This window comes from Stigmatopora argus, chromosome 13 (genome assembly GCF_051989625.1).
Source record: "Stigmatopora argus isolate UIUO_Sarg chromosome 13, RoL_Sarg_1.0, whole genome shotgun sequence".
Lineage (NCBI taxonomy): Eukaryota > Metazoa > Chordata > Actinopteri > Syngnathiformes > Syngnathidae > Stigmatopora > Stigmatopora argus.
This window is the reverse complement of record NC_135399.1, coordinates 15,803,586-15,933,712: the sequence shown is the minus strand read 5'-3', so window position 1 is coordinate 15,933,712 and position 130,127 is coordinate 15,803,586. Positions and strand designations below refer to the sequence as shown.

The window sequence follows — 130,127 nt, the reverse complement described above, 5'->3', positions numbered from 1 at the left end:
CCAAACAGCTGTTTTAGTGAGCGTATGTTAGTATTAGCACTGTTTTATTTCTTATTTTTACATCTATTATTCAGGCATCAAATGTGAGGGTTAACACATTTAGAGATATCTATTGGAAAACTACACATATTTTCGGTTTCTGTGTTGCACTTTTTGCTATTGAGTCAGCCATTATATCAAAGAACTGTTAACGAAACATTTTCAAGTAGTCGTTTTTTTATTCTTAGCGTGGCCTTCATAATTTGTCTTTTGTTTAATAATTACGCTATTATATTGTTACGTGTTTTAATGATATGACATTTGAATGAAGTACAAGATAACGCAATATCATGCAATAAACGGTCATTCCTCTCTTTTGTCGTTTCACTTGAATCGAGCGACTCCAATTGACGAGTCGACTACGCACTCGGCGTCTTTGCTTAATTTAACATGTCAGTGGCACAATAATGACAGCAGCCCAATTACAATGTGATTTTTGTCATTAGCGGCTCAATTAGCAAGCGGCATCACATAACTGCGGATAGAGGGATGAGCCCAGAATGGATGAGCTGCGCATTTGGCTGCTCAAGTACAACACACACACACACACACACACACACACAATGAGATTTAGACAATTCATTAAAGCCAGTGAGTGTTGAGCCAGCGTCATATTAAATGGTTACTTACTCTCAAAAAGCCCCCCGGGAGCTGAATTGTTGCCTTGCAAATAGATTAAAGTTTACATTGAAAAATAGAGATGGAATTTTGGGGGGAGAGGGGGTCAATCAATAGCATAATGGCCCAGCGAGAAGGGGCGGCCTGCCTGCCGCTTCGGATCAAATTACCATATTTTTAATCTTAATTTTCCACTCTGTTTATCTGACAGTGAGGATGTGCAATCCAAGGAGATAATGAGACTGGGGGGGTTTATTGACAGAAGGGAGATGGGCTTCTCATTTGCTTTCGGGGGGGGGGGGGGGGCTGAGTAAAGGAGCACTTGTTTCAGTGATTAAACAGCGCGATGGGTGATTACTTTGTGTCGCTGTGTCAGGGTGGCAGCCAGGGGGACCTCGTGGCAGCTGGGGCACCTGACGAAGGACCGACACCCGCGTGGGGGGTGGTCTTCACAATGGAGGGGATGGGGTGGGGGGGCTTACTATCTACATCACAGTCAGCATATTATTCCTCCTGCTTGTCGCCTGATAGCAAAAGCACACAAGTTTGCACAATAAGTATTATGAAGCGGAAGGATACCTGCTCATAATGGCGCCATTTAAGAGGCTTTTAATGGATGGAGTCGGCACAATGGCCGCCCGAATCATAATGACAAATAGCGCCACTTAAAGGGAGGCTCCATCGGCGGCCGTACTGTGGAGAAAAAAAATGCGGGATGACGGGAATTGTTTAAGGTCGCATGGCAAATGTCAACTTTTTTCGCCTTGCTAGCGTTTTCTTTTGTTAGGTTTTTTTTCTTCCGTGGTGACAAATGGAAACAAATTGCCCGAGTGTCGAAATAGTGGCAAGTTAGGAAGCGTTAACTTGTTGAGAGGAAAAGTGAAGGGGATTTGGGCAGGCGCCCCCCGAATTGAGCGGAATCGGCGGCGGCGACGACGGCGGCTTTTCTTCCCGACTCGTTAGATGGCCCCGAGAGACCTCGACGCGCTTTGGAGACGCGACTACAAAGTGGATGTGTGACAAGTTCCTAAGGCTTGACGTGACGGGGCGCGCGTGTGCGGCAAAGCCAAACAAACAACAAAATGGCGCTGCTTTGAATGGCATGTGATCACACCGGAAAAAATGTCTTGTTAAAAATAGGGCGGTTTTGAGGATGCTACTTTGTTGACGTCGAACTTTCTGGTCATAAATACAAGCAGCCACACTGAGACTGTTGTAAAAGTGAACGCTTCAGTAAGGTAAAAAAAAAAATGTTTTTACGCAGCATGCAAGAGATGTCAGATTTTTCATTGGAAAACTTCAAATTTCAAAGGGGAAATATTTTCTCGCATATAAGCCGCACCCTTAAAATCGTTGAATTTTACAATTTCTCTCGTATAAGACGCCCCTTGATTAACAATTTTAACCTCCATATTCATGGATTTTAATAGGAAGTACAGATGTGTTAATTTGAAGGGAAAATATTAAGAAGAATCATCGCATGTGGTAAATCTGAGATACTATATTAATCGAAAGGATCGTCTGTTGGATTGCGCATTATTTGGGTCAATATCATAAGTCAGTTAACATGCCTGCCTTTGTAAATGAGAAAATATCAAATTATTCAATTTAAAAAAAGAAATAAGTCTATCTTGACGAGAACTTGATGCTTTTCAATGACAGAAATGGCAATTTTCCTACCAGAAGTTGAAGATGTTGTGGCGGCCATATTGCTTCTGATGTCGAAATATCTCGATTCTTTCAATTTGTTCATATGACTGCAACAGTTGTCACTATTGAACAAGAAATAGAAAGAAAAAAAACATGGTAAACACTACGAACACATGTATCATGGCTCACGTTTAACGACGGTAAGATGGTGGCGCCCTGAATTTTATGCAAGATACGTTTTTTTTTTTTTAATTCATTCATAGACGTCAAAATAAATTTAGTTTAATCCGTTTAGCTTTTCTCTATTTTGAAATAAATGACCGTATCGGCCGCATTGTCTTGCGTTATGGCATTTTGTCTTTGTCACCTTGCAGTTTCGTGCATGTCAAGTCTAATTTGTGCGCATACAAGCCGTACCCTTGATTTAGTCATCTTTTTTTGTTCGTGACAAATACGGCTTATATGCGAGAAAATACGGTAGTTTAGATAAAAAAAATATTGCAGCACAGTCAAGTAGCATTAAACTCATTTAAATCAGATCAAATTGTATTAATTTGTTAAATTGTATCAAGTCCTTATCATGAATAAACTATATATGTCATAGGACAACTACTACTGAAAAATGTTACATGAGTCTCAATTGTTTAAATAATTGTGCGTCCATTGTTAGTGTTTAGCCACTTAATGCCCCCCTTCCTAAAACAGGCATGAAAGACCCCCTTTTTTAGCATACTTAATACAAGCTTTAAATCCCGGGCCACGGTTCGCTACCTTCCAAAAGTGCTGTTTGATTTTTTTTAGCCTGAGAGGGAAAGTGGGAGACAATGGCCTGAGGGGTGACGAGGGGGGGTGTCAGGGGCGATGGGGGAGACTTATCTCATCAGTAAATAAGGCTTATTGCTTAAAGGCACTGTGCGTATTGCTGATGTCATCCCTTTGTGGCGGATTGATGAAGCTTGGGGGGTGCTGGTAATGGGGGGCTTCTCTTCCTGAGAGTTCCAGAGTTGCCAAGTCCCCTGCAGACTTTGATATCATTTGAAATGTATGACATTTTAACTGCCACATTTGAAATGGAGACTCCTAACCGGAATGCACTTCAAAGTTCCGGAGCGGGTTTTGATGTGCACGGCGTCTCAGATGGCTTTTTTTTTTTTTTTTTTTTAACAGCGGCTGATGTTGCCGTGTAAACTTTGAGCTCCGGGTGAAGGTGGCCACTGGTATTGGTGTGTGCGGCGCCCCCTCCCTTTCCCCTCCGCAGCCCCTATTATTGTGCACTCCCTCATTTATGGCGGTCCAAGGGCCCAGTGTGTCTTTTCAGGTTGTGTTCTCATCACTTCTCCTAATGCAGAGACCCACAGGCTCGGTGGCAAGCCCACAAAGCGCCCGTTGTACGGTTACTGTCAGCTCTCTCAAATAAGGCTTCCTGTTCATTAGACTTCTTTTCACCTCGCCACAATGCGCCGGCTTTGCGGCAATGGCCGGTAGACGCCCATCTCTTCAATGCCCCGTCAATGGCGCTAAATAGTGTTTATGCAAGCCATTGTGGGCCATTGTGCGGCCCTGTCTTAATGCGCGCTGATTTGCCCGCTTTCGCCGACCCCGGAGACACCATCTAGCCGGGGCGGCTTCTCGGGTGCATGCCGGCGAACTGAGCAAAAGTGAACTTCCCCCGGGGGGGTGGACAAAGCTGCCGTTTGCCGGATAAAGTGGGACAACGTTAGAACAACGAGCGCCTTTCACCTTTCTACGCAAATTGGACGAGTCCGTTTCAGGCTTTTAGGGACTCTCTCGTTCCTTGGCTTTTGGCAAAGTGCGTTGAGAAAGAAGCATTGTAAGACGACAGAATGGAGCGAAACTAACTTGTTCGTACAACGCCGCACTATTAACGATGATTTCGTACAAGCTTTAGTGTTTCTTCTGCTTTCAATGTTTTAATGCAGTCAATAGAAACTAGACAAGCGCTCAGTGAGGGCGGACTTCCGCCTAAGCAACCAAATTCAAAGCACCGGCAATGAAACAAGTTGCGGTGAAATTTCTTCTCTGACCTCTGACTATTGACCTCGTGACCTCACAATGTAGTCATAATATAACCGTATTCTGCAAATTTGATCATAATCCCTTCATTATCCCTTTTTTTCCCCCGACTTCCTTGACCTCGTTTCCTAAAATTGTCATCACATCATTCGTTTCATTTTCCACGCATATTCAGCAAGTTCGATAACAGTATTTTGATTCATTGTTTAGTTGTCGCAAACTTCTTTTCTGACCTTTGACCTCAGCATTGGATCACCTTTTGCGTTGCGTAATATAAAAAATTTGCAAGTTTGAGTTCAATCCCTTCATTCATTCTCTAGCAACCCTGAACACAAACATACAACTAAATACATAATTAATAAAACAAAAAATTCACATTATCGGAAAGACAACGGCTAAGAGAACCGAAGCGAACTGTCAATGAAGAGTGTCATATAAATGGTTAATTTATTTTTTATTTTTTTAAATCAACCGTCACATGTCAGCCGTTCCTCCGCATTAATGTTGACGTGGGACGGCTAAAGATTAGCCCGACGCTATCAACCTCGTATCCGACGCGCAATGTTTCCTCGGGGACCCGATTTATTTAAACGCTGTGTCTTTATTTTCAAAGCCATCGGAGTGAAAATGAAAACACGGCTGAGCGCCTAATCTGACACACATCAACCTCGGAGAATAAAAATGTGGAAATCTAGAAGATAAAGTCTAAAAAAAATAAAAAATAAAGACAGTTTCCGCACCGTCGCATTCATCTCGATAATATCAATTCTTAAAAGAAAAAAAGAGAGAGAGAAACTGTGTAATAGTTTTTTGACGCTAGCGGCATTGTTCTTTCCACACGTATCACCTTCGGAGAGTAACTGATAGGCCACCCCGTGCACAAAAAGTCCAAGCGACAGGCACACGACGCCATGCCGGTGTCAAAAAGCGGCGAGGAATGCGCGAGGAAGCAAAAAGATGCTCTTCATGCGTGCGCGGGGAGATTACGGCTGAAAGATGTAACTGATAGTCGCCGTGTTATTGTTCGGAGATTTGGCATGCCGGACAGCCTGCGACGGGCTTCTGCTGAAAGATGCCCAAATGGGGACGCTGATCCGGGAGGTCATTTCAACCCCCCAGGGGGGCGTTTACCTCACACGCATTCAGTGAGGAATTTGTTTTAAGAAGTTTTGCGCCATTAAAAATGCTCGGGGTTCAGACAGACGCTGCTCATTGGCAGTTTTTACCGACTTTGTCTCGCCCATATTTTATCGCATATACGCCGTATTTGTCGGTAAAAAAATGACGATTGAATCGAGGGTACGGCTTGTATGCGCACAAATTAGACTTGACACGCACGAAGCTGCAAGGTGACAAGGACGAAACGCCATGACGCAAGACAAATTAATTTTGACGTCCATGAATATTATTCAAGTAAAAAAAAACGTATCATGCATAAAACATAAAAAATATCACTTACTTGTGCCTGCCATTGTTCGCTCAGGGCGCCGCCATCTTACCTAGGGATGACAAACAAGACCGCTAAGGACACACTTCCTGGTTGTACCGGTCAAGTGACTTCCTTTTTGAATTTGTCTACGTGCAAGCAACACCGTTTCGGAATGTGCAATCCGATTTCTACAGAATCTCAGAAATACCATGTGCGATGATTTTTCTTAAGATTTTCCCTTCAAAGTAACACATTTGTACTCCCTATTAAAACCATGAATATGGAGGTGAAAATTGGGAATCAGGGGGAGGCTTATACGAGAGAAATTGTCAAATTCGATGATTTTAAGGCAATTTTAAGAGTGCGGCTTATACGCAGAGGCAACTAATATGCGAGAAAATACGGTATCACAATTTTTTGTCCGATCTCAAGAAGTTAAAGCCAAATAAGTATAAGAAAAACACAGAAAAAAAGTATTTTTGAAGTTCCAGCTTAGCAATATCAGATAAATGCTAGTGTATTTTTTTTTTTGTCTTTCATTACTGATGAGCGCTTGCTTCTACATTGGACCTCCATTAGCCCAGCAGGTGCGTTCCACGTTTGACTGAATGGAGCGCAGTCAGGAGGTAATTGGCCGCCCGCCACCGTCCTCCTCCGAGCCCCTTTTCTTTTCACGCCCACCGCTAACGCGTCTTGCTGCCGGCTGATATTTTCATTAGAGACCTCCTTATCAAATAATGAAATAAAGAATCGGTGTCGGGGGCTCGTCGCTATTACCTGGCAAATCAAAGACGGGCTCCCCGCGTAGCGCGCTACATACTAATGTCACTTCACAGAGAAGAATAGCACACAATGAGCCTCCCGCGTCCCGTCTAATTAATAACCAGACAAAGTGAAGATAATTGAAATTTTAGCGTCCCCTTATTCGGCCGTAGAATAACGCGAGCGCTGGCTTTTTGTTGGCGAATTGCTGTCATAACTCGTAGCATTGATCTCCGCCATAGTGACGCTCAAGTATAAACATATTCAACCCCCCCGACATTGATTCGGACTGCCGCATTAATATTCGCCCGGGAGATAATCACCGCCAGCGTGTATGATTTGTTTTCATTGATTAAACGACAGCTCGCCGCGTTGTTATTAATACACTTTGCATTGATATTATTTCCGCGTTAAGAACGCCACGAGCGCCAGCCCGATGCAAATGAGCCGCCGGCGCGCTCTAATCAGCGGCGCTTTGATGCAAAATCTTTACAACTGCAATCAATCTCGGCGGACAAACTTTTTCAACACCGCCGTTTATTATATTTTTCTCGCCAACCCCCCCTCCCAGAGAGGCTGTGCCCTCCTGTCAGATATCCGGCGCCTTTTGCAAATTAAAAAGCCTTCCAGGAATATGAATTCGATTGACCGGCGCCCAACATTTCACTTAACGGGGACTCCAATGCACGATTCCCACCTAGCGCGTGGCGGCGGCGGCGGCGATACGCGCCAAAACACAATTTGGCGTCCTCCCGCGATTGCCGTTTTTTACATTATTTTTATCGCGGCTTTTGTCACGTCGGCCCGCCAACAGAAATAGCCGAACAAAATAAATAAAGCGATAAACGGGAGGCCTTTTATGCGGCGTTCTTCTCGCGCCAAGAACATTTCTGAAGTTAAGGGTATTTATGCGCCCGCCGCCTTGGTCACAGTCTGTCACACTTTATTTGCATCCGCATGTCCGATTAGCAAATATGACATATTCCTAAGATCAGGCTCCTAGCGTTGCAACCGCCCACCATGGCAATTAACTGTCTGCTAAGCGAACAGGCGGAACACATACACACAAACACACACAAACACACGCCTGACGCAAGCTCGACGCATGCGAAGAAGCGCCTCTTCTTTCTGGAAATTTGGAACGCCGATGCATAGAAAGGATTCGGACGGGAGAGCGCGCCACTTGTTTTTGGCGACCACAGACGATCATAGGCGTCTAGTTCTTTGGAACGAGGGGATGGTTGGCGGCCGTTCGGGTTGGAAAGAATCGGATGTTTGTCGTCCGTAACGGTAGCGAAAAAAGATTTGAATGTAATGGGTTTGGGCGACTTGTCATTTTTGGATTGGATTGGATAACTTTATTCATCCCGTATTGGGGAAATTTTTTTGTCATAGTAGCAAGGGGGTGAGGATGCAGAAATAGGAAAGGCATTTTAGACATAAATAGATAGGTAATAAGGGGGTTAATAAATAAATACATGAATAAATATATAAATAAATAAGCGTGTTGCTGAAATATATATATAATATATATAAAATACATACATACACATATATAAGCACACATATACATACATATAGATGTACATGCATGCACACGGTAGGTCTTAACACACGTGTTAGTGTGTTTGTCGGTAAATGATGGTCTTTGGAGGATGTTATGGGTCAGATTTCAGTCAAAATTGGATCGGAATTGGCATGGGTAGGTTTTTGTATGTAAGGAGCATAAGGGTTAATTTTTTTAAAATTCAAAACCAAAGCTCTAAACGTTCTTTTCTGATTCATTCAGTTTCAATTCGTTTTTAATTTAGCTAGTTTAAAAAAAAAAAAACTTATTTTTTTAAAATTTCATCATTCAAACACAACATTAGGGATAATGAATGAACGAATAAAACTCAAAATAAGATTTTGAATTTTGATGCCTGAATATAACAATTTTCAGGGTTTCCCTCGATGCCTTTGTCAGACTTTTCTCAGGCCGACTTTCAAAAAATTTGGGGTGCAAAACTCCCGCTTTGGATCGCCTTCTTTCTCAAAAGGACCATTTAACGTTCCAGAGACCGAGTCGTTTCGATGACACCCCATCATCATGAAAACATGACTCCAAAAACTCGTGTTTCCTGATCATCTTTGTCAAATCCCTTGTATTTGCTATTATAGGCCTGATCATTTAACTTTTATCTGCGTCGGCATCTCCAGGTAGAGCGATTGTCACTAAACTAAACTAAAATCTGTTCTGCTCCTTTAAACCACTGACCGGCGGGGCATAGCCAATATGTGGGCTAATCCATCCTCGTGTCTACTATACCACGGGATGCTTATGGAGGCATATTTGCTTAGGGCAGCCATGCAAATTATTACTTACTGCCCTGTAAGCTGATAACACAAATGAGATCCCCATTAAAGTTGAACAATGTATGTAAAAATGAGATGTGGCGAGCGATAGCTGCGAGGGATGCTTAAGTCGCACGCCGCTAAAATATGCCCGCCTCATGCTGGCAAACTTCAAAAGTGGAGAGATGTTTATCCCCGGGATTGGAAGCTTCATAATAACAATCTTTTGCACGCAGAGGCAGCTGCCAGGTGGAGGGGAGCGCCGTGCCACGCCACGCCACGCCGCGCCACGCGTCTTTATGAATGGAAATCATTACTGGGAGCGGGGAGCGTACTAGCACGGACCACTAATACGCTACAACTTTTCAATCGGGGGGCTGCTGAAAGTTTTTAGTGCGGTCCGCGGCCATTGGCAAAGCCGAACGCTGTTCTTTGAGAACAAAAGTCTGGTCGATTTGATCCCGCCACCTGAGGGGCCCCGGGGAGCACGGGGGGCTTTGACACCGACGCTCCCCCCGTCGCGTCGCGCCACCTTCGCTGGCCTTTTGCCGCTTATCTGATGAGGCGCTTTAATTCATGTGCCAAACAAGTCGCGCACACGCTCGCTGGATTTTAACACTTTCACTGCCGTTGACTCGGAATCATTTTAACAGGGAGATCACGTTTTTCGGCCGGTTTTGACCACGGAAGCCGTATTGGCCGTCAAACAAAGCGTTTACGTATACACCGTATTTTACCGTATTTTGACGGATTTAGGTCGCAGATTTTTTTAGAATTTGGATGACCCTGCGACTCATTACATCTTTATTTTTTTTTCATTCTGTCCGCCAACAGTTTGTTTTTTTAGGCTTTTGTTATCCAAAAACTGCAAATATGTGACATTAACAGGTGCTTATTTTGTCTGTCATCCCCTATTTTAGTGGTACTTTAATGTAAAATGTTGCATAATATTGTATTTTCTTGCATATTAGAAAAATCTTTTTTTTTTTAAATTAAATTTATAATAAATTAATGTGACTGTAAAATAAAAGTGAATAGATGCCGCATGGGTGAACAATTTCAAAGGGAAATCATTTACCGTATTTTCTCGCATATAAGCCGCCCCCGCGTATGAGCCGCACCCTTAAAATTGCTGAATTGTACAATTTCTCTGGTATAAGACGCCCCCTGATTCACAATTTTCACTTACTATATATTTGTCTTTCATTGGCCAGTGCAACTAATACTCACATGCAGCCACAGATGAGAGAGGAAGCGCTTTGGTGCTTATCGAACCCCTGCTCGAGTCCCTTTTCCCTCTCCGAATACCTCCCGTGCGGTCGGTCAGTGCTTTTTGGCCCCCTCCGGACCGATGACTTTTAGCGCCGGGTGCTGAAAGAGATGAGGGCCAAACACAAAGGCAAATTAAGGGGAGCAAAACAGCCGCCATTGTCCCATTGTGCGGGGTCACAAATCGCCGAGTAAAAGCAACACAGCGGTGGTTGAAATGTATTCGCCTCTATCCCGTTGACCCCCGGCCGTCCCCCTTTATGCGGCGCTCCCCTCTCCTCTCTTTATATTCATTAGATTCATTATGGGCCACAAAGGATTGCCAACAAAACAGCTTGTGATTTTAGTTGAATTTGGAGGCCTGCGGGGAAATTAAAGTAGGTGACTATCACTTTGGGGGACGGGGGGGGGCAGCTTTGACACATCTGAAGCTTTCAGTGATGCTAATAGCCAAGCGTAACCAAAATACACAGGAGCTGACCTCAAACAGATTGCGGGGGTTCACAATCATTAGTTTGCAAATGAAGCGCGAGTACACGAGTTCAATGACGGAATCAAGCCACTCTCAACCTTTTGATTAGTGTTTGTCGACTCCCCCTTTTCCGCCCACCAGCGCACCGCAAATTAATAAAGCAGACATCGCGACATCCTCCCTCTGCCGTCTCTCGGCACCTGTTAAACAAATACACTTAAGGCGGGAGCGCAATCGCAGCCGTGCCGAAAATTGCTGTAAAATCTTCATTTAGACGACGTCCCCGAGGCCCGCTCATTACTCCACCAGACTTACGTAGCATTAGTTCTGCTCGGCAAATGCGCCCTGCAAAATTCCACCTCGCTCAAATATGAGGAGGTACGATAAAAAGGCGGCGAGAGATTCTCGCGTTTTTAGAATTCCGAAAAGGGGGATTCGTTCATTGCGGTAAGTTCCGTGGCCCGGAGCGCCCCGTCGTCGCCCAATCGAGGAGAATTAGACGCCACCTTCAGATGTTTACTTTGAAAAGCTGCTCACGGAGGTCAAAGTTTGTCAAAGCCCATATCGCTATTGCGTCGAGCGACAATTTCGCTATTTGCGCCCCAAAAAGTTGGGGGTTGAAGGGAGAGATGCGTGCCAAGAGTACAACTAGAAACACTGCTCAAGCTGCCTTTGACACTAAAAGACATTTAACATCTCCAATGGAAAGCGGTAGCAAAAATGACAATTTCGCAACGACATGAAATTGGCGTGTGCTTTAAGACAATAATAGCAGTAATATAGAGACCCTGTTTTGCACTGAACGGAAAATACATATTGCTCAAAAATCACATATACCACATTTTCTCGCATATAAGCCGCCCCCCCGTATAAGCCGCACTCTTAAAATTGCCTAGAAATTGTTGAATTTTACAATTTATCTCGTATTAGATGCCCCCCGATTCACAATTTTCATATTCATGGTTTTAATAAGGAGTACAAATCTTAAGAAAAATAATCGCACGTGGTATTTCTAAGATACTGTATGAATCAAAAGGATCGTCTGCTGGATTGGACATTCCTAAAGGGTGTCGTCGGGGTGATTTTAATACAGCTAATATGCGAGAAAATGCGGTAAATGATAGATTTGGCCATATACTAGTTCTAAACCTAAACGCTGTAAACGCAACATTTTGTGTCAACTAAATATATTATAATATAATGTGTGTTTTATATTGAATTGAAAAATAAATTGAATTCTTTGGAGCCGCTACAAATCCGACTCACTGATCTGCCTTCAAAATAAAAACGAAAGACAGTCAGTCGGAAGCAGTCGCACACGAGAAGAGAGAAAAACCTGCCACAAGTGGCATCCGCTAGAAAAGTCCCCCATAAGAGGAGGGTCTCCTTGTGGCAATTCCCCCCATCGAGTTTGTGTGTTTCACTGGCCAATCTGTTTTGTTCTGCGTCCTTTTCAATTTGTTTACATTTGGCCCCTGGCAGAGAGGACAGTCTATTGATTTATTGTCCCTGTTTCCTGTGAGCGGCGTTCAGAGAGCAAAGACCCCCCCTGCCAACCTCCCACCCATCTTCCACATTGTTTCCCCAGATGCTGGCCTCTGCTACAAGATGGGAAAAAGTAAGGGGGGCGTCACAAGGACCCCACAAGAGAGGTGGCGACAATGTAGCCCGGTGTGAATAGCAAACTGGGGGACGTTTAACTCCCACGGGGGGAGTTGGGTTTTTTTTCTTTCTTTTTGGGCCCTTTCCTTTATATCTTCACGTCGTTTGTATTCACGTTTTGTGACATCTCCTTTCCCAGATTGATATTCCCAAAGCACCTGTCGGGAATTCCGTAGAAGAGTGGCTAAAAAAAATAAATAAAAAAGATCATTTGAGATGGAAGTTGAAGCGCTTTTGTCAGGCGGCTTTGGCCCGGGCCTTCGCTTAAAGATAAACAATTTCCCATGAATATACGGCCGGGTTCCGCTATCTAACCATCGCTAAAAAAATCCAGCCTATTGTAGTCCATTAAAAGAAATCCTCCCCCGTGGCGAGCGTTTTGCCGCTTTCAAGTAGATAAATGCCTTCCAATCGGGGATAAGGCTGCGTTTGGACAAAACTGCATTAAAGAGTAATGTTTGTCACTCGCTTGGATACAAAAATAAATAAATAAAAACTTCACAGTTTTCTCTCTCTTTCTCTCATATTTTTTTTTGCTGCTGCAAATGTATGGCCATGCAAGGCGTAAAGCTGATTGCCCACAGGTTAGCCGGCCTCTTTTCCAATCTGTGACAGCAATATGGGAGGACGCACGCTAGCCGCGGTCACTCTATATATGGAAATCTCTGTCTTGGGGGCGAAATACAATCAAATGAAATAAATAAAAAGAGGTGAGATTGGCATTTTAACCCCACCGCCCTCCTGGAAATATGTTTCAGTCCGATACATTATACGGCGGCGAATTATTTATCGGGACGATACAAGCTTGATATTTCCCTCCCGAATAATGAGATGTTGAGGTGGCAGCTGGAACGTTCCGGTCTGGCGAGCAGCGTCTATGAATGGCGGGAAATGAAGTAAATATGGCGGCCTGGGAAGCGACAAGAGCGGAATGCGAACCAGCCTCACGCTTTGGTGGCGCCGGACGCTGTGGTTTCGTTTTTTTTCGGGTCGGCCTTTTGTCGTGCCCATCGCTTTTGAAATCTTCAAATGCTTTAATGCATGATATTAAAGTGGCGGGCCGATTACTGCATGTTTGCCACTGGGAAATATGAATCTGTTCTATCAACGGTGCCACGCGCCTAGAAGGGGACGGTTTTAAAATCTTGAATCTTGGGGAAGTTGGCGTGAAAAGCCTTGACGCGAAACCATTTAAGATGGTATTTATTCTTACGCAAAAGGTAGGCGTTTGCTCGTGAACAAACCAAAACAAGTTTGGACAGACAAAAGTATCAAATTGAATCGACAACCGGATTTTCTCGGATATTAGCCGCCTCCGGGTGTAAGCCTTAATATTGGCTTAAAATCGTTGAATTCCACAATTTCCCTCGTATAAGCCGCCCCCTGAGTCACAATTTCCACCTCTATATTCATGGTTTTAATAGGGAGTGCTAATGTGTTACTTTGCAGGGAAAATCTTAAGAAAAATCATCGTACGTGCTATTTCTGAGATACTGTATAAATCGATTGCTGGATTGCACATTCCTAAGTCACACTTTGTACTGTAATTCTAATATTTGCCGCCACCTCTGCTGCAGCATTAGAGAAATTCCGCCCGCATTAAGTTTATTTTGTTATCATTCATCCAGTATTTTATTATTATTTGACCTCGTAGCTCCCTCGTGATGAAAACGACACTTTTGCTGGTTCAAATTTCATCTCCTGTTTTAAAAATGCTTTAATTTTCCCATTTAAAATGTAACTTAATATGATTCTACCACACGAGTTCCACAATTTGACCTTAGTTGATTATTTTTTGGTGCTTCTAGTTATGTGGTTGATCGTTTTTGATGGTTGTTTGTCGCTCAGGATTTAGAGTGGCGCACGGTGATTTTGAATAACTATAACATAAAAGCATTTATCTGCTCATCTTGAAATGTATACGAGGTCACGAGTGATCACTTACTTACCGGTTTGAATAAAACAATGAAAGCGTGCGAACCTGCCAAAAGTTAGATTGGTATTTAACTTTGCCTGCACGTAAACAAACTCAAAAAGGAAGTCAAGTGAGCAGTACAACCAGGAAGTGTGCGTAGTGGTCTGGTTTGTCATCCCTAGGTAAGATGGTGGCGCCCTGAGCGAGCAATGGCAGGCACAAGTAAGTGATATTTTTCACATTTTATGCATGATACGTTTTTTTTTCTTGAATAATATTCATGGACGTCAAAATTTATTTGTCTTGCGTTATTTTTTCGTTTTTTTTATTATGTTATTGTTTCGTCCTAGTCACCTTGCATTTTCATGAATGTCAAGTCTAATTTGTGCGCATATAAGCCGTACCCTCGATTCAATCATCATTTTTTTAGCGACAAATACGGCGTATATGCGATAAAATATGGTAAAATGCCTCAAGACGATATGCGAGACAAACCCGATAAAAACTGCCATTGGGCAGCGTCTGTCTGAACCCAGAGCATTTTTAGGGAAAATCTTAAGAAAATCATTACGTGGTATTTCTGAGATACTATATGAATCGGAAGGATCGTCTGTTGGATTGCACATTATTTGGGTCAATCTCATAAGTCAGTTAATATGCCTGTCTTTGTATATGCAAAAAATCTAATTATTCTATTTGAAATAAGTCTATCTTGACGAGAACCTGAAGCTTTTTAATGACAAAAATGACAATTTTCTTACCAGAAGTTGAAGATGTTATGGCGGCCATATTGCTTCTAATGTCGAAATATCTCGATTCTTTCGATGGTTCATATGACTGCAACAGTTGTCACTTTCGAACAAGAACTAGAAAGAAAAAAAGGAAGTCACATAAGCAGTGCTGACATTGTAAACACTACAAACACATGTATCAAGGCTACTCACGGTCAGAGTACATTTAACTACGGTAAGATGGCGGCGCCCTGAGCGAGCAATGGCAGGCACAAGTGATTTTTTTTTCTTGAATTCCATTCACAGACGCCAAAATACATTTTGTTTAGCGTTCTATGTTTATCTTTTCTCTATTTTGAAATAAATGACCGTATCAGCCGCATTGTCTTGCGTTATGGCGTTTCGTGAATGTCAAGTCTAATTTATGCGCATATAAGCTGTACCCTCAATTTAGCCATCTTTTTTTTAGCTACAAATACGGTGTATATGCGAGAAAAGTGGTTTTGAGCGTTGATTTGTTGTTCTGAGGAGTTTTCTAAATCTTAGTTCGGCCTCAAATGAAAATATTTTTTCAATTTTTTTTTCGTGCTACTTAAATGAATGCAGAATCAAATCTCATTAAATATAACATTTGTTAGGTTCATCTTGTTATTTTTACTTTAATTCAACTTGTTGACGGAATTAGGCAAATCAAGTGACTAGGGTGGAAAAAAAAAAATCCAAAAAGTGGGGGTCTCCCCAGTGTACCTCGCCAGCCTCCTCCCTCCCCACGCCAAACTCTTTTGTTTTGTTGTATTTCATCCTCTCCGAACATCCCGTCCCTTTTCAGGGCCTCCTTTGTTCTTGGTGAAGGGGTCTTTTATTTGGGGAGGGAAAAAAAAAAGAAGAAAAAAAACGCTCCCATCTCAGAACTGGCGCTTTTGCCTTGATGCAGATCTTCATTAATCTAGGGGGGCCGCCGCGGGCTCTCCGGCAGCCTGACGTTTTGATGGGAATTGAATTTGATAGCGTATTGTGACTCGCGCCGAGGCCCACAATGGCCCGTCTTCCTTCCTGTGTCCGCGCACAATCGGAGAGACCCAATTAAATAATTTGCTACAACAAAGGCCAACAAAGGCGTCGAGCCGGGCCTCCGCCATTTGCATTCTACCTATTTCTGGATCATGTTAATTAATCGGAGGTCGGAACCACCGGGGGGAAATGCGCCATGCGCGTGATGACGAGCGGCGTGCTAAATCAACTCCCAACAATGGGACGATTCCACCCGAGAGTGGGAGATGATTAAGGAGGACTTTTATTTATCATTTCAACATTTGGGCAGCCACTACAGCGTCAGATTTCATTTACGATCATTTTTTTAAATCATTTCTGAAATGGTTGGAGGCTGAAAAGAAATTGAATTGAAGTCAAAGTCACCTGCTCATTAAACGACAAAGAGCAAGCAAATTGTGCCTTGTGTGACTGCTTTTGTTGACGGCGATATGTCACGTCGGGGTCTTTTTTTTTTCTTTACTCGCAAGCGTGTGGCCGATAAGCGGTGATGGGACCCATATGGGGCCGTCAGCGGACCGCTGGTGGGCTGGCCCGGCCGGTCCAGCTGCCATAATTGAAAGAAATGAGGCATGGAACTGACACATTAGCAGGGTCCCTAGAGAAACACCACACACACACACACACACACACAAATGCACAGTGTTACTATTTACACACATCCACTCTATCTGGTTGGGAGTGCAAAGACTTGCGTCTGAATGGCACACAAAGGATTATTTGAATAGTCGAGTAATCACCTATTATTTTGACTTGCTGTTATATAATAGTCTGGCCTTTACATGTTAGCTGGAAATGTGGATTAGAACGTAAAAATGCACGTGGAAAGGAAATAAGGGACTTTTTGCGTGGAACATTTTCAGTTTTTTGTTGTATAAAGTAGTTGTTTGCCAATATTTCAGTTTTAATCCATCGGGTTTCATGGAAGGCGAAAAAGAAATAAGAGCATGTATACGGTTTCTCTTTTTTAAATGTTGCTTTTAAGTAAAAAAATAAATTCCATTATTTTATAATTATGAAAATAAATATACTGGTGTTTTTTTTTTAATTCATATTAGCAATAAATAATATTTTTCCCTTTGTTTTGGGGACGAAGGATTGATTGGACGTCAATGGAACTAAAAAATAACAACTCCAAAAATTACAATTTGGCCAATTTTTATGTCAACAGCGCCAAAACCGTTATCAGCGAACGTGATCGTCAGATAGTCGCGGGTTAATCGCGGCAGCCCTAGCGTAGACTCGTCAGTCAGATCAGAAGCAGCCCCCGCTAAAGTGGGGGTGTCGGTGAAGACAAACTGCCCCCCGCGGTGAGTTAATCAGCCCTTTGCTCTGCTAGCGCTGCCGTTTATTCGCCGTTTATCCTGGCGCTCGGAGCCCCCCGGGGGGCCGGCTGTCTACGAGCCAGCACCTGCAGTTTCCCCGATGCTTGATTTAGAGCGGCGCACGCCAGATCGCGCTAGACGGCGACGAGAACTTGCGCCCCACCGCATCCCATCATGCAGCGACCGGACTAAAGCAATCCTTCCAAAGAGTAAAAATGATGTCGGCATGCATTTTCTCCCGCTTATTCGTGGCCAAAATGTCCAGCGAAAATAAAGTTGGTTGAAAAATGAACTCTACAAAAAGGATTTTAGGTTCGACGTGACTCAAATTCAAAGTTGCGAACAATTTGAATTATCTTACCTGATCGAGTTCCTTTGGATTTAAATTTGAACTGCCAGCCAGGTTGTTTAGATCGGTTGTTTGCACGCTCTGCAGCCAGAGTGCCGGCGTTCAATCCCTTGGGGTAAAATATACAATTAAAATGAAGTCCAGTTTACGCAAAATGATCAGGTTTAGAACTAGTATAGGGCCAAACTTATTATTTTTGAGCAATATGATTTTTTTTTCGCGATAAAATTGATGTATCATATAAATAGGACAAATTATATTTGAAATGTTATCGTTTTTTTTTTTTTTACCCGATGCCCCATTAAAGGTTAAGATTAAAGAGTTTTTAGTTTAGAGGATTTAATTATTTAGTGGTTTGGGCTTTAAAATGCAATGTAAATAAATGTTAAGTGTTTCCTTAGTAACTAAATGTAATCAATAAAAAAAGGTTCATTTTTAGAGCAACTCTGGTCATTATAAATGTTAATTTAGCCACAGAGTTAACAACGATATTATATTCTCACTACCACAACAACTACTATGGTTAGTTAAAAAAAAAACTCACACCAATTGACATCAAACTTGAATATATTTCAATTGTTAAGATACTTTACTGCACGTTTTGCAACCAAGTTGTTTTCAAACATTCTGTGATGTCAAGTATGTCATTACCAATCCATGAGTTTTGCATTTAGTAGCACATTTTAACATAAAAAAAGCAAACTGCTCCATTTTGACCCTGCACCTGAAGCTGAAAAGCTCCATATAAAGTCCACTTACCCTTGTAAGTGGACTTCATATGGAGCTGTTAGCATCCATTTTTTTTTTAAATATATAAAGCCATTTACTGATTTTCTTTCTCCAATGGGTTCAACTTTTTGGGGATTGGGGGTTTTTTTCCGCCCATTTACAACATCATAACCCAAGGTCCATTTCCCAATGGTGCTGCAGTTTGCCAAAAATCCATGAAAGGAGAATTTATCGTGATGGAAAACGTACAGTAAGAATAGAAAAGCGAGGCGCATAATGGGGACGCTTTTCTCTCCGAGAGCTTCCTTTCTTCCGACAACCTTCCTCTCTGAGCCATCGGAGCGGATCGCCGTTAAATGCGTCCGCGCGTCCTGAAAGAGGCTTTTAATTTGGAGTGTAGCTCAAACAAAAAGACAGACCAACTGAGGCTGCGCTGACTCAATGTTTATAACCTTGCCATTGAACAATTTAAGAATGTCGAGTAAATGAATGACGCGGGCGGGCTTTAAAGCGCAGCCTGAAAACTCATTTGCATTCATTATGGAGTTGAGTCCGCCATGCTAAAGTGATGTGCCGTTGCTTTTGTGGGATGCTTTTGAATAATCGCCACTCCAGCGTCCTCATTGTCGCTCGGGCGGGTGAGCTGGTGTTTTTTGTCTATCTCAAAAGTAGCGTGCTTTTAATGGAAGGGAGGGAGAATAGGATTGTATTATTTTTCATTGATTTACAGAGGCTTTCAGATATGCATCTCCGAGATGAATGCGCACTGGCGATGAGATGCAAAGAACATTTTTTTTTTGGGAGGAGGTGTCGAAACCGGTCCAAGCGCACCCCCCCTTGCAAAACCCCCGCCCCTATTTGCTAGCCGGTGCTCCGAGCTGACCGAGCGTCAGCTGATAAATGAGCCTTTTGAATAGATGGCAAGCTGGAGGAAAAAGAGATAATCCCGGATAATGTGGACACAGTTTTCATTTCTTGTCACCCAATTAAACCGCAATTATCCCGAGTGCAGGAGAGGAGAAAAGTGGAGAGAATGGCCAAAGAATGGAAGAGCGGGGCTCCCCGGGACCCTCTCTAGCAGACACATTAGCCCAGATTCGCTCCGTCCCGATAAAAGAGAGCCCCCTTTTCTTGCACTTGGCAGGGCGCAGTGAGAGGGAGGCCAGCTGCAACCTGGGGCTGCGCAAAAGAATGTTTGCACCGTTTAAAATGTTGAAAAAAAAAGGAAAAAGGAAAAAGGGGAGCCGTACGCACACAGGTCGTCGCCTGGCGTTTTTAGTGGGGCGCACAAAGGTTTGATCCGTGTAGATTTTGCACCGTATTATCATGCTAATGCTCAGAACGCATTGTCGGCGAGAACAAAGGTGTATATTTGGTGAAACCTTTGCCAAAGATGACTGCTCGGTGTACGAATCGGCGGAGCGGAGCACGCGGGGGTTCAAAAAGTGGCGCACAATGGTCGCGGTCGAGTTAAAAGTGCTTGCAAAGAGGGCTTAGGGCCATTCGTGGATTTTCCTCAACAGTAGGCTTAAAAGACACTGATGGAAAACAAATGGCTTGTATTCTCAAACGATTCTTTTAGATGGACTTTGGTGGATGTTTCCGTCCAATCAATGATGATGGACATTCGGGGAATGACTCTGGATTGGGTGTCTTTTGCCTGGCACTGAAGGAGTTAAACCTGTCTAATGGATGTGGCTCCTAAATGTGCGAAATAGAGGTTACAAAATTCTCTTCAACTGGAAATGGCTGCCACGGACGATTTTGAGTGCCGACGAATCAAATCAGAATTTTTACGATCAGTCTACTTATCTTCGTATGTTATGGTGACGTTTTTTTAACTGTTATATAACTCCGGATTTGACATTTTAGCTGGGAATGTGCATTTAAGTTGGAGTGTGAATTTTTTTGAAAGAATTGTAATCATAGTTGATAAATCGTTTCAAAATATTAGCGATTCTATTCGAGCCCCTTCATACTAAAAAAAATCTCTTATGAAATTATTCATTTTCTGAACTGCTTCATCCTCACTAGGGTTGCAGGGGGTGCTGGAGCCTATCCCAGCCGACTTTGGACCAGAGGCACGGGACACCCTGAATTGGTGGCCAGCCAATCGCAGGGCACGAGGAGGCAAACAACCATTCACACTCACACTCATACCTAAGGACAATTTAGCGTACAATTAGCTTAGCATGCATGAACCCGGAGTACCCGGAGAAAACCCGTGCAGGCCCGGGGACAACATGCAAACTGCACACATGTGAACCGATCTGGATTTGAACCCAGGACCCCAGAGCTGTGAGGCCGACATGCTAACCACTCAACCCGCCAGGGCGCCCCCTTATGAAATTATTATTTTTTTTCTAAGAAAATAGTAAATTTTTTAGTAAGCAATTCGTTCTTAATTAATCAGTGCAGTCCTTATACGACTTGCCATATAAGCCATTTTGTTTGGAAGGAGAATAACTGTGTTTTCATGCTTGCAAATAATTTGCAGCAAGCAGGAGACGCTTCTTCCGAGAATTGTTAGTCTGGCTGAGGTGGCCTTCCTGTGGCACAAAATCTAACAAGTGAATTAATGTCTTTTGTAATTACAGGTCCTCTTCGCAATTATCACTCTGGACAATTTATGGATCAGGCCTATTGATTTCACTTGACTCTTGACAGCATTTAATTTCAACGGAGGAGATACTTTCCTATGGGATGCAAACGGCCCTCTCGGGACTGATGGGTCATTGGGGGGGGGGGTCTTATATTTATCCCGCATCTCCCGCGAGAGTGACGCAGCACTCGTCTGGGTATCCAACCTTTGCTTGGATATTGACTTTCACCAAAGAACAACAAAAAGTACATTTTCACCCGGATAACTGCATTAATCCTCTAACGGGCGCTTTGGAGTGTGATTTTGAGCGGGCATGAGATAAACCAAATTGAGGGGGAATAAACAGATGACTTGAAATTATTAGACAAGCATCTTAACGCACGTTAAAGGCGAGACAGACGCGGGATTGCCGTGTTGCTGACGATAGCCAAGTGGGAATACTCGGGTGGCGTTTGATCGATACGTGCCCCCCCGCCGCCGCCGCCGCCCGTCGTTCTCACACTAGCTTGAGTAATGGCCCGAATGGGGCCAGCCACTGCGGACAAGTTGGAATGACTTTATCCGCGCCGACGCCGTGTTCATCAAAATAATGAAATGGCCGCCTCCCCTCCAACGTTGGCTCTCCTATCCCAAACGGGCTTATGCTGACAGGACACTTGCCCTTTCATTGATCCAAGTGTCGTTTAGAAATATGCGCCCGCCATTCATTCGCTCACACCGGGATAAACGCAAAATATTTCCATTTGTTGTGATGGCTCGCAAGCGTAGCAACGTTTGTTTGCTATTTAAAGGCGTCGTAGTACTCGAGTATTTTATTTATTTTCGGGGCCAGGAAAACTGTAATAACAAATTGATTTTGCTTTAACTCTGCCCTTGACGAAAAAATGTGTCGACAGGAGTCCAAATTTTGACTTTCAAATAGATTGACTATCAACTAGTGGTTAGCGTACCTGCCTCACAGTTCTGGGGTCGAGGGTTCAGAACCCAGGTGGGCCTTCACTGTGTGGAGTTTGCATGTTCTTCCCGGTCTTGCGTGGGTTTTCCCCGGGTACTCTGGTTTCCTCCCACATACCAAAACCATGCATGCTAGGCTAACGGGTTGAATACTCTAAATTGCCTAACCCTACCTATGATTGGTTGTCCTTTGTCTCCACGTGCTCTGCGATTGGCTGGCTACCGATTCAATATGTCCGTCGCCTGGTAATCGTAGTTAGCTGGGATGGGCTCCAGCACCCCCCGCAACAGTTGTGAGGATAAGCGGTTCAGATAATGAAAGAATGAACTATTTTCATGACCGTAAGCCTCTCGCTGCTAAATTCTAGCATCGTCAGAGTTAAATTCTTACCATATTAGATCGAGAAGAAATCTGTTCAAGGTTCAAAACCTCAAAACATTTAAACCATACATTTGTTTATTAAAGTTTACATTTCAGGGCCATTGATGGCGCTAGAAGTCTATAACTGCCAGTCTCAATAGATGCGATGTCTAGCCCGGGTCAATGGCAGCCATTGTGCTAAGAGATAAAGTCTTACATTGAGATGTTCTAGCGCAGCATTAAAACGACTTTAAACTTGATAAATTAAAGTTTCAGCAATAAAAAATGACTGACGCGGATGAATGCAAAGTAACCTCGTGGCATACAATCATAAGTGTAATTACGTTACACCGGCAAAACAAAACCAGCACTAAAGCGAGTTAACATAATTCAGCCGGCTATTGAAAATTACGTTCCGTTAATTCGACACGAGTCCGAGTCAAGGTTACATTTATGATTAAATGATCTCCTCTATTCTCCCGCGCACTGATTTAAGCTCTTCACTCTTTCTTTTAGCATGGATGAGCATTCTTGACCCCGAACCGCCAAGACGCACTGTCTCAACCCGAACTCCTCCACAGATTCGATTTTCCGTGGCCCATTCAGCGGCGTCAACGGGCGAAATTCGAGAGGTCGGAGGTGGCTAATAAGCTGCGAGCGCGATCCCTGACAACTTCCACGCGACACGTACACAAGGACGCGGGCTGACGCGGAAGCCAAAAGCGGCGCGTGACGCCGCCACGGGTTCAAGGAGATTGGATCGGGTTTTGTTTGCGCCGCCGCCTCGATTCAGCCTCCACATAAAGGGAGAGGAGAGTCTTTGTGGGGTTGCGGGAAAGGAAAAAGCCTTAGTGCATCACTTTTCTGTGATCCCCCCAGCTGAAACTGTACGTGCACTCTATCGGCGAGATGTGTGGCACAAGCAGGTCTTTTCTTCCCCGGACCCGCGTGATGAGTTCGCCAGACCTGCGGTGGTGATAAAAGCTGATAGGACGGCTCGCTATCAGGTGGCGGTGCTGGTAATTACAACTCTCTATTTAGCGCTTCACGCCGATGCCGTGGCGATAAGCCGGCTGAATATAATGAGGAAGAAAGGCCCGGCGATAATGTATCTCCTAAACGCTTCCAAATAGTCTATCGAGGGAAAATTCAAAGCCTGCGGGGAATTGATCTCCACCAAGGATACACAAGCGGTTCGACATCTAGCCGGCGGGCCTTAAAAAAAACACAAATAAATAAATAAAAAGACGGACTTTCCGCCAATATCCGATCTCCCGTTTGCTATTATTTTCTTTTTTTGGCGGAGACATTCAAGCGAGGTGAGATTACATTGAAAAGGTTGACAAGCGGCGGTTTGAAGGCGGAAAAAGGTCTTATCGAGCGCCCTAGCCGTTCTCGCTTTCAAAGTTTGTCGGCGTGAAGGAAAAAGGCCGATCAATCCTCTTTAGCGCCGCATCACAGGCACCGACAGCGCTCGGTCCTCGGGGCCATTTTTTCGCTACATCGTCGCACGGGATCATGACCACCATCCGTCGTATTTACGCTAATGTGATTAAGTTAATGCTGCGGTCTATGAGGGGATTATTTCCTCCGTTCCTCCTGATATGCGTCATATTTGGGCTGTGGTGGAGTAAATATTTTGGTGCTTCACCAAAATAATTCCCACGTAAACAAAGACGTGAAAGTCTGCCCTGGGGCGCAATAAAGACTGTATAATTAGAATGATTAAAAGAGCTGCACAACTAATTTGGCGCCCGTTGAATGCGCTCGCTCGCTCGCACAAGGCAACTATTCAAAATAGGTCACATCTGGAAACTGCGGGGAAACGTGAACTTTTATTCACGTGAATTCACGGGCGGGTGACACGTTGGCGGCGGAAGCAAAGTTGACATTGTTTTCTAATCCTGTCGTAGTTGGACCAAATGGCCTCTAATCTGCACGCCGTCATCTTTAAATAGCAAACCATTGACGCGCTTAAACTGTTTGTCATTAGCTCTTTATCAAAGACTCACTTAAGATAAGATTCTGGAGCTAATAGGATGTGCTGGTGACTAATTGACTGTCAATACCGATCAAGCCATACAGAGAGCACCTTTTGTCAGACTTGTATGGCTTTTTAGGCAGGAGGAAAAATATTTCCAATGTTCCCATTTTATTTCATCAAATGCCTGCTTTATTTATGGGACGCTTATCTCGGTCCCTCGGCTAAGTATAGAAGTGGCCTAAATGTTCTAAACAACGGCGAGCGGAAAACGTCTTTTAAATCTGATATCAAAATTGGGGCGGAAATTAAACGCAAAGATGAATTCAGAAAACGCAAAAAAAAAAATCATATCCATTTTAAAAAGCGGCGAGCATTTTTTTTTTTACACATCTGATTTTGCGGTCGATTAAAGCTTTGCTTCCAAACAGCACAAGATTAAATATGATAATACAATAAAAAGCCATACAATGAAGGAATCAGTAATGTTTACCACGTCACCTCCCTTAGTAGTGCTAGCAAAATAAAGTTATTTCTCATTGGCATGATTGCACCTACTGGGGCAGCTCCATTTTAGAGTGATGAATACCGCACTATTTTTTTAAGGGGTGGGGGGGGTATTTTTAAAGAGTGACAGGAGAGTTAAATGTGTGTGATCTTTCCCCAAAGGCTTCTTGTTGCTGCCGTCTCCTTCCATTTCTTTGCATGCTGTTTTCTTCTTTTCTAAAAAAGCCCCCCCCCCCCCCCCCCCCCGAACCCCCCCAAGTCTCATTCAAACCTTATCGGGCTCCGTGTGCTCTGAGGTGGTGCCGTCTCAGATGCAGGAGCCATGCCGGTATAATTCTCCCCGCGCTCACTAACTCATCTTGAATTATTGAAGTGTTATTTCCGGCCTGACAACAAGGGCTTGGAAGGATGGAAGACTGCAGGTCCGTCTTTGTTATTTATTATTGTCAATTTTACCTCGAAATTTCTCCGATTCAGCTGCCAAGTGTGTGAAAAGTAAAAATATCGAGTCATTTTGTAAAAGATTAATGTTGGACGTGGCCTCAAAAAATTAAAGAGGGGTGTAAAATTAAGATTTTTGAATTGGACGATTCTGTGGGATACTAGTTATAATAAAAGAGATAAATAAATGGTATATTTTTAGTGAGTATTAGAATGTGGGGTGAAGAAACAACTGATAAGCAATTTTTATCATTCATTAAATGTTTTTTTTTACCTGTTTGTGTTGTGATTTTAGAGGAAATGGAGCAAATCATTGTGGGAATTGTGTGTGTGTGTGTGTGTTTTTTTTACTCACCTGCACTTTTTCCGACATGGCGATCGTCTTCTACAGGACAAGCTGTTGAGAGAAAATACATATCATGAATGGAAAAGAATAGCTTTCATGATCTAATTTGGATTAAATTACGTAGACGGATCCGCCTACAAACACGTGCATTTGTTATAATGACGTATTCCGATAATAAATGTAATATTCTACTCCTAACACCTATGAATTTCATTAGCACATTTATGTAAATGCTCCACCTGCAGCCATAACTGGTCTTTTATATTGTTCAAGCTTTCTGCTTGTCCTTTATTATTTCTCTTATTGTTGCAGATCCAAAACAATGGTGAGCAGAGAAGGTACAGTATAAGGAGAACAAACCACTCCAAACAACAATTTACTCTGCGAGTCCAAGCTGATAAGTGGAATAATTGCAAAGTTGTGAATCGACTGGCTGCCCTTGGGAGGGTCTTTTGAAGTGAAAAGAGGGGAAAATGGGCTCGGGTGGGGTGGAGGGGGGGCGCTGGTGGTAAGAGGAAAGTAATTAATTTCACCGGGCGCGATTAGAAACACTTGAGACCTCCTCAGCGGCTCAATATTGTCGCCAAATATGCCCGTATTAAACCTTTATGGGGCACTCATTTAGCTTTATGGCTGCCATCGACAGCGGTGGACGTCCAGTTTGCTTTGGCTGGGAGGGTTGGATAGCCATCGTTTACAAACCAGTGAAAATGGGAGGTCTTACTGGGACCAAATAGCCAGTCTTGCCAATTTGAATGAATTGGATGTGTATTGCTGGCAATGGCATGCAATAAGATAAATTGAATTTAGAGTGCTGATAGGGGTCATAAGCAGAGTATATTTCTATTTTTTGTACTCATTTTGATTTATTAATATTGTGCCGAATTATAATTGTATGCCTCATTAAAGAATATATACAAGTTATACTGTATAGGAATAAAAATGCATCGTTAAAATTTAAACCTGGACCAGAAAATTGAGACAATGTTGACCCAAAATGTGCATTCCACAACTGTGAACGCGAGTGTTTATGGGGTTTAGTTTTTCTTTTTAACTACAAAGAGAGTTGAGAACAAAATGTCGAGTGTAATTGCTTCTAATGCTCATTAGTCTAAATTGAAAGGAATACAGTGGTGGCAACACTATACACATATTTATCATCTCTTTTCAATATTGGAAGATGGATATGTAGAGAGGGGGGCGGGGCCGGAGTGCGCATGCGCTAGGGGGCACTTTCACTACCTGCCACACATGCAGTATTTCACACGGGGCCACGGAGACTTGTCATCCACTTGCGTGCGCGCTGCCGCTGACGGTGGACGACGCGGCGAGGATGAATAGGAGAAGAGCGCACTTTTAAGGACTTGTCTATTTCTTTTTTTCCATCATCACCGTCGGGATGAAGAATTAAAGTGGCAAGTAAGTATAGACGGCGACTCGTGACGCGCCCGTTGGAGCGAGCGAGCGAGCGCGTTTGTTGACGCGCGTTCGTTTATTCTTTCTTCCGCACAGAACGAGCGAACGAACGCCAAGTATGTCGAAACCGATGGATCACGTCAAACGCCCGATGAACGCCTTCATGGTGTGGTCCCGAGCTCAACGACGGAAGATGGCTCAGGAGAACCCTAAAATGCACAACTCGGAGATCAGCAAGCGCCTGGGCGCAGAGTGGAAACTTCTGAGCGAGTCCGAGAAGCGGCCCTTCATCGACGAGGCCAAGCGGCTGCGGGCCATGCACATGAAGGAGCACCCCGACTACAAGTACCGGCCCCGGAGGAAGCCCAAAACGCTGATGAAGAAGGACAAATTTTCCTTCCCGGTGCCCTACAACCTCGGGGAGCACGAGGCGCTCAAAGTCGGCGGCGGACTCTCCGTCGGGACTCTGTCCGAGAGCATCCTCGGCAACCCGGACAAAGCGGCGGCGGCGGCCGCGGCCGCGGCGGCTCGGGTCTTCTTCAACCCGGCCATGTCCACGAACCCTTACTCCTTTTTCGACCTGGGCTCCAAGATGAGCGATCTCTCGCCGCACTCCTTCCCTTACGGCTCTCCGCTGGGCTACCCCCCGAGCGCCGCAGCGGCCGCCGCCGCCGCCGCCGCGGGGGCCTTCGCCGGGAGCGGCGGTGCCGGCGGGACGCACACGCACACCCACTCGCACCCTTCCCCGGGGAACCCCGGCTACGTGATCCCGTGCAACTGCACGGCGTGGCCCTCCAGCGGGCTGCAACCGCCGCTCGCGTACATCTTGCTCCCCGGGATGGGGAAGCCTCAGCTCGAACCCTACCCAGCTTACGCGGCAGCGTTATGATCACCGCAAAAAATGCCGCAAAAATTGCCGCAAACGTCACGCTGACTTGTGCATGCGCCAACTTCCACGTGTGCATACATGACGGTAAACGGATGAACGAACGAACGCCTTTATTTAAGGTTTGGGCCAAACTTTTGCCAACGACCCACCCACCACTAGCACCTGTTGGAACGGGGACTCCACCGAGGATTGTCGCATCTTCAGGACGACAATGACAAAAAAAATGTACAAAAAAAACGGTTTATTTAGTGGTTGAAGGGAGCCGGGCAAACATCTCACTAGCGTTATGTGTACATTTAGAGCAGGGGTGGGGAATTAATTTCACAATTCTGGGAGGAAAAAAATAAAACCCACAAAATCTACCGATTGTGAAATCCCTCGCTGGAATTGACAGCGATAGACGTCCGATCCATTTGAACTGGGAGAGCGGACAGCAATCATCTCCCGCCAGTTCGAAAGGATTCGACATCGACCACCGTGAGTGGCAGATAAGTGTTAAACATTTCATTATTATTATTTTTATTTGTTGTTGTTTTTACTCCAATTCTCTGGCGCCCGGCCGGGCCAAACATGGCCCCCGGGCCTGGTGTTCCCCACCACCCCGATTTAGAGTTTTTAAACCCTTTTTCTAGATGTCTGTATTTATTGTTTTAGTGGAATCTATGGTGAGCAAATAAAAGGACAAGACTGTATTTGGAAATGAGAGGTTTTAAGACCATGTATTTATTTACCATAACATTGAAAATTTTAAATCACCACTTCTAAACATCCACCCATATTTTTTTTAATCTATATTTAAAAAAAAACTCTACTGGAATTTGTTTTTTTCTTTTTTTCCTGTGCTTGTCACCTGTTGAAAAAGGGACTACGATAATAATCCTGATCGCAAATTGCATTTAAAAACGAATTGGATCTAATTGCATGCACCCATAATCTGAATTAAATGGGACATGCGCGGATAAACGTGTTGTCAACTGTTTTTGTGTGACTGTGGACCCCCGCCTCCCCCCTCCCAGATTCCGATTAATTCATAAGGATCGCGGTTATGCAAAACTAATTTGGACAGTCCAGGGATAATTATCTCCGTCACGGTTAATTAAACCTTTTGTGTGTTTACGACACTCGTGGAACTTCCTTTTTTTTTGGTAGGTGGGTTTTGGAAGGGGGTGCCAGGGTTGCCCACCACCCAGAACTATCCACCCACGCAAAGTGTGTGTTTAGAAACAAAACAAAATATTTTTTTCTTATTTGGCTGCTACTGACATCCAATCCATTTTTGACAAAAAGTGAACAATCGCTGCCAGCCCTCCCAGTCAAAAACAGATTGGACATCCATTTTCGTCAAGGGTTGAAGTGATTAAAATACATTAGTTACGTTTTTTTAATGATTTATTTCTGCGTCTAGCCTTTTTCTATTTTTTTTCTTATTTGGCTGCTACTGACATCCAATCCATTTTTGACAAAAAGTGAACAATCCCTGCCAACCCTCCCAGTCAAAAACAGATTGGACATCCATATTCGTCAAGGGTTGACGTGATTAAAATACATTAGTAACGTTTTTTTAATGATTTATTTCTGCGTCTAGCCTTTTTCAAAAAAAAAAAAATCTTATTTGGCTGCTACTGACATCCAATCCATTTTTGACAAAAAGTGAACAATCGCTGCCGACCCTCACAGTCAAAAACAGATTGGACATCCATCTTCGTCAAGGGTTGAAGTGATTAAAATACATTAGTTTTAATGTTTTAATTTTGATGATTTATTTCCGCGTCTAGCCTTTTTCTGAAATGTTATCTTGCAAGAAAGAGGAAACGTGAAAGCCCCTTTTTTCCCCTCTACTACTGTGGGAGCGTTTAGACGGTCGAGGAGGTTTTGTTTGCGCACAAAACGCGGGTTGGGAGGTTTTTGTGCGAGCGCTGTTTGTTGAAGTGCAGCTCGGAGAAAAGCGGGCGCTCTGGCTCATTGTGATGAAAGCAATCAGTGGTATTTGGAAAACTGTTAGCATTGTGCACTTCTTCTGTGTCCATTGTGCGGCATTTCTTTTCACAAGGTTTTTTTTTTTTTGGAACCCCCCCGCCTCCCTCCCTCACTCTCTCTCTCAAGCGATCCAGCTGGACGGAGTGAATAGCGGTGCAATGTGTACACGCTTTGTCCCCGCCAGCCCTTCAAGTAGCCCACGCTGAATGGAGTGAGTTGACACTGCATGACAGTGAAACAACATAATAAAAAATACATGAGCGCGTGAATAGGAGCGGCCGCATAAATAAATAAAATGGGTGGCCAAAAGTAGAGAAACGGAGTGAAAGAAGATGCCGGGGCCCAAACAAAAAGATATTTAACGGCAGATTAGCATGAGAATGCCATCGAGCCAAGCAGAACAATTGATGAATGGGTTTAGCGGCCAAGAAAGAAATGGACTAAATGCCTTTTGAATGGACGGCCCTGTGTTTTCGCTGTCCGCGATTGGGCCCCGATGGTGAAAGGTGGAGGAGAGAGAAAGAGAGAGAGAGAGAGAGAGAGAGATGCCACTGTGGGAGGAGAAAAGGGCCTCGATGTTAAGGCTTTGCAACCTTGGATGGAAGCGACGTCTTTACGTGGAGGTGAAAAGATGGTTTGTATGTGTGAAATTGCACGGTATACCTATTCACGGGAATTGTATACGACACGGGGCTAAAAATGCCTGCGTAAAAATCGGCTTCTATTTCGCAGGGAGTGAAACGTCGAAATTTAGAAGTATTTAGTGCAATATCAGAGCAAGGTTAAAAAAAACACGAGCATTTTTTTTTTTACAATGCTACGAGTTAAATGTTGTCAAACGAGTTTAGTTAAAGTGGTCTATTATTTTGAGTGGGAATATTTTACCCTATCACCATGAATGTAATGTCAATAAAGTCTTTTCCAAAAAGAGAATGAAAAGATTGGTGTGGGAAAAGACCGAGTTCAGCTCCAAATTTCCTCTCAATTGAATAAAACGGAATTGACTAACCTCCTTTGCTCCGCCTTCACGCACGACTGGGTTGCATTGTCATGGCCATCTTGATGTCCTTCATGTCTCCCAAAAGGCTCCCTCTGATGAAGGGCTTGATCTTGGCATAGAAGGATTAAAAAAAAAGATATCAGCAAACAGCCAGGTCAAGGCAGTTGCTTGATCTAGCACAGTGTTTTTTTTTGTCAAAGCAGAAAGTGTTACATGCTCATTGTATGGTGTTCACATGTTGTCATGGTGAAGAAGCAACAAGTTATTCCACCGCAATTTAAACCTATTTTGTCCCAGTGAACTGGTAAAAGCACTTCATTGGTGTTGGGACACAAAAGTCCTACTTCTTTTCAAAATAGACAATTGCAAAATCTGCACTGGTAATCCTCACTAGTGTTGGGGAGGAAACTAGCTCAGGTAAACAAACGCAATCGATCACAAGTCAAGAAAAGAACACAATTGCACAATCGTTCACACGTCATACGATTTAAATTCGTATATCAATCCATAATCAGATGAAATTAGGAGGTGATATAAGGCAGTGCGGGTAAAATAATTTTGAAATCAACTAGGTAATAGCTCAAAAATTAGTTGTGAAAAAAATTAGACGTTATAATATAGAAGTGCATGCAGTCATGATCTGACAATTTACCACAGCAAAATAGCATGTTGATTCGAAGTCGTAGTTTTACAAGAATAAACTATTCACAAATGAAGTTGTGGAATTTTAAAAGAGCTATGGGTCATTAATACAGTAAAAAAAAATTGCCATTCAGTGCACGGTAAATCGGAGAATAATAAAATAGTGAAATGATGAGAAAAAAATAACAAAAACAATGAGTCTTGAACTAGAATTTGAAACTGAATGTTAGAACAATAAGATTCCATTTTTCATGAACGGAGAAGAAAGACACTTAAAAAAAACTAGTTGGACTGCAGGAGTAATTCAATTTTTTTAAAGCACAATTTGATAACATCCTCAATTTTAGAGTTCCTTTTTTTTCTGGAATTCATTTTTTAACGTGATCCACTAACTTGTGAATCACATTGGAGAAAAGGGCACAAAAAATGTGACATCTCTTTTACTTGCCTTTAGAAGGACTCCTTTACGGTGATCATTTTTTTCTTATTTTGGTTTTTAAAAAAAAGCTTGAATACAAATCCATCTCTTGCACAGGAGATCATGCAAGCCCGTGTGTGAACGTCCCTGGCTGGCGTTAAGGTACCAAACATTGTCGGAACTCAAGTACTTGCGCTAAAATGAGTCAATCTAACCATCTCAAGTCCTTTTTTTTTTAAGAATAGTTGCAATGAGCATATTTTCTTTTCTTACACGGCATCAAGGCTGAATTGAATAGAAACACATTCAGTCAAGTCACTCAAGATGAACGAGTGTTCATTTTTGTATATGTTGGATATTTCAATTTAATGAATGCCAAAGCACTGCACTTCATATTTGTTGTAATTTAATGGAAAAAAATTGGCATTATTTATAAGCAGTCATCCTTGGTCTGCAAGTAATGAAATTTATCTTTCAGTGCCATTGACGGCAAATCCAGGATGGCAGCGATCATATAACGCGACAAATCCATAAATAATCACCTATCAAATAAATTGTTCAACATTAATGAATGGCTTTGGCGCTGGATTAATTGTTTAGAATGATGCAAATTAAATTTAACTTTATTATTAGTAGTGAAGGCGAGTGGTTAGCACGCCGGGCTCACAGTTCTGGGGCCGAGGGTTCAATCCCAGGTAGGTACCTCACGGGCTTGCGTGGGTTTTCTCCGGGTACTACGGTTTCCTCCCACATACCAAAAACATGCATGCTAGGCTAGCTGTTCAATCACTCTAAATTGCATAATCCTAGCTATGATTGGTTGTCCTTATTGTTATCTCCTAGTGCCCTGCGATTGGCTGGATTGGCTCCAGCATCCCCCGCAACCCTGGTGAGGATAAGTGCTTCTGAAAATGAATTAATGTATATATTATATTATTAGTCTTTTTTAGTGGTCTTCTTTAATAATTATCATTTTAAAGTGCCAAAATATCCCATCTAACTATGGCAAGGTAATGGGGTACACTCATTAAAAAAATAAGGGTAGCGTCCATAAGATTTGAGTTTTAACGTCACATACTGATTATTTTTGTAATTAATCAAAATTAAATCTTTGCACAATCTACAAGGCAAAACAACGATAGCGTTACATTGCACCATAAAAATCCAGTGTCGCCTAACTAGTAAAATAACATATAAAAATAAACAAAAAAAAGATTAATAGACTCATCCGCAAAATTATGGTTTACGGCAGGCAGTCTGGCACGTAACAAGTTAAAAGATTCCACGCCCTCGATACGCGAAAAATGCTTAAAAATGTGTTTTGAGTGCGATACAAAAGTTCTCATGTCTGAATTTAAAAGAAAAAGCTCCTATTCCGATACCCCGATAAGAGTGGATGTCGGAGGCTTCTATGCCTGTAAGACATTTGTAGAAGTGAGATTAGTCAAATGAACATCCATATGTATCAGCAGTTCAAGCGTGTTGACCTAAGATGGAAGCACAATGGCTTCCCCATCCCTAATTCGCCCCAGGGCCGCCCCACCAGCACGTGGATTATCACCTGACTTCAATAGCTTCGGATGGATCGTTTGACTATTTTTTTTTCTCCCCTCCCCTCCTCCAGCATGAATAAAACATCAATTTGATCTCTTTGAGGATATTTCTTCTATTTGTTTGTGCACGCTCACCTGCCTTGTGCCCGCGTGCGTGCACGTGCGCGGGCGCGGCGAGCGTCACGAAGCTCAAAGAGTGCGATCGCCGACTTCTTGCAGCTCATTTTAGGCAAATCAAAGTGTGAAAAGTCTCTCCCGCAGCAATATCTCCATCATCGGCGCAGGTCAAGAATGTTTATGAAGGCTGCGTGTCGTATTAACTGTAATCTCCACGCTGTGAACTGCTGTATTTCGGACTTTTCTGTGCTCCCGGGAGGGAAGGAGGGGTAAAAAAAAATAGAGAGCGAATTATCTGCCGATGCACCTTTTCCGCCACAGCCTGATGTGGCAAATCGGAGCCGACTGCGGGTACATGTCGCTGTGCCCAAGGTCACAGGTAGAAATGAGAAATTCGGCGTACTTTTCAGGACGCCCTCCCCCTCTATAAACATGGCGCACGGTCTCTGAAGTCTGGCTCTGCCTTGAAGAAGTTTGTTTAAAAGTAGCGCTTTACAATAAGTGGACCGACTTCCGAAAAAGGGAGATGGCGCCGGATATTGGGGAGGCAGGTGCAATTCCAGGACTCCCAGTAAGGAGGGATTGCACTTGTATTGCAGTCAGTGGTAGCAAATGAATCAAGTAAGGCAAGATTTTGTACAGAAAAATTCCAATACATCAATAACGGCTGGCTCTAGAGGTGACTGTGTAGTTCCCTTCAAAAAGAGTGCTAATTTAATAACCAAAACACCTTCTCTCCCTCATACCTGGGATTCAATAGCAATTAAAATACATCTCTGAACCTCTTGGCCAATCATCTTAAAGCCTGGCTATTAGACCAACAAAATTGTGATCGCAAAGGTGTCTAGAACTGTGCTACATGTATCTAAAAAAATTCCAACACATCAATAACGGCTGGCTCTAGAGGTGACTGTGTAGTTCCCTTCAAAAAGAGTGCTAAATTAGCTAAAACACCTTCTCTCTTCATACCTGGAACTCAATAGCAATTAACATACGTCTCTGAACCTCTTGGCCAATCATCTTAAAGCCTGGCTGTTAGACGAACAAAATTGTGATCGCAAAGCTGTCTAAAACTGTGCTACGTGTGTGTGGGTGTGTGTACGTTATCGTTTCTCTTCAAACTACACAAATATGGAAATTAGTGTAATTAATGTGTTCGTTAACATGAATCTAAATATGTTCATTGATATGTGCGGTCCCTTAAATAAATCAAATCAAATGCATAGAACAAAAAAAATACAAAACAAGAACATATATAATAAGAAAAGTGCAATTAAAAGCTAATAAGTGTTTTTGAGACTGACTTCACAGCGCCCACTGCTGTTGAAAGCAGCTAACTCCAGTAATGACTTCCAAATTGCTATTCAGCCAGTGTCTGGAGGATTATTAAAAGAGAGAGCGAACCCTTTTAATTAACAGTAGACTCTAAATGCAAAAAAACTTCAAGAGGAAAATGTCCACGGTGAGAGGTTCAATGGAATATTTTGACAAGAATTCATGAAAAGACTGTATAGCTTCTTGATAGCCACTCAAATAATTAAGTTAATAAACCAAAAAAAGGGAGAGTGAGAGAGAAAGAGAGAGAGAGAGAGCAAGCGGATTATTCCGCAAATCCATCAATAAATTAGGATAATGTCATGCGAGAAGCCCCCAAAAAAAATTCTTTAAACTGACATGACATTTTTTTGTTCCATTTCCAAATGACCGCTGGCAGAGATTGCTGGCTTTGGTATTAATTCTCAGGTTTTCAAGGAGGAGGGGGTGTACCAATATATATATATATTTATCATGAGTAGAAATAATGAAGTTGAAGAGCCGATGGCCTGAGGAACAGTGGCAAAGAATTCTATCTTTCTTTAACACAAGCTAAAAGATAAGTACCTGTCAGTTGGCGTACTTCTCCGCGACATGTGCCTATCAAAGCGGGAGATTATTTTGCCCATTAAGGCAAGAAGATCTGGGGGGCTCCAAGACTGCACCTTTAATGACAAGACATCATCGGGTAAGTGAGTGAGTGAGGGAGGGAGTGAGAGAGTGAGGGAGTGAGTCCTTCATGCCAGCGGTTGTATAGGCTCGCTCCTCAAAGAACAACTATTGCCAACATTCATTCACAGAGATTATTTATTTGCTTTTAACAGGATTACAGGAGTGCGGCGGGCGCATTGTAATATCGCACTTTAGCAGTCAAATGCTCGCAGACTTGTTGTAATTAACAGACTCGACGCTTGCCAAATGATATCTCGGTTCGAGCTTGGATCATCTTTGAAGGGGCCGTTCTTGCCTCTTGGGTCACGGAAGGCTGGCAGAACGCAATTTTGATTTCAATGTGCAGGAGTAGCAAGTGTAAAATGCTAAATATACTATACTAACTATTCAAGGAGATTCTATTAAGCAGCTGGATTTTTAAAGATATTTTTGGGAGAATATTTGCATTGTTTTTGGATGTACAATGCTTTAAAATTCCGTACAACCACAACATAAAACATTTAGTGGAATGCATTGAAATAATTAGATATTTAGGAAAACAAACTGTCAATGTTTGGCGTCTACCAATCTCGGGATGATACGATATTGTTTGACGAATCTTTAGCTGGTTCAAATCCGGCTTGAAGGACCAATAAAACGTCAGGTTCGCCATTAGACATTCCCTGAAGCGCAAGGGTGTCAAACTTGGATTCGCGGGCCGCATTAACGTGCCACTTGTGGGCCGGACAATTTTAAGTATAATATTTATTATTATTATTATTATTTTTTGTATCAAAAGCCCTAAATATTCAGTTTATTTTTAGCTCTTAGTAAGGGAAATCGTCTTTTAATCATTTGTTTTTCATTTCAAAAGGAAACTAAAAAAAAAATTCAATTATGTTCACTATTAAAGTGGAAAAAAATATTTATCTCTAGCTTTTACAAAATGCTTTTTGAACTCAAAAAATGCAATTATTGATTTAAAAGGGGGAAAAAAATCAGGAAATACAATACATACCTATAATTTTCATTTATATTTGATCCTAAAACAGAAAATTATTTACTTTCTCGGGCCGCACAAATTGGTGCGGTGGGCCAAATTTGGCCCCCGGGCCGCCACTTTGACACCTGTGCAAAAGCGCGTACAAATAGAAAAGACTTCTGGAATTTTCACTTGCAAGGACAGAGAGCCCTGATAATCACCAAAACAATATTTCACGGTGAAATGTTCCTCAAATCTAAAAGCCTTTGAGCATCATCTAAAAACACGCCTCATAAAATGCACCTTGAGTACGACAATTCGGCTAGCATGACTTCATACTTTGATTGGGAACTAATGCGAATTGTCCTCAGAACCAATCTATTATGTATGGTCCGAACAGACATCATAAAACAAGATATTTTCCTTATCTTCTATTGCCTCAATGTCGTCTTTTGTGGACTGTTTGACAAAATGAGGTTACGATGAGGTCCTCTCTGTCAAATCCGCATGACTACATCGAAGACGCTTTTGATTTAGCCTCCGCTTTGTACGAGCAGACGAGTGTGACAAATAAAAAAACACAACGTTTGAGGACTGCTATCAAAGCATAATCGAGATGGCGACATTTTTAGCAGGTTAACTAGGGCATATTTGGGTAAAATGGGGCAAGTGGAAGTGAATAAATTGCCTCGATTTCCAGAACGACGGCAGCCATACGGGAGACGCAAATGGACTTGAACGTGAAAAGGCAAACAGGCGTCAATAACAAGGCGGAAAGGTGTAAAAATACATATAGCGAACACACAGCGAAAAAAAGATTTATGTATGTAGGGCGCTAAAAAAGACACACAGCCGACATCTGCTGCTGTCAGGCTCATTTTCCTGTTGCATCATTCACCGTGGCGCTGCGTGGTGAGGCCAAATAAGGTAGAGGGCTCCATTTCGCGCGTCTGGCACGCCATGATCTCTTGTCACGCGCGCAGATGTTAGAATTGTTGGATGTTGGTAAACAAGCAGAAAATATTCCTCCTCTTAATTTGACGCTCAACACATTCTGACAGCTAATTCCATTCAGATCACGTGTCATCTTTTCAAGTCGAGTTATTCCGTGAGCAAGACCTTAATTAAACCTTTGCCGGGCGTTCTTTTTTGCTACTACCGGGAGGGCTACCGACCAGCAAGATATCCCCTGCCAGGCCTTCCAGTTCAAATGGTTTGCACGTCTCGCGTCGTCAATGGCCTTCCCAGCGAGGGCTCCCAGTTTGAATGAATTGGACAGCCATTATTGTCAATAGATTAAGTATTAGGAAACTGAAGTGATCCGAATATAGTGGAGATAGTCACTTTTAACGTTAGCTTTCTGCGGTAGATAAGCGCTAATTTTCCACGTGTCAAAGTGGCGGCCCGGGGGCCAAATCTGGCCCGCCGCATCATTTTGTGTAGCCCGGGAAAGTAAATGATGAGTGCCGACTTTCTGTTTTAGGATCAAATTAAAATGAAGAGTATAGATGTATATTACATTTCCTGATTTTCCCCCTTTTAAATCAATAATTGTCATTTTTTAATCCATTTTTTCTGTGTTTTTAGTTCAAAAATCATTTGGTAAAATCTAAAAATATATTTAAAAAAAAGCCAAAATAAACATTGTTTTGGATCTATAAAAAACGGAATATTCAGGGCTTTTAATCCAGTTCATTTATTAAAAAAAAATCTAAATATTCTATCTAAAATGGTCCGGCCCACATGAAATCGAGTTGACGTTAACGCGGCCCGCGAACCAACCCGAGTCTGACACCCTTGCTTTAGGCAATATCCTTGTACATCGAGATATTTCTTGTTTTGTCACCCTAAAATAAGTCAATAAGAGTTTGAATATCGCTGTTTCACCCACTTTCGTTATTCTGAAAATGACATCATCGGGCTCAATTTTCCGATCTGGATCGGGGACGTCTCTGAACAACAGACACTTGCCCTGCAAAAAGCTACTAATAAGTCACCCGGTTCTGACCTTTTGTCACCTTTGAGCCGCACGCCCTGCAGATAACTTTTATTTTTTTTAAAGAGTGGCGTGCAAATGTGGCGAGCGCAACGTCGGAGCTGGCGGCGCTTTTAACCAAGTAACACCAACACTTGGAATAGATCCTGAGACAAAGCTCATTGTGGTTCCTAAATTGCTGAACGGCTCCGGGGCTGACATTCAAAACACGCAACGGGCAAACAAAAAACACATTAAACGCAGGCGAGGCGAGCAGGTGGCTCTGAGCGAAACCTGAAATTCGAGTTCCTGGCGACGGCGTCTGACCCAAATTTCCCGGCCCCTTCTTCTCCGTAACGTGCTCGCGCAAGCCCGGGGCCCCCGGGGGTGCCGTATCCCTTACACGGGGATTGCCGGTGCATTTCCATGCCAGCGTGCTTAATGAGAGCTCAACGGCGGCAAAGCGCCTTGAATATAAAGCTTCTTGTAAAAATAATGAGCGAGCGATTGATCCGTACTCAAACAAGCCGGTTTGCCGAGCTAATACCAAAGGCAGATTACGGCGGCCCCTGCCAAAAGTGCCCTGGTGTGCGACGCCTTTCGCTCGCAGGGTCCCCAAATTTGTCATCACATTAGCACATGGTCAAGGAGTACATCCCCACGCTAATCTGCTTTGCTGCACAATTAGCCGTCGCCAAGAAGGGCTGCAGACTGACAGTGGGAGGGAATCAAATCACCGAGTTTTACAAGAGATTGATGGATTATTTACATTCCCGGGTTATTTCCTTTGGCCCTCACCTACTAAATCCCTCCCATTGGACTCTTTGCTCCGCTTTTAGCTTGCATTGATAAGGCCCTTACAAAAGAGGTTTTAGGGAATCAGAGGGAGGGGGCACGATGGCGTTTTTTGCCGACGGAGGACAGGCAACTTTTTTTTAAAATTTCCTGAATAAAATATTAGATCATTTCATTTCAAACTATTCCTCGAAAGAGAGAACAAAATAGCAGGAGGGCTGAAGAAAAGCGTTTTTTTCCCGTTTTTTTTTGTACAAGAGAGAATAAAAAGAATTGAGCGGCGCTTCTCGCGAGGGGGAAAAAAAGAAGAAGAAGAAAAAAAAACATTGATGACACCCAGTTCCATTCTTCCAGTCTCCCCTTTTCTGTGCTCTTCGCCTCGCAGCGCGGTGGGCTAAGCTGGGAGCTGTAATGTCATTAAATTGCAAATGCTTTTTTTTCTCCTTTTTTTTCATTTCCGACACACACTGTTTACTTATCTGGCAAAAACATATGTTGGAAGGAATCCGTTAAATTCTGCCCATTGCCTTGGGTGAAAGTGCAATAGAAACGGGCCCACTGAGCTCCTTCTGTCGTCTCCTTTTAGCACTTGGCCTTATCTACAAGGCTGCTTAGCAGCAAACTGGCGAGTTCAATGAAAAATGAAGATACAGAGCAAGATTGGGGAAGAACAGTGAGGGGAGAAATGCTTGGAGAGAGGGTCATCCCATTCCTCTCCATCTGCATAAATGACTATTTTTAAGGCATCTCGGGCGCCTGTATATTTTTCTCACTCTGCCACACATTTAATTTCACGCCCCGTGTTCTGAATATGCTTAAATGCATATCTCTGATGCACCTTTAAGCCAGAGGAAAGAGGATGGGGCGGTGGGTGGGGTGGTGGGTTTTCGGGGGGGGGGGGTCGGCGCGGTAGCGGTAGCGGCGCCGCACGGCAGCGGTGGCGGTGAGGATACGAAAGCAAAATTAAAGATAAAATGGTGTGATTTGCACTACAAGTCTATTACTTTATGGCATTTACATATAGTTTACCTCTGCAATTCCCAGATTTTTCACCCCCAAACACACACCACGCCACTTTCCTATCAGTATAGTTGGGCTTGTATAAATATGTATTAATCTTTGTTAAGAGGAGGGCGGGTAGAAAGTTTCAAGGGTGCACTTTCTTGCCTCAACTTCTTCCTGTTGGCGTCGCGAGGCTGTCAGCGGACCCGCTGGGAGTGTTCGCCCCCAACAAAGAGCCGTCAGGTTGCGATGGGAGCCCTTGACGCCCCCCACGGCGAACCCTTCCACTAGGGCGCTATGCATCATCTCGGTGTGTCCAGGACAAAAAGAGGTCGGGTTCCCACTTACTTCCCTGAGCCCGAAATAGTCACTTCCAAATTTAAGATTGACAGGTAAAATTGAGTTTTTTTTTTATGTTAATTATTTATTTTTCTCTTTGGACAATTCCAAAAGTAGAGATTTGTTTTCTTTTTAAAATGTATTTAATTTTAGATAGGCACTTAAAAAATATCTAAACATTCATTGTTTTTCTGTGTCACTTATCCTCACATGGGTTGCAGGGGGTGTTGGAGCTTGGGGCATTGGTGGCCAGCCAATCGCAGAATACGTAACCAAATAAATCCAATATGTTTTCCTTTTAAATTTAAAAATATAGTTTTTAAAAATTGTTGTTTGATTTTTTTTAAAAATAGGAATCAAAATTAAAACCATTAAAATATTTAGAAAAATATTTTCCTGTTATTATTTTAATTAAAAATATTATTAAACAAACAATAAATGAAAAAGGGAGAATATTTACAATAGAGGTTCAAAGAAGATTAATGACAAATTTTATGTTTAAAAAAGCCAACTCTATTAATGGTTTTGGATGCACATTGCATTTTTAAAAATAAAATCAATCTAAAATTTGCCATTTTACTAAAGAACATGAAGTCAATGTACATGATTTACCTTTGTGGGCCACTTGAACCAACGTGCCGGCCTAGATTCGGCCCCCCTGCCGTGAGTTGGACACCTACGAGACAAGAGAAACAGCCTTATAGTGAAAACAGGTTTGAACTCCTGTAACATAAGTATGCAATACAGATAGACCCAACAAAGTTATTCTAGGAGTTTTCAGGTGATACAGCGGTAGCAATACACATTGAAGCCCCGCCCCTTTTTCCAGGATGAAGATTGGCCGGGAGGAGAGCGAAAGTGGGCAGCGAGAGAGACTATTCAGGGCACGATTCTTTCCCCTCATTGTCCGTCCACTCGGATTTAAATGCTCGGGCTGAAAAGCCTATGAGAGAAGCGCTTCACTTTGCCGCATTGTTGCTTTTCTCTCTGCGCTCTTTTCTATTTGCAATTAAATGCATTTCAAATGGAACAACTGTACGAGGAGCATTGGAGATAAGAGGGAGGGGGGGGGTTGGGGGGGGCTTGAATTCCCTTTAACCTGGTTTGTAATGCCTTTGCAAATTTGGAGTGCTCTTATTGTGAAAAGTAGGCAATGAAAACAGGCAATTTGAATAGGGAATGCCACACAGCTAAAAGCGAGGATTCAATGAAAATTAAATTGCTTTTCCAAGTCCCTCTAAAAGAAAAGGCAATCTTAGTATTTGGGTTCAAGCGCTTTATGTGCAACATTGTGCTCACGCAGGCGTGCCACACAGACACACGCAATAATAAGACACGCAGAGGTCCCAAACATGGCATGAGATCAGTCAATTAGCATTAATGTCATCTGGTCATTTACAGCTAAACACCCTCCACGTTGCATTGTGTTTGCTTTGTGTACGCGGCGTCGACGGCTAAACCAATCTCATCCCGCAGACATGCCATTTTTTTTCTTTTTTCTTTGCTGGATTTCAATGCTGTAAATAACTCCAGAGCCCTCTCTTACCAGGTTTACCCCTGCAGCACTTTGTAACTTATCAGGCCCTCCTTGTGCTTCCTCTAATGCCGCCATTCTTCTCAAATGTAAATGGGTAAAGCTGCCAGAGAAGTGGGCGGGAATCGCTGAAGAAAGACTCACTCAAAAGGGTCGAGCCAATATTCGTTCGGATTGGGGCATGGAAAAATAAACAGGAAATATGGCGGCGGATTTTAACAGGCAATGCGGTGCGAGTACTGTTATGTTAAGTTATCATCGTTATTGGGATTTCCTGTTGCGCAGTTTCAGTGTGTTTTTTTATTTTTTATTTTTTTAATCAATAAAGAATTATAATATTGTCCCCTCCGACAGAATGACGGATGGCGATCCACCCAGTCCGAATGGATTAAACGTCTACCGGTATAAATGTCGCTGAATGAGTTAATAAACGCAAATGGAGGCCCGAAACTGCCAAAATTAAAAAAAATATAAATAAAAGTGAAAATAAGAGCAACTATGACTATGGCAACTGGGTGATAAAACAATAAGGAAAATTATCGTGAATTTTTTTTCATCAATAACAATCAAAACTTCCGATAAAATTTGATCATATAAACTGCAATTACACCACCCGACCGCCGCAGAGACCGGGGGCGCTGCTGCGACATGAACGCTAATTCCAGACCAACGGAAATCGGAACCCATTTACTTTATGAATTAATCGTAAAGTCATATTGCCATTCTTTTTCTGACAAGTGAGCCCTTGTAAAATGCCACTTGAATCCAGCACAAGTAAAGTTTAATATATTCCGAGCGAATAAGGCCCAAGGCTCTGTTTTGTACTTGTAATTTCCATCTCTAATAGTACAAGAGTCTGATTACTAATTAGGCCAGCTTCGTTTAAATGCATGTAATGAGCGTTCTAGGTTCCCCGTCGACTGGTGAGCGGGATAGCATCTTCACGTCGGATTTACACGCATATTGACCTCTAACCACGGAACTCTTCATGTCCTTGAATCGGCTTCCGCGCCTAACGACTTTATCGCGGCATCTCCTCGATAATTGACCCCGAGCGCCTTTCCCGGCATAACTATTAATCTTATTTTCCAGTGAATAATTTGAGAAGTGGCTGTCTTCGCACAGGCGCAAACAGGCTGCACGCGGAGGAATGTGTGGCCCCTAGATATTAATTTGGAGATGGATAGAAGTCTTAAAGAGGATTAAAACTCTATATACAGTCTACTCATTTCACATGGCTGCCTCCCACCCAGACGACTGTGTTGCGCTCCCGGACGCCGCTCGGCACGGTGGACATTTTAAATGGTGACAGTTAAAGTACAAAGATGTCCAATCCCAGACTATTTCATGGCATATTTGGCCCGAGCATCCTGGAGGAAATTCAAACGGTCAGGTCCATTCGACCCTGCGCTTGACACGGCAATACTGCCCCCTCTCTATCTTCTCTAGGCACTGCAAGAGTGGCCCAAATGTGAAAATTTAAATTATTCTCATATTTTCTAACATACGGAGAGAAGCACGGTATAATTACAATGAGGATATGAATGAAATGTGATTGGCTTGTTGTGAGCTTGAAATGTAGTAAGGTTTTTTTTTTGTCTTTTGACATTTTAACTGACATTGAAGGGAACAGACGTCCAATCCAATTTGACAGGGATGGACGGAAAGTGACAAAAAGTATTAAGTGTGTACTTGGGTTGTCAGAAGGATCGATACTGAATGTGTTTGAATTAAATCTTGATTGCGAAAGTATAGAAGCTCATATTGTTCTAATTTGTGACATTTGTTTTTGTCATCTATTGTTTTTTGCACTAGCACAGGTCAATAGAAATTTGTTGACATTTCATTTTTCTCTCCTCTTGATAAACATTTTATGAATACCAAAGTATAAGTACTACAGTGGTATGCCCACAATTATTTGTTTTCAATAAAATTTACCATAGATCATGAATGCTTAAAATATGGCAAATAGTAATTTTATATTACTTGGAAACTTGGGTCAGGTTTTTGTTTATTTACAAAGTCCTATATTGCTCCAGTGTCTGATTGGCTGATTAATTCAAAATTATTTTATCCTTAATGCGTATGCTTGAGTATTTTTTTTAAAGGTATTTTAAGAGGAATCTATTTGCACTCATTTTGTTGTAATCCCATTAAAGTCACCGCAGGTTTCTTCACAGCTCTTTGGCACCATCCTGTGTTTAGGAAGGAATAATAACCCAGTGTGTTAAGCCTGTACAATTGAACAATTCTAAATACATTTTTCTAAGAAGAAATTTTCATATTGTGTTCTTTAATACGCAATAAAAATAAACTGTGCCTATCCTTACAATTAACAAAAATGGATTATTTTTCCCCATCTATTAATCCGAAATAGAGCAACAATTACTTTTCCTATTAAAACACTTGACAGCAACTCATATTTTTAAGGTCTGCTGTTACTTTTAAACGACATGGTTAATATTAAGTGTATAAGAACCACTTTTGTTTGGCCAAACGCAAATATTTTTAAGTGTTCAGTCTCAACGTTATACAGCAAACCTTCCTCCTCTTATATTTCAGCTAAATGGATCTTTTAAATGGCGCTTATCTCTCATTGGATTGAATGTAATCCTCCACATCAGATCCCATTTTTAGCCGCAAAAACAATCCATCTGATGCGCGATGATCCGCAAATGTGTGACCAATCTAACACGCCGCAATCGCGCTTCATTTTGACACCTTAAAGCATCTCCGGCTTTCCAGACACCCGATAAAAGCGCAATCATTCCCACATTGCGGTTGACTTTGGGGAGGAATCCGTCTAATCCCCCCCCATAAATCCAGTGAAGCACACGAGGCCCGTTGTGCAAAAGACTCAGAGCCTTCCTCTTACAACCTCTAGGAAGGAACATTGACTATACTTACTGTTTATAAAAGCACAACCACTAAAAATATGAATAAACACAATGGCGAGGTGATGACGATATTGTGGCTGTAACCTTTTCCCAAACATTGGCTTGGTAATTATTGCGGTATCGTTGTCAAAACAGATGCGAGGAAAAACAAATGATGACATCAAGTGCAAGGAAAGGTGGGCGGCCGTGTCTTTCTAGGATTTCGCATAAAAGCAACGAGGGTACAAACAGTACTGACGTTTTTGACGATAAATTTCATGCGTTTCAAGGTGAGTGCTTGAAATGGAAGGAGAAGGCTTTTCAGTTGAAAGAGACGGTCGTGTCATATGTCTGGGTCATGAGCAAACTTTAATGATTCAGTTGGCCTGATTCCAGTCACAAGTGCAGCGGGAGGGTCTCGTGAGAGGGAATGTGATATATATGACAATGGGGGAAGGTATTTAATACCCTAGAAAAATGGAGTGTACATTTACCTAGTAGTCAAAATTTAGCAAACATATAAAATACGGACATTTCCTTCATAAATTGGGGTGCAGCAAGAATATAAAAAAAAAATGAGGAAAAGTCATTTAACACTTTTTAAATACTGTTGTAGAAAAAAATAATCTGGCACTGAGTTTCAGTTTTAAATGGTCAAGCTAATTATGAGACTAAAGAGCAATGATACTTTTTTTTGCAGACATTTTTTGTATAGATTTAGTTTCATGCACACGTGAACAAGTGGTATGTCAACTCACATTTTTCAGGATTATAAAGTCCAGAAATTCTTTTCATTAAAAGAAAAAAACACCCGTCTTAGCTCAGAAAGTATAATGACCTTTTCAGCAGGTCATATATCGCAAGTTAGACAGTTAATGTTGTATTTATTCATGTTGCACATTGTTGAAATGTCAGTATCAAATAAATAGTTCTGTCATTTTAAGAATTATTTTGGATTAGTATTCTGATTAAGACAGTCATTCGCTTGGTTGTGTCTTAAATTAATTCTAATTATAAATTGTTTCGGTTTTCTACATTGTTTTTTTAATTTATTTTTTATTTTATTTTATTTTTTAAATACTATATTTGGTTTTGGTCAAGAATTTAGATTTTTGGTGCATTTGTTTACAGACAATGCTTAGCTGTTTTGTTTTTGGTTACAAAGTAAATTTACAGCTAAAATGTTGAGGCCAGTTTAATGCAAGATTTAAAAATAATAATAATAATTAAAAAACCTACAAATATACAAGATACGTGTTTTTGTCAGAACTACCGATTACATTATTTGGTGAAATAAAAATATTGCCGAAGCGGATAGCTAACATGACTTTGACCTTCCTTTTCAAAAGGAGAGAAAAAACCAATTTTCTGACAAATAAGTACTTCTACCGCTACAGAATAAGCGATGATAGATGAATTCAAAAGGTTTTTATTTTATTATGGAAAAAAAAAATCTTTTGACCTTTACTTTCCAAAAAAAAAGTTGAATGTCCTCTATTACCTTGACTAAAATGTCCCTACTGACACAGTCCAGTTATGGTTGGCAAAGCATTGCAATAATCATATATATTGTATAATAAGCAACATTAAGAGTCAAAGCTATAACTATACATTTAGTTTGTCATTTGGAATCACATGAATTCCAGCATTTGCGTCACAGACAAATCAGCAGCCACTCTGGACAACAATGTCAAAGATTCGTAGTAAAGTCCTTTTTGCCCCAAGGATATTATTTTGGCTTTTCTGTGAAATGACAACAGTTGCTAAGACAATTATCCAGTTGTTTTGTGCTCTTACGTTAACCCACTTATGTTACATTTTGCCGGCTAAAACACTTAAATCTCATTCATCTTTTCAGTCCCCATCAAGTGAATTAGAGCCGACTTGCTCCTTCAGGCAAACATATTTCTCAGTCCCGCTTTTCTTCCCGGCAGTCAGGTGATCATCACAAGACCAACTGGCCTAATCCCTCCCAGTTCCACGAAAGCCACAACGCAAAATACAGCCGTCCTCAATGAGCGAGAAACCGCCTGGAATGCAAGATGACTCGCTCTTAAGTGACAATCCCACAACTATTGGCGCATAAAATCGGAAGATCCACAGGCAAAGGCAGATTCCAACGCTTCCGCAAGAGGAACTAAATCATCCTCCGATCACCAAGGCCGATTTTTCCACAAACGAAGGGGAGAAAAATGACGACTATTCTACTTTTCAGTCTGGTTGGCCTATTTCTGCAATCTGCCGAAGCCCAGTTCCCCCGTGCGTGTTGCACCGTGGACGGGATCCTGTCCAAACGTTGCTGCCCCGCTTTGGGCTCCGACCCCGCCAACGTATGCGGCACCCTGACGGGCAGGGGGAACTGCAGCGCCGTCCGGGTCGACACCAAACCCTGGGGAGGACCCTACAGGCTGAGAAACGTAGACGACCGAGAGGGGTGGCCCACGAAATTTTTTAACCAGACCTGCAGGTGTAGCGGTGAGTAGCGTAGACTTACGCAAAGTATTCCGAACAGATCTAGTCTGACCAGTTCTGCGTTTTTAGGTAATTTTGCCGGCTTCGACTGTGGCCAGTGCAAATTTGGTTGGACGGGCGCAAACTGCGACCAGAGGAAAACTCCCGTAATTCGAAAGGACATTCAAACCCTGACGCCCGCAGAGGTTGAGGAGTTCTTGGATGCGCTGCAATTGGCTAAAAGCACCATCCATCCCAACTACATGATTGCCACTCAGCATTGGCTAGGACTCCTTGGTCCCAATGGAACCGAGCCCCAGTTTGCCAACATCTCCATCTACGACTTCTTCGTCTGGCAGCACTACTACTCGGTCCGAGATACCCTCCTCGGTAAATACGCTTTGATTTCCTACGAAAACTCTGAAGTTAAAAGATGAGCCTAGCAATTATTACTAGAAATATTTAAAATCCATGTTTAAGAAAATTCCACAAAGGCTAAGCCAATGTCTTAATACCGCTGGTTTAACCTTTGTGGAATTTTCTTGTATTTATGTGTTATGCATATATTTCAGCAAATACAACCAAGTACATAATGAACTAACTGTTGTTGAACTATTTTCAGCTTATCGTAATATTAATGCTGTTATGTAGGTAGGTTCGTAGCGCAGAAATATGTGTGCAGTCTGTGTTCAAAGCTGGCATTTAATGTCCTTGATACAATGTTTTCACTTTTCAACTTTAAACATAATATTTCAAAATGTATTCCCTCCATAGGTCCTGGCCGTCCATTTAGAGCCATCGATTTCTCCCATAAGGGGCCCGCGTTCATTACTTGGCATAGGTATCATCTACTCAGCTTGGAAAGAGACCTTCAGGTATTTATAAAGTTGCGCTTTTCTTTTAACTTTAACGTCTAGATCAAGGGTGTCAGACTCGGGTTTGTTCGTGGGCCGCGTTAACGTCTACTTGATTTCACGTTGGCCGGACCATTTTAGATATAATATTCAGATATTTTTTTTAATAAATGGATTAAAAGAACTGGATTAAAAGCCCTGAATATTCAGTTTTTTATAGAGCTAAAACTGTGTTTATTTTAGCTTTTTTAAAATATATTTTTAGATTTTACAAAATGATTTTTGAACTAAAAACACAGAAAAAAAGATTAAAAAATGACAATTATTAATTTAAAAGGGGGAAAATCAGGAAATTTAATATACATCTATACTCTTTTTAATTTGATCCTAAAACAGAACGTCGGCACTCATGATTTACTTTCCCGGGCCACACAAAATGATGCGGCGGGCCAGATTTGGCCCTCGGGCCGCCACTTTGACGCCTGTGATGTAGATATTGTTTTTGGAGAAACTGAAAATTAATTAAAAATCTGCTTAATTAGCCTTTTGGAGGCAATTACAGTTACACACAATGTAAGACTTGGGTACGGCATAGTCTACAATCCTTCAATTGGCTGGTGACCAATTCAGGGTGTGCCCCGCTTACTGCCCATAGTTAGCTGGGATAGGCTCCGGCACCCCCGTAAGGATACGTGGTTCAGAAGATGAAGGAACATTCTACAGACATACTGATATCCATAAATTGACTGTGTTTCTCACAGCGGCTGACTGGAAATGAGAACTTTGCAGTGCCATTCTGGAACTTTGCCACCGGGCAGAACGAATGTGACGTGTGCACAGACGCTTTACTGGGAGGCCCAAACCCGGAGAACCCCTCCCTCATCAGTAACCGGTCCCGATTCTCCAACTGGCCGGTGGTGTGCAACAGGTCTGCTCAAAAGCGGGGGTGAATGACCCCACGATAAACCACCAATGACTTAACATTGTGCTCCTCATTCCAGTTTGGATGACTACAACCGGCTGGTGACGCTTTGCAACGGTACCAACGAGGGTTTCATTCAGAGGGGTGTGATGAGGGGCGCAAACATGACCATGCCCACCATGAGCGACGTTCGAAGCTGCCTTGGGATCCGGGACTTTGACAGCCCTCCTTACTTCACTAACTCATCCTTTAGTTTTAGGTAGAGCATCTAAATAGACCATGTTCATCTAGAAATGGCCATACGGACTACTGTTAAGCATTCTTTTAATTCGCAGAAACGCTCTTGAGGGCTACGACAAGCCAGACGGCGAACTGGATGAAACGGTCAACAATCTTCACAACCTGGTCCACGCCTTGCTCAACGGAACCAGCTCGTTGCCTCATTCTGCAGCAAATGATCCCATCTTCCTGGTGAGTCCGATGCCAGACGTTGCCTCAAAGTGGACCAAAGTGGTCAATTGTGACTGCTTGATTTAAGGTTCTCCATGCTTTCACGGATGCCATTTTTGACGAGTGGATGAAGAGGTTTGTCCCGACCAATGCCAGCTTTCCAGATGAAATGGCACCCATTGGTCACAACCGGGACTACAACATGGTTCCGTTCTTTCCTCCAATCACAAATGAAGAGATCTACATTACATCAGAGCAGCTGGGATACTCCTACGCCGTTGCTTTTGAAGGTAGAGTTGTGGTCAAAATCGGACTTTAAATTATTTATCTTGATTTTCCTTAAACCTATGATAGCTGCCAACCTCTCCAGAATTTTAGGAGTTTACTCCAGACAAGAAACCCAAACGCCAGGACTCATGACAACCATCCTAAACTCCGTAAATCCCCCAAAATTGTCACCTATTTTTTTTGAAGCAATTATTTTGGAAAATTGTCAAATTTCCAACATAAATATCTCAAAATTCCGCAATATTACTTACACATTTGATTCAACTGTGCATTGTGAATAATCCGAGCATGATAATAACAGTTTGATTTAAATTGTCACATTTTTTAAACATTTTATATCGAATTTGAGCGAATCGCAATCACTCCAGATGAAAACATAAAACTCATAGAAAGGTTGTTTTTCTTTTAGCACGATCATGAATAAGTCATTTGTTAATAAGTTAAATTTTCAAATTGAAACTTTATTTCTTTATCCGCAACATAAAAAAGCTTCTTAAATAAACTTTGCACACACAAAAAGTGTCAACTTAATGTAACCTCCCTTCAATGGTGAGCGAATTGTAAAATACTCAAAGGATGTGACAAACGCATTGAATGTATGTATAACATGAAAATAATTAGATGATAAAGGACTTACCAGTGGAACAAAATGTCAAGGAAAAGGTCGATCCAATCTTGACTTCATAAAGAACTAAAAGGCAAAGAACAACACAAAAAGAGTGCAGATAAATCAGTATAGAGAACCGATTTCTATTTCCAAATGTTATTATATGTGGACTGCTTGCCACAATTCTTCCACTGATACAAAAACGATCAATAAACAAGATAATACGCGATCGCTTTGACTATTAAATAGTATATTTAAACGGAACATATATATTCAATTAACAGAACCTTGGATCCTAAAAGATTTAATGACGTTTCAACAACAAAAAAAGAATAACAAACAATTCCTACCGTGTCCAAATGTTTGATCACGTTTCCCAGCAGGTGCAAAAATCAAGTTGTAAATCTAAGACAGTTCTCGGATTGCCGATTAAAAATGCACTGTGCGCAATAAATGATGTAAAGTGCGCGATCAGATTAAACATTTAAAAGCGCGGAGGGTAGAAATACATGAAATACGAATTTAGGTTAAAAAATAATAATTGTGAAGTTCAATTCTTCTTCTTCGTGTAATTCGCGTGTGACATCTGACGTTCAAGATCATTACTGTCCCCGATTGTTTTGGAGTGTGGCCAAAATGCGCAAATCCCCCAAATAATAAAAAACAAAATACATCTGCAACACCGCTATAAAAATTACTCTTCTGCAACCTTCAATATATATTTTTTTGAAAATCACCTCTGCCACCACACTAAGTAATGAATGAATAAATATTTAAGTGTAATAATATATAAGTCTGCCAATTTACTCACTTGAGTCAATTGTATTACACTTAATGAGGTTCAACTGTATTAGGCTCAAAATCACTAACAGCACGTTCCACAGTCCCAATTAAAAATATGTAATGTATTGTTTTGTTTCATAAGAATTGGAATTTAAAGAAATGGAAGAACCTGGGTTCAAATCCAGGTCGTTCCACCCGTGTGGAGTTTCCATGTTCTCTGTGTGGGTTTTCTCCGGGTTCTCTGGTTTCCTCCCACATTCCAAAGACATGCATGGTGGGCTGATTGGTCACTCTAAATGGCCCCTAGCTATGAGTCTGATTGGTCCTTTGTCTCCAGATGAGATGAGCAAAATGGAAGAATGGAGCGACTGTAAAATGAAAGAGAATTCCACCATTAGACTGGAAATGACGGATTTCTTGCCCTGTGTTTGACTTCTTCCAGAATCAGGAGGATCGTCCTTGTTCATGTTGGGGTCCACCCTTGGGGGAGTTTTCATCGGGCTCCTGGCGCTCCTCCTTATCTTCACGCTCTACGTCCGCCAGCGCAGAAACACAAGCTTCGAACCCCTGATAAAAGCAGACTTCACACATAGAAGATACACAGAAGAAGCTTAGATTCTCAACCGTTTCAATCAAAGGCGATTCTTATCAAAATCCTGCATGAAACAGAGGAAATTTCCAATTGTGTAGCTCAGGGGTGGAGAACACATCGTCCTTTTACATATCTCGCAATAGAACAAAACAGCTAAACCCGGTACGGTTTTAAAAAGCAACAACAAAATCACCAACATATAAATAACAATGGACCATGTTCTGACATCTGATCATTTGGTTATATAAATATTTTTAAATGTTTTCCTCTATTAATTATACATGATTCCCCCACACTACAGTCACCAAAAATATGAACCCATTACGTATAATGTTTTAACAAATATTTATTCTCCGGAACAGTACAAAAACACTGACTGCAATCCCCTTTAAAATTGCATTGTAAGGCATATTTGTCCCTTTGTGACTTCATTTCAATGTAAAGTCAAACGACAACAATGCACTGATGGAAAATAAAAAAATATTCACTTGAAGCATTTTCATTTCTGGATATATATATTCCTCTCCTTGACATTTCCTTGCAAAAAAAAAAAAATCCCATTAAATGCTTTGAGGATACAAAAACAAAGCAGCAAAATGTCTAATAATTTTTGAACGATGCCGTACACTGTTGTAAGTCCTCGCCGATATGTTATGAAAATGAATAAGACGTGCACGCGCGTAGACTGCCAAGACGCCGACTCTCCTTGACGAGATGCATTCAGGCCTGTCTGCTCTCCACTCTCCACAGATTCTCATTTCACAGGTGACTGTCGTTGCCCGCCCTCGCCGTGCACACACACATAACAACGTTCAGGCCTCACGAAACAATCCGGCGCCCCCTTTTCTTTGCATTTTGGCGCACACTCTTGGGAATAATCCCCTGACATTCTGCATTCTTGTACCGGGCAGGTGGAGAAATGGCATACTTTAAGATGTACAAAGTCGTTTTTGTGCTCTTCTTCGAAATCCTACGAACGCCGCTGGAAGGGAATGATCACGTTTCAGTGCATTTGACAGTGACAGATGTCCAATTCATTTAAACGGGGAAGGTTGGCAGCAAATAACCGTTGACATCGATCACGGTGAATGGCATTGAATTAGAACGTTTAGAGCAAGGGTGTCAGACTCGGGTTGGTTCGCGGGCCGTGTTAACGTCAACTCGATTTCATGTGGGCCGGCCATTTTAGATATAATATTTAGATTTCTTTTTTTTATAAATGGATTGAAATAACTGGATTAAAAGCCCTGAATATTCAGGTTTTTTATAGATCTAAAACAATGTTTATTTTAGCTTTTTATAGATGTTTTTAGATTTTACAAAATGATTTTAGAACTAAAAACACAGAAAAAAATTGATTAAAAATGACAATTATTGATTTAAAAGGGGGAAAATCAGGAAATTTAATATACATCTATACTCTTCATTTTAATTTGATTCTAAAATAGAAAGTCGGCACTCATGATTTACTTTCTCGGGCCGCACAAAATGATGTGGCGGGCCAGATTTGGCCCCCGGGCCGCCACTTTGACACCTGTGATTTAGAATGTTCAATTAATTTTTTTTAACTCCAATATACTGCTGGCTGAATTTTGGGAAATTTTCTGTACAAGATTCAATTTGGAAGCACATAATTTACATTAAATTTTTCTTTTTTGTCGAGATACATAACTTTACTATGATTAATCAAATAGTTTTCGTCTTTTTGGGGGGGGGGGCGCATTTTCTATCAAACAACAAACAGCCCTGTGAATGAATAAAGAATGGCAATCAAGACTACTAAAACCATCAAATTATAAAGGAATTATGCGGAAAATTAGTCCGTCACGGAAAATTCAAGAGTACAATCGCACTCTTTTCAGACTATTGGAACATTAATAATTATTACTTTTTAACGAATAAGATAAATGAATAAAAATAAAGAATACTCTGTTACTTGCAAATTTGCAAAATAAACTGTATGTCCCTCTAACATCCGCAAATAAAATCCTTCAAATCGGAATCAAACATAACATTGAATGTAACATAACTGTACCACTTGAAGTCATCAATAAGCACATTAAAAATGCGATTTTTCTTTACACCAAAAAATCCAAACAATCAAAGTGCGTGCTATATTCTTCCACATTGAGACAGACATGGCCGCCTATTAAATGTGCAATTTCCTTTGATAAAAATAGCTGTAATCTCTCGAGCAGAGTTTGTGGGGTCGGCATCGGACTTGGACGGAGGAACGATCAAGTTTAGGGATTTGGCATTCTTTGGGAAAGTGGGACTAGCGACGCGTGACTGAAAGGACTTCTTCAGCCAGAATACTTTCACAAAGTTCACGCCAACCTGTTTTCCCCTGCATTATCTCCAATGTATTTGGACAACGGACACCAAGAGGACCAACGTGGTTAAGAGGACCACGTGGGGGGACCCAGTTGAAGACCCGCTTTCCACCGGACCCCTTCGGTCGGCTTCCACGATGGGGTTTTCGGGAGCAACCGTTCCCGTCTCCGTGGGACAGGCGTCGGTGCAGCCGCTGCCGCTACCCGAACCACTGCCTTCATCACCTGTAATTCAATTAAAGTGCATCCACACATGGATTAAAAGGGACACAAAACCACTTAATTAGGACTAAAATTTGTATTCTTCTATTCATGACCAGACCAAAAAAATTGTTTCGAGTTCGGGTGGTCGTAGTTCGTTTGAAGCTTTTTGTGTTCCAACATCATTTTTATCAAAATTCAACATTTTCATACTTAAATCGAGGAACCGTCTCATACATGAAGGTCATTTCTGCTCTGTCTCGTCTGTCCCGTCGACGTACTGATGACGAGAGATGTCCAATCTATTTGGACGGGGAGAGGCGGGCAGCAAATTACCGTATTTTGCTGTTTAATATACCCCCCATTTAATATATCCGGGTATATTAAACGGCAGGGGTATATTAAATGGCGCACAAATGGGAAGGTACGATCCACTTCGCCACATGTGTCAAAGTGGCGGGCCCGGGGGCCAAATCTGGCCCGCCGCATCATTTTGTTTGGCCCGGGAAAGTAAATAATGAGTGCCGACTTTCTGTTTTAGGATCAAATTAAAATGAAGAGTATAGATGTATATTAAATTTCCTGATTTTCCCCCTTTTAAATCAATAAATGTATTTTTTAATCCATTTTATCTGTTTTTAGTTCAAAAATCATTTAGTAAAATCTAAAAATATATATAAAAAAAGCTAAAATAAACATTGTTTTAGATTTATAAAAACTGAATATTCAGGGCTTTTAATCCAGTTATTTTAATCCATTTATTAAAAAAAATCTAAATATTATATCTAAAATGGTCCGGCCCACGTGAAATCAAGTTGACGTTAAAGCGGCCCGCGAACCAACCCGAGTCTGACACCCCTGCACGCACTCTTTATGCCGTGACGGGGTGCATCAACATTTTTCAGACTAAAACTACTTACTGCTCAGGTTAAAACTATATTAAACGGCAGGGTATATTAAATGGCGCACAAATGGGAGGCTCAAAAAAAGCAAAAATCATTTAATATAATAATAAGAACTCACTTGAGTCCTGAAAGTAGATATCGTTTCCGTTGTAGGCGTTCTTTAGCTTGTTGGTCATCACCCGCAGGGCCATGATTTGCTGACGGATGAACGTATCCGGACGAGTGATGTCCACGCTGACCTCCGGGTTATTCACCTGATTGGTCAGTCCGTCCATGACCACCTCTGGGAAATACCTTTATGGGAAGGATGCAACAAATGAAGTCAAAATATACACGTGTTTCTGGTTGAGGTTTGGTGAGACGTCAACTACAGAGAAAGCAGAACATCATCATGTGATGAGTTTCCGTCACATCGGCAGCCCTGAACGGGAATACAAAGAGATTGAACAGAGCACAAGATTATATCCCGTGGATCAAAAAAAATATATATGACACTACGTTTTTTGAAGAAGTCACAGGGGATGTTTGTTTGATTTTGTTCTAGTTATTGCTCTTCACAGAAGTTTCTCTTCAAAAGAAAAATATCACTTGTGATGATAAATTCCTCATCTATACAAGGCATTGTTTATAAAGGCAAATGTTGAAGATCATCAAAGGTGCCCAAATGCTTTTATGCCAATGTAAAATGGGATGATATTTTCAGATCAGATTCAAGGACAGTAAAGTTTGGGCTTTTGTATTATGGTATAGTAGTTTCATTTAGTTTTGAATTTTTTGTTTTGGTGTTTCAATTCGTTTTAAATCGTATGGAAGAGGATTATGGGCACTGAAGACAAAAAATAGTTGGCAAAGATTCAGAAAATGAATGATTAGGCCACAGGTGTCAAAGTGGCAGCCCGGGGGCCAAATCTGGCCTGCTGCATCATTTTGTGCGGCCCGAGAAAGTAAATCATGAGTGCCGACTTTCTGTTTTAGGATCAAATTCAAATGATTATAGATGTACATTACATTTCCTGATTTTCCCCTTTTTTAAATCAATCATTGCAATTTTTTAATCCGATTTTTTTCTTTTGTGTTTTTAGTTTAAATATACAAATATTTTCCGTTTTCCACTTTAAAAAAATGTTTTGTTTCCATTTGAAATAAAAAACATGATTAAAAGACATTTTCCAATACATACTAAGAAAAAAAAAGCTGAAATAAACATTGCTCTAGATCTATAAAAACGGACTATTTAGGGCTTTTGATCCAGTTCTTTTAATCCAATTAAAAAAAAATAAAAACAATCTAGATATTAAATCTAAAATGGTCCGGCCCACATGAAATGGAGTTGACGTTAATGCGGCCCGCAAACCAACCCGAGTTTGACACCCTTGGATTAGGCTATTTTAACAATGAAATCAGAATTTAAACTTTAATGTCAGAGGAATTCTGACTTTGTTCTCAAAATTCTGACTTTAAAATGAAAAATTTGGACTTGAAAGCAAAAATTCTGACCCTATTCTGAGAATTCTGACGTTAACGTCACAATTTGGCCACCTTTGTTTTCATTTTTCCACTTCTCCGAATAGTCAAAATTCTGAGAATAAATTCAGAATTTTGACTTTTTTTTTTCCTTCAGTGGCCCGAATCCTCTTCCATGCAATAGTTATTTGTTCTCAATATAATGAAAGCTTGACATTTTATGTTGGGAACAAGCCCCCAAGAAGTAACACAGAAAAATATTTAATAGGGATGAAAGAAAGGGCGGAGAGAGCCCGAGATAATGAGAGAAAAGCTGCTTTAAGAAATGCCCCCAAGTCCGGTAATGTGACAGAATGTAGGCGTTTCACGCTTATGTGTCAACACATTCGGATGCTTTACTCTGAAATTACACAGTCATCATCCTGCCTAACGACTAATTATTTTCCAAGAGCAGAACGTAAATGAGCAAACGTAATTAGCACTTGGCTTCACGGTGACGAAGGTGGCAGAGGTGGAAATCCTTAAAGAAACGACTTCAAAAAAATGGAACTCAACACTGAAACTCAAAATTCCTTACAGAGAAAAAACCTTTTATGGTCAGACTTCAAAAGCTCCAAGTGCGACATGTCCTACTTTCCAACAGTGTGGAATGCAGCAGCGCTAACGTCAAGGTTCTAGTAGACCCCCTCAGCCCCTCGGAGCCCCTTTTACCTCCCCATGGTGTGTCCATTCCAGCACTGGTCATCAGTGGCATTCACGGAAGTCAGTCTGGTGTCCTCACACATCTCCTCGGGAAGTCCGGACCAAAACCTCTTGTATTGCTTGAGTTTCTCTTTGACGTCAACAATCTGAGCGGATAGAGAAATAAAGGCAATAAAGTAAAATGCTAAGGAATTATTTCCCATGTCCAATCTAATGTGTCCCTTTGCAACCTTGAAATAATTTGTCAAATAATACAAAAGTACAAAAATCTGGGTTGCATTTCAGTTTGTTGTTGACCGTTACAGAAGAGCACGTAACCCATGAAAAAAGACCCTGTGCGACACTAATAGAATTACCTATAGGCTGCAGCACCCCCAGCGACCCTTGTGAGGATAAGTGCTACAGAAAATGAATGAATGAATAAGGCGTAGATTAGATTAGATCAGATTAGAACTAAATTTCTTGGTTGCAGTAGCAAGACACACAAGACATTGTAGACCTAGTTAAAAAAACTGGAGCCACACACAGGAAGTCCAAAAGGTGGATTAAAAGGGGCGGTGAGCTGGTCTTCCAGTGGATTCCAACCTTCCCATGTGGAGTTTGCATTTTCTGCCTGCGTGGGTTTGCTCCGGGTATTCCGGTTTCCTCCCACTTGCCCCCAAAAAACAGGCTCGCTAGGCAGAGTTGGACACTCTAAATCAAGGGTGTCAGACTCGGTTTGGTTCGCGGGCCGCATTAACGTCAACTTGATTTCATGTGGGCTGGACCATTTTAAATATAATATTTAGATTTTTTTTTTTATAAATGGATTAAAAGAACTGGATTTAAAGCCCTGAATATTCTGTTTTTTATAGATCTAAAACAATGTTTATTTTAGCTTTTTTAAATATATTTTTAGATTTTACAAAATGATTTTTGAACTAAAAACACAGAAAAAATGGATTAAAAAATGACAATTATTGATTTAAAAGGGGGAAAATCAGGAAATTTAATATACATCTATACTCTTCATTTTAATTTGATCCTAAAACAGAAAGTCAGCACTCATGATTTACTTTCCCGGGCCGCACAAAATGATGCAGCGAGCCAGATTTGGCCACCGGGCCGCCACTTTGACACCTGTGCTCTAAATTGTCCCTAGGTATGAGTGTGAGCGTGAATCATCGTCCCTCTGCTGGCGCCCTGCGTTTGGCTGGCTAGCGGCTCAGCATATAGAGACAGAGACAGACCACCATTCGTCCCGCCAACGAGGTGGAATCGATCCCACGCTTGCCCGCACCCAAGTCAGCCGAGCGAAGCGCAAGTCAAACAATGCAGGGAATGTTTTCTTTAAACACCAAAGTCAGACAGCAAAGCAAATACCTCCAAATAATAAAAAACTAACTTTATTCTGCCCTTTCTGACTTGACTTCGTTCAACTCCAAACTTTCATCAAGCACACAAAATGGAACATGGGGGGGAAAAGATGGGGGGGGTGCTTCAGTCGGCTCATGTGAAATTGCGGCGAACCTGAGCAGAACATGAAAGGTGCTTCGCCGAGCGCGCCTCGCCGCTGTCGGCCTCCGCGACGCTTTTGATGTGTTAATCCCGTCACACTGACGCCGCCGAGGCTCTCCGGCGCGGGTGACGGCGCCCACGGGGTCAACTTTTGCACAGATTGACGATCGGGCCACCTCGCACGGAAAACCCCGGCGCATTCGAGACCAGCTCGACGTGGCTTGGCATGGCGGGAGCCGAGTAAGGAAGAAAAAGTTGCATTTTACTGATGCAAATATGAAATGTGTGAACTAGGCCTCAACTCTAAAGTATTGTTTCTTCATTTGGGTGACTGAGCCTCTGTGTACAGAAGCACAAACATTCTAAATACTTCATGCGGATACACGATTATACTCTCTTTTTAATCCTCTGCTGAGAGCAAGTACTTGAGAAGCTTTCAACAAAGTCACCCAAACTATTTGGAATTATTAGAGCTCAAGACTGCATTGCAAAGTCCTCATGTATTTTTTCTTTAGTGCTAATTGATCTTAGGTTAAGTTGAGGCTTTTTTAAAAAGGCTTTCCTGATTACGTCCAAAATATTTGAAAATTTAGACCACTAAGCTCTTGAGGAACCAAAAATGTTTTCATTAAAAAAAATTAAAAATAAATCCCCTTTTGAAATATATGAAATGGTGGTTGAACAGATTTTTTTTTTACTGGATTCTGATTTGAAAAACTGTAACATGGACGACTTTCCCTAAGATTCTTTGAGATTTAAATTCTTCAAAGCTGATTGCAGTTAAGAAAAATAAAAATAAAAACAAGTAAACAAACAAATGTTATCTTGAGTAAAATCTCCGAAAAAAATATCGCACTGCTTTATTTCTCCACATTATCCTCATTAACTTTAATTAATTTGCAATAGTGAATACTCATGTTTCAGTACCATGGACAGGGATATAGACGTCCAATTCATTTTGAACTGGGAGCCCTAGCAGTAACCATTCAAAAATTGAGTGTATGTCTATCACCCTCAATGGCAGCTATTCATACAATTCCAAATTATTTGTATACTCTCAAATATTATATTGTTGTGATTCATGCGCACAATAGGTACAAAAGCAAATGAGAACATTTCCTGTGGATTGTAGGAGAGCATTTCAATGGTGTTTCTGACAGCAAATCTCATTTCTATTTTTCCCAGCATCCGACATTCCGCGTGGAATAAAGCGGCAAATAAATCAAGCAGTGAGGGAAAACACTTTTGCACCAAATGATGAATGGGGGACATTTAGAGCGGAGGGAAAACATTTTCACACAACCACAAAGATGCTTCTGGGAAAGGTCATCCCCATCCTCATCCTCTCTCTTCCCCATAAATAAATATAATAACAAGTGCAAAGGGAAAGAAGCTGAATGCAACGACCATCAATATCCACTAGATGACACTATGTCCTTAGAGGAAATGAGATTTTTTTTCCTTGTAAGGCAAAGACAACTGTTTGAAAATAAATATTTAGAACTTCACACGCTAACTTTGACTGCACGAGAGGTCCAATCCATTTGACAGGGAGGGTCGACAGCCATCATTTACATACCTGTCAACTTCGGTCAATTTCTCCCCTTATTAATGATGGCAATTCCCCTTATTAAGCAATAAAGAAAACTATACAAATGCAACACATTTACTCACATAGGGCACACAAAACTTTCTCCAAAGTGGACAGGGTACCCAATCAATTGACGCCGACAGCTTGACTGTCTTGGTACATTGCTTGCTGACACGCTATATTTATATAGTGAAAAGGGCAGAAATGTGAAAGGCCAATACGCGTGTGCATATCATGCTTAAAGCATGACAATATTAGCAGTTGACGATGATGTTTTCGTGTCTTACAAGTGACCGAGACGGTCCGGATTAGAGCCAAAATGGGTAAAACCAGAATGTTTTTACATAAAAGGTACTTAAAAAAAAAAATCAAAGTTGTTATACGGCGAACACAATTAGAAATGATCAAAAATGTATAAAATACGTATAAATTGATAGCTATGCATTTACACTCTGGCTCAAAATGAAGAAGACGTCTATCGCCGTCAACGGCGCCGAAACGTGGCGTCCCTATTGCAGCAGCATGAAATGAGGCGATTAAATTGGAGTTTTAAGCATCAAACGTGAATGAGAACAACACGGCTAAACCCTAAGATGGTTCCTAATCCACGGGTTTCCTTCAAAGGTGCAATTCAGCGCACGTCCGCTTTCATACAAAGAGCATATGAAACAATTTCTGCTCCCACTCTGCCTTTGAGGCCAGGAGAAGTCAAACTGGCACGTCTGGAAGCCTCTCGGACTCTATTGTGTCTTGTGATCTCTTTTTTTCTCAGCAGCCCTCCGTCCTAAGCGAAGGCGAAGGTTCGGCGGCTTGTGATCTTCCACCAAAAAAGCTTCTCGTTTAAAGAAGTTTTCTCAGAACGAGCGGAATCTCCAAAAGTGGGGCAAGCAAGCGTCACTTCAAAAAAGAGGCCCCCCCCCGTTCTTTAAACTACGGGAGACGGCATGTTTACAAAATCCCCATCAAAAGCGGTCAACGCAGCTTAAAAGTTGTTTGGAAAACATTCCCGCTAAGCCCCTCTCCTTTTAAATACATAAAGAAAAAAAATCTTTATTTACTGGTGGAATGACACATGGGAAGTGTTTGTCGAGAATAATTAATTTTGAGCAGGAATAAAACAGAAGGAGCCAATGCCATAATTGTGTTTGCATACTTGGAATGGTTGTGATGTGTGCAGATGCTTCACCGTCTTTCTTCCAATATTTGTCTTCTGTCGTGTTTGTGTACGCTGGCGTACGCACGCGGACACGCGGGGGTCATGAGTCAACGTCGATCTTTGCGCGCGAGCTCGGCACACATCGGTAGCTTTGCCGTGGCCTTTTCCGATGCCTGATTTTCGATTTAAAGTAGAGTCGGAGTACGTGACCCGTGCTCGAGGATTGCCCAACACCTGCTCGTCAATGAATCATGGTGACAGTCGGGGTAGGTGGCCAACTTTAGAGAAATGTGGAATAGAAAGATGGAACAGAGCTATCGCAATCACAGGACCGTGACAGCCAAGACAAAAAGGCTCAAGGACAGATTCTTCCATACTCAACTGGAGTTCTGCAGCAAGTAGGACACGATCAATACTTATCTTGTACATGCACTAAGCTGCTAAACACATTTGTCACTTTTGTACCTACTTATTCATGTTGACTACTACCATTTATTTATTTGTCATGTTGACTACTACCATTTATTTATTTGTCATGTTGACTACTACCATTTATTTATTTGTCATGTTGACTACTACCATTTATTTATTTGTCATGTTGACTGCTACCATTTATTTATGTCATGTTGACTACTACCATTTATTTATTTGTCATGTTGACTGCTACCATTTATTTATTTGTCATGTTGACTACTACTATTTATTTGTCATGTTGACTACTACCATTTATTTATTTGTCATGTTGACTACTACCATTTATTTATTTGTCATGTTGACTACTACCGTTTATTTGTCATGTTGACTACTACCATTTATTTGTCATGTTGACTACTACCGTTTATTTGTCATGTTGACTACTACCATTTATTTGTCATGTTGACTACTACTATTTTATTCATTATGTTAACTACAGCTATTTATTCATTATGTTGACTACTACAATTTATTTATTATGTTGACTACTTTTATTTATTTATTATGTTGACCACTACTATTTATTTATAATGTTGACTACTACTACTTATTAATTAAGCTGACCAGTACTACTTATGTTGACTACTTATTTATTTATGACTTATTTATAGATTATTTATTTATTGATTATTCATCTGTTCATTTGTTTGTTTGTTGTTGTTATTTGTGCACTTCCTTACTTATGTTGTTGACTACTTATGGTGACTACTTAGTTATTGATTATTTATGTATTAGTTATTGTTATTTAGTGAGTATTTATTTGTCTGTTTGTTGTTGTTATTTGTGCACTTTGTGGTGAAGCTTTAAATCTCATACTTGTATTATGACAATAAAAGTATTCAATTCAATAAACCAAATCAATCATATTTTTGGGGGCAGAATGGAAGTCAAAGTCAGCTATCTAAAATGCCATGATAAGATTCTGCTACGATAGGCTCCAGCGCCCTGCGATCCGAACAAGAAAAGCGGAGTTGATATTGAATGAGTTCATATCGATGCACTGACAATAGACAATCTTTCATTGTTATGACAGTCAATCCATCGCCAGCGGATGACTGAGCGCAATTTTTTCGTGTTATTTTGTTCAAAAAAATGTCTTCCTGTGGGTGTCCTCTTGAGGAATCCCATCCAGCATATCGAGCATCTTGTCATGGATTAAAGCGCTTTGATTTGGATGTATTTTCCAATTGGCGCCCATCTGTTTGCAATGTGGGCAGCGTGGTTGGCTTAGCGGTTTGCTCAGCTACTTCAAAGTTACGAGGTCACGAGGTCAAATCTTTCTCCGTGCCGTTTATAAGTCTTCTCTTACTCTAGCATAACTTTTCTCCAAATTAGCTGGCTCCCAAAAAATATATATATTGTCGAACCTGTATACTTCACGGTATATTAAAAGCTAGAAAAATTCACTTCTTCGATAGACTTTACGTTCAAACCCATTTTTCGTGGCGAATACTAGCCTCAAGTTGTTTGTCTGCTCATAATTCATCAGCCAATTACATCCTGCCTAGCCGTTATGATGTCACGCCATTGACGTAGTCTAACCAGCTGCGCAATCCTGCCTACGTGAGCCCGATCGTGATTTATGGATCTGAACCACGCTGCGGTAAACCCAAGTCGACTGGAGCGCCTTTTGCGAACGGGTTTTCGGGGTATCTGACGAAAACCTGACGCATGACCCTGGCGAGCGTGTCTCCATCTGGCATCCCGCCGCTTTCCGTCGCTATTTAAAGGGCCGTGTATCTAGGGATGTCCCGCCGGCTTGACACTGACTTTGGATGGCGACTGCCAGTTGGACCTAAATTAGCTGGTGTTCCTTCTAATCACAGAGTCCACGGCGGGCCTCGCCACCGAAACCACGAGGGGCAGGCCGCTCCTCCATCCACTTGTTTTCCCTGGCAAGCACTAGGTCAGTCTGCGTTAAAATAGTTTCCCCTGCGATACGCGTTTTCTGTGTTCTTTCCTGCGTCTCATTTATAGCGGTCAGAAACTGAAGACCAGACCCCCGCCGGGCCGAGGCCGGCCTGACCGCCCTGAGGAAAGATGGTCTAGTTTTTCACAGTATCCTCTTCAGATAAATCCCGATCAACTCGGACGATCAATTCCGATGCGGAATTTCCTGGTCTTTGAACGCTGATTTCTTTTGACGTGTTGCGTAACATGGCAGAGTGTCAGCTGTCCGGTCTTATTTCATCGAGTTCTCCCGTTGTTCCGAGACTATAAATGAACAGCTTCAAGGCCGCGGGCGCTATTTTGCAAGTTAGCGGATTTAAATAAAGCAACAAGGATAACAATTATTTTTTTTCTTGGGTTGTTGAAACGTTTTCCGAGAACCGCAGAACATTGTTTCTATATTGATACATCCAAAGTGACCGACAAATTAAAGGAATAGACTTGGACTATCCAATTTTAAGCGGAAAAAAATAGGATTGTTGTAATCATCAGTAAAATAAAGGTAGTTCGTACAAAATTGCAGCGCTTCAGTGATGAATAAATAAAGCAACAAAGATAACTATTTTTGTTTTTTGGCTATTTTTGCAGAACAACAGAACACTGTTTCCTAAATTAAGCACTGACAGTAAACATATAAATAAATAGACTTCCTTCGTTCACCAAGAAAAAACGTTTGATTTGATAATTTTCCATTCAGTTGTAGAACATAAAGTTTTTGCAAAACTCCCAATATTTTATTCCCAATTTCTACTCACAAGTTGAGCTAATCTAATACAAAAAATTGGGCACTGTTGTCATCTACTGGCAGTTGTGAGTTAGCAACATTTTTGTGCGCTTCAAATTCGGGGTTAAAAGTTAAATTGCAGCATAGACTTTTTTTTCTAACATGAAAACCAGATCTTCTAAAAGTGTATGATCGAGATTCAAAGACTGCATTTGAACTAATACATATTTATCACTTGTCACACAATGTGATTAAAAAGTGCTGCCTCAAAGAAAGCCTGCGCCAAGATTGGATTGGCTGCGGCGCCGTCACCGACCGACTTTGCTGTCAAACTCATTCTACATTCAATAACAATTTTGAATGGCAAATCCTGTCACACCCTTGAGACACAACATCATTTTCAACTCTTCCAACGTGTCTGTGGCGGAGAATGACTCACTGTAACCTTAATTTCATGTGACGGCAAATCTCGGTGTTGAAATACACACAAAAAAGGAAGAAATAAAAAAGGTGGGGTCCCAAAATAGAAGACGACTAACAATACTAAAAGCCTTTTTTCTCTGCCTGGAATTTGAATGGGATTAACACAGTGCACATTGGATTCAGAGAGAGCACTATAACTCTGCAGCCATATTATAAATAATTGTTTAATTAATTTGCTTGTACATGCGTAGCGGGTCGCCGTGTGCCAGTCCAGCGCTCAAGTGTGAAATAACTATATTCATTATTTGTGATCTGCTTACGTCAGGAGCTGTTCTGATTTTGCAGGGCAATTTAAATCATAACGCCGTTAGTTTCTGCACATTAGCCGCACACCAGCCTTATAATGCAGTGCGCCTTATAGTGCGGAAATACGGTACACGAGTTATTTTAAAATAAACTTTTGGGGTCCCAACTAGTCCTATTTTGTGAGCTCTGGACTCTTGAGCGAAACAAAATATGGATTTATATATAGTCACTCCTAATTTAAAATATGGTATTCCATTGAGTCACATTAAGCAGTCGTTGGATTCTTAGTACGCAGATAGCCCTCCATCCTTCTTTTATCATCCTAAACCTCATCATTCACTAATTAATTGTCCTCACTCGGATGACCAATTGCCGTTTTCTCCCCTTTATGTCACATTACGCGGAGTTGACCTTGGTCATATCCATTTTTGTGTTTAACATCGTATTGCCTCTAACGATTCGTTAGGTTCCGCCACAGCGACCCCAACGCGGTCCATCTCTGTGAAGAAAATGTACCGCACGCAGATCCCGAGGCCAGGAAATAAAAATGACAGAATATTGATGAATCAGTGGAGAGTTGGCACTCGTGACTCGCCCGGGGCGACGACAGAGAAAGTTTGAACAAGAGGGATGATTAAAGACAGGCTGCGCTTGGTGGAGAACAGAGCCGTCATCAATGGCCCACGTGGAGAGAGCTCCCCTCGGGTAGAAGACAGCTAGAAGTGTTTAAGGGCCAATGTGCATCATTAGCGCAATGACTGCTGGGAATGATCTACTTGTAGGACCTGCGACTGGACTTTGGCTGCTGATTAGGACTTCGAAACATGGCCGAGTTCTCCGTTGGCATGTGATTATTTGGTATTTTCACCATGCTAAATGGCATTAACTCAATTGCTTCCCATTCTACTTTGCTAAATATTGAACGCATTTATTTATATTAAAAAAAAGTCCCAGATGTATTCACTCGACTATGAAATGGGTTTGTAGTAACTAAAGATAATCGCAAGGATTTTTGAATGTAATACACATAGCAGCAGATTTATTGTCGGCACAATATGGACGGTAACAAAAGAGACTTTTAAAATTTTTATTTTTAATTTCTATTTTTTTACATTTTTGCTAAAGTGGATTTATTTTTTGCCATTGTGTGAGCTTATCTTTTTTTGTAGTATTTTTCCTCTCTGCTTGCGGAGGCACTTATTTTGTCAAAAGTTCTGGGACTCTTGCCCATTCAACTCAATGGTTCAAAAAAGTCTTAAAACGTCTGACTTATTCTTTTTAGTCCTGACATTTATTCTTGGTCAAACATTAAAGTGTATGGTCAAACTATGGCTTACCAAGAAGTACAACGTTAAGTACAGTTGACCTTTAAGGTAGATATTTGTGAGTTGTAACTGTATACCAATCAATAGGGTTATTGATCGCGTTCGGAAACAAAAACTGCATTCTACGTTCTTTTCATTTTAGACTTCCACGATAGTGATGGATGTGCATCATTATTCGTAGGCTGTGACTGCGACGGGGACGCTCATCCATAAAATTCAGAGTAATTTCATTCATTTTCGACAATTGACAATGATAGACTTTCAATTCATTGCTCAAGCTACAATGTCATTGACGTCTGGCTCCGTCAATGGCACCCAACGAGTTAGTTCAAAAAAATTCACTTTCAGAAATCCACGTTTAAAATAGAAATGCAAACGCAGATGTTTAATCTGTAGATGGAATTGACGACTTCCCCCATTTAAAAAGTGGTCATTTCCGTGCAAGTGGAGGTATAATGACTTAAATAATAAACCTCCCTTAGTCAGAGAAAGAGCCACCATTAAATCAACCACCACATTTACCACACACGTGCTCTCATATCCAAGTTATTTCTCGCGGTCAATGAAAAAGTATGTTAGAATCTATGGAATGTCCATAATTACACGCCACGCTAGGTGCAACAACCTACTTCGCTTCCGTTAAACTGGATTCAATGCAAGAATTTGCGAGTGGCGGATATTTCGAAACTGCACTTTATAATGTCAGGGTCAAGATGTTTGGGAAAGGAGCGGTTGAGTCCCTTTTTTTTATTGCACTGACTTCACAAACCACATTTTGAATGTTTCATTCGGTGTTTCCTGCTGAGAGAGGGAGAGGGAATCGAAAAATTGCGCTTTTACTTAAAAAAAAAAAGTAATACTCCCGCTTTGTTATCTGATTTATTTAATAATCGCGAAGGTCTTATCAAGATCTAGGTACGGCGCCAACAGTCTATTGATGTTGAATTGAATTGAATGCTTTTATTGTCATTATAAAAGTATAATGAGATTTAAAGCTTTCACCAGATAGTGCACAAATAACAACAGACAGACAAATATTTTTAGATTTTACAAAATGATTTTCGAACTAAAAACACAGAAAAAATGGATTAAAAAATTACAATTATTGATTTAAAAGGGGGAAAATCAGGAAATTTAATATACATCTATACTCTTCATTTTAATTTGATCCTAAAACAGAAAGTCGGCACTCATGACTTACTTTCCTGGGCCACACAAAATGATGCGGCGGGCCAGATTTGGCCCCTGGGCCGCCACTTTGACACCTGTGATATAGAGACTAGCTTTACCTCCGCTACATTTCCGTGTTAAGTTAAGTCTCCGCCTCCTTCCGAACTCAAGGCGAGTGATTAAACGGAAAACAGTCGTTAAAGAAGTCTGTGACAAATGTTGCCAGAATTGCGCCATCCATCGTCATAAAAAAAAATTCAGCCAAAACAAATAATTGCATCGCTGAATGATATATAGTTTCTCTCCAGCAATTATAAGTCAATGAAAAAAGTATTTTTATGCCTCCGCTTTCTGGAATTCGGTATTTTGCGCACGAAGGTACATTTTAATATTTATTTTTACTTTAGGCCAAAGTGCGGCCCATACACGTTTGAATATTGTTGTTGGAAACACATGTTTTCCATTTTTCAACACAAAGCATCTGTTTAAGTGTGGGTGGCGGTGGCACAAGGGGTGACTAACTTAGTTTTTAATGGGTTGAGGGAGAGAGAAAAAAACAACAACCGCAGCGACACGGAACTTCAATACGAGAGAAAGTTTTATCGTTAATGAGCAAAACCTTTTCGAAGATGGAGCTAAGTAAATGCTGTCAAAACAAATGTGTTTGTCTTGTTAATCCTCAATTGTCCTGACCTTTTTCGAGTCAACTCGTGTGGGTTTTTTTTTTAGAAGGGCCTCCTGACCCGTTTGTTTGACGTTTCAAATTGCAGTGGGGAGCTTGGACAAACCTCGGGGTGTGTTTCCTAAATACATGTTGGATAGCCATCGTCGATTCTTTCCTGACAACGTGAGCCTCGTCCAGCGGTACAAAAAATGTTTAACATGGCAAAGCGTGGCAAGGAGGCAGTCAGCCAGAGACTGCACTAAATTACATCTCTACAAATGAAAAAAGGAACTATAATTTGTCTGCAATGATAGCTTTCACCACTGGTTTGAGGTCAGAATCATCAAGCGGGGACCATGCTTGTTTACAAAAAAAATATGAAAATAAAATAACACAAAGACCCTACAGCACGTGTCAAAATGGCAGCCCGGGGGCCAAATCTGGCCCGCCGTATCATTTTGTGTGCCCCGGGAAAGTAAATCATGAGTGCCGACATTCTGTTTTAGGATCAAATTAAAATGAAGAGTATAGATGTATATTAAATTTCCCGATTTTCCCCCTTTTAAATCAATAATTGTCATTTTTTAATCCTTTTTTTTCTTCAAAAATCATTTTGTAAAATCTAAAAATATATTTAAAAAAAGCTAAAATTAACATTGTTTTAGATCTATAAAAAAACTGAATATTCAGGGCTTTTAATCCAGTTCTTTTAATCCATTTATTTTAAAAAATCTAAATGTTACATCTAAAATGGTCCGGCCCACATAAAATTTAGTTGACGTTAATGCGGCCCGCGAACCAACCCGAGTCCGACACCCTTGCCCTACAGTAAAAAGAAAACACCAAAAATGAAGCTTTTAAGTTAGAATCATTGAAAATTTGGAGTCGGATCACAACTTTATGCTAGAAATATATGCCTCAAGTCTGAAAATGTTCAAGGTGAACTTGCGTCCAATCCAATTTTAACGGGAAAGGCTGTCAATAGGACTGAGACATGAGTTTCTATACACAGTTGTCACTTATCACTCCAGTCAAAATTGATTGGACGACGTGTCGAATGAGGCCCAAACGGGGTTAAGCTCACCTGTCAAGCAAAATTCTCATTTTAATGCTTGTAAACAGCTTGAAAGTCTAAACGTAAATCCCGCCTCCTTTGAATTAAGGTCAAACAATTAGATAAAATCCCAATCTACAGTCGACTTTTGTGTCATCACAGATTGTTAAACAATGTATCTTAGAAAAGAACACAAGAGACCTTCTGACTCTAATAACGCCATGGCAAAATGAAGCGTTTCTCATCTAATCTATGAAGCGTCTCTCATCTCAACAGCCTATTGTGCCTTCAAAGCCACTTCGGACTGGCGCTGATCTCATTTTGTGGCCCTGCTCGGGGGGCGTGTGCGTGCTCTGACAGAATGTCAAGCAATTAAAGCATCGCGGCTCATTGAGCTGGAGGTAGACGCCACCACTCAGGCCCCTCCCACCCGCCACAGCTCCTGCATCCCTTCGCCGACAAACGTACGGCTGAACATCCGCGCAAAAGACGTTGTCGTCAAAGGGCAGCCTAAACCCGTGTCGAGTTTGCAGCAGGCGGAACGGCGTCGCCGTCTTGGCTAATTATTGTGCATTGGAACGTAAAGAGGGAAAACAAAGATGCGCTTGGCACCCGGAATCTGTTTTTACCACAAACATTCTGCTCCACTAATGATTGCACAAAGTAGCCGCTGGACTGTGTGACACGTCATTTGTAACGGAGAGAAAGAACAACAAAAGGATGTCATATTTTCCTCAAAGAACTGTAACTGCCACTGCAACTTCTGGACTGTCATTTTATGCTGAATACCCCGTAGAACCATTAAAATACAGCAATTGCATATGAAATACAATAGCAGGTTGCATTGCAATAGAAAAAACAAAGCATTTATTATCACGTTATCACGATCTAGAAGCAAAACAATACGTATATATAGGCGGAGGTGTAGTGTGAGAACCATGTCAAATACTAAACGTGTAGGTTAGTTAAAGTACTGCATCAGGATCAACAGGTACACAGTAGTAACTTGCGCAGGATAGCATGGGTTGGGTAGACGAGAAGCTTGGATTTGTAAAGGTTGGTGACGAGGTTTTTAGATTAGGTGGTACAAGAGGTCGAGGAGGATGCGTGTTTAGTGTATTTTGAGTATTTAGTTGGTAGATAAATAGTGGTAGTCTAGTACATCAAGTAGGAGGGGTTCGTGAGACCAGTATTAAGTTAAGTTGTCTGAGCTCAGCATTTTAAGGGAACTGGAATTTAATGATGGAATTTGGAATTCAAAATTTGAAGTAACTTGGACTTCAGTTTAGTTCATTTTATATGAATTCATATGTTAAGGTTGGAGTTGAGAGAAAAATGTGGTCTAGAGATCAACCTTAGTCTTGAGAACGGTCTTGGCAATTACTGGACTGGTACGTAAGGTAAGGTGTTAAATTCTGGAGTCCAAAGTGTAGGTTGAATGTTGTCTTTGGCAAGGCAAAAAAGAAGGAAGTAAGGAAGATTGGATTTGCAGTACGGTAGTTTATGGTTTTGGAAGTACGTATGCAGAGTATTGGAAGGTCAAAGTGTTGCCATGTACATAGTACACTATAATGTTATACTCTCTAAATTAATGATTAGGGAGTCCTGCAGTGTGCGACTTTGGGGACAGTTTCAAGTATATCCTGACTCGCTATAACGTCCTTGCTACAATTAGTGTTAGCTGTTTAATATTAAGTAGCTGGAGATACACCAGGCGACCAGGGTGAGTTCACGGCAGATGTGCACGGGGTTTTAAATACGACCTCCGCCAACATTAAAAACAATTCCGACACCATTAACGGACTTCAATATTTTCCATCAAGCGCCTCGCTGAAGAATCAATGAAGGTCACGTTTGATGGTTTGAACTCAACCGCCGGCCCCCGATTGGACGATAGCGTCAGACTTTTAAACGGATTCTATTACAATGTGTCACCTATAGCTCGACAGCCGAGCTATTTTCGGCGTTTGGCCGAGTCGATCTCACGTCCGCGACACTCCCTGTCTGTTTCTGCAATTTCTTCGGTCTGAATGCAGGCTGATTATTCATGAGCGCCCGCCTGGACACCGCCATGCGTCACCGTACTATTAGAGCAGCTGCTGAGCGCGGCGCTCTGTCAGGCCAGGTCACTTCCTGATTTGTCGCCCGTGCTATTACCCGCGGATTCCCGGACTGGGGATATTTCCAGGATAGATAGCTTGGTGATACCACGTAAGGACGTGCTGGCATATGGGCCAGTCATCCTTGATGAGTCAACGACTTAATTAATGGCGGAAGCAGTAGCCGGTTGTAAAAGCAAAATATTTTCAGTCCTTCATCAAACTCACGGGTGATGCGGCGTATCGCCAGGATCATTATTTGCTCTGCTTCCAGTTAAGATATATCAACTCTGCTATGGACTTTATGAATGCCTCACGTGAGAGATCTCATGATTTGGCGCCCGGTTTACACGGGTAGAAAAGGCAAAATCAGAGTGTGCGTGGGTATAAAACAAATGAAGCCCCACACGTAGCAAAATAAAATGTTACACCCTAATTCATCAAATTGCCACATCTAGTAGGAGAGGAGATATTGGAGTTTTTAAGATTTAAAAACGACTTATACCAAGTCCTAAAGGTACCTTACTTTCATTGTTATTGCTGCATTTAATTTCATTTAAAAAGGTACATAAATAATTCATGCTCTACCTTTTTTCACAACAGTGGCAAAAAAGGTATTTTACTTAATTGCTCATTTGTAGTCATTGAAAAATGTGCAAAATTGTTTAACTAAAGACTTTAAACTGACCCCCTCCACCCTCTTGTGATTTCCTTGCAGCCAGTCCAGGATTTACCTTCCTCAAAATAATCTGTCATAAACTTGTTTTCTTTCAAACCCTGACCAGTACAAGCAAAATCAATGGATAGACAGAAAACACAGTTATCGAAACAGAGATTCTGACCAGTACCAAAACATTGAAAAATATTCATGAAATATTTCTCTCTCTTTAAACAATGCTTCAAATGCCCACCTTCAAAAAGAAAATTAAAAACTCTTACACTGTGTTGCATGGTTTTCCAAATAATCCTCTGGATTGCAGCAGGGAGAAACGGAAAAAAAAACAGACTTAATTAATTGTGTACGCGAACAAGTCGAAAAACCTAAATGAGTTAATGAAGCGAATGGCGAATTAGCGTGAAATCAAACAAACAATGACATTAACGGACAACACTTTGTTTGCTAACATCTGCAACCAAGAAATTTCCCAAATATGGGATGAAATAAAAATCTCATCTCATCTCGTCTCATCTCGTCTCGTCTCGTCTCATCTCGTCTCATCTCGTCTCATCTCACCTAAATCTAATCGAATCTATGGCAATAGACATTCAATGCGATGTTTTGGCTACACACGTCTTTCCCGCGTAATAGCATCTCCATTTAGCTGTCAACATTTGACCTTTAGCCCAACTTTTTAGATCTCAAGGTCAAACCAGTAAATACGCCAATCGGTGTCGAATCCCGCAAACACCCTGCCTATATTTTTATGAAATAAAAAACTGTCTTCCCGGCAAACGAAGACCGCGGTCGCTCCGCCGAACACGGCCTTCGCCTCGTCCGTTCTGTTTGCCGAGTGTGGGGATGTCACGTGTGGCGAGAGAGACGGTTGGCCGTTCGACAAACGGCGATCGATAAAAGCGGGATGAGAACGCAGAACGAATGGCTGTTGGCAAAAGGCCACTTTTAAATCAAGGGTGTCAGAAGCAAGAAAGACAAATGGTGTTGATGCATGGCCGGAAAAAGCAAACGCCGCCCTCACCAGTCTGTCGAGGCTGGTGCCAGCTGCCGTGGTGGGACGTTCTTCGGGGTTGTACGGCCTGAAGCGGACGTTGAACACCACTGGAACGCCTCGAGCGGACCTGCTCATTCCGGAGGGTTTTGGCTGACCGCAACCTTGAAAAGCCTGCAATTACAACAAAAAACAAAAAAATAAAAAACATGGGCACCCAACAGTCAGGCATTGAAAAGATGTTTTTTTAGAATGCCAGAAAAACACTGTGTTTTCTTTGAGACGTCGCAATTCATTCAACACCACACACTGCTAGTGTATGGAATGGGTAACCACGGTGACGCTGACGGTGATTCAGTCGTGCTGCGACCGACGTTATTTTAGCTTTTACAGCTTTTGGAAAAACAACACATATATTACCAACCTATGTGACGAACAGGGCTATAAATATTGATATCCAGCTATCTTCATGTTTTTTTAACTACTTATTAACATTGAAAGTGCCAGTTTGATTTAATGTTTTGAACCGGAATTCCCCGGCCCTTAGAAGTAGCTTTTATCTAAAATCAAGTAAAGATCCCAAGGAGATACAGTGTTAAAATAACAAGACAATTAAAAAAAATAGCAGTTCTCCCACTGTTTTGACAAGGCTGTCAACGGCAACTGATAAATAGCACCGAAATAAAAACTCATCCCAAGACTAAATTATTTATGATAGTTGCTTTTGTTGTTGTGCCACTTCCTAGCTTACATAAAGGTTTAGCATAAGGACAAATCCAAATTGGTCTGTCTTGTCAATGACGCCAATTGATGGTTAAAAATACAATTTCAAAAAAAAGCACTTCATGGGTTCAAGATTGACAAAAAAAAAAGATACAACACCTGATCTAAACCCCATAAAGCATGTAAGGAATAACTAATAACCCAATTTCTGGGAAAAACAGGCTTTCAACAGCAATTAACCTTTGCTTCAGCAAAGTTTTAAGATGACACTGTTTATTTTAAAGTGGTTTCTGTGTATGATTTAAGATAACGTTTCCTTACCGAATTCCTCATTTGTGAAAAGTTATTTTTGGGGGATTTGTTTGTAGCTGCAAATTGCTTTGACAAAGTTACTATTTATTTGTGGACTTTTTTGTGGACCAAATATGTTCCGTTTCCAAAAATGGCACCATTTTGACTCCTTGACTGCATTTTCCGACGTAAAGGTTTCTACAGTTTGCCTCAAAATAAAAGCTATTGAAAGTCATTCCCATTGTTGTGAAAATGAAGGACACAAAAGTCCCCAAATGACGGAAGACGGCGGGCGCTTTTGTGGCAGGTACGCCGCGTTCAAGATAATGAGCTTTGTGTACGTGATAAGCATCTCCATTTTGGGGCATTGTTTGCTTAACGCAGTTCATTTTGACAACTTTGTCATTTGCACGTGAAACTTTTCAAAAACGCCAACTTTTTTTGTATCTCTACATCTGCTTCACTTTATACCCACTGTGTGTAGGATTAAAAAAAATCATGAACAAAAGTCTGAAATCTTCAATCAATCTCTCTGGCATGTTCTTTAACTAAGTGTGGGTGGAATGTGTTTTTTTATGGAATCTGTCACAGGCTTGTCATAAATTTGGAAACAATTTCATAAAAGTCTTTTTTTTTAATAATAACATCAATAAAACTCTGTATTTTTATGCACATGGACCGTTACATTATCCAACCAGACTCAAACTTATAATTCCGGCACATAATTCTATATTCAGGCTTAAAATGTGTGTAAAATAATACTAATCTAAAAGTGGAGCAGCGCAAGCGGTGGGTTTTTTGCGATGAGATGACAGGTTTTGCAATACCTTATAGGAGACTTGAGCACTGTTGTCTTGCATATTCATAATGGCGTCTGAAATCTTGACATCGATGGGGTCCATGACGGATTCGATGTTGAAAGGTCCTTCCAGCCGTAGAGCCACCAGAAGCATGGCGTCTGTGGGGATAGATTTGAAAGGCTTTATGTTTAAGGGCTGTCAATCAACACGCTCAGGTTGCTATGATATAGGGAAACATTAACACTAATTTATTCCAGTGTGCCACGATTGGATTCAATACAAATGTCTTTCTTCGATTTCATTTAATTTTATCTCTACATTTAGCTGGCTGACATTTTGATTTCTGCGTCAAGTGATTTCTCTTTCGCAGAAATTGAATTTAAATACTTTTTACGTATTCTGCAAGGAAAAGTGGAGACTATAACAAATCAAATCAAATCAAATCAAAAGCCTTTATTGTCATCATACACAGCTGCCTATAACGAAATTGGTGGTGCTACTCCACAGTGTGTTTTGCCAGTAAAAAAAACCATAAAAAAGTAATATAAAAAGTTACATCCTGGCAAGGTAAATTCTAAAATATTGCACAATCTAAGATATTAAATAAGTAATATAAAAATATAAAAAGTCACATCCTGGCAAGGCAAATTCTAAAATATTGCACAATCTAAGATATTAAATAAGTAATATAAAAATATAAAAAGTCACATCCTGGCAAGGTAAATTCTAAAATCTTGTACAATCTAAGATATTAAATAAGTAATATAAAAATATAAAAAGTGACATCCTGGCAAGGTAAATTCTAAAATATTGCACAATCTAAGATATTGCACATTGTTATTGCACACCCCGAAGTTATTGCACAGAAGGGATTGTGTGTCGTGCTAATCAGTTCCAATTCATAAAAAGGGAGCTGAAGTCTCGTTTGTTGTTCCTTTTTAATATTTTAACTTAACGATAGCTGTCTAGCCTTTTTAAACTGGGAGGAATGGCAGCGATCTGTCCCTGCCCAGTCAAGGGCAACCAATTATTAGACATGATCGCCTCGATCCGTTCATTTTTTGTTCATCTTATCCTCCAGGGGGGTGCCGGAGCCTATCCCAGCCAACCTTTAGGGTCACTAGCCAATGGCAGGATGGCATGGTGGTCTTTTGGGGTAAATTAAATCTTTATGTTGAATGACCCCGTCACATCAAGCAGATTCCATTTGGCGAGGCGCGACCAAAACACGCTGATGAGTCATTGATTTAATGAAAACGCCAAGTAGCGATTGGCAGAGGCTGCGAGCGCTGCGGGAAGGTCAACGCCTCATTAATGTCATCGGGTGGGCATGAGCCAAAGCTTCATTGAATCAGGACGCTAACTTTTCTTTCCATTGACATTAATTACGGCCCTTTTCAAGGCAGCGCATTGACATTTTGGCACGGTGATAAGGAAAAAGATTCGGGTGACATCCAAAATCAAAGCCACTCGCGCTTCAACAACGGGGAAAAGCTCAAAATGAGGATAATTGAGCCATTTAAATGCCCACTAAAGCCCATAGGGGGTGGATGCTTATGCAAGACTGGCATTTAAATGGCAGTTGCGTGTGGAACCAGTGGATCGAAATGAAATTGAAAGCAAAAAAAAACTATTAAATCAGTCACATTTAAGTGTATGATATTTTACGTACAACATGGGTATGTTTATGGGTATGGGTATGGGTATGGGTATGGGTATGGGTATGGATATGATATAGATATAGATATAGATATAGATAAGCTTTCAAGTACAAGTAATGAAAATTTGTCAAAGGAGCCAACTGGGGAAAAACCGGAAAAATGTAATTTTTATGGTATTTTAAAATGTAAAGAAAATGGAGTAGCCTCGAGCGTCGGTAAAAATGGCAGCCGTTCCCAACGACGCCTCATACGTTACAAACTGGCTTTTCAAAGTAAGAGAAAGAATGCCTTAAGGCACAGACAAGTTCTGGCGACGACGTCACCGTAGTTACTTTTTGCGAAGGCTGACAAGCTCCAATGCACTGGCGTTATGAAATATCATCCAATTTCTGGAAAAACGACATTTTGGACAGAAGTTGACAGCCACCCGGTGAATGTGACATGAGGAAATGAAGGCGGTGAACATTGATTTTGCTGCTGAACTCAACTACGCTTAGTCCTCATCTCAAAGTGGACTGACTGGACATTTCGGCCACTCTCAATGGCACCCCCCCAAAAAACGAGCATTTGTAGCATGTCCTCCTAGTTTGAAAAGTTAGGATGTCTATCGCCCTCAATGGCAGCCAATGAGTAAACAGATATTTGGATAATTATAGCCTAATAATTTGCTTGACAAAAACTCATTTTCACGCCAAATCCATCGTTATCTTCGTTAGCGTTGCTGAACGACTACGGCAACTCTGGAAGCAAAAATATTGTAAGTCGCAGGCCCAGCCAATTCTGGAACAAAAGTGTGACTTATAGTCTAGAAAAACAAAACAAAAAACATAATACCCTAATCTAAGTATTGATATTAATACAAGTATACTGCTTTCTCCAGAACCCGCCCTCGTTTATTTTCCGTTTCCCTTCAACGGCTTCCGATATCAAGCGTCGCTTACACGGGTATCGAGAGCCAAACTATTTCGAATATTCTACCCACAAAAAAGTCCCGTAATGCATCGCCGAATCCACCAAAGTGTCGTTTTTTTTGTGCCGAACTGCGATAGGCCAGTCTACATTTGGACCCTTCCCGGCAAGTGTTTTCCGAGCATCAATGCGGAGATGGGCTCGCTTCCAGCTGTGGGAAATCTTTTTATCACGCAGACACAGGCGTACGGGTAGAAAAAGGTTCCTATTCTGAGCCCTGGGCTTTTAAAGACAACATCAGAGGCCGCACCTCATGGGGAGCACGGACGCCATGCTGGAGGAACACAACAAACCTGCCTTTTACCGATATACCACACGGCACTTTGTGTTAAAATTTAAAATCCGGCTTTTTCAACATCACAGCAGACACTTTCAGACTGTGATCCATATCGATATTGATGTGCACTTAGGAGACATCGATGTGTCAGAAAAGCAAATGGGAATGCCAGTATTTTTCTTTTCAGGTGGAATCAAGGCCTAGTTGGTACTTTCTGAATTTTACTTTAGTTTAGTATTTTACTTGTTTTGGTCTTGGTTACAAATCCATTCAAATACAAACCGAATTTTCATTATCAATAACATTTTGTAGGCCTGGCGTGGAGTTTCTTTTGTATGTTGCAAAATCGTATGATGTATTAAATACTAAATTAATTACGATGTTAATATAAATGCGAACTATAAGCCCGACACTAATGTGAACGTCAGTCACTACTTCTATGTACAAGCTCTATTGTAACTATGTGTAACTATGCCTTTCCTGTATTTGCATTCTCACCCTCTTGCTACTGTCACAATGAAATTTCCTGAATACGGGATGAATAAAGTTATCCAATCCAACTCGAGTACTATTTTATAATGTGAACCAAAATAACTAGCATTGTTCAATCTGTGGCTTTTGTAAATTGAGCGTGTGTTAGCATGTTTTCCCCAAATATATGGACAACTTTACTGGTGTCTGTGGAGTTGCCTATTGATATTTACCTGTTTTAATGAGATGGCTGACAAGCAAGGCCAAGGCACAATGTACAAACATAATGAGGATTGTGCAAGTCAAATCCATTTTTCCTGTGGGCACCGATTCGTGCTAAGATGAAACACGAGGCCCATAATAATACCAAGGAGAGAATCCAACATTATTTGTCTGTTCTAGCTCTATTCCCATACCTCACTAGCGTTTCTCTTCATCAGGAAAAAGTGGGAGTCGGCTAAATCTATTTGAAATATTAATAACGTGCAATTAGATTTCCACCTCCGCTCGTTCTTGGAAGCCGATAATTGCTTCTTATTCAAACCTGCTGGGAAGGAGGGTCATTTGAGCGAGGCTTGATCTGCCACCCAACAGAAACGTTTAACTTTCAGGAGAGAGTCGACATGTAGGAGACTCAACAAAGAGGTGAAATACATTTAAAACGCCTGAGAGGTTAAGGTAATGACACGTGATTTCGGCTATTTGGAAAAAGAAATTGGCTTTCTAGGGAATACACATCTGGCCTCAACAAGTTCCCTATACGGGCATTAAATGGATTTAAGACCGAGTCCGTCAAGGTCCGTGATTGGCCAGCCTACTTAGATGTGTACGCTTGTACGGCTAATTGAAGCGCACCCTCGTTAACAACGGAGGAGGATTAACGGTTCTCAACTCAGCAAAGCAAGCAGCAAATGCTTTTCCGATGGATTTTGCTCAATAAATAAATAGCAAAGATGATAAATATGCTCCCTAATTTTCTATTTTTTCCCAAGTCACTTAGGTAGAGCCGAAGGGCTGACAGCTGCAGCTTTGTGACTCTTGTAATTAGCAATTAAATTAAATCCCACCTTCATTAAAAGGTAAATCCTCTGCTTTTGCAAAACACGAGTCCAATAGCAGCGTTTTGTTTTGTTTTTTTACAGTTATGGATGAGAAAAATAGGATCCACGGGGCATTCATCATGTTGTTTAATACGCATCTGTTATCGTAATTAACGCACAAAGCAATTGTTGTCTTGCTGGAACAGGCCAGGTCGGCTCGGATTTTTCGCTGTCCGCTGAGAATAAATGGATTAACGAGGAGCTACTCGGCAGAAACCCCTTAATCTGTTGTTTGATTTACGGTGATGGGATTAATTTTTTCAACATGGCCAGCACACACAAAGCGATTTAAGAGACAAAAATATGACCATACATGAATCCCTGTTTATATATTTTATATATATTTGGCACATCTAAGACACAATGTAGTTAATCCGTGATAGTCGAGGCGCAAATTGGCGAGTTATTACTGTAATTTGGTTAGTCGATAATTCACCAATCGAGTAATCTTTCAAAGTCAATTATATTGGCTTAATCAGCCCATCGGTCAATGAGTCAATTGGATGTTTTACTTGATGCAGATTGAACCATGAAATAAGCGTGTGCGGTCGATTGGTCGCCGGTCTTTTGGTCGCGGTCTTTGGTTGCCCCGACCGCGACAACGGGCGACCAAAAGACCGGCGACCAAAAGACCGACGACCAAAAGACCGGCGACAAAACAGGGTAAAACAACACGGTCTACGCATCAATAAAAGCCAACAATGTTTCACTGAGCCGACATGTGAGTGTAGAAGAGTTTGTATGTACATGCGTTGTCCCTTTAAGGTACGTCAGTCAGGGTCTTAGCAAGTTCTCCAACAAAAAACAATAAAAGTCCGGGAAATTTGGAGCTTTTGTTTAGCCTAATAATTACTAGGGCATTAAGTATAACTAAATAGTCATTCACAGTTTGTATTTAGGGAATTTGAGCAACGATTTAAATGGCAATTATCACTTACCTTCCGGGCGACCAAAAGACCGGCGACCAAAAGATCGGCGACCAAAAGATCGGCGACCAAAAGACCGGCGACCAAAAGACCGGCGACCAAAAGACCGGCGATCAAAAGACCGGCGACCAAAAGACCGGCGACCAAAAGACCGGCGACCAAGCGACCGTGTACCGAAATAAGAATGTCATTTTATTTTCTACACTGCTTTCGCTCTCCATTTCGGCTCCTCAGAGTGACATTCTATTTCGAATCTGGCTTCATTATAGCAAGAGCAGCTTTCAGTCTGTCTTCATCAGACCTCATTGTGGTCAATAAAACAGCTTTTTTAAAAGTTTGCCTGTGACATCTTCCGCTTGTTAAGAAGTGAAAGATTTTATCATCGAAAGCACGGACGGCAAAACACGGGATTCAAATTGTTCCCAAAGATTCAGCAGGGCTCAACTACGCAATTGATGTCGATGGCGGCCCGTCGTTCACATCGACATTACGCCTCTGCTCCACTGAGCACCGGCGACAAGCGATTGGAGTAGTGAAAAATAACCCAAGCAAAGAGTGTGGAAGCCTTTCAACTTTGACGCGGCGGCCACCGATAACTGACGTCTTTTTTTTGTCACCAGACAACGATCGCTCAACTAAAATACGGCACTTGGCATTAACGACAGTCGACTCTTATCCATCATAACTGTGTCTGTATGTCTCTGTCTTGACAGTCTGTAAGCTTTAACAGATCCGGCGCTTCTCTCTGGACAAGTAATAAATGCAGTATACGTATTCTGCTTCTGGAAAAATGACATTTTAAACTTACAAATGTATCTTATCTGTATTGCAAATGGCTGATTTTTTCCTCACAAATCCCATTCGCTATTATTCAATTGATTTCCTTTTTCACCGCATTGTGAAATACGTGTCCTCATACGCATGCTTGTTTTTCTTGGCCCCGAGCAAGAGAATAATTAGACAAGCCAATTAAAATATTTTGTTCGCTTAATTCACACGTGAACTGGAGACTCCAAGGTTCCGTCAAATGGAAATGCATATTCATTAAGGGCATAAAAATTGAACGGCAATTGATCGGCCAAAGGGGAATTATGGCTGTAGAAATATGATTTTGTTTGCTGCCTTCGAAGATTATGGACGTCCAATCTTTTTTACGTGGGAGAAGCTGGCAGCAAATGAGCATTTAAAACAGGGGTGTCAAACTTATCTTTGTTGCGGACCACACGGTCATCGTTAGCTATAGTGAAATAATCATTTTCACAAATTGTTGATCTCAAAAGGGTAAAAATCGTCATTTTTGAGGACCTGTCAAACTTTAAATCTGCCGTTTTGTTAAAAAAATAGTGTTTCAACAATATAGTTTAAAAAAGTCAACATTTCTTGGTATTTTGATGGCTTTGCGTGAAATTTAACTGTTTGTTGGCTCTTAATTGATTTTAATCATGGCAGACTAACAGACAAATATTGTATTGCACCAAAAATGTAAACAAATAGTTGTCTGAATTGATCATTGAAATTGGTAATTCCACACCCACAATGCACCACCCAAAAATGTAAACAAATAACCAAAGTTGTCTGAAGCTAGAGCAGGTCCCAAAACCACAATTAATAAAGAAAGTCATCTTCATTCCCTCAAATTTTCAGAGTCCTAGTTGAGAAAATAAGTCTGAAACATCTCATTCTAACACAGGTCAACATGGCATACACATGCTTTTAGGTGAGAAGACCAGAATAAGAACTAAGAAGTAGTCTGGCTGTGAAAGTGCACTGCTGAATGATTGTCGGATAAAACATGCTCACTTTGACGCTTTGACCTTTTCTTTATGACTCAAACGACCTGAAGTAACCCCAGAAGCGACGACTTCCAAGAAAAGAGCTTCCGAGAAGAGATTTCGGTGTTTTCTTTGCCTCTTGCTGTCAGCGCCGTCACCCTTTTTAGTTCCCGCACCTTTACACGACACGCTACCTGCCGGAGTCACGTGCGATATGCAATATTAAATTCCTATTTAAACGTTACGATGATGTTTGCTTTCTTTGTCTTGACAGGGGAGCACGTTATCGGCGCTTAAGTTGACGTGCGGCGCACCCGCCTCGTTACGAATCCTTATTAGGAGAGACGAAAATTGTTTCCAATGAGAAAACGTCATGGGGGGAAAGGCAAATAACAACAAAAACAAAAAAACTAAAAGTTTTTCTTATCTGAGAAGGAAAAAAGCAAAGTCAAGTTCACTGTGCGCAAACAGTGAAATAGACAAATTGGGCATGGCCATATGGACCATCTGTTCTCGTTCATATTAAGATGCTGTCATGTGCTTCACTAGTGAGAAGCATCATGTACATTTATTGCTCATTTCGTATGCTGGGGCAATTGAGCGGACAGAAAGTAGTATAATATCAACATGTTTATCATTTTTACTTTAGTTTAATCGCTGACATTAACATTTAGTTAAAAGATTTTAAATTTCCACCTACTGGCCTGGACATTACAGGCATCATAGCCTAGTTATTTCTTTTATGTATTTTATCTATCAAAAACATATAGTGTATTTTTTTGGAATATATTTTTATCTTGGTGTTTATTACTGAGATGGAGAGGAATCAGATTTGGGATAACAATTATTTTTGATGGTGCAAAGAATATGCAAATGTGGCTTTGGGAAGAAAAAAAAAACTTAAAATCAGAATCATTTTGTCCCCAACCATATTCTTCAATCTCATTCTAGAGCAAAAAATGTGGTGCTGAAATGGATAAAAATGTCCTCCTCAAATGACGATAAACAATAATATACATATGACAAATTAAATATCATATTCCACATGTCATATATGAGCTACATTCCAAATCGTTCCAAATTTATTTTTAAAAAAGCCCACTTTCCCATTAAATTCCCACCAAATTTGTTTTCCATAAACCAGAAAGTCAGTCCATCAATCCATTTAGTAAAATATGACAAATTAAATATCATATTCCACATGTAACATGTGAGCTACACTCCAAATCGTTCCAAATTTATCTAAAAAAAAGCCCACATTCCCATTCAATTCCCACCAAACTTGTTTTCCATAAACCCGAAAGTCATTCCGTCAATCCATTTAGCAAAACTTTTATCTTATTTGACCATAGCGATTCTTGCCGCACAATCAAGTCTATTTATATCGTACACTCACAACAAGCATCACTGTTTAATTAGCATCTCTTTAAGCTGTGAAGCATGCTTGTTCCATCAATGCTAATTGACGTTCAAATTTAACGCCTATACTTCTGTCCTGGCTTCGATTTTTTTTCCCCGGCAACACGCATCAAGTCGATGATAAAAAAGATGCTTTCTCACCGATATAATGGTTCCACTCGGGGTCCAGGTCGGCTTGATTGGCCAGGCAGCCTTTCACGACATTGAGGCAGTAGTTCTTGCAGGGCTTGGCGGCGGGCATCCCCCCGCAGAAGGGGCAGTACGACATCTTGGTCAGCGCTCGGAGGCACGCCGGGCTGCTGCTCACCTGGAGAAGAACGGAGTCAGTTCCTTTCAACAGAATCTAATCACACTTGACAATTGTTGAGATAATGGAAGGGCTCTTTTCATTCATTCCGCAAAATAGACCGGAGGAGTCATTTGTGATTGGATCTTTGGCCCGTCTGACCGCCACGGCGCAATGATGGGATGTTCTCCAAGACTTGACGGAAGATTTGTGCATTCTATCGCCACATTTGTCAATCTAAATGGTTGCCTGGGTCTGGATATAAAAGTTTTTCGACAATCAACGGGAAGACGAGCTCATGCGTATAGTACCGTATTTTCATGGACTAGCATCGGTGGCTTTTTTTTTTCTTCATATTTTGGTTGTGCCTGTGATTTATATATGTACACTAAACGTGTCTTCCACTTCCAGAGTGGTGGAATTGCTTAAAAGGGAAACTGAAGATGAAGACTTTGGAGGTATTTGGATTGTGTTTGAGTGTTAATAGGCCTTTGCAGATCACATATTTTATTAGCGAAAAAATGAATTATTTTTGGGGGAAGTTGGCAAGAATATTTCTCATTGAAATGCAACAAAATCAAAAGGAATTGAACCCCCCAAAAAAGAAAAATACCCCAAAATCAATCGGAGGCGAGTCACTATCAACAGTAAATGGACATAAAGTCAACCAGAAACCAAACAAAAATAAGTAATTTACAAATACTATATGTATTTTTTGAATAGCTGAAAATAAGGTTGTAAACATTTGAATAGTATTATTATTATTATTATTAGACATTCATTCATTCCCTGTACCGCTTTTCCTCAAGGTTTGCAAGGGTGCTGGAGCCTATTCCAGCCAACTATGAGCAATAGGACATACTGAAATAAATAAAATAAATTAAATACCATTAAAAACCTAATTCCAATGATGTGATACGGTGCAATTTTTGAAAAAATGATCACATTGAGGACATCCTTTGTTGTTAAGATGTGTTGTTTAGGCTTCAGGCATCTGAATAACTTTCAATATGTTACATTTTCCGCTCTTTTCCCCCATTTTCTTCTTGTAATCGATCTAATAAAACAGAATAATCATAACTAAATAAAAGTAATCCACCCCAAAATGGGTCCTCTACTCTGTCCACCAGTTACTATATCTTAATTTTTTGAGCTACACACACACACCATCGTGACGTCTATTGGTAAAAATAGGGTACAGCCATCTTTTCAGCCTCAACAAGTCAGGTTGAAGAAGCAAAAGGTGAATGACCGCGTTGCTCATAAAGAAGTCAGAGGAAGATTGGCGACGGCAGCCTCTGGCTCTGGCGCCTCCATTCTGTCACTCACTCAGCTTGAACGATTGCTATTGAGTGACGCTCACGGCGCCCCTCGGCCCACCGCTGCATTAGTGGCCCATTAGTTGACACAGGTCAGGCAGGCGTGAAGCCACACTGACAGAAAATATGTGCTAACGGGCGACACAGCTAAAGTAGCGTGGCCCAACTACTATATTTCCCTCTTTAAAGACAATTTTGCTGGAAGTTTTACCAATAGACGTCCAATCCTTTTTCAGGTTGTCCCAGTCAAAATGGATTGGACGTCTATCACCGTCAATATTTGTAGTACTGTGTGTAGTACTTGCGGTTTAGATGGGTGACCAATTGGATAAAATCACAAGGTGAAGGTCTTGTATAGTCTGTTGATGTGGCCAAAATAGTCTTTAAAAAGGCAATTTTGAGACTTTTCAATATCCTCATTTTGCGTTCTAGCTTTGTAAACTTTTATTTTGCACGTATTTTATAAAAGACCGCATGCACAACTACGAGTTGTGTTCCATGGCGGCGCCGAGAAAAGAGTTTTAAAATGGTTCTTTGAATTACTGTGGGGAAAAAACAAATGAAAGTGACAACACCAAATATTTGGGAAAATAAAGTACAAAAGGGATTGTTTATGAACGAATAACAGATTGTTATTAACATTTAACCATGCCTTTTACTCTATAGTGGCTCAAGTTAAACATTTAATGTTGTTAAATCTTAATTGATGCTGTGCATTGTTGAAATGCGGCTACCAAATAAATATCACATATATATTTTGTCATTTTAAGAATGAATATTAGGGATCATTGTAATGGGTGTAAGTGTTCAAGTTCTATCATCTGGCAATATGAATAACTTTAATACTTTGATTTCCTTTTTGGATGATTTAGCTTTTGTTATTTAATTATGGAGAAAATACTACGTGATACGAGCACACGTTACGTGTTTGTTCTTGGAACGGACAATTTTTGTGAAAAAAATAAAAAAAATCAATGGCTTGGGACTTATCTGTGTTTACGCATCCTCCAAAAGGAGATGTTGTAAAAATCCCAAGGGCAATTCATAATTCGTTGAAATTCAAAGTAGACAATTACAGAGCGCTACATCCCATGTCAGGCGGATTGTTTGCTTCAGCTTGCGAAATCCGCCTCTCAGTTGATACAAAGTGCTCCCACTTCTGCCTCTACGGTTATGTACCTTTTAATTCCAAGATCACGTCTCTTGCCTAAAGGAGGAATCCTTTATGTTCTTTGAAAAGGCATCGCCAAAGAACGGCAGGTTATGAATAATAAAACACTTCTGCTCATCTCAACTGTTCTTCTATGTTCTTTTCAAAATAAAGAAGAAAAGCCTTTTGTATGTCTTTCATCAGTTGGAGCAAACAAATGGCCTTTAAATAATCAACATTGATTTTCCGCTTTAGGATATACTTATTTCTATATATTTTTTGTTCATATAGGATCTGCCCTTTTTGTGATCTGCTAAAATGTATATATTTTTTACTATTTAAATGTAAAGGCGTCCATGCAACGGACTGGTTAGCATGTCGGCCTCACAATTCTGGGGTCGTGGGTTCGATTCCAGGTCGGGCCTCACTGTGTGAATCTTGCATGTTCTCCCCGGGTTTGCGTGGGTTTTCTCCGGTTTCCTCCCACATCCCCAAAAATATATATGCTAAGCAAAATAAATATTCTAAACTGTCCCTAGATATGATTGGTTGTCTTTCTCCTGGTGCCCCGCAATTGGCTGGCCACCGATTCAGGGTGTCGACTGCAAGATAGACTCCAGGACGAGGTTTTTTTTCTTATCATTCACTTGTCGATAATTTTGTGGTCACTCCATTTCGCGTGTGCTAAAACTTTTAGCAAACATTGTTGGGCCAATCGATGTGCAGGAGTTTTCTATTGGCTCATGTGGAGTCCCTTGTCGTAAATGGAGCCTTATGGCAACGCCTTTTCCTTTTATCTCAGCTCTTATATGATCAAACGTGCAAACACTCCCGCGGCAGAATGTTATAGAAGCAGCAGAGGCATTAGATCAGTACTTTGTATCAAACGGAATATTAAGGACGTACAGCTTAATTATAATTGGTCCATGCTCGGGGAAAAGGTTGCAAATACTGACCAATTTTACCATGACCTGATTTCACGTCACATCTAAAAAAGCAACATCTGCACAAGAAACAGCTATGTATATATAAAAAAACGTAAGTTATTAAATGTCATTATTAGCTTTTAAATGCCTATGACATTGGAGAAAATAGCATTTATACAGAAAACAAAAATAACTACTTTTAATTTGCTATAAAAGTGCCAATATTAGTGAACATATCTCTTTCACTATTAAACAGAATATTGAAATTCTGTGTTTTCTTCAGTTTTTTCCCCTATTTTTTCATTAAAATCCTCAAAACCCTCATGAGGAAAAGCAGCATGGACAACGAACAAACTTAAAAAAAAAAAAAAAGGCTATTTTCACACCTTCTGTTTTCTTTACGAACGTAAAAATAAAAATAAATAATTTACACTTTACTTCTTAGCTTCTTCATTTTTCCCCCTTATGTCATCTTGCAACAAACTATATAATTTCTGATAGCCTGACAAAAGAATATGGTATTTTCCTTAGAAAACAATAGACCAACTATCAAAAAAGTTGTTCCCTCATTTATCGATTGGTTGTCAATCAGCCAATTACTGGCGGTGGCCTGTGAGAAAAACAATCTAGAACTATGTGATAAATAGCTAGACACCCCTGTTTGAACCCCCATTTTATATATATATATATATATATATATATATATATATATATAAAGTTGTTTACCGTATACTAAAAAGAATCCCCCTTTCACAAACAGCAAATTAGAGGTGCGTTCAAATCTGCAGATGCACAAAAAAGATGGCGGCTGCATCTCAGGCCTTCTTTGGTTTACCTTGGAGACTCTCTGGGCCACCTCGCGCCCGACGGAGAGTCCTTGCACAAAAGTGCGAGCGGCGATGAACGCTCGGGTGATCTGGCCCTTGAGTTTCCTGGGCACGTCTCCGAAGGGCTTGAGTTGATCCGTGTACTTGCTGACGCACTCCAGGTAGTCTTCCGTGATGACGTACTGGGAGTTGAGCAGCGTGAACATGCGCTCCAGCAGCCGCGACCAGAAGTCGTTGAGCATTTCCTCCAAGTTGACGTTGCCCCCCGTGTAGTAGCGCTTCAGCTCGGCGAACAGGTTCTCGAAAACCTCGGCGTTCTGCATGTAAGGCTTGCCGTAGGTTCGGACGAACATTTCGTTTAAGGAGCGCTCCGTGTTTTCCAGGAGCTCCAAGAAGAATTCTGCAGAGGGAAATGATTGTCATGAGTCCAAATTTTTGTTTCATCGAAGCCCGGCAGTAGACAGACCATCACGAAGGGTGTTTAAAAAGGGATTTAGCGATATATCGTGACATCAAAATCTGTCCGAATCGATTTTTTGATGCGAATAAACAATAGCAGCAAACCGCCACTGTGCCCTGACATCTAATCGTACTTGGATGGGGTGCCGTTTCCCAGCTCAAATCCCACATTGCATGCTATACATCAAGGGTGTCAGACTCGGGTTAGTTCACGGGCCGCTTTAACGTCAACTTGATTTCACGTGGGTCGGACCATTTTAGATATAATATTTAGATTTTTTTGTTTAAAAATGGATTAAAAGAACTGGATTAAAATCCCTGAATATTCCGTTTTTTATAGAGCTAAAACAATGTTTATTTTAGATTTTTATTTTAGATTTTACAAAATGATTTTTGAACTAAAAACAGAAAAAAATGATTAAAAAATGACAATTATTGATTTAAAAGGGGGAAAATCAGGACATTTAATATACATCTATACTCTTCACTTTAATTTGACCCTAAAACAGAAAGTCGGAACTCATGATTTACTTTCCCGGGCCACACAAAATGATGCGGCGGGCCAGATTTGGCCCCCGGGCCGCCACTTTGATACGTTCCATTCATCTTTTAAGATATATTTTTTTCATATTGAGAATCTTGCATTTAAGCATGTTTGAACTAGAGCTAAAGCAGGCGTGCACTAAAAACGGAGAAAATACTACAACAAAGGTTTTTCAAACGTTTACTTTCGTGTTGACTTTCAGGAGTAAATTGATATAAAAGTATTTTTCTGGATTTATGGAAGTCCAAGGCATGCAAGTCAATCATAAAACAGACTCACTCTCCCACTTTTTGATAAGACACAGAAAATAGCCATTCATTTCATTTTAAAGCTTGACGGATGGTTAACTTTGATGCCGCACAAAGCTCTCCAGACAATGTATATTTTTGAGAAGCAATAAGTTGAATGTTGACCGTCCGTCTGTATTGTCCAGAGCACATCTGTCCAAATTCATTTCAGCTTTATTGTACAGCATCAAATTGACGTCTCTTAAGGGTCTTACAGTCGTTTAAACGTATTTCTGAAAACCCAAAGGTTGTCTGTTTGCTAAAACACGGCTGGAAAATATTGAAATCTGAACTTTAGGATCCTCTCTTCATGCTCAAATCAAAGCAGGAAAAATGGCATGCCCTTAAAAAGATTATCCAGCTGGGTAATGTTGGTCAGTTGTGATTTATTACTTGGAAAAAGGTCAAATTCAAAAAGTTCAACCTGTTGAGTACCTCCGGATAAAGTCCAAGTTAATAAAAGAGCTGTAAATTACCGGAGCGTCTTTTATTTCTCGACCTGACAGTTACACTCACCCTGTTCACCTCCTGAATTTATTTATATTTTTTGTTCTAGTAGTTGAAATGGATTCACAAAAAGAGGATTTTCTTTTTCAAACGACTGCTACTTGCTATTTTGCATTTTCTGGCAACTAAAATCTAACCCTAGACCACAGGTGTCAAAGTGGCGGCCCGGGGGCCAAACCTGGCCCGCCGCATCATTTTGTTCGGCCCGAAAAAGTAAATCATGAGTGCCCAATTTCTGTTTTATGATCAAATTCAAATGAAGTTTATAGATGTATAGGGAATATTTCCTGTTTTTCCTCTTTTTAAATCAATAATTGCACTTTTTTAATCCATTTTTTTTTTCATTGTGTTGTTTTTAGTTGAAAAGGCATTTTTTGAAGTCTGTTTTAGATCTATAACAAACTGAATATTTAGGGCTTCTGATCCAGTTCTTTTAATCCATTTTTTTTTAAAATTAAAAATCTAAATATGATATCTAAACTGTTTTTATTTTTCACTGTAAATGAACTGATTTTTAAAAATGCTATATTTACTATTTTTCCTATTTTAAATTAAAAACAACAGGTTAAAACATGATATATTTAATATTTGCCCTCTTTTAGATTCGATTCGATTAACCTTTATCCCATATTTGGAAAATTCAGTTTGTAGCAGCAGCAAGCACAGACACAGGAAAAGACAATGCAGACCTAGATAAAACTGGAACCACACACAAGAGGCTGGGGTTGAATTTTCTGATGAAAAAAAATAAATACATTTTAAAAATCCATTACAAGAGAATATTTGCTATTAAGAGGCTCAAAAAGAAGATTTGTACTCATTTTAATCTCCAAAAAGTATCTATCCATGATCGGAAAAGATGTCAATTCATTAATCGATTAATTTTGGCAGCCATGTTGGAAGACATAACGGCCCTGCGGATGAAAGCAAGAAAGAAAGAAGGTGATTCCCCAATGAGCCGATAATTGACTAATTGCAAGATAAATCGGTGATTAAAACGCTCTAAATTCTAAAATGATCTGACTACCAAAAAACACCCAATTTTCTTCCGATCACGTGCAACAGGTCCGATTTTCTTAAGATTTTTAACGCGCTATGTTCGAAAATGCTCGCCTTCTCAACCATACCACAGACTATAAGCGCCTTCATTATAAATTCTCCCTCAAGAGGATAAAGAAAACAACACCTCCGCTCAGGTGCACTCCAACACCCGGTCGGTGTTCATCGGATGCCACGACGCATCTTCGCGGCTTGGCGAGTTTTGACACCACACCGGCATCGACCGTCGTCCGGAGAAATGCAAAATGTACAAGCTTCATAAATAATTCAGCGTTGAGATTTTGAACCTTCCCTCTCACATCTTCTCGGGCTTGGCTCAAGCCTGACAATGGCACCCAATTTCAAACAGTCTAATTCGCTCAATGTAGCAATCAATGGTTGCGGAAGCTCAAAGGGGGGAAAAAAAGGCAAAACTTTCAAATGGAATCTGCTTTGCCGCTGATGAAATAATGGGGAATGGCAGCAAATCGCAAAGGGAAATGGCACGTCTGGACAAAGCTGATACCTTCTTCCCTGCTTGTGATATTCCCTTTGCATTGACAGCAGCAAATCAACGCAGAGAAATTGTTTATTTATTCGTGCGTTTGCAAGAATTATGGACAAGGGTGTCCGACTCGGGTTGGTTCGCGGGCCGCTTTAACGTCAACTTGAGGGCCACGTGGGCCAGATCATTTTAGATATAATATTTAGATTTTTTTTAATAAATGGATTAAAAGAACTGGATTAAAAGCCCTGAATATTCGTTTTTTTATAGATCTAAAACAATGTTTATTTGAGCTTTTTTTAAATATATTTTTAGATTTTACTAAATGATTTTTGAACTAAAAACACAGAAAAAATGGATTAAAAAATGACAATTATTGATTTAAAAGGGGGAAAATCAGGAAATTTAATATACATCTATACTCTACATTTTAATTTGATCCTAAAACAGAAAGTTGGCACTCATGGTTTACTTTCCCGGGCCACACAAAATGATGCGGTGGGCCAAATTTGGCCCCCGGGCCGCCACTTTGACACATGTAATGTAGACAGTGAAAGAAACTAATAAAAAAAAGCCATCAGTAGAACCATCCAAGTTGCTGTAACCAATACCGTATTTTCTCGCATATAAGCCGTAATTGTAACCAAAAAAAAGATGACTGAATCAAGGGTACGGCTTATATGCGCACAAATTCGACTTGACATGCACGAAACTGCAAGATGACAAAGACAAAACGGCATTAAGCAAAATACGGTCTTTTATTTCAATATAGATAAACAGATAAAACGCCAAACTAAATTTATTTTGATGCCTATGAATGAAATTTGAGAAAAAACTAATGTATCTTGTATAAAATGTGAAAAGAAAGAAATTGTAAAATTCAAGGATTTTAAGGCAATTTTAAGGGTACGGCTTATACGCGGAGGCGGCCAATATGCGAGAAAATATGGTAAACATTATTTTTTTTCAGCTTTTTGTTTGTATATTAAAAATACACTAACACAATGCTGTTGGTTTACTCCTTTTAAATATTGAAAAACAAATCAATAATGTAAATTTTTCAGTTTAAAGAGATTTTTCCCATTTAAATTTAAGAAAATGTCAAAACACATTTAAAAATATTCGGTTACACCTGTTTTTATTTCGAATAAAATGTGAATAAGTATGATGACTACAAGAAAATATTTTGAGTGTCTCAAAAAATGACTTAGATGAAGAAATAGTGATGGATTAATTTGAAGAAAAAAATGAATTAGTTGTCAATTAGTAGATTAATCGTAGCAGGCCCTTTGACATGATAGCCCTCCCAAAGGACCCCAAAATATACTCCGGCTCAGACCAAGATCACGCTGGCAATTATTTTAAGAGAGTGACAACATTTCTCTTTAAAATGACAGGAAACGTTCATTAAAAAGTTCAGCGTTAAAACAGTAAGCCATGTGGAAGAAATAAGCCAAAGTACAATTTTCGCTTCATTTCACGCGGGTCCAACTTTTGGTGAATTTACACTCCTCTTTTTAGCTAAAATCTTAACACAACATCATCACACAAAGCCACACGTTTCCGCGTTAATCCCCGCAAAAACTCGCTAAAGCAGCTCTTGATTGACGACTTGATTAAGCGTGAGGTGTCATTTTGTCACCAAATGTATCCGTTGCCAAGGAAACCTCCAGCGCCGCAAAGCCAACCGGCAATTAAAACTTATTAGGTGCAACTTTAACGCGAAATGATAGTTTTACGCTGCAATTGAGTTGAAATCACCTTAAACATGAAATGGACACGTGGGCCATTTCCACTTCCAGACTTTTCACCGCTGCTTTTGAGGTGATAAGACATTTCTGCCCACACAGTCTCAAGTCGCGAGTGTGAAAGATTATAAGATCTCATTAAAAGCAACTGACTCCATTGAAGAAGCTACAAGAAGTAGGTGGGAAGCTACCGCGGGAAGAAGAAGCGTCTGCTTTGGCTAATGAATAACACACACACACACACACACACACACAGACTCACAAGCACACACTTTTTGTAGCGTGGTGGTCAAGACAGTCGCTATGGGGGCTTCATCTCACAGCGTTGCACTCAAGACCGTGAAACAAAGCTTAATAATGCAAAGATTGGCTCTGGGCTGTTCTTGTCAATCTGCCATGTTTTTATTTAATCCGACCAAAGGAAGGTTACTTGGTCCGGTTGAATGCTAAGAGCGTCTTTTTCTCATCTGCTCATGAATGCGGGAAAGAGCTACAAACAGTTAACCTTTATTTACACCAACATACAGGCTTTTGATTTTCTTGTGCGTTTGAAAAGGTACTTCAGGGGTCGTACTTGGCTGCGACCATTGTTCCCTCTAAGATGCGCGCGTGCGCAATTGCGCACTACTCTCATCTTCTCTGCGCATTAATCATTAACTTTTTATTATTACTAAATCATTTATGTGTAGTAGACATGCACCTGCTTATGGCAGGTGTGATACTGGTGTGTGCCCATAGCGAGCAATGATGATGTTGCTCACACCGGTCGGTACTCAGTGTGCTCAGGGAGGTTGTCTTTCTGCCCAGACAAACAAAAAAATTAGAGGGAACATTGGCTGCGACACGTTGAAATGTGATTTAAATACGGGAGTTTTATCGTATTCTTCGGCGTATAAATCGCACTAGCCTGACATCGCAATATGAAGAGGAAAATATATATTTACAAGTCGAACTGGAATTCATGTCGCATTTTTAGGGAGGGCCATTTTTATTTTTTTCTGAAACCAGGAGCAAATATCTGTGAAAGTAACCAATTGTAAAATAGAGACGAAAAGGCTAAATAGGCATTGGTTAACGTAACAGGTTTTTAGATAACTGTAGCCTAAAAAAATCATAACAAGATGTCATTGGTTAGACAGAAAAAAATACAAATAGCCAAACTAGGGCAGAAAAAGTAGCCTATAGTTCAGAAAATACAATATTTGCATGATATAAACATGCATGATATGACTATAATACTTGATAGTTTGGGATTTTTCATTTGATTTTAGGTTGATTCACTATTGATCCTCCCGTAATTTCAAAATGAAGGGATTAGTTTCTTGAATTTCCTTTGTGACGACATGCTTGTCCTCATCACCCCCTTCTTAATATAGTTTTTATTGATATCAATGAACAAAAATGTAGTTTTCCGTGCTCATTTTCATTTCATTTGTGTGTGTTAAAGAAAATAATAACCAACCATAACGAAGAAAACAGTTTGTGCAATAAATGGTGAGTGCTATATTAAACAATAACTTAATGAGTAAAAAAATGCGAATTGACTGTCAGCAGAGACAACTCATGTATTCTGAAATAAATCAAATTCAGTCTCAAACTCACCATCAAACTTCTGATGTCTGGACACGAACATGCTCCTCAAGTTATGACTCATGTCGTCCAGCATCTCAGAAAAGTGCTGCTTGCTCCGCTGGCTGAAGGCATCCTCCATTTCTGGGGTACAACACGTGTTTCCTTGGGAACAAACTCGCAGATGGTCGCCTAGGAAAAGAAAACACCACTTATTGGAAGAAAAACGAGCAACTGGGGTGCTTATCATCATCAAACTCCCCAAATATAGAGCCGTGATGCTTAGCATTCCACCTAAGCAGCCTAATTCAAAGCATCGCCATATTTCTGACCTCCTCTGACCTGGTTATTCACTTTCTAACCTTACTACCCTAAAATTGAATCACCTATTTTGTTCAATAATGAGAATAATCCCTTTTATTGACACGGTCAGGTGACCAAGTGGTTAGCACGTCGCCCTCACGGGTCTTGGATCGAGGGTCATAAAAAGTCAATTACCAGAAAGAATTTGATTGTGTATGCCACCAGTTGGCGTGAAGTTAAAGATAAATCAATGGGAGAGAAGCAGTGGCTTGCCTTAAGAAGATTTGTCTCCACATTACATAATTAATGACGTTGGGGAAAAGTTAATGATGCGCATGGTTCTCTTCCCTCAAGCTGCGATTTAGGAAGAGCCGCAGAAATGTGGAGAAGTTCACTTCATCGGATTTCTTTCTATCTTCATTGACGAGTCTCTTTCAGACGCATTCTAAGATACTTCAATTGCTCGCACTGGTATTACAGTCATGTGGCCCGCATCCGTTTTTCTATACGACCGTTGACTAGAAAAACAAAATGGAGAGTTAGCCGTTTACTCCAAGTTTGATATATTTCATTAAGGACATCACATATTAATGAACATATTCGTGTTTGTGTTAAGGGACATGTATAAGTAAATATGTAAGATGGTAAACGATGAAACATACACACACACACACACACGTGGTAGTTTTAGACAGCGTTTTGATGGCAATTTTGTTGGTCAAAGCCAGGCTTTTAGCAGGGGTATCAAACTCATTTTTTTGTTGCGGGCCACATGGTAGTTTCGATTACATCCGGAGGGCCGTTATGTCTTCCAACTAAGCTGCCAAAATTAATTGATTAATAAATTGACAGCTTTCTCGATCGTGCTAATCGATAGATTAATTTTTGAACATTCAAATTAGTACAAATTTTTGCAATTATTGATTTAAAATGAGGAAACACAGGAAATAATCTACAATCTTCATTTGAATTTCATCATAAAACAGAAAGTTGGCACTCATCATTTACTTTCTTGGGCCACACAAAATGATGCGGTGGGCCAGATTTGGCCCACGGGCCGCCACTTTGACACCTGTGCTTTAAGGTGATTGGCCAAGAGGTTCAGAGACAGGAGTTCATGTATGTTAATTGGTATTGAGTTCCAGGTATAAAGAGAGAAGTTGTTTTGGCTAATTTAGCCGTCTTTTTGAAGGGAACTACACAGTCACCTCTAGAGCCAGCCCTTGTTGATGTGTTGGAATTTTTTTGTACAAAATCTTGCAATGGGGGAGGAGCTCTGTGATGGAAGGTTTTGTAAACTAAGTATGAGTTTGGCCACCACCAGATTTGAACGGAATTATTTTCGACTGAAATTACGTTTTTAGGCAGCGAAATGACGACGTTGACCTATTTTATGCTGCTTCCAAATTCTTATTTCCATGAAATTCCTCTTGACAAATAACGCTCAGAAAAAGGGCATTTTCCACCTTTGTGGTCTCAGAAGAGATTGCAACTTACTCTGCACTAAGTCATTGTCTTTCTTTTCATTTCCTCAGTAAATTTACTGCACCTCTTAAAGAGAGCTAGCCACTTGTGTTACCGTGTCAATACCGCTATTTTGCTGCATTAATCACAATCTCTACAGTCTTTCCGGTAGAGATGAGTTCATGTTGGGAGCAGCGTTTGCAGTGCAAGTGTTTGCACTTGCATTAAAGTAGATGAAGAAAAGCTATAGGCAAAGGCAGTATATTGCCGTACATTGCAAGGGAGGGTCGCTTATGATTTGCACTTTCTGGTTTTGTTGGATATTATATATTACTCATATGGCATCTTGTAGAAACAAGCAAGCAAGTAAGCGTTGGATTGAAGCTTTCGCTTCGGGTCTTGACACTTGCTCCAACAGTCATTTGGATTGACATATATGATTTACATTTAGATTCCTTCAGGGGAAATACATTGGTTTTGCGTTAATCTCGTGTCAAAGATTTATTTGTGAGCAATGGATGTTTGGAATACGACGACACAGAAATGTCGTTTTTTTTTATTCAGAATTTTTGCGATTAACTCATGATTTTTCAAGACGTGAAAGAATCCTAAATTGTGGCTAAGGCTAATTAATATGCTTGTTCATGGGTTTAAAACAGAAAAAATGTAAACATTGGGTTCTTTAAAATCCATAATGCAGTGAGATAGAGTAAAGTGGATGACGATATGATGAAGGATGACAGTTATACCATTCGTAGACGTGTGGATTATCAGATTGTCTTGTTTTAGTATTTGCCTCGTGTTCATGCCTATTTTCAAATGATTTCTACTATGAATCCCAAGTCTACTGAACGAGAAGAAAACAAATAAAAGTCCTGAGTACCACAGGATTATTAATGCCTGTGGACCTTTGGTAATTTGCCAGTTACCATTAAACCTCTGTGTTAATTGCTTTGCATTCACACGGGAAAGGCAAAGTTTGTAAATTACTGGAATTCATTGACATTATGGCCGCCTAGGGGTACCTTTTTTTTTTTGACTGACTACCTAGCCTGTGAAACTCTTCCTTGACACACAATAAAACAGATTGAAAGTGGAAAAAAAAACACAAAAACAGCACTCCATTACAAAAAACCAAACTGACATGCCATAGGTTTTATCAACAGATAATACGAATTTTCGATTTTTACATTATGACATTTTCACGGGACTGAGATTTCCCGACAATGATTAAAAATCAGTCCACCGGCGAGGCTAACGCTGTGTGACGCAGGCTAAAGTCTATTTTAGTCGAGCAAAAAAAAAAAGGATCATGTTAATGATGCCTGTCCTACTGAGAAGCAAATACTGAGTGCAACCTTTTCATCACTTCGCTCTAGCAGCATCTTGACATGACATCCTTTCATTGTGCTCTGCTTTTTTTCCCAGACATCACTAAACTCATATATCAAGCGACTGCATATGGGGATAAAAGGGCTTTGGAGGGACACCAACACTCTGAGGACTACGGCGCCCTTCTTCTTCAAGGTTAGAACGGCTCCGTGGCCTCACCGGATCGTCTGTCTACTCGACGGCTCATCGCCAAGCGATGGAGGAGTGTCGACCAGTATTTTCTAGCAACAACGATTTAAACCGGCGTGAGAGGATCGGAAGTCTAGACGTTGTTGTCAGTCAAGTCAATCCTCTAAATCCCGCGGAATAAGCCGGTATTTCCTAAGTCAACATACGACATTGTCACCGAGTCAGGGAACAAAATGATGGAATTAAGCGGGAGAACAAAGAAAGATAAAACCATGTTAAACATTTAAGGATTCTATTTGAACTCGGGCTAATTCTGGATTGTGATCGCATCCATTTTTTTTAAATGTACAAGGACGACAGCGTTTAAAAGCTGCACACGGCAAGTTTTATTTATGTTTTTTTCACCCCAATGCATCTCAAAATACTGGATGGGATAGATTTGGTAGAACCGCTGGAAACTGGTCTTCCAGGAGTTAAAGAAGTGGGGTTGCCAGATAAGAAATTTTGAGGCAACACGCTCGAACATAACATAAACAAATTTAAATGAACTTGGATTACGATGCAGACACACTCAAAAATAAGTTTAATCGAACCTAACACTAAACTTAATTCTAATTTTGTATTAAAGTTTGATACCTTTCTTCTCCCGGGTTGGCTCTTTTTGCCCCGCCTCCACCCTGACTTTCACTATCGATGGGCTGTTTGCTGTTGTATTCCCTTCAAAATATTCAGAAAATGATGCACGCAAATGTCCTTACAATAGGATAACGCACGACCATTTTCCAACGAGAAGTAGTATAAACTCCTCTCGTATTAGCGATCGCTCCGCCATTCGCACTGACTAACGGAGAAAAAAACACTGAAAAAAATGCAACGCTCCGCCCAGTGCTCGTAGATATCTGTTATACACAAAAGAGATGCGGCAAAAAAGACAGTGCGCTAAAATCATAAACAGCCTCTCTTTACAAAACACCTGGCTTTCTCGTATCTCGAAATGTGTCTCGAATCTCGAGATAATTATTTGCTCGAAATTTTACTCGTATCTCGAATTGCTCGTATGTCGCGGTACTTTCTCACCCTTTTAGGTTGGCCATTGCTCGTCATTTTTTTCACCGCCGAGACAGCATCGATTTCGCCGCTAATGGGGTTTTCTGCCACGATTTTATTCCTATCTGAAGCTTTTGATGACCCCGAAGAAGGCAATCAGAGAGAATTATTTCCGCAGTCGATGATTATTGCACGAGTTTATTAGCCAGACAAAAGAAAAGCGCAATGACGTACCGTATCGCTCGCTGCTCAACCTTTCGGTGTGGAGCCCGTAGTCATGCCTTCCACCACGCACAGCTTTCTAATGAGCGTGTAGTCATTTTAATTACAGCAAAACAGTTTATGCATGAAATCAGAGGCACTTTTAGAGTGCTTACTAACTGCCAGCGCAGCATGCAATTACTTTTTGGCACCTCCACGTTAGGTCTATTTTGATGGTCGATTATTCATTTTTTTTTTTTAGATTAGTTGACTAATCAGTTTTTGTACATAGTAAATCGTCGTATTTGCTGTACCATTACTCTGGTTTTAACAATGAGTTATGAATGTTCACTGAAACAAAACGGGGAAAAAAAGGCATGATTAGATGATAAATATTTTCCTGTGGATTATTGTGTTGTTGTTTTGTAAAGTCAAAAGCAGATGTTAGTAAATATCTCATGCTAAATCAGTACAGATACTTTGCCTGCTTTTTAAAGCGACAGAGGGAGAAAATAATTGATGTTTTTCTCCAAAATATGAAGATTTAAAAAAAAGATCTTTTAGGAATAAATAAAAAAGTACAATATTTACAGTTTTTCATGGGAAATGTATTTGCCTTTAAATAAAGTGGAGAAATAAAGATAGTAGTTAGGCTATTTTTCAATTTTTTGAAAGTTATACAAACCGTTTGTTTTTGTTTTTAATTTATTTATTTATATATATATATATATATATATATATATATATATATATATATATATATATATATATATATATATATATATATATATAAGGGAATATTTAAAAAAATACACCAACATTATATAAAATGTGTAATACATAAATAAAAAAGAATATTTATTATGAAGAGACTCAATTATAAAAAAAAATCTAAATGATTGTCAATTAATTTTTTGATAATAAATTAGTTGTTGATAGGTCAATTCATAGCGTCAGCCCAAACTCTGACATTTTTCTCAAGTACGTTTTTATTTATGATTTTTACAAATATTACCTTCATTGAACCAGCTCGCACTCCGACATTTTTTAAAGTACCTTTTTACTTGTAATTTTTACAAATATTTAGCTATTTTGCGACGCGAGATGTTTGTGTCCATAAAGATGAACCTCACAGTACATGATGAAACAATTCTAAGATAATAACCACAGTTAAATATTATCGCTCTGAATGAATATCAATCATAAGATATATTTATTATCATTGTAAACAGCTGAATTCATCAAAGCGCTCCTGTTTTGGATCCGATTAGATTGTGCAGGTTTCTCCAAACACGCGTCCAATGAGTAGAGCTTCCAAAACAGCAGCTTTTGACATTTTGGAAAATATATTTAATACAATATAATCTTGTAAGAGATATTATATTGTTTTGCACACACACAGTGTTCCACCCTCTTGCTCAAGGGCATTTCAACAAACTTCAGTTTTTTTTCTTTCCTTTATGAAAGTAAGTAGTCAAACATGGGAGTTAAAAAGGCAAGCCGTTACTTACACAGGCACTCTTGCTGCCCCATTCATTAATAATTCATGGTCCATAATGCATGTGTAAACGCTCTTCCAACACATATTGAATGACTATTATCACTGTGGATTGTTCCATGATGGCATTCCATACAGTGCGCAGAGTATCGACTTTCTGTTTAGCGTTTAATCAACATGTCGCTTTCTTCAAGCGCCGATTTACAGTGCGTTGAATGAATTGCTCATTTGTGTTTCCACACGACAATGCCGCTCCTTAAATCGGAATATTTCAGCCACTTGTCTTCACTCCCAGTAACACCCAAAGAAAATCATTCCTATTTAATGTACCGCATTCCTGGTGGACATTAACCCTTTCCAGGATAATGCTCACTGCAGTGGAGAAGTATTCCAGAGTTGACATTTATGTACTTTAGTAACCACTAACCTGTTTAAGATCAAACTTTTTTTTTTTTTTTAAATATTAGCATTTTTTCTTCTTCTAGTCATCACAGTGGAAACGTGGTAAGCACATAAGCCTCACAGTTCTGAGATCGAGGTTTCAATCCCCCGGTAGGTTTTAAAAATTATATATACTGCTATCGAATATATCATAAAATACATGTGAATATATCAAGTATATTTTTCAACTTTTAGAACTTTTAATGCATGTATAACTTAACAGTATGTAATTAATAAAAGAAAAAAGAAAAAAAGAAATGCACTCTGGCTATGTAACACCCCAAAGATGATTTTTTTTTTGTCATAGTTAAAAAAATGAAAAATAAAAAATAAATAAATACAAATTTCGGGGCATTTATTCAATCACTAAAGGGCAAATCTTAGATATTTCTCCTTTAAATAAAAACAGACTGAGGTTTTACAAATATATTGCCCATTTCTAAAGTCAAATTTGATATATACTCTATAACTATAAACAAACATTTTTTTATGTCCAAAGCCTACCCACGATTAAGTCATAATCAAGCAAGAACTCGAGAATTCTGGAAAAAACAGCGCTGCCATTACCGCATATACGTAGACGTCAAATTCATTCGACACTGAACAGGCAGTCAACGAGTCAAACACAAAAAAAGATATCATAAGAATATTGGAAAATGCTGTAAGCGTGAATTCCAAATGGCCACGAGCATCAGTATGCATGTCTTCCCACACACTCCTGCCTTCCCTTCCCACTTTTAATAACGTCTCCAGAGGTGTTGCGATGCGAACAATACGGCCCACTTCTCTCACTCCTCAAGTTCAAACTGGCATCAAATCAATTCCAGTGACACTCTCCCCCATTTTGGGTCATGTCACAAGACATAATGAAAGACATGATGTGCTTTAAATAACCGTGGGCCGCGGCAGGTAAAGACAACGGCGCCATTGCTCGTCTTTGGGCGCCAAAAAGGACAGACGTTTTCGAGACGGAAATGAATTCTGGGCGACATAAAACGCCATGCAATTGTACGCCGGCAATCTTTTCATCCTCGGCGAAGTCGGCGCGTTGGAGAAAGCGATAGAGAGAAGAAAAAAAGGTGGCGTCCGATAATCAGACGTGTTTATTTGATATTTATGGTTACGTCAATGTATCCAATGGCAACGGACACGAGTGAGGACTGGGTTTTTCATTGCAACTGACGGTGGTAGACGTCCAATCCGAGCGAACCGAAATGAAATCGTCACAAGCAGGTTGTTCAAATTACAGTAAATTGTCAAACGCCGCAGGCCGATCGGCGCGTTTCATTACTTATTCCCATTGGACGGAGGGCATTCATATTTTATGATGGCGGTCATGAGATCAGCCCAGGCTTTTGCATAAAATATCACAGCACAGCTTATATTGTCGCGTGCGGGAAATAACGCTTTCATTATCGGGGTTTTGCCATTTGAAAGAATTCAAAGACATCCCCTAAAAAATTGCAGTTTTACAAAAAAGCCCACTGCTATGGATGAGTTATGCTTTAATTGACGCAAAAGTCGAAACCGGCTGTGAAAGGAGAAAGACAGATTGGATATTTAGTAAAGTGCGTGTCCCTATTTTTACCTCTTCAGCAGTGTCATTTGTTGTGTTTGAAGATTATTTTCGCGTCTGTCATAGGGCTAAGAAACGCACAATTTGCATGCTTCAATACATTATCCGACCATATTTCGCATGGTCATTCATGTACACTGTGTTTTCTGGACTCTAAGTCGTAATTTGTGTTTTTGTTTTATGGTTTGACTGGGGGGGCGACTTATACTCCAGTGCGACGAATGAATTGTTATTATCATTTCACATGGTATTTTTTACAAGAATCTTATTTTAAAGGCCTGTCAAGATGACATGTCTATAGTTGGGATTGGATTTTATTAAATAAAAATCCTCCAAAAAAGCCACTTATATACATTTTCATTGCGCATTTTTTTGGCAAGTGCGACTTATACTCCAGTGCGACGAATGTGATGTTATTATATGATTTCCCATGGTATTTGTTACAAGAATATTATATTAAATACCTCTCAAGAGGACATGTCTACAGTTTGGTTTGGATTTTATTAGATAAAAATCCACCAAAAAAGCCATATACATTTCACATTTTTTTGGCTAGTGCGACTTATATTCCAGTGCGACGAATGTATTGTTATTATATCATTTCACATGGTATTTTTTTTACAAGAATCTTATTTTAAATGCCTTTCAAGATGACATGTCTGCAGTTGGGTTTGGATTTTATTAAATAAAAATCCACTTATATACATTTTCATTGCGCATTTTTTTGGCAAGTGCGACTTATACTCCAGTGTGACGAATGTAATGTTATTATATAATTTCACATGGTATTTTTTACAAGAATCTTATATTAAATACCTCTCAAGAGGACATGTCTACAGTTTGGTTTTTGATTTTATTTTTAAAAAATCCACCAAAAAAGCCACTTCTATACATTTTCATTGCGCATTTTTTGGCTAGTGCGACTTATACTCCAAAATATACGGCACTGGCTGTTGTCTTTCCCTTTAACATGATTGGCTGCATGCACCTAACATATCACTCACAAGTTAAAATCATAAATAAGGATGAAAATGGAAGAAACCAACAACAAGAACAAAGCAGAGCTTGAGGTATTCATTCAAGTCAAAATAAGTGGAGAAAAAAAAAAAAACGTTCTTGACCTGGAGGTCAATATTCATGCTGCCATAAACATTCTGCCATAAAGATTCCTAATACATATTGCAATTATTTTATTATTGGTATTTGCAGCACATTTCGGAGCAAGGATCAGCATATGTAAGAGCGGCTGTTGATTATTACGGAGGCCGTTATGGATTTTCAGTCTCCGCGCTGCTTGAACATGCCACGCATGCCAGCCGGCGTGCTTGGCATCCACTTAGCCGAGTCGACGGCACGGCAGGGCGGCAGCCGGTGCCACTTTACTTATTATTACTCTTCGCTCAGCATTTAACGGCCACCTCGTTAGCGAGGAGGCCGCCTTCCCGCAGACAAGCGAGGCGCCAGGCGCAAACATGGTCATCGACGAGGCAGCGGTTAAAAGGTAGACGGGGGCGACGGAGCGTTTTGTTTTGACGGCTAGCTGAGGCCTCGGGGAAAGTAGCGACGTGAACGGTGAGAGAGGTCAGGGATTGTGGGCGGAAAATGCAATGTAGCAATTCTGGCCAACTTTGTAACTTAACTTTTAAAGTTTGGTGCGACCGGTCAGTTTGCTTGAGAACGCTGTAAAAAGTGGATTTCCTTCAAAATGACTTTTATCTTTTCTTAATATTTTTAGCTTGAAATTCATTTATTTATTTGATTTTTTTTTTATTTAAAAAAAGGAAAATACAGGAATAATTCCCTTTTCATTTAAAAATTCAAGTTGATTATTTATATTGAATTCAATTGAAAAAAAATTTATTACAATTTTTAAATGAATAAAAAGCAGAGGATAATATAAGATAACATTAATCATAGGACAGTATTTTTTTTAAATTTACATTTCTGATCCAAAAAGCACAACAAGAAGTAAAAAGTAAATATCTCATCTCTATTTATATTATTATTATTATTTTCGTAATACAATAGTAAGACATACATATGAGACAATTAGTCGATTAATCTAAAAAAAATATGTATGATTAGTCAACCGTCAAAATCATATTGGGGATAATACAGAAAAGAATACATCCATTTTAATAAAATCCAATTCCAAAAAAAAGGAACGTTTTCCACCAATTCAGCAGAAAACCTTTGTCTTATTCTTTTATCATTCCCCGTATCAAAACAATTTCATCTGTCCTTTTTATTGGAATCGATTTTCCTATTAGAAATAATTCAACTGCGATGATGTGAATCATCCACGTGTTGCGGGCAGATTGTACTATTGAATTAATGAAATGGAAAAGATAAAGAAAAGTGGCTCTGAGTGTCTCCCGCTTAAAGTAATTAAATAAGATCTCCATTCAGGCATGAACTCATTGGATTCGCTGCTGGATGGAACGTCTCTTGCCGTCAATGGCACGCTTCAAAAACACTTTAAATATATGAAGTAATTTATAAGTTCAGTGGACAAATTTGCATCCATTTGTACAGAGCGTAAAAGTGGTGTTTGATTATCGGTGGATTGTTGCACATTCAGCAGAGCTGATATTTCACCACTGTCTAACCTCATTTGACAGACTCAGCAATTCATATAAATATGCTTTTGGCGTAGTTGTTAACAACACTCCTCTGTGGAGACACAGATATTTTCACCTAAGACTCAACCAACTATTTGACTTTCCTTAAATCTTGCTTTGCATAAGAGCCCAAGCCTCAGGTGAATGAATCCATGTTTTCCCAACCTAAAATGTAATTATAACGAGCTGGCAAGGTAGTGAAAAAACAACAACTCCCTTTCATCGCCTCAGGGTTAGCCGTGACGGAACACTGCTTTAAAAAAGTAAAAGGCCCAAAAAGAGTCAACTGAAATCTTCCGTGCAGAAAATACACTCACAGCAACAAATGTGATCATTTGTTTGAATTTTATCTCATGGATGGAGTGACAACATCGAATTGTGTTGAAGACGATCTCGAAAATATTGTAAAAATTAAAAAAAAGACTTATTCAACTCCTTCTACCAAAGTATTATTCATTCATATTTTGAACCTCAACCTCACAAGGGTCGCGGAGGGTGCTGGAGCCTATCCCAGCCGACTTCAGGCACCTTGCGGGGGACACTATAGCCTGACTTGGTGGCCAGCCAATCGCAGGGCACGAGGTGACATAGGACTACCAATCATAGCTAGGGGAATTTTCGAGTGTTCAACCAGCCTATCATGAAAGTTTTTTGGAATGTGGGAGGGGAGGAACCCAGAGAAAACCCACGCAAGCAAACGTGCAAACTCCACACAGTTCGGACCGACCTGGGATCGAACCCTCGACCACAGGACTGTGAGGCCGACGTGCTAACCACTCATCAGTATTATTGTAAAAAAAAAAAGAAAAAAAAAGACTTGGGATCGAACCCTCGACCACAGGACTGTGAGACCAAGGTGCTACCCACTCATCCGTATTATTATTTTAAAAAAAACGTATTCAACTCCTACCGAAGTATTAGTAGTTTTATTTTATTAATTGCTGTAACCTTAAAACATTTAGGTTAGCATCAAAAGATATTAAAGCATTTTCTCTCTTTGGTTAAGAAAAAGTTTTGCCTTAACTCCCACTTTCTCGATTTAATTGTTTTATTTTTGTCATAAAGAGTTGCTTTGGGCCATTTTTGACAGCTCTTGGTATTTTTTTTTGTCCTCAATCGCTTCTGGTTATCCTTTATTTAGCTTTTTGAGATACGCTAACTGCTAGTCGTTGTTTTTTCCTCCTTGTATCGAGCATTGCATGTGGGCGTATTGACTTTTGTCTGTGGAGCGTTTCCGAATAATTGGCCATCTTCTTTCGGATTCACGGTCGCAGCTTATCAAAGCTCGTGTAGCTCTCTGTTTTTAATAGGGTTACATTTTTATGTACTATGAACGTCCACTTAAGAGACAACATTTAACTTGAAAAGGTGAACTACACCCTATACTAGTCAGCAGTCAGTCATAGGGCACACACACACAAACGCACACACAAACGCACACCGACAGATGAATAGCCGCAATTACACCGCCAGTGAGTGTGAATCGATCCTACGTTGCCTGCGGCGAAGTCAGACGAACGTAGCACGAGACCATCAGCGACCTATACATACATAACCGGGAAAGCTTATGGTTATTAATCATGTTCCACGTCAAAATGAGTGGGACGTCTATTCCCGTCAATAGCAGCCAATGAGTTAATGACTCTAGGGAAGCAAGGTATTATTTATTTACTTATTGATTATGTATTTGTCTGTTTGTATACTGTATATGCATTGTGGTGAAAGCTTTAAATCTCATTATACTTGTGAAATGCAAATAAAAGCAATCAATTCAATGAGTGCCTTGCTCAATTATAGACATTTTATTAGTATAACCTATTAGGGACCATTTTGTCTCCTGTAATGTGATTTTATGGGAACCAGTTCACATTTGGTTGTCAATTCACACTCACTGTTTGCAAACAATTAAAAATACACTTTTAAAAAACGATGCTGTCGAATGGAGTCGTCATTGTATTGAATTGAATTGAATGATCGTATTGTCATTATACAAGTATAATGAGATTTAAAGCTTTCACCACAAAGTGCCCAAATAACAACAGCAATAAATAATTAATAAATACGTAGGGAAGTGCACAAATAGCAACAAACACACAAACGAACTGATAAATAATCAATAAATAATAATAATTGATAAATAAGTAGTCAAGATAATAAATAAGTAGTAGTCAACAATGGTGTGGAAGTCAAAAGCCACGACATGACAACTCCATTCTGGCGATCGACATGAAGGTCACGCTCATCTGGTTATACGTCATCTGCCCATCCCGATAACCCATACCTCCACCATCTCCACCATCTCCACCACCTCCACCGTGCAGGTAGTATTTTCATTTCACCTTTCTAATGCTCCCCTCACTCTTACGTGACGTGAAGGAAGCGGTCCACATTAGCCACTCCGGAGGAGCTCATAGCGAGCGGCCGAGGATCAAATCAAATCAGGGCTCGTATTTCAGTACAGCTCACGGCTGAAAGTAAACACGCGATTAAATCGGATGTGCTTTTATTGTGGTGTGGCCTCCTGCATATCTCAACGTCTTATCTAAAGCGCAAGCTCAAGCAGCGTTGATGTGATGTATTTTCAAATTTAAAAAAATGATATGTTCGGAGTCGAGATTGCCATTTCTTCGGGATGGTTCGCTTGCGTTGTTTACTGGGACATTCATCAGTGGGCAATAATCATGATGGATTTTCTACCGCTGCGAGATAGGGGAGCAAAAGTGCTATCTAAGTGCTAAGTAAGGTTTCTAAATAATATTTGCGCGTGTACAAGGTATGGATTTTTGACTTCACTAGGGAATTTGAGCAACAATTTTAAATGGTAATTTATCAATAACCTTCCGGGTGACCAAACGTCCGGCGACCAAACGTCCGAGTTCCCTAAATTATCCAAAGCACCTTCTCTCTTCATACCTGGAACTCAATACCAATTCACATAAGTGAACTCCCGTCTCTGAATTTCTTTGCCAATCATTTTAAAGCCTGGCTTTTAGACGAACAAAACTGTGTGATTTTGTGTGTGTCTAGTATGTGTCATCGTTTATCCTCAACCTACACAACGGACTAAAGATGGAAATTAGCCTTGCCAACAAGCTTACATCTTCACATATATATGTTCAGTAACATGAATACAAGTATGTTCATGAATATGTGCTGTCCCTTATTACAGACGCTCCCCTACTTACGAACATTCGAGTTACGAACAACGGTACATACGAACATGTCTGCAAATTGCGTTTATGTCGAAAAATGTTCGTACGTTCGATTTTGTATTGCCCGCCTTTTTCCGAGTAGTGCTTCTTCCCGCCGCTAATACCGACGCCTGGCACTGTGAGAGCTCAGCTCACCCAGCATCTACCTTCTTCGTTGCAGTGCGGAAGTGCGTGAACGTATCTCCAGTGCGTAAAGAACCTTTTTCATTTTTATCATTAAATATCTCGTGCATCCATTATTCAATGTGGTTGGTGAAAAGCGAAAGGCTTCTATTGAGGGAGGTGCAAGGAAGCGGCAAGCCATTTCATTTGAAATGAGTGGCAATAATAACGAAGCTTGATGCGCGTTGCACGGGAATACAACTTGAATCGTTCGACCGTCAGTACCATTTATAAACATAAAGATCGAGCAGCACGACCCAAATATTGAACGTTGCACAAAGTTTGCAAATCAATTGAATGATGCCATACTGTGCTACCGCATCATTTATGATGAAAAAAAGAAAACTGCAATCGTCATTTGATAGCTTCTTTCGGCCAGTTTCTAGTAAATCTCTCTCTCTCTCTCTCTCTAATGTATGGATACAGTACTGTATGTATTCTCTCCATTTTATTAAATGTTTTTTTCAGTACAAACCAATGCGTGTTACTTATACAAGCCTTAAACATACGAATGCACTTATATAAACCTTCAATATACTTATATAAGCCTTAAACATAAATTATAATACAAAATAAAGCACTGAGCAACTTACGAACAAATTCAACTTATGAACAATCGCTCGGAACCTAACTCGTTCATAAGTAGGGGTGTCTGTAAATAAATCAAAATCAAACAACTGACATGCGTTTGTATGGTCAACAAATGCAACTACAAAAAAGGGGGCAGGGTTTATTCCAAACAAGGATGTGCTTGCGTCCATCCTAAATTTTAAGTTGGGTCAATCTTTAATGAAAAAATCTGGCAGGTCGCACGTATGCACGCACACCTCAAGGGCACGGCCGTCCTGTGCGAATTTGCTGAGGCGCTCATAACACCTCGCCGCGATATGACTCATTCAAAAGAGCAGATCAAACGGCGTCTATGCATGGGGGACATCATCTGGAGATGAAGGATGAAATTGTTCACTGGCTTCTCCGAGATGGCTTGTGAAGTCGGTGACATTGATGCCAAGGTGTGTTAGTTATTTAAGGCAGCGGTGAACAGGTGGCCTTTTTATCAAATATGCACCACGGTGATAGACGTGCCATATGGGATTATAAAATGTTTTCCCCTTTCTTTTAATTGTGTGAAAAGCACGATGGCTGTCAGAGATGGCGAGAGAGAACAACAATGGTGCAAATGATTTGATTTATCATCTACAAAGTGTTTGTTTAACGACTTTAATTTAAAATAGTGCACTCGTCGGATGTTAACGCAGATTTTAGTGGAAATGAATGGAACGCCATTATACAAGTACAATGAGATTTAAAGCTTCACCATAAAGCGCACACATAAATAGGTAGTCATAAAAGGATTTATATCATAAAATATTAAGTGACTCAAGTGGTTCGCAGCATGTGAGAGAGGAAGCCATGATGTTTTAGTGCAAGTATCAAACACAATCCATGTTGGATGTCATTTTAAGAAAGTGCTAAGCAGTGCGTCTGCGCTTTTCATCCCATTCAGCTGGACTTGAAGAAAATTCCTCCCCGTGAGCTACTTCTGCTGATGCAGGGTGAAAAAACGCTCGGGCTATGCACCCCGCGTGCCAAGATTTTCCGATGAAACCATGGCTTCTCCTGCAAATTCACCTTTACGCTTAGCCGCCGACTTTAATTCCCCCAAACACAGCTGTTTCTGCTTTCGCCGCGTGAAAGCGCCGGGATTTAGCAGCTGGTTCTTATCGCGTTTGGTCTTGCCAAAGAACGCAACAATTGGACGCTGGCCTCTCACGTCAGCTAAAGTGAATTATGATATTTTCCCACATTCACACAATGTTAAGTGTTCTCGCAGGAGTCGGTGAGAAATTGTTGGAAAACGCAAGCGTTTTATGACTTTGGAGTGTTTTCACGCAAAATGAGAAACATCCATTCATTTTCGATTACGACATAAAACGATCGGAAACCTTTTTCTCCAGTCATATAGGTGGCGCTAGCCAAGCATTTTAATTTCAGCTAATAACCAAACATACCAAACGCATTCTAGCAATGCACTTTAAATTTAATTACACTTTTTGTCGAACTATAGAACTTATTTCACATTAAGTTGGAGCCAAAATAGATTGGAACGCTAAGAATCACATTGTGCCAAAATATTTCGACTCCAATGCCAATCTGAAATAAATTCCCAAAGCAAAAAAATAAACATTTACTATTATCGAAAAGCTATTAGATAACCTTGTCAAGAAGTAGACATCTTTCAAAATATCATATTGCACCAACATTTGCATCTTTATGTGAGATCTAGTTTCCTCTACTAGATTTGGACAATGATCTTTCTTTTTAATGTTTTAAAGTAATGCTGTTCTTACTTGTTGTTTTTTTCTGAAGAAGCAATAATGAGGAAGATGACAGTTTGAAAATCAGCATGATCATGTTATCTGGCTTTCCTACAGATTTTTTAAAATATCATACTCAGTTCTTTCTCCATTTAACTTCCAGACGCGTACTCATTATATTGCTTTGAGGACTAATTGCCGTCTAATTTGTGGCAGCCGCGACTAAACTAAAGAAGTAGTTGCTGTGGGGACGGGCGGGCATTTACAGGTATGGATGGAATGATATAACATAAAATAAAAATATGAATAAAATGAGAAAATGTCAAAAGGGGAAAAATACATATGTTTAGCGGGAAACTACATTGAAAAGAAACAACAAGAGTAAAAAAATATATAAATGCTATATGACCCTAAAATTCACTTAAATGTAGCTACAAATCAAAATTTTAACTTCACAATATTAACTTGATAAGAAAAAAAATGGCAAAATTCTAGTCGACAATTTGTTACGGATACTTAAAATCTTAAATTCGCAAGAAGTTTGATTTTTTTTTACAGTGTAACCTGGAGTCAAATGCTGTTTTGCTCAACATTTCTCATCTCATCTCATTTACTGAACCGCTGGGGGTGCTGGAGCCTATCCCCGCTGACTTCGGGCAAGAGGCAGGGCACACTCTGAATTGGTGGCCAGCCAATCGCAGGGCACAAGGAGACAAACAACCATTCACGCTCACACTCATACCTAGGGGAAATTTAGAGTGTCCAATCAGCCTACCGTGCATGTCTTTGGAATGTGGGAGGAAACCGGAGTACCCACAGAAAACCCACGCAGGCCCGGGGAGAACATGCAAACTCCACACAGGTGGACCGACCCTGATTTGAACACTGTGAGGCCGACGCGCTAACCACTCAGCCGCCACGCCCCTGCTTAAAATGTAACATGTAAAAACAATGATCTTTCTGCACAACTGCCAGGAGATGGCAGCAATTTCAAGATTAGAAAGGGGAATTCAACGTGTTTCTGGGAGGATGGCTACATTTGACTAAAAATAACCTTTTTTATACCCCTCATAACTAAAGAAAAAGGTAGAATCTATCGCTTTATGTTAGATCACATGGTTCAAAGTGGCGGCCCGGGGGCCAAATCTGGCCCGCCGCATCATTTTGTGTGGCCCGGGAAAGTAAATCATGAGTGCCGACTTTCTGTTTTAGGATCAAATTAAAATGAAGAGTATAGATGTATATTAAATTTCCTGATTTTCCCCCTTTTAAATCAATAATTATAATTTTTTAATCCATTTTTCTGTGTTTTTATTTCGGAAATCATTGTAAAATCTAAAAATATATTTTTTAAAAAGCTAAAATAAACATTGTTTTAGATCTATAAAAACTTAATATTCAGGGCTTTTAATCCAGTTCTTTTAATCCATTTATTAAAAAAAATCTAAATATTATATCTAAAATGGTCCGGCCCGCATGAAATCAAGTTGACGTTAATGTGGCCCGCGAACCAACCCGAGTTTGACACCCTTGTGTTAGATGATCTTCTATAATGGAGTTGAATTTCCATTACATGGACCAATCCTAAAACATATGAATGGTCGCATAATTTCTGCGCCGATCATTTGACGGGAAAAGTCTGACATCTTTAGTTGCTGGCCTTCGTATATTCAGTCTATCAACCCGCTATATAATATAATTGGAACGGAGACGTCTTTTAATGGGCTTTTATGGGATTTTTTTTATCAGGTGGAAAAGAGTCCCTTGAGGTCTGAGACACTTAAGCGAGAGGAAGTCGCAGTTACGCCAAAACGTACGCCAGGGCGGGTTAGTTAATCTGCTTGGGGCTGACCATTCATTATCCATTATCTTTGCACGCAGGGACGGACGGCTACGACAAGGAGGAGGAAGTCGGGCGGGCAATCTCGCCGCGGGCGCCTGGAGGGACTCTTCACATTTGGATTAAATATTGTTATCATCTTGTAGAGCGGCACCGGCGTAATTAACTGCCGGGTTTTAAGGAAGGAAAGATAGCCGCGTTGACCGCCGACCTCTACGAAAAGGTGGTAGGGGTGCAATTCAATGAAAAATAAAAGGGGAAATTTGGAGAAGACAAAATGGGTTTCTGTGACCAAAGGGAGGAAAATTGTGTTATTTGAAAAAAATTCTCGCCTAGGAGAACTTTAAATGACATTTTTACTTCAATTGCCTAAAATGATGACGACCTCTCTTGTGACTTTGCAAAATCGTAAAGTCCAATTGTAGTCTCATAGGATTCATCCATTCACAAAACGAGGAAAAAGACTGCGATACTTTTACCAATCTCAAAAACACGACTTTTTTCTTCCAAATTTGATAACTTTTTGGGTTTCAGCCTCATCATGTGACTTTTACTGTTACATTTGCACTACAGTGAAATCTCAGTGTACATCCTTTAAACATTCCATGACTTTCCAAACCGGGATCCTTACAAACGAAAGCAAAGAATGACTGGAAATCGAATCAATCCTCCCCAAAACGAAGTCACCTTCGCACCGTAAGAATGCAATAAAATGGAGGGCGGAGCCACCAAACAACGAGCCACAAAAAAACCCAACCAAAGACAACCACCCTGAGACAAAAAGCACAAACAACAATTCCATATTTATGCTTCGACCTTTCGTGAACCAAATCACTCGCATTTCTTTGCAAATGTGTCAACATTGACATTGCCTCATTTTCATCCCCGTGAAAATATTGCAACCGCCCAATTTTGAACTAATGACCTAATAATACATCAACATGGACTCGACTTGACTTGATTCTGTCAGGTGGATTTGAAAACTTTTATCAGGCACGTGAAAACGGAACATGTGGTTGAGTTGTTGCACCATCACGCTCAAAGCAACAACAAAAAAATGTGTGAAGCCATAAACGAATCTGATCTGATATTTCGTGCGGACCTTACCTGGGATCTCCTGGTGGGGGACCCGCGTAAAGCTGAAGCCCCCGGCGTTGCAAGCCTCCCTCACCTCGCTGCAATTTCTCCCTTTCACTTCAGCTTTGGCTGCCATGCACAAGGCAGACAAAGTGTAAAGCACCATCTCCAGTTTGGACATGGTGGACTTTTATGAAGATCCAGGATCTTATCCTGCTAATTCCCAAAAAAAAGCAAAAAAAAATCAACAAGATCCTCTTGAACCTTTCACTCAGTTCCTGTCTAATATCAGCCAAGTGGGCACTTGTCCGCGAGCAGAAAAAAAAAGGCTGTTTCAAATGCATCAAGGGGTGCTTAATTGAGATCTCCCACCATGCACCGCAGGGGAGATGGAGCGCGTCGGAGGTGCGGCATGGATCCCCCGGAGAAGAGAAGCTCTTCAAGCTGCTCCGCGCCTCAACTTGACCGAGCCCGGCGCCAGACGTACGGAGGGAGAGCTCGGCGTGCTGCGTTCAAGTGCCACCACTGTGCGAATGCCTGAAAGGAGAAGAGGAGAGGAGAGGAGACGGGTGAGGAGGGGAGGGGTGAGGAGAGGCTGCGCATCAGACCATGGAAAGCAGCTCACAAAATGTGGAATGGAGTAGGCTGCACACAAAACTTCTAACTAGTAAAACAAAAAGGGGTAAAACTTGGAAATGTAAGCATACAATCTCACCAAAGTGCGAGAAAAGGAGCCTTTTTATTCACACATCTGTACATCATCACCAAGCTAAATGATATTTGAATGCCACAAAATGACAAGATGCTTGAAGTCAGCATTTTTGTATAGTACCGTATTTTCACGACTATAAGGCGCACCGCATTATAAGGCGCACCCTCAATGAATGACACATTTTAATTTTAACACTGGATTATAAGGCGCCTGTCTATTTTGGAGAAAATGTAAGACTTTAAAGTGCGCCTTATAGTCGTGAAAATACGGTATTTGATTTTTTTGCCCTAAAATGCAGTTTGCAACAATTAATTGAACATTAATCAATTATTAGATTCCTCAACCGTTAGTATTCTAAGAGAGAATTCATCATTTTTTGACGTAAAATGATCTCTTGGCTTGACTGTAAATATTCTCGCAATTGTTTGAAAATTTAGTTTAGAAGAACAGAATAGGGGAAAAACATTATTTTTTTTCAAATGACTAAATACTTTCATTTTATTTTCATATAAGTGACTTTATACTTCACTCAATCACTGCTTTTCCGATTGTAGGTGTCCGGTGCATTTTGATTGGCAAATGCTAGCAGTAGTCATTGCTGCCAAGCCTCCTTGTTTAAATAGATTGGACCTCTAAAAAGGTCATCAGTTTTTTTGCAATTTAAACTGATCTAATATTTGGACCTTATGACATTTTCAAAGATTTTTTTTGCATTTTTGGCAGCCAAGTGTGTCTCTTTTTTTAAAAAATGGAAAAAAACAACAAGCTAATATAAAAGCAACAAATCATTTCTCAATATTCTGTCTAAACTGGGAAGCCTCGTTAACTCACTCCCAGCGAGTCAATCGATTTGTGAAGAGCACGAGGCGAATCCTTCGTGACATTATGGATTTTAGGGCACCTTGATCCGAGCGGGTAGATCAGCAGTGGATTAACATGGCCGCCTCAACAGTGCAAACGATTCCTTTCCATTTGGAGAAAGCGCCGCTATTTCTCTTCCGTCACTTTGATGCGAAAAGAACCCTCACCAACACGTTTAATCTCCTCTAAAATACAAGGTTCGACGTTCACCTGTAGTGGCGAGCATCATACAACGCATCAAACTGTTTGTTCATCAAATATTCATGAGGCCATTTTACCATTAGTAAGATGCAAAGTATGCAAAAGAGGAAAGCTCATGCATTTGCAATGATACAGACTATGGAATAGATTAAGTGGCTAAAGTCTTAAAGCAACTGTGCATCCACTTTAATTATGGGCAATGCGGATATGTTAAGGGGGGAAAAAACTGACGCAAGGCCTGGGACTGCAGATGATAAAAAGAAGGCGTACTCAAATCCCACTTTGTATCCCCTAATAGAGTAGCAGTGGAAGGGTACTAAAAAAAAACATATTTTGGCTTAAAATAGCTGTTAAAATCAAATTAGCTGCTTCCCTAATGTAGTGTTTCCCAAAGACTGTGCAGCAATTGTCAGGTGTGCTGTGGGAAATTGCAAAAAGAATAAAAAAGAAAAAATAATGTAATATTCAGAGAAAAAAATGAATATAACGAGATTAAAATTGAACTGTAATAAGATTCAAAACAAAACAAGGTGAATGTTAAATTATAGATGATGCTATTACAAGATTCAGATTGTGAAACAGTCATTCTGTTGCTTATTTTTCCTCTAACATGTTGTTTGGTTTCTAGGACATCAACTTTTGGCGAAGTACAATTTTTTTCCGTAATATTAGGAGAGTTAAGTAATATTTGGAGATAAGTCAAAGAATAATTCGATTAAAAACATGATATTACTTGTTTTTGCATCACTCGAACTGGAAGTTGTTCAAGGTCCGCAGACATCAACTTTTGGTGACATTAAGTCATGTGAAAATTAGATTTTGGAATAATTTTGGAGGTTTATGTGATTCCTGCTGATGAAACTTTGATGAGAATGACTATTGTTAATAAAGGCGACATAGTTTGAAATGAAAAGGTTTTCAAATGGTGAGATTTTTTCAATGCAAAAAGTGTGCCGCAGCTCAAAAAAGGTTGGTAAAAAATGCCCTAATGTAAAAGAGTGGAATCATTTAAATATTTGAAAAAGAATTTCACATTCATTTTGGTTGATGCCAGGTGCCAAAATATCAAAGACACAATTTAGCAGGAAAAATGACTTCTCTGAGCATGAATTAGGTGGACTTCTTGTTTTGAAATTGTCAATCGGAGTACATTATTGCCTCGCATTTTTGCCTTCTTCTTCAATTTTGTCACAAATGTGAAGAAACCCAAGGTCCGTCGAAACGGGCACAAACATTATTTCCCACCTTGAGGAGAAAGTGAGCTCAGGTGGGGACCCGGGCAACAGCAATTGGAGAATCTGTGCGCGGGTGCTTTCGTAAAACCTTCACGATTCGCCCTTTCAAAAGAAACATCGCAGAAATGTCCAGTGTCTCCCTCAGCGATGACTTTTGTTTCCCCATCGGGTTGCCAGTTTAACTCATCTAGCACGGTTGGCGTTATGATTTTTTTCCCCCAAACTCAAACTCATTCCATCTCGGCACGCGCCCATGCAAATTTTCCGGGCAGTCGCATTGGGGACACACTTTCCCCCGAGATATATTCACAGAATCCGCAACATCTTCATGCAGAAAACACTGATCGAAAACAACAAAGGGAAGCTGACAGGGGGGAAAATGGCAACACGGATTGTCCTTGTGGCACAGTGATTACTGCAAAACTGGTATTATCATTAATAATAATAATAATAATAAAAATAATGAAGGAACAATCAATGCCACTTGAGACATTTTCTCCCATGCCGCATCTAAACAGTTTGACTGGCAGAGTCCAAAAAAAGCTTTCAAAGCCGCTGGTTTGACAAATAAATATGTAAATAACAGCTCCCCCTTGGGCACTTTGCTTTTTATCCCGACAATAATGTCTGACAAAAGCTACTTGTACCGTAATTATTTCTGTGTGGCAATCATTGCTGCGTCTCATTGTTAGGCAAGAAAGATTTCTGGAACAATACCAAGTGCTGGCAGCCAACCAGGTTCCTGTTGACTGATGCAAAACCCGCAGAGCTACACAGGCTCTTCTTTTTTGTTTGTTTGTTTGTGTTTTTTTTGCCTTTTGGGGATAACACACACTGAAATAATAACAATACAATGCAGGTCCCAAGACAAACATTGCCAAAAAAAAACATAAATATCTTAATGAATTATTTTACCTCAGATTCAAGGTAGACATACATGATTCAGTACATTGGACAGCGCCTACCTTGAATGATCTTACCTCAGATTCAAGGTAGACGTACATGATTCAGGACATTGGACAGCGCCTACAGCCCAATTAATCTTAGATCATTGGCTGGATCCATTGAACTTGTAAATAAAGTTAAATAAGATGGGTATGCAAGTGAATATAAAAATAAGTATAAGATAGCCATTAAAGTGAATCTAAAAGTCAATTTAATAGGAAGAAAAACCTCTTTTTATGGCCGAATTAAAAATAGCATCTCTCACATGTACAGCCACAGGAGTCAGAAATTTGAATATAATTGCTTCTTACATTAAAGTATTTGCATTCATATTTATATATTTTTTAGGAATAGTATGATTGAAGGATTTATAAAAACATGGATGCAATTTATCCTTACGAAGGCTTGTCTGAGGATTTGCATTTTATAGGTATGAACCCTGTCTCGAATCAAATCATGGTTGATGTTGTAATATCTGATGTAACATTTTGCAAAGAAGCTATATCATATATATGAGTTATAATAATCCACCAATCTGAATCATTTGGTTAAGCAACAATTCAATCAAATCCATTGAAACCCTAAACACTGATCAACAGTCGTCTATTTGATTTGAAATTTTGTTAGAAACAAGTTTTCATCCAAATTTCTGGAATTTGTCAGAAAAATGTTATTGTGTTAAATGTCTACAAAATGTATATTTGTTGATCACCCTTCTTTTTGATCATTCATCTCCGCCTTGCATGGCAACAACGAACATCAGGCCTAAAATATCATTTCAAAAGGATGTACTATCTCTAATAATGATTAATATCCATTTCTACGAGAGTGGTTGCATGGTCACTGACCGTTTTTAATGAAAATGTCTTTTAAAAAGTTGCTTTAATTAAAGCAGATGAAACTAAATGTGTTTACAGGCCCCTTTGCCTCTATAGGCGACAATAATTATCTCCTGTTGCGCCGTCTGAAAGGCTCACTTTAGCACAAAGGAATTAACACTCAAAGTTGAACTTTTTTTTCCTTTTTTTCTTTTTAATACAGAAGCTCATTATGCTCTGGAGGGAAATGAAAGCATAATGAAGATGTCTGTCTCCTTAATAATGTTAGCCAGCTCAAGGATGAAATGTATCCATCAGGGTTTCAAATTGCCTTTTTCAAACCAATGAAATGCATGTGGGCCACTGAGAGTTTGCTAAAAGCCACGGACGTTATTTATAATGTCAGGTTTTCGCTTTTACCCAACGCTGCTGAAACTTAAAAGGTCACCCGTCGGAAAGCCGCGCTTTGTCCAACACCCTTACGATACGACAACTACCTTTCCGCGACCGATCTTGTACCGTGAAGACTGCTCGTATCATAAACGGGTTTTTGCCACGACAAAGAATGGAATTTCTGTCACTTCCCATGTTGCGTCTACATCAGTGGTACCCAAACTATTCCAAAAATATCCCAAAAAAGTATCAAAGTATTGTCATTTCTAAAGTTGACCTCAAAATCGATCAGATTTTGTATCACATGTACGTTTTTTAAACCATAATTCACTCAATTTCCCTACTGCTAATCATCACAAAGGTCACAGAGGGTGCTGGAGCCTATCCCAGCCAACTATGACCACCCTAAATTGGTGGCCAGCCAATCGCACGGCAGCATTTTCTTAAACAGGCTCTTTCAAATTAAATTCCAAGGCACTGTAAGGTTAAAAAAAAATCAATCAGAAGTTAGCAATGCTAATTTTCTAATGGAAGCTAAATGAAATACACAAGCAAGAACTTTAAGCACCGTTTTGCTCTCCTTTAAAGTCGCGGCGCACTTAACACAACACCATCGTAGACGAACGGCGTCCGTCCCATCAAGCGTTCTCCCGGGGCGCACGGCAAAAGCAATGCCGAAACATAATGTCGTGGCTCACGCTTCATCACCCCCTGTTGATTACCTCGCAAACAAACATGTCGGTGGGACTGACAGTGAGCAATGAAACCATTACGGGGTGAGCGGCAATTCCCACTTAGATAGACTATGCAAATACGTCAAACAAGAAAATCAAGTTTTCACCAAGTCTCTGGGTGCAATAATAGCATGAGATACACATTGCGCAGGTACCAAGGCTGATATTTTAATGATCGACCGCAAGACCTTCGAGCGGCCTTAACAACTATCGGGATGTGATGACATGGTAAACACTATGAACACATATATCAAGGCTACTCGCCAGTCAGAGCACGTTACGGTAAAATGGCGGCATGTAAGTGAGTTTTTTCATGTTTTATGCAAGATACTTTTTTTTTTCTTGAATTTCATTCATAGACGTCCAAATAAAATTTATCTGTTTATTTATCTTTTCTCTATTTTGAAATAAATGACCCTATCAGCCGCATTGTCTTGCGTTGTCATTTCGTGCATGTCAAGTTTAATTTGTGCGCATATAAGCCATACCCTTGATTTTTTAGTTACAAATATGGCAGTATGCTCCAGACTGGTTTGAAGTTCAATGTCAGCGTGGACAACAGCGAGGAGAAAGAAGCGGCAGATGCGCGCTCACGGGCAAGACAAAGCAAGAAAGCGCAAGTAGACTGACAGGTAAAGGTAAGTGTGGAGTCAGCAGAGCGGAACGGGCCAGATGGATTCTTCCATCTCCAACGGAGCCTCACATGCTGATGCGGTATTCGTTACATTTGCCAGACAATCCGTTAGGGCGAGTTCGGTAAATAGAATTAGTAAATAGAATAGTTGTGAAGAAATTTACAACGGTTTGCACATCCTCGCCATATTTCTGAGAGCGGAGGTTCAATCTCTATTGGGTTTTGTGCGGGGTTTTCATGTTCTCACGGTGCTAGCTTACTTAGCAGTAGGTAAGGAGTTGTCGAAAAAGTAATAATACGTAAGTATACTAGTTTGTTTTTGTAAAGTAGATAAGAAAGTGTAAATAAAATGCGTGATGATATTTAAATGTGCTAATTATAGTGTAATTTTATTGTACCTAACATGTGCACTGATTGAATAATGAGTGCAAATAATGCAGTCTTCACTTAACAATTGTACTATAAAATTCAGCACTGTGAAAATCCCGGCTCATTGAACGCATCTTTCGGATTGAGCCAGTCAAACAACCAAATTGAAGAAATGGAATCCTGCATTCATAACATTAGTAAAGTATGAATATATGCACTATACAATATGTCATGCAAATTGTTAAAACAGTGGTTTTGGATTGTGTTACCAAATGTAGCATTTCAGACTCATCATTTTTGTTGTCATAATAACATGTCTATGTATGAAAAAACCCAAGTATAAATTCATTGTCTGCACACTGCTGCAGGGCTACCTGCAGAATATCTGGACGTGGTCTTTGGGGAGCTATTTATTGCCCGGCAGAGGAAGAGTGCGCCTGTCTTAGGCTCCATCAGCCCATTAAGCCAAATGAAGGTGGCCAGTTAATGAGGTGTAGCTTCCATATAGAAGCGCCATGCTAATGGAGCGTCCACTCAGAGAGTGATTGCGCCAAAAGGTACACCATTCCAAGTAGATTTGTGGATAACGGTCATCTGTGGTAACTAAGACGGCATATCTCATAGCTTTTGCTCATTTCAATAGTGACTGCCATATTATCTTTTTTTTTTAATGACACGCACCATTTTTCCACTTGAACATTAAAACTTGGCTACCAAACGTCCGTTCTACCAAACGTCCGTTCTACCAAACGTCCGTTCTACCAAACGTCCGTTCTACCAAACATCCGTTCTACCAAACATCCGTTCTACCAAACGTCCGTTCGACCAAACGTCCGGTCACGCAAATAGTCACCTGTTCTATGAGGTTAAACTTGTTTCGACTTTTGAATAGTTATCCACTAAAGGCGTTTGATTACAAATACATCATATTTAACTTATTGGCCGCCATTGAAAAGAGCGATCAATTTTCATCAATCTCAAAGGAATAATTATGCTCACGAGTCCAATGTCCATCCCATCACTATATTTTCTCCCAACAAGCAGCCCGAAGAGTGGTGATTATTTCTGCCTGTGAAATGAAAAAGACCCCCAGGGGACACTTCACGCGGCTTCATTCTTAATTTTCATCAAATATTTAAGGGCGATACATTTCATTATCGATTTGCTCCCTTAATTTGCCGGCTACCTTATTTGTTTCAATTACAAGTTATCCGTCAAGTAAATTTTTAAAACAGCATATCATAGCTAATCAGATATGAGAAGTGAAACAAATGAATTATATTTGGATGAATGCTACCTTGACCAACATGTACTCATTATTTTTCAAATTTGTCAGGGTTTTAACAAGTTATTCATTTTTACTTAAGTAAACAGCACATTAAAGAATATATTTTCAATCTAGTCATGCCTTTAACAGAATATAATTATCTTTTGATAGACAGCAGTGTATAATAAACTGATAAAATATGTCCTGCTGCTACTATTAATACAACAGAATAAATCATGGCATGGTAAGATGTGAGTATATTACCTTTGTGTTCAATTAAACAGACAGATTTAATAGTAAGTAAAATTAAGAATTAAATTAAGTGTCTTTTTTTTCGTGGAATTAATCATTTTTATGACGTTGTTTGGTGTCACCCGGTAACATTGTCTGTCATGTAAAAAGGATTTACAATGCTGTCGTGAACAGGATTCGCCGATATGGTGTTTTGATTCCAAAATATGATATTTTTTCAAATGTTTTTTCCTCTTGCCTTTGACTGCAACAACATTGATTGCAGCCGCAGCATGAAAGTCCATTTCCACTCCAGTCTATTTTCACAGCAGTCACTTTTGACAAATTACGATGTCACGTGCTTCATAACATGTCAAAAATGCTGAAAACAAGATTAGCCCAAAGTAGTTTTTTTTTTGTTTTCCTTTGATTTGAATTTAAAATTAAAATCCCATTTGAACCAACCACCTTGTTAATTCACATTGTCTAACTTAAAAAACAAATACCTAAAACAACCATGAGCTTCAGCTATGCTTTAATTTACAAACGCAAACAAATAAAGCAATCATAATCTGCATCCACAATATGCAAAAAAACTCAAAATCTCATTATTTGATTTATTTATTATTATTTTTATTATTTATCATATTTTATTGACTTGTATAAAAGCATTCCATTCAACTCAATTTAATAAACTTTGAGTGGCTGGCCGTATAATTTTGACCTGTGGCCTTCAGTTGGGCCCCGGACTGCATTTTTAAGACCCCTTAATAGAAGTCTGGGTAGACTTATTGATTGGCATTGAGCTTTTTTTTTGCATGCCCGCTTTGGGTTCATTCAAAAAAAGGGATCTTTTCATATTTGATGAAAGCAGTTCGATTTTTTGAAATGGAATATTTTCCGGATGAGGGAATCGGGCGGAATTGGCCTGCCTCTCTCAAGCACACTATTATCTGCCTTTTAGCTTCCAGGAAAATGAGACTTGGAAGTTCTCTGACCCGTATGACGGCGGTGCTGGAGGAGGAATGGCTTGAAAAAAAGTTGCAGAGACTTCACAAACGATCACAGTTCACTCCTTTCCGTCTCAAAATTTTGTTTTTTTAAGTAATAGTGCGCCAAAGTGGATTATATATATTCATTGGCTAAGCAACAGGCCGATTTAATCAATCAAAAGGCAAAACACTGATTGTAATTTTTTAGATGGTTTGTTTTTAAGAAGGGTTTTTATTCCAAGAACTGAAATTTTGAGCAACGAAATTGCGTAAAATGTTCAATTGTTTGGTATTATTTATGGATTTACGTAAAAAAAGGGCAACTGATTTATAGATTAATTGACACTTGGATCGAAAATTGGCAATTTCATAATTTGGTCTAAATAATTGATCTCATTGTTATGAATTGAACTAAGCTACCTTAATGCACAGGTGTCAAAGTGGTGGCCCGGGGGGCAAATCTGGCCCGCCGCATCATTTTGTGCGGCCTGAGAAAGTAAATCATGAGTGCCGACTTTCTGTTTTAGGATCAAATTAAAGTGAAGAGTATAGATGTATATTACATTTCCTGATTTTCCCCCTTTTAAATCAATAATTGTCATTTTTTAATCCATTTTTTCTGTGTTAAAAGCTAAAATAAACATTGTTTTAGATCTATAAAAAACTGAATATTCAGGGATTTTAATCCATTTATAAAAAACAATCCAAATATTATATCTAAAATGGTCCGGCCCACGTGAAATCGAGTTGACGTTAATGCGGCCCGCGAACCGACCCGAGTCTGACGCCCTTGCCTTAATGTCTAAGTAGGAGGTCCAAGTTTTTAGACAAGGATTAATTCTTTTTGATTGGACTCCCGGTGACCATTTACTGACACGATTATGCAGGACCATCCTTTCCATTTAAAAGGGATTGGACTCCCGAAATCTTTTAACTTAAACATTTCAATATGTTAGTTTTTTAAATGCTTTCATCAGCTCGAGTGTGCCAAAAAATCCATCCTGGGGGGAAAAAGGTTGAACATGCCCCCTAAAGTATATTTATAGCTTCCCATCAATAAAAACAAACGCAAAGTCACTTGACGAACGTGATTAAGACGAGTCAACGATCTATCCCCGCAGCTAATTGATCATCTGTTCATTTCCCAACATTTGACTGCACCATTACACCAAGGCTCATTTTCACTTTGTTGTTGTTATGCATGTGGCATTTATTTTTTTTTCTCCGGCCCCAAAGCTCCTGGCAATTGACGTTTGGTAATTAGTCGGTAAACATCTTTTGAAAACTGGCCTGACATTTCAGGCATCCATTGGTTTGTGATGGCTTGATAGATTCGCAGTGAGGACGTTGATGTATTCAAGAGGATGTGCCAGCCACTCATTATGTTGCATTAGGCGCCCCAGCGAGGAGGGGCAGGCCAAAGCGCAAAGGGACTGCGCGGAATATTAAATGCGCCTTTGACCAACATCGTTGCATCAAGGTCTTGCAGAAGCCCATGTCGTATAACGAGAGGACGTTTCATAACAAAAAAAAAATGGCTCCAATATTACATTCCTCAACCGTTGGGACTACGATGCTCTTTCAAGTTGTATCTATGTTCTAGACATCTATATCTAATTTTATCCGTGGATTTTGACATGTACTTTGAATAACCCCAGGATATTTCCACCTATGATAATGTCACTGAAATGGCAAATTAGAATTCATTCATTCATTTCTGGATGGTTTATCATGACAAGTCTCGCGAGGGGTGCTGGAGCCTATCCCAGCCATGTAGGTGGGGGACAGCCTGAATCGGTGGCCAGCCAATCGCAGGTGACTAAGGAGAAAAAGGAGAACCAATCATAGCTAGGGTTGGGCAATTTAGAGTGATGAACTAGCTAGCCTAGCATGCATGTTTTTGGGATGTGGGAGGAAAGCGGAGTACACATAGAAAACCCACACAAGCCCGGAGAGATCATACTAACTACACACACTGAGGACCCACTTGGGATCGAACCCACGGCCCCAGAACTGCGAGGCCGACGTGGTAACCACTTATCCACTAATTCCTGAGCGTCGAAAAAAAGGGAAAAAAAGGTATTTAAAAAAAGTAATTAGTTGTTGCTCATGAAATATGGACATTTTTTTCTTTGTTCATGAAAAACATGAAAAATTCAAATGGGTCATAATAATTATTACATGATCTCAGCATGAACAATATGAGGTGTGTGGGTATATTAAATAGCCTTGAATTTTTGCATTCAGCTCAGTAGAAGGGGCAAAAAAACCATGTTTTGGCTTACTATAAGAAAGTGTGTTGGTTAAATGTAGGACAAAGAGGGCAGGCAAAGATCAGATCAGTGCGTGCACCTCTGAGAATAAAACCCACGTGCCTCGCGGCCTTTTCAAAACGCGGCGCAACGGAGGTTCCGTGGCGGACAGCTTGCATCCTTCTCCATCAGACAAATGTTATGTCTTTGGCAGCAAGTGTGTGCGGCGTGTGAGCACATTGTCACCAAGGTTTCGACTCTGCGGTCTCATTTGACATTGCCTGCAGGGGTGTCAGATGCCATGTTCACACAAGTGGGGGTCAAATAGTCAAATGATGACAGATGACGGCTTGAAGCCACAAAAAAATGGAGACGTCAGGCTGAAATTCTGCGAGGAGTTGCTGCTTCCACTTTCCAAAATTCCATTCTATTCAAAGAAAAAGGTTCATTCTTCAAGAAGATGGATAAATATTTTTCTGTCTAGACTATACGTACATATTTGTGCTGAAAAGATTACCCTTTCTCTATAAAGGGCGGGTAGAATGGTGTCCTCAAGAGTGCTGAGACGAGAGAAAATAACAACCCGAGAAAAAAGGGATGATGAAGAATATGGGTCAATTGAATGAAGTTTCAACTTTGCCATTTTTTTTTCTTACTTGAGGCAAAACTTCAGTTGCTCAATAGTCCAAGGTCTCGCCGGCCGTATTGTGCGCTTGGTAATAGCTGGCCGCACTTTTTCAAAATGGGACGGGTTTTATTATTGCTAGAAACTTACTCTTTTACTACAAAGCCAGGACGTTATAAAATACGGAGGAGGATATGACTCGGCTTTGTCTTGATGAAATGCGAGGTCTCGACGTCAAGGATTTCTGAAAAGGATTCCAAACCAGCTATTGAAATATTTCTAATTCTTTTTTCTTCTCTATTATTCCTCAGATTTGGGCCACGACTCAAGATAGTTCAGAATCAGAGATTTGATTCAATTTTGTGCATGCTTTGTCAGATTTAGCTCCCTTATCAGATTTCCATACCGTATCGGATTTTGCTACCCGGTCCAATTAAGGCAAGGGTGTTAGACTCGGGTTGGTTCGCGGGCTGCATTAACGTCAACTCGATTTCATGTGGGCCGGACCATTTTAGATATAATATTTAGATATATTTTTTATAAATGGATTAAAAGAACTGGATTAAAAGCCCTGAATATTCAGTTTTTTATAGATCTAAAACAATGTTTATTTGAGCTTTTTTTTATATATTATTAGATCTTACAAAATGATTTTTGAACTAAAAACAGAAAAAAATGGATTAAAAAATGACAATTATTGATTTAAAAGGGGGAAAATCAGGAAATTTTATGTACATCTATACTCTTCATTTTAATTTCATGTGGGCCGGACCATTTTAGATATAATATTTAGATTTTTTTTTAATTGGTTTATAAGAACTGGATCAAAAGCCCTAAATATTCTGTTTTTTTTATAGATATAAAACTGTTTATTTAAACTTTTTTTTCTTAGTAAGGGAAAACATCTAATAATCATTTGTTTTTCAGTTCAAATGGAAACATTTTTTTTAAATTATATTCAATATTAAAGTGGAAAACCAAAAATATTTTATATATTTATTTTTAGATATTACAAAATGCTTTTTGACCTAAAAACACCAAAAGAAAAAAATGGATAAAAATTGCAATTATTGATTTAAAAGGGGGAAAATCTGGAAATTTAATATACATCTATACTCTTCATTTTAATTTGATCCTAAAACAGAAAGTCGGCACTCATCATTTACTTACTAGGGCCGCACAAAATGATGCGGCGGGCCAGATTTGGCCCCCGGGCCGCCACTTTGACACCTGTGAATTAAGGTGATGGATGATGACAAAAGTCTGTGAACAATAATCTACCTGTGATATCATTTCTGGTTATTGAGGTGTACAATAAATATGTTAATGCCTCTATTTATTTTCTTATCTTATTTAAGTCCAACAATATCTTCAGGTTGGTTATTGCTAAAAAAAAAACTGCAAAAATGGGAATTCTAAACTGCTGAAACATAAATATGTGTTTTGCTAAACAAACTAGACACAAATGTAACTTGGTATTAACAGAGTGAGTCATTAGATATGCCACGGAAGCCATGTCGTAATGATGTGAAATGTCTGCAATGAACTGATTACATTTCTAAGAATATTCCCAACAAGTTATTGCGAGGATTAGCGAGCCTCGGCGGAGGTCTGCGCCCGTGTTGGCAGAATGCGCTCGAATAACTGCGCGGCGTGCTACATTTCAATAATTCAGTGTTGACAAACGACAAGATTTATTTGCCACAGCGTGCACGTGAACATATCACTGCTCACGCGTCGCCATTAATAATCTTTAATGCTCAGTGCCGAGTTGAGAAATATCGCAAAGCGCCCAACTATGGACAAGCAGAACACTAAACGGGCCTCGCCTTGTTCTGTTATGGGAAATTTCAATTCATCATTAGTTGCCATTTAGTATTCTGGTTTTGGGTTAAACCTGCCCAATTGCGTCACAGCAGGCCCACTTCCAGAAATAACATTAACGTTAATATACTACGGTGATCCCATCGCGTATGCACTATCATCTGTGATTTGGTATTTCAGAAAAGCAGACATCAAGCAGCATGCGATTGGCAAGAGAAGAACCTTTGAGAAAGTGGGTGCTTTTGAAGTGAAATACAGCACTTTGCGTGCTGGAGGACGTCCACTGAAATGAGATTACGCTGATATAAAAAGTTATGCTATGATAAAATACAAGGAGACACGGATTAATTACATGTTTGGTTTTTTTATTCTCTGCTTTGAATGCTTAAAATTGTTTTTTTTGTGTATTCTGCAATTGTCCAATTTGTCAACAGAATTTTTCGAGCTTTGCAGAAAGCTACTTTTCCATGCAGATATGTTGATTTCTGTCTATTTCTTTTTGTGTGTATATATATATATATATATATATATATATATATATATATATATATATATATATATATATATATATATAAACTCAGTTACAGTCATTACATACAGTAACTACATTGTGAAAGAATGAAAATTGAAATGAAAGTAGTATTGAAACCCCTAAATCTTTAAAAGAATTGCAAAAAATATTTATATAAATATATATATTTCAAAATAAACATTATATTTTAAATAAAATAGCATCTTTCCCAGTTAATAAGTATATGATTCCCCCAAAATTCTTGATAGTTTTCTTTAAATAATTTTATTTTACATTGTAATGTAATTGTCACCAATATAACATGTATAAGAATATAAAATGTACTACCAGACGTAATTTCTCCTTGAAAATGACAACCTACTAATACTGCTATTTCTACTACAACTACTACTTCTACTACAGCTACAGTAGTAGTAGTAGTAGTAGTAGTAGTAGTAGTAGTACGCTACTTCTACTACAACTACTACTTCTACTACAACTACTACTTCTACTACAACTACTACTTCTACTACAACTACTACTTCTACTAGAACTACTACAACTACTACAACTACTACTACTGTAGTAGTAGTTGTAGAAGAAGTAGTAGTAGTAGTAGTAGTACGCTACTTCTACTACAACTACTACTTCTACTACAACTACTACTTCTACTACAACTACTACTTCTACTACAACTACTACTTCTACTAGAACTACTACAACTACTACTACTGTAGTAGTAGTTGTAGAAGAAGTAGTAGTAGTAGTAGTACTACTTCTACAACAACTACTACTTCTACTACAACTACTACTTCTACTACTACTACTACAACTACTACTACTACAACGACTACTTCTACTACCACTACTAATACTACTACCACTACTACTTCTTCTACTACTACTACTACTACTACTTTTCTAACAAAACATTTTCATCCAAACACGATTTGTTTGTTCTGTAAATAAATAAAGA

The 130,127-nt window shown here is 40.2% G+C and overlaps 3 protein-coding genes and 1 long non-coding RNA gene across 5 annotated transcripts; 2 read left to right on the top strand and 2 right to left on the bottom strand.

Moving 5' to 3' along the window:
* Positions 1-14,945: 14,945 nt before the first annotated feature.
* Positions 14,946-41,378, bottom strand: LOC144086857 (uncharacterized). Its single transcript, XR_013304591.1, has 6 exons — positions 41,243-41,378; positions 35,454-35,551; positions 30,852-30,951; positions 25,570-25,611; positions 17,652-17,748; positions 14,946-15,050 (listed from the first exon to the last, which is right to left on the bottom strand). It is a non-coding gene; the product is annotated as an uncharacterized LOC144086857 (long non-coding RNA).
* On the top strand, positions 26,834-27,890 carry sox21b (SRY-box transcription factor 21b). Its single transcript, XM_077617840.1, has 2 exons — positions 26,834-26,979; positions 27,073-27,890. The coding sequence occupies exon 2, from the start codon at positions 27,095-27,097 to the stop codon at positions 27,863-27,865; it is 771 nt and encodes a 256-aa protein (XP_077473966.1). The 5' UTR covers positions 26,834-26,979; positions 27,073-27,094; the 3' UTR covers positions 27,866-27,890.
* Positions 41,379-47,163: 5,785 nt separating the features above from the next.
* Positions 47,164-52,119, top strand: dct (dopachrome tautomerase). The gene is given in 8 exon segments (XM_077617015.1): positions 47,164-47,515; positions 47,582-47,881; positions 48,266-48,366; positions 49,107-49,273; positions 49,347-49,526; positions 49,603-49,740; positions 49,742-50,007; positions 51,838-52,119. Coding segments are annotated over 8 exon segments (1,608 nt in total). The 5' UTR covers positions 47,164-47,232; the 3' UTR covers positions 52,011-52,119.
* Positions 52,120-54,087: 1,968 nt separating this feature from the next.
* Positions 54,088-114,758, bottom strand: LOC144086891 (glypican-6-like). 2 transcript variants are annotated; one of them, XM_077617055.1, is made up of 10 exons: positions 114,578-114,758; positions 95,300-95,458; positions 88,618-89,009; positions 84,243-84,408; positions 75,534-75,664; positions 73,723-73,866; positions 72,965-72,994; positions 57,602-57,738; positions 55,545-55,720; positions 54,088-54,545 (listed from the first exon to the last, which is right to left on the bottom strand). In XM_077617055.1, exons 1-10 carry the CDS (start codon positions 114,726-114,728, stop codon positions 54,340-54,342), a joined length of 1,692 nt encoding a protein of 563 aa, XP_077473181.1. In that variant the 5' UTR covers positions 114,729-114,758; the 3' UTR covers positions 54,088-54,339. The 2 variants fall into 2 exon arrangements, with proteins under 2 accessions (XP_077473181.1, XP_077473182.1); XM_077617056.1 differs by lacking the exon at positions 72,965-72,994.
* Positions 114,759-130,127: the final 15,369 nt, after the last annotated feature.

Coding starts and splice junctions, on each gene's coding strand:
- sox21b (XM_077617840.1), top strand. CDS start 27,095: ATGTCGAAACCGATGGATCACGTCAAACGCCCGATGAACGCCTTCATG.
- LOC144086891 (XM_077617055.1), bottom strand. CDS start 114,728: ATGTCCAAACTGGAGATGGTGCTTTACACTTTGTCTGCCTTGTGCATG. Junction 75,665..84,242: donor CGAGTGGAACCATTATATCG/GTGAGAAAGCAT, acceptor CTATCCCCACAG/ACGCCATGCTTCTGGTGGCT. Junction 57,739..72,964: donor GGAAAACCATGCAACACAGT/GTAAGAGTTTTT, acceptor CTATCCGCTCAG/ATTGTTGACGTCAAAGAGAA.